Genomic DNA, 140,520 nt, shown 5'->3' with positions numbered 1-140,520 from the left:
GTGCTTCCCCTTTCCCCAACCATGATTCCCCTCTCCCTGCCCCCTTCCCACTCCCAGTCCACAATAGAGACCCGTATCAGAATCAGGTTTATTATCACTCATGAATGTCATGAAATTAGTTTTTTTTTCATGTGGCAATACAATGCAATACATAAAATTACTACAGCACTGTGCCAAAGTCCTCAGCACTCTATCTGCCGAAGACTTTGTACGGTACTGCTTATCCGTCAGTACTTGGAAGGCGATTTGCTAAACCAGAAACTGTTTCATCATGGCTGTGGTCAGCATATGGGAGCTCAGGAAAATGGTGCAATTGCTCCCTGTCCACACACTGTAAACCTCTCGGCAGCCTCCCCTCAACCCTCTCCTTCTCTCTTCCCAGCCGAACACCGCAGACTGGTTGCCCTGTGAGTGTCAATCTCCTGCCTCCCTTGCCAGTGTTCCCTGGGCAGCCCGGTTCCACAGCAGCCCGAAAGCGGCTGGACCTGCCCACAGTGTTGTGTCCGTGGGGGGAAGCTCCAGGAGACAGTTCCCCACCCACTCTACCCTCTGCCCAAATGCAGGGTGCCTCGGAATACGCGCCACGGGTCAGGCCAAACTTCTGGGCGAAACTGGGATACGAATATCCCTGTCCCAAACATCACCCCTCCAAGACCCCACTCTCCCTCTCTATCTCCACTTGTTCTCCCAGCCTCTCCTTCCTCTGTATCACTATCCCCCACCCCCCCATCCCTCCACACCAATGCCTATCCTCTGTCCCCTCCTTTCCCCCTCACCCACCCTCTCCCCTCCACCACCCAGACCAGGTTCCCAGATCGGACTGTCCATGCCGTGACTGCCTGACATCTTGATGTCTCTCCGTGTGTAATCCCGTGTGTAGTAAACCCTCTTCCACAAAGTCACTCCATGTGCCTCAGTCACTGAGTGTCACTGGGGCCGGGGAGGAGACAGGACACTGACTGATGGACCTCCTTCCCAGCACTGTCAGTGGAGGGCCCAGTCACTGACTAACACACTCCAGGGGTCCAAGACCCGTCTGCAGAGTGGTGAACACAGAGACCCAGACAGAGACACGGTGAGGAGAGCGTGATTTCCATGGTGAGACACAGAGTGAAACTCTCTACAGACCGTCCTGTCACACGGCCCCAGGATCACACACAGACTGAAGTTCCCTCCACACAGAGTGAAACTCCCTCCACACTGTCCCGTCACACACTCCCAGGGTCAGACACAGAATGAAACCCTCTCCACACCGTCCCATCGCACACTCCCAGGGTCAGACACAGAGTGAATCTCCCTCCACACCGTCCCATCACACACTCCCAGGGTCAGACGCAGAGTGAAGTTCCCTCCACACCGTCCCGTCACACACCCCCAGGGTCACACACAAAGTGAAGCTCCCTCCACACCGTCCCATCACACACTCCCAGGGTCAGACACAGAGTGAAGCTCCCTCCACACTGTCCCATCACACACTCCCAGGATCAGACACAGTGAAGCTCCCTTTAACTAGTGGAGCACTCACCATCTTCTGCTCCTCTTCATATACTTCAGGGGGTGGGGGCAGTGTACAGCAGCCACACCCTCCCCACTAACCCTTTCCATCCAACCGGTCTTTGTAGTCTTTGGGAGATGGGGGGAATCTGGAGCACCTTGGGGAAACCCACATGGTGACAGGACAATGTTCAAACTCCACACACATGCATACAGACACAGAAACATGCAGTCATACACACACACAGACATGCATAGAGACACACATAAACACACATACAGGTGAGTGCGCACACAAGTGTGAACACAGACTCGCTGCACCAGAGGCTGGGATCAAACCCTTGTCTCTGTTGGTGGGACATTAACAGATCTCCCATCTGCTGCTCCCTCTGTGAGGGTAACTTCAGCTTGTTTTTCGACATGAAGCAGTGACTCAAAGACCCAGCCTTAATTGTCCAGAGAAACCAAACCCCTCCTGTCCGGAAATAGAATCAGGCACATTATCACTGTCTTATGTGATGTGAAATGTGTTGTTTTGTGGCAGCAGTACAGTGCAAAAGCTTTAAGTTACTGTGAATGAAAAAAACAAATGTGTCGTGTAGTAGACAGGAGCAATGAGGTGGTGTTCGTGGACCATCAGAAATCTGACGGCGGAGGGGAAGAAGCTGTTATAAATCGTCTTCAGGCTCCTGCACCCACCTGATGGTAGTAACGTGCAGAAGGCATGTCCCGAATGGCAATGGACAGTGCATCATAGAGGGGCCATTCCTCCTCACCAGTGGCTCCCTGGGCTTCCGAGGGAAGGCGATTCCTACAAACGGCACTCTCATGGTTGAGATCTTGCAGCAAGAGGAAACGTGTGCAGAGGAGATAACGAGAACCGCATCACGTCTTCCTCTGACGCCAGCTTTGCTCTCTGGATGCTCCTCAACGCTCGAAAACACTCTACTCCAAGGAGGATGGTGCCCTTGTGCAACTATCTGCACGTAGTGATGTATGGCGTTATTGAGGAAACATCAGTCCTTCCTGGCCTCCCTGTCTAGTTCACGGCCTCAATCCCAATGGGACCCCATCTCTTCCCATTCACTCCCACTGCCTCACTCCCAATGGGACCCCATCGCTTCCCATTCACTCCCACTGTCCACAATCCCAATAGGACCCCATCTCTTCCCATTCATTCCCATTGTCCACTCTCCCATTGGGACCCCACCCTTTCCCTCTCATTCCCACCATCCACACTCCCAATAAGAACCCATCCCTTGTCAGTCACTCCCTGTGTCTGGACCCCATTCCCACTGTTCACACAGCCAATGGGACCTCATCTCTTCCTATTCGTACCCATCATCCACACTCACAATGAGACCCCACTCCTTCACATTCACTCCCATTATTCCCAATCCTAATGGGACCCACAAAGTGAAGCACCCTTTACAATATCACAACTTACACCCCCAGAGTCAGATAGAGAGCAAAGCTCCCTCCACACCGTTCCATCACACACTCCTGGGGTCAGACACAGAGTGAAACTCCCTCCACACCATCCCATCACACACTCCCAGGGTCAGACACAGAGTGAAACTCCCTCCGCACTGTCCCATCACATACTCCTGGGGTCAGACACAGAGTGAAACTCCCTCCACACCATCCCATCACACACTCCCAGGGTCAGACACAGAGTGAAACTCCCTCCGCACTGTCCCATCACACACTCCCAGGGTCAGACACAGAGTGAAACTCCCTCCACACCGTCCCATCACACACTCCCGGGGTCAGATACAGAGTGAAACTCCCTCCACACCGTCCCATCACATGTTCAGGATCTCCTAACTCTGTGAGGGTGTGACCTGAGTTGAGGAGCCCGAACAGCCAGAAGAGGGTCACACCCACGTTGGCTCTCTCTGCCAACCAGCAACGTGCGGTATCAGATAAAAACACTGTGCCGTTATCTCCACACACTGATTTCCTCTGCTGACTGCAATGATCCAATCCCCTTGCTACCGCAGTGACATTTTCCCCTTGCTGACCTGTCCCTCATAACTCTATTTTAATTGTGAGATAGAGTGCAGTCAGTCCTTCCAGCCATTCGACCCATGCAGCAAGACAGCCCAATCACAGGACAGTTTACAATGTCCAATCCACCAACCAAACAGTACGTCTTTGGACCGTGGGAGGAAACCTGAGCACCCAGAGGAAACCCACACAGTCACGTGCAAGCTCCTGGCAGGCACCGTCGGCAACTGAGCCTGGGTTGCCGGTACTGTAAAGCATTGCGCTAACCACTACGCCACTGGGCTGCCCCTGGGTAAGCCCCTTCTTTTTAATACAAAATTTTCTTTATTACAAATTCAGTGCTATAAAGTACATACAAAACAGTGACTAACACACTTATTTCACTACAAATAGACAGTACACATTAAACCAAAATATTCCCATCTCTATCTATGATGGCAATTACACCCCACAGAGCCCAGCGGTCCCGGAATGTTGCTGTGGACAGTGCGTGTTCCTTTTCTATATTAACTTCCGCCACCTCCAGCGGGATCCCACTACTAAGCACACCTTTCCCTCCCCCCACCGCTTTCCACAGGGATCGCTCCCTACACGACTCCCTTGTCCATTCGTCCCCCCCATCCCTCCCCACTGATCTCCCTCCTAGCACTTATCCTTGTAAGCGGAACAAGTGCTACACATGCCCTTACACTTCCTCCTTTACCACCATTCAGGGCCCCAGACAGTTCTTCCAGGTGAGGCAACACTTCACCTGTGAGTCGACTGGGGTGATATACTGCGTCCGGTGCTCCTGATGTGGCCTTCTATATATTGGCGAGACCTGACGCAGACTGGGAGATCGTTTCGCAGATCACCTACGCTCTGTCTGCCAGAGAAAGCATGATCTCCCAGTGGCCACACATCCCATTCCCATTCTGAATGTCTATCCACGGCCTCCTCTACTGTAAAGATGAAGCCACACTCAGGTTGGAAGAACAACACCTTATATTCCGTCTGGGTAGCCTCCAACCTGATGGCATGAACATTGACTTCTCAAACTTCCGCTAATGCCCCACCTCCCCCTCGTATCCCATCCGTTATTTATTTATATACACACATTCTTTCTCTCTCTCTCTCCTTTTTCTCCCTCTGTCCCTCTCACTATACCCCTTGCCCATCCTCTGGGTTTCCCCCCTCCCCCTTTACTTTCTCCCTGGGCCTCCTGTCCCATGATCCTCTCATATCTCCTTTGCCAATCACCTGTCCAGCTCTTGGCTCCATCCCTCCCCCTCCTGTCTTCTCCTATCATTTCGGATCTACCCCTCCCCCTCTCACTTTCAAATCTCTTACTAGCTCTTCCTTCAGTCAGTCCTGACGAAGGGTCTCGGCCCGAAACGTCAACTGTACCTCTTCCTAGAGATGCTGCCTGGCCTGCTGCATTCACCAGCAACTTTGATGTGTGTTGCATGAACATACCCCTTAAACATTGCTAGGCAGTCTACCCAGGCAGATCCTCCTGCCACCCGTTTCCAAGACCCATGGATGGCTGATTTCGCCAGCCCCAGGAACAAGCTGACAAGGACATCCTCATCCCTCCATGCCCCCCCCTTACTGGGTGACCGTATATAAATAGGGTGGGGCTAAAATACAACCAGAAGGCGAGAAGCAGCCCACGCAAGTACGCAAAAATACACTCCATCTACATGTGGTACACGGTCTCCTCCAGCCTGCAGAAGTGACATGTGGCTGGGAGATCCATGCACAAACTGTAGAGTTTATTGCAGGGCACCACTCTGTGCAGCAGCCTCCACCCCAGATCCCCAAGGTGCACTGGAAGAACTCCCTCGGAAAGGGACTTCCATTGGGGACTCCCCCCACCCCCGGGGAGGCCCCAGGGGAATCAGGACTGAGAAAGAGAAAGAGAAAATTCAAAGCAAATTTATTATCGAAGCACGTAATTCTGATTCTGAATTATCATCAAGGTTTGTACATGTCCCCATATATTATGTCACTAAGAGTTATTTTCTTCCAGGCAGTCGCAGTAGAACAAAGAAATACAACCGATTCAAACTTTTAAAACTACACACAAAGACTGACAATGTCGAAAAAAGACAAAACACGAATAAAATTTAATAATAATAATAATACACAAATAAATGATTTATACAGCAACGAAGAGACCTTGAAACCCTGAGAGTGAGTCTGTAGGTTGTGGAATCAGTTCAGAGTTGGGGTGAGTGAAGTTATCCACGCTGGTTCAGGAGCCAGATGGTTGAAGGTAATAATTGTACCTGAACGTTGTGATGGGACCTGAAGCTGCTGCACGTCCTTCCCGATTTCTTGTGGCAGCAATTAGTTAAAGTGAGAAAAACAAGAGATAGAAATGTGGAGGAAAAGGAAGAAACAAATTGAGAGAGAATTAGCGGGAAGGTTGACAGAAATCGAGGAAATGGAGGTAAGTATTTAAAAAGAGGAATGGTAGAGAGAGCGGGGAGAGGGAAAAATAAGACACGAAATGAAAGGGGGAAAGGGAGAGTTAAAGACAGAAAGGTAACTCAGCCAGCGAGTCGGAGCAGGAGATACGGGAACGGGAGTCTCCCAAGCCGCCCAGCACAGCACCAGCCCAAGGGCCACCCAATCCTGATGCTCTCGCCGGGTCGCAAAGCCCGGAGCGCCGCACGGCCTGTGCTCCAGCCTGCAGTGCCCGCGCGAACCACCGGGCGGCAGCAGGGAGCCGGCTCGGCGCTCGGGCGCTCCGTCCCGTGGCTCGCTGCCGCCACCTGGCGGAGGTGCCGCGTCACTGCGCCGTCTCCGGTCAACCGGAGCAAATTAGAATTCGGTTTCTTATCACTGAAAAGTGCAGTGAAATTTGTTGTTTATCGGCAGCAGTACATTGTAATAGATTTATAATTACTAGGTAACAACAAGAAAAACATAAAAATAAAATGTAGTGCCAAAAAAGAGCAAAATAGTGATGCAAAATTGTTGGGCTAATGGCCTATTCAGAAAACTGATGGCGGAGGGGAAGAAGCTGTTCCTGTACCCCTTTGGCCAAAGTCCTGGACTCTTGTGCCAGAAGAAGAAGATGATTTGCTTTATTTGCCACATGCACGTCTCTATAGCATCACTCTTCATTCTCCCACACTCTAATGAACAGCCCCAACCTCTTTCCATTGGCTTTACCTCCTTCCCTCTTTCCGCTTTCCACAGCGATTGCTCGCTCCTTGTCCATTTGTCCCTCCCCACTAATCTCCCTCCTGGCACTTCCAGCTACACCTGCCCTTACACCTCCTCCCTCACCTCCATTCATGGCCCCACACGGTCCTTCCAGACGAGGCAATGACCTGCGAGTCTGCTGGGGCCGTCTATTGTGTCCGGTGCTCTTGATGCGGCCTCCTCTACATTTGTGAGACCCGTCGTAGACCAGAGGGCTGCTTTATCGAGCACCGCCACTCCATCTGCCACAAGCAGGAATTCCCGGTGGCCAAACGGTTCAATACCGATTCTCATTCCCGTCCCAATGTGTTGGTCCATGGCCTCCTCTTGTGGAAACAACACCTTGTATTCCCTCTGGGTAGCCTTCAACCTGATGGTACGAATATTGATTTCTCTTTCTGGTAAACAAATTTCACCCCCCCCCCCACCCTCCATTCCCCACTCTGGCCTTTTATCTCCTCTCATCTGCCTATTACGCCCCCTTGGGTCCCCTCCTCCTTCCCTTTCTCCTGTGTTCCACTCTCCTCTCTTATCAGATTCTTTCTTCTCCGGTCCTTGACCTTTCCCACCCGCCTAGTTTCACCTATCACCTTTCAGCTAGCCACCCATGCCCCCCCCCACCCTTCAGTCCCGAAGAAGTGTCTCAGCTCGAAACAACAACAGTTTATTCATTTCCATCGACTCTGCCTGACCTGCTGAGTTTCTCCAACGTTTTGTGCGTGTTGCTCCAACTGCCCAGCATCTGCGGACTTCCTCGTGTTTATGGTTGACTCCCTCCATTGTGCTAACGGTGGAGAGGGTTCAAACAAGGTTCACAAAAATAATGCTGGGATTGAAAGGCTTGTTTGATGGCTCTGGACCTGTACTCACTGGAATTCAGATGAATGAGGGGGGGGATCTAACTGAAATCTATTGAAGGTTGAAAGGGCGAGATAGAGTGGATGTTTCCCACGGTGGGGGAGTTGTAGACCAGGGGACACTGCCTCAGGATCGAGGGATGTCTATTTAGAACGGAGATGAGGAGGAATTTCTTTAGCCAGAGGGTGTTGAATCTGTGGAATTCATCGCCACAGATGGCTGTGGAGGCCAAGTCATTGAGTATATTTAAAGCAGAGGTTGATAGTCAGGGCATGAAGACATACGGGGGGAAGGCAGGAGTCTGAACATAAGAACATAAGAAACAGGAGCAGGAGTAGGCCATCCGGCCCATCGAGCCTGCCCTGCCATTCAATAAGATCATGGCTAATCTGTCCGTAAATTCAGCTCCATCTACTTGCCTTTTCCCCATAACCCTTAATTCCCCTACCATGTAAAAATCTATCTAACTGTATCTTAAATATATTTAGTGAAGAAGCCTCAACTGCTTCCCTGGGCAGAGAATTCCACAGATTCACCACCCTCTGGGAAAAACAGTTTCTCCTCATCTCCATTCTAAATCTTCTCCCCTGAATCTTGAGGCAATGTCCCCTAGTTCTAGTCTCACCTACCAATGGAAACAACTTATCTATCCCTTTCAAAATTGTGTATGTTTCTATAAGATCCCCTCTCAGTCTTCTGAACTCTAGAGAGTATAGTCCCAGTGACTCAATCTCTCCTCATAGGTTAACCCCTTCTTCTCTGGAATCAACCTGGTGAACCTCCTCTGCACCACCTCCAAAGCCAGTATACCCCTCCTCAAGTATGGAGACCAGAACTGCACACAGTACTCCAGGTGCGGCCTCACCAGTACCCTGTATAGTTGCAGCATAACCTCCCTGCTCTTGAATTCAATCCCTCTAGCAATGAAGGCCAACATTCTGTTTGCCTTCTTAATAACCTGTTGTATCTACAAGCCAACCTTTTGCGATTCATGAGCAAGCACTCCCAAGTTCCTCTGCACAACAGCATGATGCAGTCTTTCACCATTTAAATAATAATCTGCTCCTCTGTCATTCCTTCCAAAGTGGATAATCTCACATTTACCAACGTTGTATTCCATCTGCCCACTCACCTAACCTATCTATATCCCTCTGTACACTCTCCACATCCTCTGTACAATTTGCTTTTCCACTCAGCTTAGTGTCATCAGCAAATTTTGCTACACTACACTCAGTCCCCACTACCAAATCATTAATGTAAATGGTAAACAGCTGCGGGCCCAGCACCGATCCCTGCAGCACCCCACTCACCACAGACTGCCAACCAGAGAAACACCCATTTATACCAGCTCTCTGCCTTCTATTGGTTAACCAATCCACTATCCATACCAATACACTTCCTCTGACTCCATGCATCCGTATCTTATTTATAAGTCTCTCGTGCGGCACCTTATCAAACGCCTTCTGGAAATCCAAGTCTACGACATCTACCTGTTCTTCTCTATCCACTGCACTCTTTATGTCCTCAAAGAACTCCGGTAAGTTTGTCAAACAGGACCTGCCCTTTCTTTTTTTTGCTGTGTGTGCCTGCGTGCGTGCGAGTCTGTGCGTTTGCATGTCCGTGTGTGTGCCACGATGATGTCTTTTTCATGGCTTTTACAAGGCGCGGAACGAGAGAGAGACCGTGTGGCGCGCCACTCCTCACACAGACATTTTCGCAGTATTTTCCCTTTACTTTACGAGGTCGAGTTGCGATCTCGACACTCAACTCGGCACGGATGGAAAGCGTACTCGGGAGCGGACCCGACTAGTTTCGAACCCGGGAACCTCCGCTCCCGGGTCTGGCGCCAATGTTGTTGCGCCACCAGCCGGCCCAGGACCCGCCCTTTCTGAATCCATGCTGCGTCTGTCTAATGGAACCGCTGCTTTCTAAAAGTTTCGCTATTTCTTCCTTAATGACAGCTTCAAGCATTTTCCCGACTACAGACGTTAAGCTAACTGGCCTATAGTTACCCATCTTTTGCCTACATCCTTTTTTAAAGAGTGGCGTGACATTTGCTGTCTTCCAATCTGCCCAGAGTCTAGCGAATTTTGGTAATTCATTACAAACGTGTCTACTATAACCTCAGCACCCTGGGATGCATCCCATCAGGACCAGGGGACTTATCCACCTTCAGGCCCTCTAGTTTGCTCATCACTATCTCTTTAGTGACAGTGATTTTATCAAGGTCCTCACCTCCCATTTCGTTCATAACATTCTTCTTCGGTATATTAGACGTGTCCTCCATCGTGAAGACCGGCACAAAATAGTCGTCAATGCCTCAGCCATTTCCTATCACCCAATATCAATTTCCCCTTCTCATCTTCCAAGAGGTCTACGTTGACTTTAGCCACCCTCAACCATATGACTATATAACAATTACAGCACAGAAACAGGCCATCTCGGCCCTTCTAGTCCGTGCCTTCTAGTCTCTTCCGCTTTATATATTTATAAAAACTTTTGCTATCTTCCCTTTCCTTATTTCTTGTTTAGTTGTTCTCTGTTGCTTTTTAAAGTTTTCCCAATCCTCCAGTCTCCCACTACTCGTTGCAACTTTGTACACCAGGGGTCCCCAACCTTTTTCACACCGCGGACCGGTTTCATATTGACAATATTCTTGCGGACCGGCCGACCCGAGGGGTGGGGTAGGGTTGCCAACGGACAAGAGTAGCAGTCAAATACGCTGGGTTTACCCCGAAAAATACTACAATGACCATGAAACCTTGCGCAGGCACCAGTGTGCATGCGTGTACGATTTTTTTCTACAAATCGTTTTTGGCAATTCTGTTCGGAGGGGGGTGTTAATCACAACCAGAATATAGGTGATAAGTGGCTAATACACTCAATTTCATTTCTAAAAGGGTTTATCTAACGAATTTAATATCAAACACACAGCGCATATCTTCCTTGCATGAATATAGCGATAAGTCAATGATCAGGGGAGGACAGGGGAGCTTGAAGTAAGTGTTGAATGAACTTCCAGTAGAAGTGGTAGAGGCAGGTTCTATATTATCATTTAAAGAAAAATTGGACAGGTATATGGACAGGAAAGGAATGGAGAGTTATGGGCTGAGTGCAGGTCGGTGGGTCTAGGTGAGAGTAGCGTTCAGCACGGACTAGAAGGGCAGAGATGGCCTGTTTCCATGCTGTAATTGTTATATGGTTATATGAGTCAATAGCATCATAACATTTTAAGTAACATTTGGATATTAAACACAGCACATATTTTCCTGGTATGAACATATAAAATCATTGCAACACACCAATATCGCTGAATCAGTGGGAGCCCTGGACTTGTTTCCCTGCAAGGAGACGGTCCTGTCGAGGGGTGATGGGAGACCGCGATACTCAAACGGGGTTCCTTATGTCCAGTCTATTCCGCAATTCAGTTTACGTTGCTTTCATTGCAGAGATACGTTGGAAATGGAAGCAACGTTTTCAGTGCTTCCGTGGCTATCTCAGGACTTTTAGCCTCGACTTTGATCCAGAATGCCGACAGAGATGTTATGTCAAACATACTTTTCAGCCCGCTGTCATTTGCAAGCTCGAGGAGTTGATCTCCTTCCTGCGCTGACATGGATGACGCGCGGGTAATGACCTCGCGTGCGTAATGGCTCAACAGTGGGCGTGACAGGGAATGAGGAAAGGTGCAGTGACTCATATCACCAAATCATATCGCTTCCTCGTGGCCCGGTAGCCCATGCTTTGCGGCCCGGTGGTTGGGGATCACTGTTGTACATGAGCTTTTAATTTGACACTATCTTTCATTTCCCTAGCTATCCAAGGCTGGCTCTCCCCACACTTACTGTCCTTACTTTTGACTGGAATATACTTTTGTTCAGCACTGTGAAAAATCTCTTTGAAAATATTCCACTGTTCCTCAACTGTCCGACCAAATAGCCTGTGCTCCCAATCCACATTAGCCATCTCCTCCCTCATCCTGTTGTAGTCTCCCTTGTTCAAGCAAAATACACTAGTTTTAGATCTAACTGTTTCATCCTCCTTCTGAATGTGAAATTCAATCATACTATGATCACTCTTTCCAAGAGGATCCCTGACTACAAGATCGTTAATCTTACTTGTCTCATTGCACAGGACTAGATCTAAGATCCCTTGTAGGTTCACTAACATGCTGCTCAAGAAAGCCATCACGGATGCATTCTATGAAGTCCTCCCCAAGACTTCCTTCACCAACCTGATTCACCCAATCCATGTGGAAGCTAAAATCCCCCATGACAATTGCCGTTCCGTTCTTACAAGCCTCAGTTGGTTAATCACCTCCGCCACTGCAATATTTTTATTAGGTGGCCTATAGACAACACCCACCAGTGATTTTTTCCTTTTACTATTCTTCATCTCTACCCAGATGGACTCAACATCCTGCTCCATAGATCTTATATCGTCTCTCACAATCGCCCTGATCTCATCCCTAATCAAGAGTGCCACCCCACCTCCTCTGCCTTCCTGTCAGCTTTCCGTATTACCTGATACCCTTGGATATTTAATTCCCAGTCACCTCCACCTTGCAACCAGGTTTCTGTAATGGCCAATAAATCATATGCCTTGGTACTGATCTGTGCCACAAGTTCACTGACCTTGTTTCTAATACCACGGGCATTTAGATAAAGTGCCCTTTATACTCATTGTCCTTTTAGAATCTAGTGACCTGTGCGATTTTTGCTTTATACTTTTATGCACTCTACTCTTACTTTTTTCTTCGCTAACTCTAGCTTTGGTCTCTGCATCACTTCCCTCTTCCTTTCTGTGTTGGTTCCCATCCTCCTGCCATATGAGTTCAAAGCCTCCCCAACAGCACTAGCAAATAATCTCCCTAGGACGTTGATCCTGGCTCTGCCCAGATGTAGACTGTCCGGACGGTACTGGTCCCACCTCCCCAGAAGCGGTTCCAATGCCCCAGGAATCTGAAACCCTCCCTCCTGCACCACCGCTCAAGCCACATATTCATTCTAGCTCTCCTGCTATTCCAACTCTGGCTAGCACGAGGCACGGGTAATAACCCTGAAATGATTACCCTTGAGGTCCTATCCTTTAATTTATCTCCTAGCTCCCTAATTCAGCTAGTAGGACCTCATCTGCTTTCTTCCTAAATTGTTAGTCCCTACATGCACCACGACAGCTGGCTGCTCACCCTCCCTTTCAGAATGCCCTGCAGCCCCTCCGAGACATCTCTGACCCTTGCATCCGGGAGGCAGCACACCACACAGGAGTCCTGTTTGCAGCCACAGAAGCTCCTCTCTAGTCCCCTTACCATGGAATCCCCTACCACAACAGCTCCACCACTCTTTCTCTTGCCCTCGTGCGCAGCAGAGCCACCCACGGTGCCATGATCCTGGCCTTCACCCGATGAGCCATCTCCCCCAACAGACTCCAAAGCAGTAAATCTGTTTTGGAGGGAGACGACCGCAGGAGACTCCTGTACCATCTTCCTGCTATCTTCCTGTTGGCCACCTGTTCCCTATCTTTCCTCAGATCCTTGAACTGCAGTGTGAACAACTCACTAAATGTGCTATCCACAGCATTCTCAGCATCTCGGATGCTCCAAAGTGAGTCTGTGTGCAGCTCCTGCGGTCTGTCAGGAGCTGCAGCTGGACGTTGGGGCTGAGAGGGAACATGGATCAGGCACGATGAAATACCAGAGCAGACTCGATGGGCCAAATAGCCTAATTCTGCCCCCTGCGTCGGATAACTCACGCTCTCCTCTCATGACTACCATCAGGGAGGAGGTACAGAAGACATTCATGGCTTTAGGAACAGCTTTTCCTTCTCTGCCATCTGATTTGTGAGCAGCGTCTGAACCTGAGAATACTGCCTCATTGTTCATCTCAGCCCAATTAAAGCTATGTAATTTATAGTTTAATTTTCAGAGATTAGGATTAAAAATAACCTTTATTAGTCACACATGCATCAAAGTATTGAAACATATAGGGAAATGTGACAGTGCTGGGCCTGGAGGAGTGGCCGTGATTCTAGTGGCAAGCAGAGTACACCCGCAACTCACCAACCCTAACCCGTACATCCGGGAACAAACTGGAGCACCCGGAGAAAACTCGCGCGGTTACCGAGAGACCTTACAAATTCCGTATGGACAGCAGCAGGAAGCCAACCCTGATCTCCGGCGCTATAAAGCATTGTGATACCCACTTCACTACCCTGCCGGCCCAGTAGGGGTCCCAGGGTGGTGTATCCCAAGGGGCACTTACAGTCCCAGAGTGGTGTATTGCAAGGGTCACCTATGGTCCCAGAGTGGTGTATCCCAAGGGTCACCTACAGTCCCAGAGTGGTGTATTGCAAGGGTCACCTATGGTCCCAGAGTGGTGTATCTCAAGGGTCACCTACAGTCCCAGAGTGGTGTATTGCAAGGGTCACCTATGGTCCCAGAGTGGTGTATCTCAAGGGTCACCTACAGTCACAGAGTGGTGTATCCCAAGGGGTACCTATAGACCCTGAGTGGTGTATCCCAAGGGGTACCTATAGACCCAGAGTGGTGTATCCCAAGGGGTACCTATAGACCCTGAGTGGTGTATCCCAAGGGGTACCTATAGACCCTGAGTGGTGTATCCCAAGAGTCACCTACAGTCCCAGAGTGGTGTATCCCAAGAGTCACCTATAGACCCAGAGTGGTGATTCTGAAAGGTCACCTAATGGGGGATCCTCCCCATTTCCATTGTGAAGTTGTGATGCACTGGGAAAATTTGATACGTAACTGGGGCATGTCTCTTCAATCAACATGAACCCTGGACAGGGCACAAGACTTAAATACAGAAGGCCAGAGATTCTTTCTGCTCTGCCTCTCCCCTTCAGTAGAAGACACAAAAGCATGAAAGCATGTACCACCAGGCTCAAGGACAGTTTTTGTTTATCCCATTGCTATAAAGTTCAAAGTAGATTTATTGTCACAGTGCATATTGGTCATCATGTACAACCCTGAGGTTCCTTTTCTTGCAGGCATCCACAGTAGAACAAAGAAATACAGTGAAAAGCACACACAAAGACGGACATCCCAGGTGGTTGAAAGATGATAGGTTGGTGAGCCTTTCAGTAGTAGTGGGAATGTAATTGGAAAGTTATCTCGGGGCTGGATAGACGGGGACTGATTAAGGATAGTCAGCATGGCTTAGACAATGGCAGGCTGTGTCACACCAATCTTATAGAGCTTTTAGAGGAAATTACAGAGATGCTGATGAAGGCAAGGCAGTGGATGTTATCTACATGGACTTCAGCGAGACATTTAACAAGGTCCCGCTTGGGATGTTGCCCAAGAAGGTTCAGTTGCTCAGCATTCAGGATGAGGTAGTAAACCGGATCAGACTGTGGCTTTGTGGGAGAAGCCAGGGAGCGGTAGTAGAGGGGTTGCCTCTCTGACTGGAGGCCTGTGGAGTGCTGCAGGGATCAGTGTTGTTTGTCATCTATATCAACAATTTGGATGAGCATGTAGCAAATTTGCAGATGACACCAAGATTGAGGGTGTATGGACAGTGAGGAACACTATCAGAGCTTGCAGCGGGGTCTGGACTAGCTGGAAAAATGGGCTGAAAATATCAGAGGGAATTTAATGCAGACAAGGGCGAGGTTTTGCACTTCCGTAGGGCCAACCAGGGTAGGACCTGCATAGCGAAGAGTAGGGCCCCGAGGAGCGCGGTAGAACAAAGGATCTGCAACTGCAGGTCCATAATGCATTGAAAGTGGCGTCACAGGTAGCTAGGGTCGTAAAGAAAGATTATGGCACTTTGGCCTTCATAGGTCAAAGTATTGAGCACAGGACGCAAACACGAGGAAATCTGCAGATGCTGGAATTTCAAGCAACACACATAAAAGTTGCTGGTGAACGCAGCAGGCCAGGCAGCATCTCTAGGAAGAGGTACAGTCAACATTTCAGGCCGAGACCCTTCGAAGAGTCACCAATGTCTTACACAACTTTTTTTTAGACTATGAAGACACGTAGTTTTTTAAAATAAAAGAGGACTACGTGTCTTCATAATCTAAAAAAAATTGTATAAGACATTGGTGAAGCTTAGAGGATTGAGTGCAGTTTTGGTCAACTGCCTACAGGAAAGGTATAATTAAGTTTGAAAGAGTACAGAGAAAATTTACAAGGATGTTGCTGGGACTGGAGAACCTGGGTTATAAGGAAAGATTGAATAGGTTAGGACTTTATTCCTGGGGCGTAGAAGATTGAGTGGAGATTTGATAGAGGTGTACAAAATTATGAGGGGTATAGATAGTGTAAATGCAAGCACACTTTTACCGTTGAGGTTGGGTGAGGCTGGAACTAGAGGTCAGGGGTTAAGGGTGAAAAGTGAAACATTGGAGAAATGTTTTCAGGGAGGGTGGTGAGAGTGTGGAACGAGCTGACGGTATAAACCGTGCGTGCGAGCTGCATTTTAAAGTTTAAGAGCAGTTTGGACAAGTACATGAATGGTGGGGCTGTAATGGGCAGAGGCAGTGGCCACTTTATCCGGGGTACACCTGTACTGTATACCTATGCGTTAATGCAAATGTCTAATCATCAAATATCTAATCATCCAATCATCGGGCAGCAACACAATCCGTAAACGGTGGCAGGAATATTACTGAAGAACCGATTGGCTAGTTGCAGAATACCATACTACGACTGGCTAGAGCTGGAAGTAAAATGATTGGCTGGTCTGAATACCGAGCCGAGGAGACGGGCGAATAGTTTTCAGGGGGCGGGAGGCAGAGCCTTGAACAGGATTGGCTGGACGCGGGTGAGGGCGGGACGGCCGGACGCGATTGGTCGGCGCGGCCACCTGCAGTGTAAAGCGGCAAGATGGCAGCCATCCGCTCGGTGAAGGTGAGGAGGGCGACCGGGGATCCGGGGCGGCAGATCGGGGGACCACGTCCGGCAGCAATCCGCCGAGGAGCGGGTCGCGGGTCTGATACCGAGTGCGAGGCGTCGGCTGGATTTCGTCCCCGAAGGACGTGGGCGCTGGCAGCCAGTCAGTCTCCGTGTCCTGGGACGGTCACCTCGCCCCTGGGCGGCGCATTTCGGTGTCCCCCACAGCCACTGAGCGGTGTACCTCGGATCGGAGTCGGGTTAAATATCACCGGCACATGCTGTGAAAGCTGTTGTCTTCGCATCATGATAGAAAGAATCGTAATTATAGTAAATATATATTTCATACTTATAAATCATATAAGTGGTCCAAAATTAAAATTAAAGCGCAGTGAGGTGGTGTTCATGGGTTCAATGTCCATTCAGAAATCGGATGGCGGAGAGGAAGAAGCTGTTCCTGAATCGTTGAGTGTGTGTCTTCAGGCTCCTGTACCTCCTCCCTGTGGTAACAATGTGAAGAGGGCATGTCCTGGGGTGGGGTCGCCTTCCTTAGCCATCGCTCCTTGAAGATGCCCTGGATACTGGGCAGGCTGGTGTCCATGATGGAGCTGACTGTGTTCACAACTTTCCACAGCTTCCCAGTGTGGTAGCCACCTCCACCCCCATACCAGAAGGTGATGCAGCCAGTTAGAATCCTCTCTGTAGAAACTTGCGAGTGTCTTTGCCGACACACCAAGTATCCTCAGGTTCCTGATGAAATAGAGCCGCCGTTGTGCCTTCCAGGGCCGCCTATTGCCCGCAGGGGGCGTGTCCCGGGGCTGCCTACAGTCCCCGAGTTGGCGTGTCCTAGGGGGCCGCCTATTGCCCGCAGGCGGCGTGTCCCGGGGGCCGGCTACGGTCCCGAGTTGGCATATCGCAAGGGCGACCCAGATTCCCAGAGTGCTGTTTTGTTAGTTGGTTTGTAATTGTTTATCAGTGAAAAGCTTGTCTTGTGTATTGTACATACAGATCAATTCTTTACACATGCTTTGAGGTAGTTCAAGGTGAGCCTATAGTAGAGTGTAGAGTAAAGTGTTACAATTACAGGGAATGAGCAGTGTGGTTTGGCAGAAGGGTTCATGATCATAGCAATATGGATTGTGAGGTCGAGAGTCCATCTTGTGGCTGGAAACCGTTCAGTAATGGCACAGGAGTGGGGTGGCAGCTGCTGCTCCATGTGTTTGGGCTTTTGTATGTTCTGCCGAACGGGAGAGGGGAGAAGAGAGAATGTTTGGGGTGATTAGGGGTCTCTGATGACGCGGGCATTGACAAGTGTAGACAGAGTCTGTGGAGGGGAGGCTGCTTTCCGCGACGAGCTGAGTCGTGTCCACAACTCCCTGCGGTTTCACACGCGGCCGCCGTACCGAGCCGTGCACCCCAGCAACCGCCCCCGTGCCACAGAGCGGATCGGACCGCGTGGTGTTAGACCCGACAAGCCGCCGGGGGGGCTCTCCGCACGGAATTCAGCGGCTCTGCATCCGTGCCAAGAGATTTGGAAAGGAACGGGGTCGGTCAGGGAGGTGCAGAGGGTGAGGCGACGCAGGAGGGTGATGTCGGCTGTCGGGTACTGGGGGGCTGCCGGGGTTGGTTTATTTTCTTGTTTTTTTTTCTCTGCCTCTCCTTCCACCCAAACCATTCACTCCATCTTACCCCCTTCCCTTCCCCCTTCCCCCTTCCCTTCCCCCCTCCCCCCTTCCCCTCTCCATTTCCATTTCCTCCCCTCCAACGCCACCATCCATACATCCAACTCTTTCTCTACTGCTCCACCCTCCCCACTTCTGCCCACTCCTGCCTCCCCCCCACCCCACCCCTGGCCCTCCCACTCCCTCTCCTCACCCCACGTTTAGGGGATGGTGGCCCTGGTGACAGGTGGAGCCTCGGGACTCGGCCGAGCCACCGCAGAGCGCCTGGTGGGCCAGGGAGCGAGCGCCGTGATCGTGGACCTGCCCTCGTCCCGTGGATCCGAGGTGGCAAAGGCGCTGGGGGAGAGGTGTGCTTTCGCTTCCGCCGACGTAAGTGAATCTGGAATCTGGGGTCTCGGTGCTGCCTCCTCCTCTCCGCACCTTCCGCGGGGCAACGCCGCTCCTCGCGCAGCGTGGCGCTACGTTCCCACCGCCCACCTGCCGGGCAGAACACCATCTTAACACCCCTCTGGTGGCACGGCACCTCCCCTCCCCTGGCAGCGACCCGCTCTGATAAAGCAGAGCTGGCCTCACATTGAGAAGCAGAAATCGGGGTCCCGTCTCCGCCCGGCCAGGTGTGATCTCAGCAGGGTGTTGAAAACCTGGCATCCCGTTCTCCGCGGGGACGGTGGGGGGTGGGGGGGTCACAGACTCCGTCGAGGTCGAGTGTGTCGCCAGACGCACAAGTCCAGGGCTGCGTGGTTGCCATGAAAAGCTTTCAGCAGCGCGGCCAGTCTGTACCGTCGCAGAGCGTTCGACGCCCGTACTCGCTGGAGTTCAGGAAAATGAGAGGGGATCTCACTGAAACCTAACGAATATCGAAAGGCCGAGATAATAGTCAGAGAACATTCTAGTGCAGTACGGTCCTTTCAGCACACAACATAGTGCCGACCTTGATTATTTATTGCGATACAGCACGGAGACGGCCCTGCAATCCTATCCTAATCACGGGACAATTTACAATGACCAATTGGTGTACCGTCTTTGCACTGTGGGAGGAAACCAGAGCACCTGGAGGAAACCCCACAGGGAGAATGGACAAGCTCCTTACAGGCAGTGGCGGGACTTGAACCCGGGTCGCTGGTACTGTAAAACATTGTGCTAACCACTACACTACCCTACTGCCCTTTACACTACACTACCCTACTTTACCATCAACCTCGTCCTTTCCTCCTACGTAGCCCTCCGTTTTTCTACCATCTATAAGCCTACCACAGGGTTTATTAAATACTTAGTTCTCCACCACGCACCAACCACTCTCTGTGTAAAGAACTTGCTTCTGACAAACCCCTCTAAACTTTCCTCCAGTCGCCATAGAAGTACACCCTCTGGTGTTAGCCATTCCCGGCCTGGGGAAAAGTCTCTCTGGCTAGCCACGCAATCTGTGTCTTGTCATCTTGTACATTTCTATCGAGTGGCCTCTCGTATCCTTCGTTCCGGGCAGAAAAGCCCTAGCTTGCTCAGCCTATCCTCAGAAGTTATACACTCTAATCCAGTAAAGGGTAATGAATGAACCATATACCATATAACAACTACAGCACGCAAACAGGCCATCTCGGCCCTTCTAGTCCGTGCCGGACCCTTACCCTATCCTAGTCCCACCAATCTGCACTCAGCCCATAACCCTCCATTCCTTCCCTGTCCATATATCTATCCAATTTAACTTTAAACGACAACATCGAACCTGCTTCAACCATTTCTGCTGGAAGCTCGTTCCACACGGCTACCACTCTCTGAGTAAAGAATTTCCCCCTTGTGTTACCTCTAAAATTTTGCCTCTTAACTCTCAACTCATGTCCTCTTGTTTGAATCTCCCCCACTCTCAATGGAAAAAGCCTATCCACGTCAACTCTTTATATTTTATTCTGCATTGTTATAGTTTTACTTTGTTCTATCTCAAATGACTGCATAATGATTTAGAAATAAAGATTATTTTTCACACATCCATTGAAACATTCAGTCAAATGTGTCATTTGAGGTGACGCAGTCTGACGATTGTGCCGGGGGGGGGGGTGCAGTTTGCAAGTGTCACCGCGATTCTGGCGCCAACATAGCCAGCCCGCAGCTTACTAACCCGAACAGCTTTGGACTGTGCGAGGAGACCCACGCAGTCACGAGCAGCGCGTACAAACTCCTCGGAGGCTGTGGCAGGGATCGAACCCGGGTCGCTGCTCTGCTGCAGTGCTGCGCCTAAACCGTCCTTTTTGAACCCTCCCCTCCCCGCCTTAAAGCCCTGCGCTCCCGTTTACTTGATGGACTGCAGCGTAACGCTGAGGTCATAGGGTCCCAGGGGTGGGGTCGATCGGACTGGTGATGCCCCTTCCTCTTTTCCCGTCACACAGGTCACCTCCGAGTCGGACATCAAGGCCGCCGTGGCCCTGGCGAAGGAGCGGTTCGGGCGGCTGGACATCAACGTCAACTGTGCTGGCATCGCGATTGCCGTCAAGACCTACAACTTCAAGAAGGAGCTGGCCCACGGCCTGGAGGACTTCCACAGGGTGGTTAATGTAAGGGGGAGTGGGCACAGGGTGGTCAATGTAAGGGGGAGTGGGCACAGGGTGGTCAATGTAAGGGGGGTGGGGAGTGGGCACAGGGTGGTCAATGTAAGGGGGTGGGGAGTGGGCACAGGGTGGTCAATGTAAGGGGGGTGTGGAGTGGGCACAGGGTGGTCAATGTAAGGGGGTGTGGAGTGGGCACAGGGTGGTCAATGTAAGGGGGAGTGGGCACAGGGTGGTCAATGTAAGGGGGTGGAGAGTGGGCACAGGGTGGTCAATGTAAGGGGGAGTGGGCACAGGGTGGTCAATGTAAGGGGGGTGGGGAGTGGGCACAGGATGGTCAATGTAAGGGGGGTGTGGAGTGGGCACAGGATGGTCAATGTAAGGGGGTGTGGAGTGGGCACAGGGTGGTCAATGTAAGGGGGTGGGGAGTTGGCACAGGGTGGTCAATGTAAGGGGGGTGGGGAGTGGGCACAGGGTGGTCAATGTAAGGGGGGTGGGGAGTGGGCACAGGGTGGTCAATGTAAGGGGGTGGGGAGTGGGCACAGGGTGGTCAATGTAAGGGGGAGTGGGCACAGGGTGGTCAATGTAAGGGGGTGGAGAGTGGGCACAGGGTGGTTAATGTAAGGGGGAGTGGGCACAGGGTGGTCAATGTAAGGGGGGTGGGGAGTGGGCACAGGGTGGTCAATGTAAGGGGGGTGTGGAGTGGGCACAGGGTGGTCAATGTAAGGGGGGTGGGGAGTGGGCACAGGGTGGTCAATGTAAGGGGGGGTGGGGAGTGGGCACAGGGTGGTCAATGTAAGGGGGGGTGGGGAGTGGGCACAGGGTGGTCAATGTAAGGGGGGGTGGGGAGTGGGCACAGGGTGGTCAATGTAAGGGGGGTGTGGAGTGGGCACAGGGTGGTCAATGTAAGGGGGGTGGGGAGTGGGCACAGGGTGCTCAATGTAAGGGGGAGTGGGCACAGGGTGGTCAATGTAAGGGGGGGTGGGGAGTGGGCACAGGGTGGTCAATGTAAGGGGGCGTCATTGGGGGTTTTTTAATTAAATGCAATGGTGAACAATAGCCAGATCAGAAATGCTGATCAAGTCACTAGTTCCCAAAGGGAACTCTCATAGACCAATCAGATGATTCACTGCTGCTCAGCCATAGAACACAAAAAAATCATATGTACAATTAAAATTAGTAGAAATACTGGAGTCATAATGATCATGATGAAGACTGCTGGAGAGAGAGATTTATACACATGCTGTCCTCCATAATTCAAAGAGATTGAAGGGTGACAAAACGTGGCAGGAGCACTTGGAACTAAAAACTCATCCCTACCGGGAGAAAACAGCATCTGTTCTTTCCGCACTGTTCTCCAGCAGTTTAAGGACTAAGTCCAGCCGGAACATAACTCACAAGTGCTCTTGAAGGTAACCCTACCTACCAACAACCAAGCATTGCCATCCTGGTCCCCTTCATGATAGCTCATGAAGAAGCATGTGACTTCCCTCCCAGAGACGATAGGTGTTTGTGCACTCGACTCTTGAAGGCTTGGACCCCATCGTCACAGATATTTCCAGCCACAGCATCTGGAAGGCTGTTCTGATAGCACAGTGAGAGTGGGTTCAGCCTGGGTGCATTACTGAGGAGATCGGTGGATGCCTGCTCCGAGACGCACCCGGCCCCTTCCCGAGTAAGACGTACGGTAGAACACAGCGATCTGGGAAAACAGGTCCACAATTCCTCGAAAGTGGTGTCACAGGTAGATGGGGTCATTTAGAGGGTTTTGGCACATTGGCCTTCAAAATATTGAGTCCAGGAGTTGGGATGACATGTTGAAGTTGGTGAGGCCTGATTTGGAGTATTGCGTGCAGATCTTGTCACTCATCTACAGGGAAGGTATCACTGAAGATAAGATTGAAACAGTGCAGAGAAGATTTTCCTGGTTTTGAGGACCTGAATTATAGGAAGTTTGGACTCTGCTCCTTAGAGCGCAGGAGATCGAGGGGAGATTTGATGGAGGTAAACCGTGAGGGGTATAGATAAGGTAAATGCAAGCAGGCTTTTGCCACTGAGGTTGGGTGGGACTGGAACTATGGGTCATGGGGTAAGGGTGAAAGGTGAAATGTTTGAGAGGAACACGAGGGGGAGCTTTTTCACTCAGAGTGGAATGAGCCGCCAGCGGAAGTGGGGAATGCGAGTTTGATTGCAACGTTTCAGCCAAGTTTGGATAGGTACGTGGATGGGAGAGGGTATGTTCTAGGTACAGGTTCGGCATGGAGTAAATGGGCTGAAGGTCCTTTTTCAGTGTTATAGTGCTCCATTATTCCAATACCCCCGATATCGATTCGACCACACCCACACGCTGGTGGCGGTGTGGGGGGGGGGGTGGCGGTTTTAAGTGGCTGATTTGACCCCACCCACTCAGGCCTCGTGTGTTGTTGGGGTGTGGTCCTTTACGGTGCTAGGGGGGAGCTGTCTGACTCTGAGCACGCTCTGTCTCCCGGCAGGTGAACGTCTGCGGGACCTTCAACGTGCTGCGGCTTGCCGCGGCGGAGATGGGCAGGAATGAGCCGGCCGCCGATGGCCACCGGGGCGTGATCGTCAACACCGCCAGCGTGGCCGCTTATGACGGGCAGGTGGGTAGCCCGCACCCACCCTGAAACCCCTTCCCCTTCGGACCAGGGGTGTGATCGCTGGGGCTAACAGTGGTGCAACTTGCTAGGTCACACCACCCACCCCCCGCCCACAATAGAGAGACAGGAGGACGGCCATTCGCTCCGTCCCAGGGCTCAAGGGCAACAACACTCCAACTATGACCTCTGACCAGCTGAACTCTAACCCTTTCAAGCAGTACCACTGCATGTCAGGAGTTTCCCCGGTGTAAGTATCACCCACAACCCGAACCCCGAACTGGTTCAACCGCGTTGGCATGCATGGTTCGGAAAGCTCACCAAAACCTCCACTTCCTTGGCAGACCACAGGGCGTAGCAGGAGATTAGGGCCAATCAGCCCATCAAGTCTGCTCTGCTGATTTACTATCCCTCTCAATCCCCTTCTCCTCTGCCTTCTCCCCGTAACCTTTGACGCCCTCACTAAAAGCCTACTCGCTACCACAACGCTTTACAGTACCGGCGACACGGGTTCGATTCCCACCACAGCCTGTAAGGAGTTTGTACGTTTTCCCCGTGACCGCGTGAGTTTCCTCCCACGGTCCAAAGGCGTACCGGTTGGGAGGTTAATCTGTCGCTGTAAGCTGGCCCGTGATTAGGCTGGGGATCGTTGGGAGGCTGGAAGGGTCTATTCCACATTATATCTCATAGTATAGTCAAGCCCTGCTTTAAATGTACCCAATGACCCGGCCTCCACTGCTGACTGTGGCAATGAATTCCACAGATTCACCCCCCTCTGGCTAAAGAAATTCCTTCCCATCTCTGTCCTGGGACATCCTTCTTTACTGAGGCTGTGTCCTCTGGTCCCAGACTTCCCCCGCTGCAGGAAACATCCTCTCCGTGTCCACTCTATCGAGGCCTTTCAATGTTCAATAGGTTTCAATGAAATCTCCCTTCATTGGGGCCGGGTGTGGGGGGGGGGGTCACAGAGACGGAGGGTGTGGGGGCCTGAGGGGGTCACAGACTGCGTGTGTGGATTTGGGCTCTAACAAGCTGTGTTTATCCCTCACTGTTAGGTAGGCCAGGTGGCCTACGCTGCCTCGAAGGGCGGCATTGTGTCCATGACGCTCCCCATCGCTCGAGACCTCGCCTCACAGGGGATCCGGGTGGTCACCATCGCCCCAGGTACGGTCCGATGTGGGTGGAGAGGGAAACGGGGAGAGAGGGTGGATGAGGGAGCAAGAGACGGAAAGAGAGGGGGGAGGACCAGGAAATGGAGAGTGAAGGGGGGGAGAGAGGTGGAAAGGGAGACGGGGAGGGAGGTGGGGTCTTAAGGCCTATGGTCAGTAAACTGTTTGATCTCTTCTTGCCCTAACTCTCCCACCCTCCTAATCCCCTCCTTTCTTTGCCCCCATTTCACTCATCCCTTCTGCTCCACTTCCATCCTCCAACTCACCTCCCTCCTTGACCCCTTCTGTCTCCCCCTTTTGCCCCACTTCACCTCCCTCCTTCTCCTATTCCCTTCCTCTGTCCCCTTCTTCCCTCACCCCCTTCATCATGCTGCCTCCCCTTTCCTCCCCCTTTATCCCCCTCCATTCTCTTCACCCACCTCCCTCTTCCTTCTCCTACCCCCTCCATCCCTCTGCCTCCCCTCCCTATGGCTGCCTTACCCCTCACTCGGCCCCTCCCCATCCCTCTGCCTCCCCTCCCTGTCTTCTCCCCAACCCGCAGGCCTGTTCTCCACCCCTCTGCTGGAGGGCCTCCCGGAGAAGGTGCTCACCTTCCTGAGCCGCCAGGTTCCCTTCCCCAGTCGGCTGGGCCAGCCTGAGGAGTACGCCCACCTGGTGCAGGCCATCGTGGAGAACCCCATGCTCAACGGCGAGGTCATCCGCCTGGACGGTGCCATCCGGATGCAGCCTTAGGGAGCCAGTCGGCAGTCTGGGAGGGGGCAACTCCCATCGCCCCCACCACCACCCCCTCATCGCCGATCCTGGTGCTTTCTGTTCGCCTGCCTGATCAGGATACTTGGCATTCTTCCAGGAAGCAAATCCGCTTGTTTATCTGCAGTTTGCCAGATTCGATCGGAATAATGGTGTACGAACACTATTGGCAAAGCAATCTGGGACAATACAGGATCCATTTTGTTACTAACAAGTAAAGTACATGTCCACATTCCTTCCTCTTTGTCATTTCATAATGAGGCCTCTGGCGATCAGGGTCGACCATATTGGGTCCAAGCTGTCCAGATACGCAAGTCAGGGCAGTACGATACAGAGAGCCAGCTGTTGTCCATGTAGCACGCTTCCCCCCTCGCAGTGCATCTGATGAACCCAAAGGAACGGCAGAGTTTGGCACCAGCATTGTCGCAGGAGTTGCCAGTCAGCATTGAACTCAACGTAGGACTGCCTCAGGGACTCCAGCTCCGGATTTTTCCCTCGGGGTTTACTCTCGAAGCCTCTCCCATGAGTGGGTAGAGCAGCAAGACAGTGGAGGCTTGAGATCAGAGTTTTCCTTCTGGATGAGCCGACGAGCCCCATCTCCCCAAAGGGTCTGGATCTAAGGCATCAGCAACCTACCTTTGCCCCTTCTCCTGTCAGTAGAAACGGTTCCACCGGGCTTAGTAGCTAAGCCACATGTGAAGGCCGGGAGCTGGACTTAGTTGTCAGAGGCTATGTGAGACGCACGCCATTGCGAGCATTTAATATGTAGTGGGAGCTTGTGCCCATTACCATCCCTGGCTATAACAAACTTATTTCATGACACATTTCACCAAATAGCGTAATTGAATTATGCACATTGATGTGCCCCAGGAATGGTGCTGTTTCAAAGCCCAGAATTCCTTTTTCATCTGTCCATTTCCACGAGTACCCATTCCTTTCCTATATACCCTCTCCTTCATCCTGTTATTTCACCCCAAAGTCGCAAAAAAATAACATCGCCATCATTGTTATGTGACGTGGGTGATCGTGGTGACCGTGATTGTTCTTGGCAAACCTTTCTACAGAAGTGGCTTGCCATTGCCACCTTCTGGGCAGTGTCTTTACAAGACAGGTGACCCCGGCCATTATCAATACCCTTCAGAGATTGTCTGCCTGGTGTCAGCAGTCACATAACCAGGACTTGTGATCTGCCCCGGCTGCTCATATGACCATCAACCACCCGCTCCCATGGCCTCACGTGACCATGATCAGGGAGGCTAAGCAGGTGCTACACCTTGCCCAAGGGTGACCTGCAGGCTAGCGGAGGGAAGGAGCGCCTTACTCCTCCTTTGGGAGAGACGTACCATAAAATACAGACATTATTTATAAAACCAATATTTACACCATAACGCAGAATACTTGCCCATCATCTCCCAGTGCCCCAAGTGGCCACCATCCAGCCCTCAGAGTGTAGTATTTGCGATTCCGATCCCTTGCTTCCATAATCTCTACAGTGGCCTCTCGGATGCAGTTTGCCAAATCAGCTATATTGTCTGGTACATCAGCTAGGTAAGTACACGTTTCTTGCCCTTGCAGGCTACAAACGCCTCCCCTTTCAGATTGAATAGAATCCAGTGTTTTCCCTGGGTTCCACATGCCTCTATGTTTTTCCGGTCACTGTATTGGGAGCATCGGAGTCATGGCGACCCTGCTAGATGGACAGTAACACGGTCCACTGTCGCGGCCCGGCCTGCTGAGTTCCTCCAGCAGTTTTGTGTGCGCTGCCCGGATGCGATTTATGCCGGAGTGGGTGGAGAGAAGCTTCGCGGGGATGTCACCGGGACTGGGGAGCTTGAGTTCCGAGGAGAGGCCGGATCAGCACACACATCGTTCCGCTTGGAAGGGTGCAGAGAAATTTTACACGGACGCTGCCAGGAACCGAGGACCTGCGTCACAGGGATAGGTTTGACTGTGTAGGTTGGGACTTCATTCTCCGGTGCACGGGAGAATAATGAGAGATCTTACAGAGGTGTACAAAACTGAGGGGCGTAGAATATGAAGTCATGTCCATGTATCTGCCTCTACCACCACCCCTGACAGGGCATTCCACACACCCACCACCCTCTGTGTGTGTGTGTGTGTGTGTGTGTGTATATATATACAACTGCCTATGACAACCCGCCCGCCCCCTGCCATCCTTTCTACCGACCTCCTCAGAAGAGGACATAGGGTAAATGCATGCAAATTTATTTCCCCTCAGGGTGGGTGAATCTAGATCTAGAGGTCATAGGTTAAGGGTGAAAGATGAAATGTTTAGTGGGGACGACTTCACCCAGGGTGTGGAACGAGCCACCAGTGAAAGTGGTGGAGGTGGGTTCAATTTCGACACAGAAGAGAATTTTGGTTGAGTTTCCAGACGCTGCCCGTGCATCTGCCAGCCGCTGCCGGTCCCACTCCGCATCCACCTGCGCCTCCTTCATCTTCAGTTTCTGCCGGGGTGAAGGGGGAGTGAGACGGGCTGAGAGTGGAACCCGAGGTGAGGGTGGGAGATCTCCCGGGAGGGTCCGAGACCACCTAACATCCCTTTTCCTTTCCCGTCGGAGTCTCAGCGTCCAAGACCACCCACTTACTCGGGGTCTCTGCCTCCAAGACCACCCTCTCTACTGAGGGCCATGGTCCATTGGGATAAGGTTGAACGTGAGTTCGGCAGGGTCTGGACGGTCCGAATGGCCTGTTTTCTGTGCTGTAGTGCTCTACGGTTCTATAACTAGGAAGTAATAGCCTCACTCAGACAGCACAATGCCAGAAATAAACTTTATTTAGATCAGAGTCATAAGTGTAAGACTGTTGAGAAGTGATGACTGAGACAGTGGCTTTCTCCAACTGGGAGTCACTAGCGACTGGACGTGTTAAACTGCAGGAAATACGCAGCGGTTGGCGGGTTCGTGTAAACCTCTTTATCCAAGTACTGTTGGCTGCAATGAAAATCGATGTGAGTAACCTTATTGCCAAAAAAACACTCACCCTCACAGAGGGCGAAGACTGCACTACTTCACGGGTGCTGAGAAGATCCTGTCCCATCACACACTCCCGGGGTCAGACACAGAGTGAAGCTCCCTCCACATCGTCCCGTCACACACTCCCGGGGTCAGACAGAGTGAAATTCCCTCCACACCGTCCCATCACACACTCCCGGGGTCAGACACAGTGTGAAGCTCCCTCCACACCATCCCATCACACTCTCCTGGGGTCAGACACAGAGTGAAACTCCCTCCACACCATCCCATCACACACTCCCGGGGTCAGACACAGTGTGAAGCTCCCTCCACACCATCCCATCACACTCTCCTGGGGTCAGACACAGAGTGAAACTCCCTCCACACCATCCCATCACACTCTCCCGGGGTCAGACACAGAGTGAAACTCCCTCCACACCGTCCCATCACACACTCGCGGGGTCAGACACAGAGTGAAACTCCCTCCACACCATCCCATCACACTCTCCCGGGGTCAGACACAGAGTGAAACTCCCTCAGCACCGTCCCATCACACACTCCCGGGGTCAGACACAGAGTGAAACTCCCTCCTCACCGTCCCATCACACACTCCCGGGGTCAGACACAGAGTGAAACTCCCTCAGCACCGTCCCATCACACACTCCCGGGGTCAGACACAGAGTGAAACTCCCTCCTCACCGTCCCATCACACACTCCTGGGGTCAGACACAGAGTGAAACTCCCTCCACACCATCCAATCACACACTCCCGGGGTCAGACACAGAGTGAAACTCCCTCCTCACTGTCCCATCACACACTCCCGGGGTCAGACACAGAGTGAAACTCGCTCCACCCAGACGTAATATAGATTTTTGTCGGAGGACAGGGGGTTCTAGTTGAATATGCTGGAGTCGAACCTTGGGGGTTTCATTCCGATCAACTCCCCCACCCCCAGATTCTGCCCCTTCGCCTTGACACATACAGGTACAGTGATACCTGCAGGGACTCGCGTACCACGCGCGCACACACGGTGCCAGCGGTCGGCGTTACTCACTGGGCCAGCTGCTCACTGCTCAGCCGCCTGTTGTACGCGTCCATCTCCTGCCTCAGTCTCCGGGCGGCCGTCTCCTCCTCTTGCTGCCTGTACAACGCTGCCCGTGCATCTGCCAGCCGCTGCCGGTCCCACTCCGCATCCACCTGCGCCTCCTTCATCTTCAGTTTCTGCCGGGGTGAAGGGGGAGTGAGACGGGCTGAAAGTGGAACCCGAGGCGAGGGTGGGAGATCTCCCGGGAGGGTCCGAGACCACCTAACATCCCTTTTCCTTTCCCGTCGGAGTCTCAGCGTCCAAGACCACCCACTTACTCGGGGTTTCTCTGTCTGAGGCCATCTTCCCCCCACTTTCTCGAGGGCTCTGCCTCCAAGACCACCCTCTCTACTGAGGGTCTCTACATCTGAGAATACCAGCCCACCTGCTGTCCCTGCGTCTGAAACCCATTTCTCAGGGCCTATGCGTCAGAGACCCCCCCCCCCCCCGAGGTCTCTGTCTCCAGGACCACCCCTCTTACTCAGTGTATCTGTCTCAAAGACCACCCTCCCTACCAGGGTCTCTACATCCAAGACCACCAGCTTACCCTGGGGTCTCCACATCTGGAACCTCTGCCTCTGAGGAAACCCTCCCCCTTCTTGGGATCTCTGCATCCCTGGCCAACCTCTCTTCTCCCCACCCCCCCACTGAACCCTCTTACTTAGGATCTCAGAGACCACCCTTCCTGCCCCCGAGGTCACCCTGCAGCCAGTGTCCCTCATGCCTGAGACCCCAGCTCAGGCAGAGTGTCTGGATCTGCACCTCTCCCTCTCCCACTGGCGCCTCTGGGGGTCTGAGACGGGCAACGCGGTTGGCGCGACCGCTCGGGGCCGATGGAGTTCAGAGTTCAACTCTGGCGTCATCCGTGAGGGGTTTGTACGCCCTCCCCGTGACTGCGTGGGTTTCCTCTGGGTGCCCTGGTTTCCTCCCAGAGTCGAAAGACGCTCTGGTTGGTAGGTTAATTCATCATTGAAAATTGTCCCGTGATTAGGCTGGGGTTAACTTGGGGCTCGCAGGGCAGGAGGGGCCTGTTGCACGTTGTGTCTTTACATGAATAAATATCAATAGATCTCTCCACCCCGTCAGCCATCTTCAGGCATGAATAGCCTTCTCCTTTCCCTCAAGGGGGCGAATGGCTTCCCAATGTGGCTAGTATTGAACTCGTGTGGCTTCCCCATTGCCAGAAACAGGTTTGGGCCGATTGGCCTCCCATTCCTACAATCAGGGTTCTTGTTGCTATTATGGGGTCTTGACGGCCTGAGTGGCATTTTGGGGCTAGTAACGGGTACAGGGAGCTGAATGGCTTGCTAGTACAGGGCTTGAGGTGTATGGGGTGCCTGGGGAGGGGTAACAGCTCTGGTGAAGGGCTTGCCGTGTCCATTCCAGGGCAGCTCTCTCACTGTCAGCTCTCACCTGGGGCTCCCAGTTGCTGTCTACACATGACAGCGGCCACGCCCCGGTACACCCCCACGACAGGCGGGCGAAACTAGGTGAGGGTAGCCAGCGGCCTCATACCCCGGTGAGATAGAGACATGCCTGTCCTTGCTCTGGTGGACTGGGCGGAGGAGATCTGCAGTGAGATCCGACGGCCAGGAAGGTAGTTCTGAAACGCTCCGTGGAGAGCGAACGGCCAGAGAAGGCACAGGAGCCATCATGGTCATCCACTGCAACCAAGGAAGACCTCAGATTGTGACTCTCGTTCGAACCACTGGACCCCGACTTCAGAGGTCGAGAGAGTGGCACCGCCCCAGTGCGATGGCTTTTCCTCTTTAAAAACCCTCTTCATAGGTTTCCTGTCATCGTCGGACACAATGGACAACCACCATGGTGCTTGAGGGACCAGATGGCCTCCCATTTCTAGTGTCAATTGACCCACTGTTGCTAAGATGGGGCTTGAGGGAGCAAATGGCCCCTGCTGTTGGTGTCAATTGAGAGGGGCCTGCAGGTGTGAAAGGGGAGTATGTCCTATGGTGGCTAGTACCGGGTACGATGGGCCAAGTGGCCTCCTTACCTTCCCTTCCTCAACTTGAAGCCGCTGCTGCCCCTGTATCTCCTCCAGCTGTTGGGCGCTCATGCCCTTCCAGCGGTCGGTCACCACCCGGTGGGGCCCGAAGGCACTGAGTGCCACCTCGGGGTTCTCTGTCAGGATGTCCCCGTACACGTGGGCGCCCATGTCCGCCAGCTTCTCCTCATCCTCCTTCCGCCGCTCCACCTCCCTTGCCTCTGCCTGCTCGGCCGCCTGCCCCGACAGCCAAAAGTAGAGGGTTCAGGGGTGGGGTATCCTCGCTACCACCTCCCCTCAACACCACCCACCCCAACCCCAAAACTGCTACCTCCCCACACAGTTAACCCCATCATAATTGCCCTGGAAACACTCAGCAGGTCAGTCAGTATCTGTGGAGAGAGGGGGGAGAAAAAGCACAAATGCTGCCCCCCACCCTTCTCCATGGATGCCCACTGGCCTGCTGAGTGTTTCCAAAGCTCTCTGATTTTGCCTCGGGTTTCCAGCGGCTGCACCCTCCTTCCTCCTCATCTCCACGTTTTCCTGCCCCGTATGTGTTCGGAAGGGTACGCGAGGGAGATTGGTCAAAGGTGAGCAAAGTGGGACTGGCTTAGGCAGCCATCTTGGTTGGTATGGACTAGTTGGGCCGAAGGGCCTCTTTCCTTGCTGCTTGACTCTGTCTCAAATGGGTGAACCCCCCATTATTTTTAAACTGTGACCACTCGTTGTAGAATCTCCCGCGAGAGGAGACGTCCACCCTGCCTAGAGACTTTAGGATCTTAGTTATATCCCTGGATCTTCTCCCTCCAGCGGACAAATGCGTAGCCTGACTGACCGTTGTCCGCGATGCAGGCCGCCTGTCCCAGTCAAGGTGGAAGGGGCTGCGAGGAGGGAGTGTTGTGGGAGGGGAGGTGGAGTGCCACACCGTAGGAGGGGTGGCGAGGGTGGAACACTCCATCGCGGGAGGGGCAGTGGGGAGGGTACACTCCACCGTAGGAGGGAGCACAGATCCCCTTTGGGGAGACTGCCATTGGATCAGCTGGGTTTTCCTGAACGGCACCAATCTCCGCCCGCTTGCCCCCTGTTTCCATACCCCCCACCCCGCTCCAATTGTCCGAGCATGCCCCCTACCAGCGCCATGTTGTAATTGAGAACGGCCGTATTGAGGGCCCGCTGACAGTCCTCTTCCATCTTGGAGAGTTGTACTGCTCGCTGGTCCAGTTCCACCTGTTTCTTGTGGAGGAGCTGGTCTGTTGTGGGGAGAGGTCGAGGTGAGCCAGGCGTGGTGGTGGACAGGAGTATTGGGGGGGTTTTGGAAGTACAGAAGCACAAAGTCCCATATCACCAGGTTCAGGACAGAGAAGCCATTCGGCCCATCGAGTGTGCTCTGCCATTCTATCACGGCTAATGGAATTTTCCTGCCTTCTCCCTGTCACCTTTGACATCCCGACTAATCAAGAACCCATCAACTTCCAGTTTAAGTACACCCAATGACTTGGCCTCCAGAGCCGACGGTGGCAATAAATTCCACAGATTCACCGCCCCTTGGCTAAAGAAATTCTTCCTCATCTCTGATCTGAGGGGATGTTCTTGTGCAGCATCTGTGGGAGGTGCTATCGCGAGTGTCGTGACTGGTTGTGTCGTGGTCTGGTACGGCAGTTCAAACCCACCGGAACGCAAGAGGCTGCAGAGACTGTGCCCGATACGCCAGGGGCAGGTCCCTCCCCACCATCGGTTGTACCTACAGGAGGCGCAACCTCAAAAAGGCAACGTCCGTCATCAATGATTCCCACCATCCGAGCCGTGCCGTCTTCTCGCAGCTCCCGTCGGGGCAGGGGGTGCAGAAGCCCTAAAGACCCACACCACCAGGTTCAGGAACAGCTGCTTCCCTTCAACCAGTGGGTCGGTGAACCAACAGGAGCAGCCCTAATCACGACCTCAGTCCAGCAACTCCGACCACTTGGCACGACCATTGAACAAGCTTTGTTCTTCTGGGTACAATCTGTTTATGTGAATGCTATGTCTCTTGATGCTACAATGTGTGGCTTCTTAGTTAGCTACAGTGCCTGTAAAGAATATTCACCCCGCCCCCTGCCGGAAGTTATCATGTTTTATTGTTTTACAACATTGAATCACAGTGGATTTAATTTAGCTTTTTTGACACCAATCAACAGAAAAAATCTTTCGTGTCAAAGTGAAAATAAACTTCTGAAAATTGTTCTAAATGTATTACAATTATTAATCACAAATTAATTGATAATGTAATTACTCGCCCCCTACAAGTCAGTATTTAGTAGATGCGCCTTTGGCAGCAATTACAGCCTTGGGTCTGTGTGGATAGGTCAGCTTTGCACATCTGGGCACTGCAATTTTTCCCCTTTCTTCTTTACAAAACTGCTCAAGCTCTGTCAGATTGCATGGGGATTGAGACTGAACAGCCATTTTCAAGTCCAGCCACACATTCTCAATTGGATTGAGGTCTGGACTCTGGCTTGGCCATTCCAGGGCATAAACTTTGTTGTTTTTAAGCCATCCCTGTGTAGCTTTGGCTTTATGCTTGGGATTGTTGTTTTGTTGGAAAATAAATATTCTCTCAAGTTGCAGTTCTCTTGCAGACTGCATTAGGTTTTCCTCCAGGATTTCCCTGTATTTTGCTGCATTCATTTTACCCTCTACCTTCACAAGCCTTCCAGGGCCTGCTGCAGTGAAGCATCCCACAGCATGATGCAGCCACCACCATGTTCCACGGTAGGGATGGTGTGTTTTTGATGATGTGCAGTGTTTGGCTTGGCAGTCTGATGGCCAAAAAGCTCAATTTTGGTTTCATCAAACCATAGAACCTTCTTCCAGCTGACTTCAGAGTCTCCTACTTGCCTTCTGGCAAACCCTAGCTGAGATTTCATGTGAATTTTTTTTTTCCAACAGTGGCTTTCTCTTTGCCACTCTCCCATAAAGCTGTGACTGTTGAAGCACCAGGACAACAGTTGTTGTACGCTCACTCTCTCCCATCTCAGCCATTGAAGCTTGTAACTCCTCCAGAGTTGTCGTAGGTCTCTTGGTGGCCTCCCTCACTCATCCCCTTCTTGTACGGTCACTCAGTTTTTGAGGGCAGCCTGCTCTGGGCAGATTTACACCTGTGCCATATTCTTTCCATTTCTTGATGATTGACTTAACTGTACTCCAAGGGATATTCAGTGACTTGGAAATATTCTTGTATCCATCTCATGACTTGTGCTTTCCAATAATCTTTTCACGGAGTTGCTTGGAGTGTTCTTTTGCTTTCATGGTGTAGTTTTTGCCAGGATACTGACTCACCAGCGGTCAGACCTTCCAGATACAGGTGTATTTTTACTGTAATCAATTGAAACACCGTGACTGCACAAGATCTCTAGTTAACTAATTATGTGACTTCTAAAATCAACTGGCTGTAACAGGGATGATTTGGTGTGTCTTATTAAAGGGGGGAGGGTGACTATTTATGCAATCAATTATTTTGTGTTTTATATTTGCAAGTAATTTAGATCATTTTGTGGAGGTCTGTTTTCACTTTGACACGAAAGAATTTTTTCTATTAATCACTGTCAAAAAAGCAAAATCAGATTCACTGTGATTCAATGTTGTAAAACAATAAAACATGATAGCTTCAAATGGGTGTGTGGAGGATACTTTCTATAGGTGCTGAACCTCCTGTAAAGTGGCCACTGAATATATGGCCCTGGTCTTCTGTTGCTGTAGCCCATCCTCTTCAAGGATCGATGTGTTGTACATTCAGAGATGCTCTTCTGCACACAACAGCTGTAATGTGTGGTTATTTGAGTTCTTGTCTCTATTTTCCTCTGACCTCTCTCCTCAACAAGGTGTTTTCACCCACAAACCTGCCACTCGCTAGATATTTCTTTTTAAATGTCACACTATTCACTGTAAACTCTGGAGACTGGTGCACGTGAAAATCCCAGAAAATCAGCAGTTTCTGAGATACTCAAACCACCCCATCTGGCACCAACAATCATTCTGTGGTCGAACTCACTTAGGTCACTTTACTTCCCCATTCTGAAGTTTGGTCTGAACAACTGAACCTCTTGACCATGTCTGCATGCTTTTATTCATTGAGTTGTTGCCACATGATTAGATTATGGTGTACGGGTGTACCCAATAAAGGTGACACTGCCTATATGCAAGGAGGTCTGTTAATGCATACAAGGACATGTACATGACAACAAACTTGCCTTTGGTCTTGCAACAACAACCTCGCACTCAGCCTCAGCAAGACGAAGGAATTGCTTGTGGACTTCAGGAAGGGGGAGTTGAGGGATCACACTCCAGTCCTCACCGAGGGGTGAATGGCTTCAACTTCCCGGGTGTCAACACCTCCAAGCAGGTATCCTGGGCCAAGCATATTGATGCAATCACAAAGAAGGAACACCAGCACCTATGCCTCATTAGGAGATTTGGTATGCCACCAAAGACTCTAGCAGATCTCTACAGATGTATGGTGGAGGTTCACGGAAACGATTCTGGGATCGAAAGGCTTATTGTACGTGAGCATTTGATGGCTCTGGGCCCTTACTCATTGAAATTTAGAAGAATGAGGTGGGATCTCGTTGAAACCTATTGAATGCTGAATGCCCTCAATAGAGTGGATGTGGTGAGGTGGGGGAGTGTAAGCTCGGAGGCCACAGCCTCAGAGTAGAGGGACGTCCCTTTAGAACTGAGATGAGGAGGAACTTCTTCATCCAGAGGTTGGTGAATCTGTGGAATTCATTGCTACAGACGGCTGTGGAGGCCAAGTCATTGGGTATATTTAAAGAGATTGATAGGTTCTTGATTAGTCAGGGCGTCAAAGGTTATGGGGAGAAGGCAGGAGAATGCGGTTGAGGGGGATAATAAATCAGACATGATGCAGAGTAGACTTGATGGGCAATTCTGCTCCTATGTTTAATGGTCTTATTGACTCTGCCAGATCCATCGCGGGCACCAGCCTCCCCACCATCAAGGGCACCTTCAAAAGACGATGCCCCAAAAAGGTGACATCCATCTTGCAGGCCCACCATCACCCAGGACACACCCTCTTCACGTTGCTACCATCAGGGAGGAGGTACAGGAGCCTGAAGACACACACTCAGTAATTCAGGAATAGTTTCTTCCCCTCTGCCATCCGATTTCTGAATGGACATTAAACCATGAACTCTACCCCACAATTGGGTGTGTGAGAGGGGAGAGAGGGCGTGGGGAGAGAACATAGGACATAGAGGGAGAGGGTGTGTGAGAAGAGTCTGGGTTGGTGGGGAGAGAGAATGTGGGGCAGAGGGAGAGGGTGGGTGGGGAGAGAGCGCACCTGCGTACTTCTGATCCCTCTCCGCCCGTTCCTTCTCTTGCCTCTGTGCCATCAGCCACTTCTCAGCCTGCTGCTGCTGGTACCTTTGCCGGCTCTTCTCGTTGTGGTCCTCCCCGGCAAATTTCTGCATCCCCGAGGGGCCGCAGCGGGGGTCATCCTGGCTGACCCTTGCCGGCCGGTCCTTCTTCAGCCCCTCAGGGTCATAGAGGTCGAAGTCGCGACGGTCCTCCGGCCGCTGGTAGTGGGCGCGGTAGGTGACCAGCTGCTCGTTCAGCTGGCGCACCCGGTCCTGCTCCTGCGCCTCCAGTAGCTGAGCTGTCACGTCGTGACGGAGCCGCTCAGCGTCTGTCGAGGGAGGAGATGGTCAGACCCAGGGTCAAGCTCCCTCCACATCGTCCCATCACACACTCCCGGGGTCAGACACAGAGTGAAGCTCCCTCCACACCGTCCCATCACACACTCCCAGGGTCAGACACAGAGTGAAGTTCCCTCCGCACCGTCCCATCACACACTCCCAGGGTCAGACACAGGGTCAAGCTCCCTCCACACTGTCCCATCACACACTCCCAGGGTCAGACACAGAGTGAAACTCCCTCCACATCGTCCCATCACACACTCCCAGGGTCAGACACAGAGTGAAGCTCCCTCCGCACTGTCCCATCACACACTCCTGAGGTCAGACACAGAGTGAAGCTCCCTCCAAACTGTCCCATCACACACTCCCAGGGTCAGACACAGAGTGAAGCTCCCTCCACACCATCCCATCACACACTCCCAGGGTCAGACACAGACTGAAACTCCCCCCGATACTGTCCCATCATACACTCCTGGGGTTAGATACAGAGTGGGTCCTTCCACACTGTCCCATTACACACTCCCGGGGTCAGACACAGAGTGAAACTCCCTCCACACTGTCCCATCACACACTCCCGGGGTCAGACACAGAGTGAAGCTCCCCCTACACCGTCCCATCAGACTCTCCTGGGGTCAGACACAGGGTGAAGTTCCCCCTACACCGTCCCATCAGACTCTCCTGGGGTCAGACACAGGGTGAAGTTCCCTCCGCACTGTCCCATCACAGACTTGCAGGGTTGCACACAGGATGGCGCTCTCCCTACATCATCCGACCACTCTGATGAGGGGAGACCAGATAGCCTGCTTTAGGTTTCTTTGGAACAGAGGAGGCTGAATTTGGAACATGTCTGAGGTAAACAAAAATTATGTCTCATTAGTTAGTAAGAACGACAGAACAGTACTGCACAGTACAGGCCCTTCGGCCCACGATGCTGTGCTGACCCTTTAACCTTCTCTAAGATCAATCGAACACTTCTCTCCCATGTAACCCTCCATTTTTCTATCATCCATGTCCCTAATGTATCTGCCTCTACCACCACCCCAGGCAGGACGTTCCATACATTCACCACTCTGTGTGTAAAAAGCCCTGGAATTTCCTCCAATCACCTTGAAATTGGGGGGGCGGGGGACGAAGAGAGCAGCCCAGGGATTGATGAATGCCCGCCCAAGCCATGACCACTTCAATCACCTTGAAGCTATGCCCCTTGTACTAGCTGTTTCTGTCCTGGGGAAGTGTGTCTGGCTGCCCACTCTGTCAATGCCTCTTATCATCTTTACAAGTCAACTTTTCACCGGATATTGAACTTTTCACTGTTGGACTCCGGCCACATTCCACCGAGATACAACACTGGGTGGCACGGGAGGTCGTTCCTGCCTGTGGCCATCGAACCTGCAGCTCCTCCCGTGGAGGGTCAGACACCCCGAGCCAGTAAGTTGGTCCTGGACTTATTTCCATCTGGCATAGTTTGCATTTTGTTGTTTGATTGTTTGTGGTTTTTGTATTGCTATATTTATGCTCTATTCTTGGTTGGTGCGGCTGTAACAAAACCCAATTTCCCTCAGGATCAATAAAGTATATCTATCTATCAACTCACATCCTCTGTCGCTCCAAAGACAAAAGCCCTAACTCACTCAACCTTTCCTCATAAGACATGCTCTCTAATCCAGGCAGCATCCTGGTGAATCTCCTCTGCACCCTCTCCAAACCTTCCACATCCTTGTTATAATGAGGCGACCAGAACAGAACACAATTTTCCAAGTGTGGTCTGACCAGATTTTTATAGAGCTGCAACGTTACCTCATGGCTCCAGGACTCAATCTCCTGACTAATGAACTTCTTAACATGTCCTTGGCCTCCTTGAGGGATCTGTGGACGTGGACCCCAAGATCTTGATGTTCCACACCTCTGACCAGTGGTAAGTCAGTGGTGGAGAGGAGGTCACTAAACGAATCTGGCACATCCTCTCCATGAGCTGCTGAATAAGCAGCAGAGCACCCTTCCAACAGACTCAATCAGCCCTGCTGTCACAAGGATCGTTACAGAAAATCTTCCCTACCAAATGCAGTCAGCATCTCTGTTTTATAGTTTTGTACATTATTATTGCACTTTGGTAAATTATTATTGTGTATTATTCTGTACTTTATTATTAATTCAGTCTGCACACTGCTGAGTGTGTTTTTAAATATTGCTGCTGTAACAAAATAATTTCCCACTTGTGATCAATTGTTGAGAAAGTCTGCAGATGCTGGAGATCTGCAGCAACAGACAGCCGCAAAATGCTGGCGGAACTCAGCAGGCCAGGCAGCATCTATGGAAATGAATAAACAGTCGGCATTACATCGGGGCTGAGAAGGGAAGGGGAAGGAGGTGGCTGCCGTCTTCTTTTAGCTGCCCGTCTGCGAGCGCGCTCGGACTCTATGGCAGCAAATCTGCTCATTGACACTCACCGAACGCCTCATTCCGCAGTTTCTCCCTCTCCTCCCGGCTCTTCTTCTCTTCCACCTGGTGGTCCAGGAACGGTCGATCCACCTGTGAAGAAAATACGCACGCCGCTAACAAACCGGGAAACGCGGCGGGAGCTCCAGTGCTGCGGGGAGGGAGCGCCACACTACGGGAGGGGCAGCGAGGAGGGAGCACCACCCTGAGGGAGGGGCAGTGCGGAGGGAGCGCCACACTGTGAGTGAGGGATAGAGAGAAGGGAGCGAGGTTCAACGCGACCGCGTGCGCTCGCCCAGCTTTCTGTTCAAAGACATTTAGAGTCAGTAAATTCTGGGCGCGGGATGTTGGCACCGGCATTCAGCTGATTTGGTCCGAATACACTTTAGTGCAAGTTTTAATTCCCATCTCTATTCCTGTTCCAGCACGTCGGTCCACGCCAATGATGAGGCCACCCTTATATTTCCCAACATGAACATGGGAATTTTTTTGTTTTTGTTTTTCTATTCCCCACCTCTTCTCCTCACCTCCCCCTGGGTCCCCTCTTCCTTCCCTTTCCCCTGTGGTCCACTCTCCTCTCCTAGCAGGTGCCTTCCTCCCCAGCCCTTTCTCTTTCCCACCCACCTGGCTTCACCTATCACCTTCCAGCTGTCCTCCATCCACCATTTTATTCTGGCATCTTCCCCCTTTCTTCCCGGTCCTGATGAAGGGTCTCAGCCCCAGATTCATTTCCATAGATGCTGCCTGGCCTGCTGAGTTCCTCCCGCACTTTGTGTGGGTTACCTCATATTCCGTCCGGGCAGCCTCCAACCTGATGGTATGAACATTGATGTCTCTTTCTGGTAATTAAAAAAATTCTTTACCATTCCCTCTTTTTTTATTCCTGACTCTTACCTGTTATTCTCACCTCCCCCAGGTCCCCTCCTCTTTCCCTTTACCCCATGGCCCACTCTCCTCTCCTATCAGATTCCTTCCTCTCCAGCCCTTGCCTTTTCCAAACCTCCTGCCTCCTTCCCCTCCCACCCCACCTTTTTATTCTGGCACTGCCCCCTTCCTTTCCAGCCATGAAGAAGGGTCTTGGCCCAAAACGTCGACTGTTTTATTCCTTTCCACGGACTCTGCTCGAGCTCCTCCAGCATAGTGATTTGCTCTGTGACTCCGTTTAACGTGGGGAGGCTGATGCACGGGCAGTCACCTGGTGGTTGGCAGGTCGGGGTCAGTGTCCAGTGGCGTGAAGTGCAGGACGACTGCTGCAGCCAACACCGCCGTAGTGATGACCTTCTGACAGCTGCACATTGAGGTCTTGGTTGGATTGCTCTCGGTCTGGAACCCTCCCCCTTGACCTTTACCCCCATGGGTGACCCCACCAGGAGCTGACCTCCACTCTTGGGATCTCAGGAACTCTCAAGCCTCTTCACCGCTGCAATGCTTGGAGGAAAATTTTATATTTCAGCTCCACAACTGAGTGTCTCAAGAAGGTGGCATCCATCATCAAGCACCTTCACCACCTGAGACGAGTCCTCTTCTCGTGACTACCATCAGGGAGGAGGTAGAGGAGTCCGAAGATCCTCACTCAATGAACCAAGAACAGTTTCTTCCCCTCCCACCGCCGTCAGGTTTGTGACTAGTACAGTGTGGGATCCAAGACCCAGAGGGCACAGCCTCAGGATAGAAGGACGGCTCTTTCGAACAGAGATGAGGAGGAATTTCTTTAGCCAGAGGGTGGCAAATCTGTGGAATTCATTGTCACAGATGGCTTTGGAGGCCAAACCATGGGGTATATTTAAAGTGGAGGTTGATTACTTCTTCATTAGTAAGTGTGTTAAAGGTTACAGGGAGGATGGGGGTAATAAATCAGCCATGATGAAATGGTGGAGCAGACTCAATGGGCCAAATGGCCGAATTCTTCTCCCGTGTCTGAAGGTCAGAATCTCGTTATTTTCCCTTTGGCGTTCTGTAACAAAAGCTGTCTTTCGCAAAGCCACGGATTTTAGGACGCTCAATAGATTCTCCAGATGCTGGTATTCCTGGGGGGCACGCGGAAAGGACTGGAGGAACTCAACATGTCCGCAGCATCTATGGAAAGGAAATAAACGGCCGATGTTTTGGGCCGAGAGCCTTCATCAGGACTGGAGAGTTAGGGGAGAGAAGGCAGAACCGGAGGGGGGTGGGGGTGAGAGGGCTGGGATTGTGGAGGGAAAGGAGTACACAGGTAAATTTCATGACGTACATCAGAGATGATAAATCGGATTCTGAACCAGACGGCTGAAGGGCCTGGTTTTTGCGGCGGTCAGGGGAGAAACTCACCCCTATCGTCCTGTATCTGGCGTTGAATATGCGACTCTGGCGCTGCTGCTCGGCGTTCCGTCGCCTCTCGATGGCCGCAGTCTGCTTTGGGTCAACGGGGATGTCCAACTTGTACATCTTACTTCTTCAGGATATGAAATTCTTAATAATTGCGTTTAAATTTAACTTGCTGGTGGCGGATGGAGGCAGCTCTGCCCCCATGTGCGTCGGCTATTCGTGTGAACCCATTCACTTGTATCAAACCACCGGAACAAGGATTGCGCCCCAGTATGTAACTAACAAGGGGACGCCGTGCGTCTCCACGGCAACCAGCTCACCACACCTCGACGAGTGGAGGGGTTTCTTTCGTAATCCAACATTTCTAAATTAAAAGTTAGGTTTGCACCAAAACTTCTTTAAGAACCACCTCATTTCAGTTTTTTTAATATCATCAGAATGTTAATCTTTCGCACTACCGCGAAAAAACAGCTAATCCAACATAGTTCTTCAAATATAACATCCCTATTCTCAATATAATAATACAGGTTTAGATTGGCATTTATGTAGACCAATTATTAATGGAACTAGAAGGGAGAACCAATAAGCGATCAATGAAGGTGGGGATAGAGTTTTGTGTCGGGATAGCGATTTGCATTTCGGAAGATGTAGTTCTTTTGTGCAGGGATTTGACAATGCGCAAGCGCATACTTAAGCTGGCCTTTGCTTTCTGGGAGTTGTGGTTCCTGGACGCTGTTTCAATGATGGGAGTAAAAGAAAGAACTACAACCTCCGGCATGGGATCAGAAGTCTCGCGAGGCTTGGAGCGGGAAGCGGGAGAGTGTTGTTGTCGACCGTCGGCGGGCCTCGGGTTTGCGGCGTCGCTTCGGCCCCATCGCCGCCTTCGCGATGGGCTTCCTGCGGTTGATCGAGATCGAGAACTTTAAGTCGTACAAAGGCCGCCAGATTATCGGGCCCTTCAAAAAGTTCACGGCTATCATCGGCCCAAATGGCTCAGGTGAGACGGAAATCGAAGCCGGGGATTGAGGGGCGGCGCTAGGCCGCGGCTGGGGGGGGGGGGGAGGACTCTCCAGGAACCCGCGGGAATCCTGAAAAAATAGATATATTTCAGCCTCTTATATTTGCAAACATATGTATTGTTTTTGAAGTAATCCATATAATTATTGCTATGCTCTATAACAGTTATTTCTGAAATGCCACCTTATATTTCTAAATGCTCCCCAATTCCACTTTCCTCCTAATTCCCCCTTCCCTTGATTTTTTTTGGAGGCCCCCCCATCATAAAACTGGGGGGGGTTGAACCCCCCCTTCCATATTTTTGGGAGTTATTTGAATTCGCACACCATCTCAATGCTCCTTTTGCTAATCTCATTTTGGGCTCCATCTCTGCTCCTCCACTGCTTTATTTTGCAAAGGCTGCCAAATGCCCCCATTCCCCAGCTGGGGATTTTGAACCATCTCTCCCTCACGTTCCTAGGTCAGGGATTATTTAAAATGCCGCCCTTACCAGCTTGAGGGTTCTCGTTTAGTGTTTAAAAGTTCCTGATGTTTACTGGTTGTAAGTGACAGTGGCGACGTGGGGCAGATACCCACGGCTCCCTGGCGGCAGCGGGGCAGGTGGTAATGTGCTTAGGGAGGCTTGCTGAGGAGCAGAGAGATCATTAAATTTCGTGTTGCTTCCCCCGCCCCCATGCCAAAAGACATAGGAAAATTGGGCTGATCCCTCTCGACCTCGCTGTCCTGCCTTCTCCCCGTAACCTTCAACAGCCTGACTAATGAACAACCTGTCAACCTCCACTTTAAATATGCCCAATGACTTTGCTTCCATGGCAGTCTGTGGCAATGAATTCCACAGACTCACAGCCTCAGGCTAAAGAAGTTCCTCCTCATCTCTGTTCTAAATCAATGTCCTTCTTCTCCCTCTGGTCCCAGTTCTCCCCCCCCCCCCCCCATAGGAAACATCTTCTCCATGCCCATTCTAGGCCTTTCAATATTCAGTAGGTTTCAATGAGATCCCCTCTTATTCTCCTAAATACATTAAACACTCCTCATTTATTGACTCTTTCATTCCGGGGGTAATTCCTGTAATTGGACCCTCTCAATGTCAGCACATCTTTTGCATAAGAGGTCCAAAACTGGAATTATGGAGAAGGATAGGACTGGACCTAGGATTGAGATTTTTGATTGGAGAAAGGCTAACTTTGAGGAGCTGCGAAAGGATTTAGAAGGAGTGGATTGGGACGATTTGTTTTATGGGAAGGATGTAACGGAGAAATGGAGGTCATTTAAAGGTGAAATTTTGAGGGTGCAGGATCCTTATGTTCCTGTTAGGTTGAAAGGAAAGGTTAAAAGTTTGAGAGAGCCATGGTTTTCAAGGGATATTGGAAACTTGGTTCGGAAAAAGAGAGGGATCTTCAATAAATATAGGCAGCTTGGGGTTAATGAGGTGCTTGAGGAATATAAAGAATGTAAAAAGAGTCTTAAGAAAGAAATTAGAAAAGCTAAAAGAAGATATGAGGCTGCTTTGGCAACTAAAGTGAAAATAAATCCAAAGGGTTTCCACAGTTATGTTAATAGCAAAAGGATAGTGAGGGATAAAATTGGTCCCTTAGAGAATCAGAGTGGACGGCTATGTGCGGAGCCAAAAGAGATGGGGGAGATTTTGAACAATTTCTTTTCTTCGGTATTCACTAAGGAGAAGGATATTGAATTGTGTAAGGTAAAGGAAACAAGAAGGGTAGTTATGGAAAGTATGACAATTAAAGAACAGGAAGTACTGGTGCTTTTAAGGAATATAAAAGTGGATAAGTCTCCGGGTCCGGACAAGATATTCCCTAGGACCTTGAGGGAAGTTAGTGTGGAAATAGCAGGGGCTCTGACAGAAATATTTCAAATGTCATTAGAAACAGGGATGGTGCCGGAGGATTGGCGTATTGCTCGTGTGGTTCCATTGTTTAAAAAGGGTTCTAAGAGTAAACCTAGCAATTATCGGCCTGTGAGTTTGACGTCAGTGGTGGGTAGATTGATGGAAAATATTATTAGAGATGGTATATATAATTATCCGGATAGACAGGGTCTGATTAGGAACAGTCAACATGGATTTGTGCGTGGAAGGTCATGTTTGACAAATCTTACTGAATTTTTTGATGAGGTTACTAAGAAAGTTGACGAGGGTAAAGCGGTGGATGTTGTCCATATGGACTTCAGTAAGGCCCTTGACAAGGTTCCACACGGAAGGTTAGTTAGGAAGTTTCAATCATTAGGCATTAATATCAAAGTAGTAAAATGGATTCAGCAGTGGCTGGATGGGAGACGCCAGAGAGTGGTGGTGGAAAACTGTGTGTCAGATTGGAGGCCGGTGACTAGTGGTGTGCCTCAGGGATCTGTACTGGGTGTGCCTCAGGGATCTGTACTGGGTCCAATGTTGTTTGTCGTAATGATCTGGATGATGGGGTGGTAAATTGGATTAGTAAGTATGCAGATGATACTAAGATAGGTGGTGGTGTGGATAATGAAGTAGGTTTTCAAAGCTTGCAGAGAGATTTAGGCCAGTTAGAAGAGTGGGCTGAAAGATGGCAGATGGAGTTTAATGCTGAAAAATGTGAGGTGCTACATTTTGGGAGGACTAATCAAAATAGGACATACATGGTAAATGGTAGGGCATTGAAGAATGCAGTAGAACAGAGGGATCTAGGAATAATGGTGCATAGTTCCCTGAAGGTGGAATCTCATGTGGATAGGGTGGTGAAGAAAGCTTTTGGTATGCTGGCCTTTATAAATCAGAGCATTGAGTATAGGAGTTGGGATGTAATGTTGAAATTGTATAAGGCATTGGTGAGGCCAAATTTGGAGTATTGTATACAGTTCTGGTCACTGAATTATAGGAAAGATGTCAATAAAATTGAGAGAGTACAGAGGAGGTTTACTAAAATGTTGCCTGGGTTTCATCTCCTAAGTTACAGAGTAAGGTTGAACAAGTTAGGTCTTTATTCTTTGGAGCGTAGAAGGTTGAGCGGGGACTTGATAGAGGTGTTTAAAATTATGAGAGGGATAGATAGAGTTGACGTGGATAGGCTTTTTCCATTGAGAGTGGGGGAGATTCAAACAAGAGGACATGAGTTGAGAGTTAAAGGGCAAAAGTTTAGGGGTAACATGATGGGGAACTTCTCTACTCAGAGAGTGGTAGCTGTGTGGAATGAGCTTCCAGCAGAAATGGTTGAGGCAGGTTCGATGTTGTCGTTTAAAGTTAAATTGGACAGCTGTATGGACAGGAAAGGGATGGAGGGTTATAGGCTGAGTGCAGGTCGGTGGGACTTGGTGAGAGTAAGAGTTCGGCACGGACTAGAAGGGCCGAGATGGCCTGTTTCCATGCTGTAATTGTTATTTATATGGTTATATGGTTAAAACTGCTCAATACTTCAAGTGCAGTCTGACCAACACCTTAATCTAAAGCCTCAGCATTACATCCTGGTTTTTATATTCTGGTCCCCTTTAAATGAATGCTAACGTTGCATTGGCCTTCCTCACCACTGACTGAACCTGAAAGTATCCTCTCCACACAGGAAAGTCAAACCTCATGGACGCCATCAGCTTCGTGTTGGCCGAGAAGACGAGTAACCTGCGGGTGAAGACGCTGAAGGACCTCATCCACGGCGCGCCGGTGGGCAAGCCGGCTGCCAACCGGGCTCTGGTCAGCATGGTGTACTCCGAAGACAGCGGGGAGGATAAAGTCTTCACCAGGGTCATTGTGGGTGAGCTGTTTTGAGGAACGTTCAGTCCTCCACTAAAATACCATTCACCTTCGGTGCGGATGATCGCGAGCCAGCCTGGCTGGCAGCGGGTGTGGTGGTGGGAGCCGGTGTAATTCTCTTCCATTAGTAATGGTGGGTTAGAGGCTTTCAGGTTGGGCCGACCCTCCAGCCACCCAGTGGGAGTCGGCCTGGAGCTGCGCCCAAGTTCAAGATTGTTCAATGTCATTTCCAGTGCAGAGTGTAAAGGAGAACAAAATAATTGTTACTCCAGATCCGATGCAGGAAAAAAACACAGAATAAGATAAAGAATGCTCAATAATAAAACAAAATAACAATAAATATAACACAAAGTTTATATACATTGATTGTGTGTCCATAAAATGACGCTAGGCACAGGAATGTCTGTATGTAAGGTGACTCTGACAGGAAATGATAATGTTGGGGTGTATGGAAGGGTGGGTTAGTAGGTGGAGGTGTCGATCAGCCTTACTGCTTGAGGAAAGAAGCCATTTTTGAGCAACACACGTCAAGGTTGCTGGTGAACGCAGCAGGCCAGGCAGCATCTCTAGGAAGAGGTACAGTCGGCGTTTCGGGCTGAGACCCTTCATCAGGACAGACCAAAACCATTTCTGAGTCTGGTTCTGGTGTCGATGATGTGTAGCCTCCTCTTGATAGCAGTCACCACTACAGAACTGTGCAGAAGTCTTGGGCATATGCTGTAAATATATCTTGGGTGCCTAAGACTTTTGGACAGTACTGTGAGTAACTTTATGTATTGCACTGTACTGCTGCAAAAAATAACAAATTTCATAACATGTGTGTGGTGATAAACCTGATTCTCCTTAGACTTGAGTTTAAGTGCTGTGTCACCTTTCTTAGATAAGGGGCTCAAAACTGCCCACAATACTCGGCACGTGGTCCCACTGGCACCTTGAAAAGCTGCAATGTTATTCCTCCCGTTTTCCATTCCCCCAATCCTGCTGTCACCCTCTTCTGCTTCCCTCTTCTCTCTTTCCCTTTCCACTCTCACTCCATACCTCCCCTATAAGACCATAAGACGTAGGAGCGGGATTAGACAGTTGTTCCCATGGAGTCTGCTCCACCATTCCATCGTGGCTGCTTTATGACCCCATTCTCCTGCCTTGCCCCTGTAGTCTGCTGCAGTTTAGTAATCTCAACCTATCCTCCTCTGCCCCATTGATTATTCTGTGATAGTGGGCCATTTGCACGCTTGATTTAGTTCAAGTTCATTGTCATTCAGTGGTATACTCATACAGTACGCAGTTCAATGAAACATTGTTCCTGCGGGGCCAAGGTGTAAAACACTGTACATATCGTCACAAAGAGCACATGTAGATACAATCCAGCATATACAGCACCGTGCAAATGTCTAGGGCACCTGAGATTTTTTAATCTTGTTTCAGATGGTATAGAGCCATCATTGTAATGTCATCAAGGCTGTCTGAGATTACCTTGAGAGATGGTAGCAAGTGAGACAGCCAAAGTCTCCAGAAGAATAGTGGCAAGTTTTCCAAGATGCTTAGAACAACCTAGCAGCCATTTTTCTGATAAAACTATACAACTGTGTACCCAAGAGAATTAATGCAGCTTTAAAGGCAAAGAGTGGTCACACTAGATATTGATCTGATTAAGTTTTTTGCTATTTACTGCTCTTCACAGTAAGTTTTTTTGGTAGCTAGAAACTTTTCATTATTTTTGAAAGCGTTTTCTTCACAGATAGATTTCTTACATCTACCTAAGACTTTTGCGCAATACTGATCATTCATTGTGTGTCGTGTCATATTACATGGCCGATCATGGTCCTTCATGACCGTGATTGCTCTTGACAAATTTTTTTACCGAAGTGGTTTGCCATTGCCTTCTTCTGGGCAGTGTCTTTACAAGACGGGTGACCCCAGCCATTATCAATACTCTTCAGAGATTGTCTGCCTGGCGTCAGTGGTCGCATAACCAGGACCTGTGATCTGCACCAGCTGCTCATACAACCATCCACCACCTGCCCTCGTGGCTTCACGTGATCCCAATTGAGGGGTGAGCAGCTGCCACACCTTCCCCAGGGGTGACCTGCTGACTAGCGGAGGGAAGGAGTGCCTTACACCTCCTTTGGTAGAGATGTATCTCCACCCCGACACCCAGCACAGTACTGTACAGTCACAAAATAATATTGGCACGAGTCCTGAGTATCCTGAAGATTGACAGGTTGACTTAAAGTGTGAGGTACATATTTCATGCAAGACAGTTAGGTGCCTGGCTGCTCTCCATCCTGCCCGCATCACTGCAGAACTAATTGTGATTCTCTCTCCAGGTTCCTCCTCCGAGTACAAGATCAACAACAAGGTGGTGCCGTTGCAGGAGTACAGCGAGCAGCTCGAAAAGCTGGGCATCCTCATCAAAGCTCGAAACTTCCTGGTCTTCCAGGTACGGTGTCTCTCCGACGCCATAGTCCAGTCACCTCCCTCCTGGTCACCTGGCTGATGTTTGCCCGCCATTTCCTTCCCTCTGTGCTGGGTGTCCGACAATCAGCGTGACCGTGACCACGCTCGCCCCATACGCCTGCTGGTTGTTTCTACTTGTGGGCAGCCCAGTCCCACCCAGCGTCATTTCGCATCTGAGTGGTTAGGGCGATCACTTACAGCCGCAGCGGAATTCAATTCCCAACGTCCTCCGTAAGGAGTTTGTACCCTCTCCCCATCGCTGTGTGAGTGTCCTGTAGGACCTCTGATTTCCTCCCGTATACCATAAGGCGTTTGGATTGTGGTTAGTGTGTTGTGGGCATGGTGTGTTGGCACTGGAACTATGGCACAATCCTTGCTGATTTGATTTGACACACGTGGTACATTTCACTGTATGTTTTGATATATGTGTGATTTTAAAAAAACATAACAATTTTAGCGTGTACCCTCCGGTCCACATGAAGCTCAGTTCCGTTGGAGCTCAAACCACTGTTACGTTTTCTCTTGCTGAATGTAGGAGAAATGCCCTTCGGCCCTTCAAGCTTATCCTGTCCATTGTACTTTTTACCTGCATTAGTCAGTTAATGAAGTACCTGTCCGTTGCTTTACAAATGGTGTGAATGGCTTCTCAGGCAGCGCGTTCCAGAAAATTCCCGAATTGGGGCATACCTAAATTTCCCTAGGTGGGCAGAGTAGCAGCTGGCACAATGCTTTACAGTGCCCGTGATCACCAATCGAGGGTTTTGATTCCTGTGAGGAATTTGTACACTTCCCCCATCACTATATGGATTTCCCCAGGTTTTCTTCCACATTCCAAAGACGTACGGGGTTAGGTTTAGTGAGTTGTGAGCATGCCAGGTTGGCTCCGGAAGTGTGATACTTGTGGGCTACCCCCGGTGCAGTCTTCACTGATTTGACGCAAATGACTCATTTTGCTGTATTTGATGAGATACCACATGAATATGCCCTTCCAACCCCTCGAACTGTACAGGCTAGCAATCCCCAGTTTGATCCCAGCCAACGCATGGGACAATTAACCTACCAGCCAGACGGTGGGAGGAAACCAGAGCGCCCAGAGGAAACCTGTGCAGTCATGGGGAGAACGTACAAATTCTTTACAAACAGTGGTGGGAATTGAATCCCGGTCGCTGGTACTGTAAAGCGTTGTGTTAACTGCGCCGCCGTGCTACCTGTGATTCGATGTACATTTGATAAATAAAGCTGGTTTTCAGATCTTTTCTTTAATTAGTCTCTAAATCCTAAACACAAGATAATGCCGATGCTGTAAATATGGAGCCACGCACACAAAATGCCGGAGAAACTCAGCAAGTCAGGCAGTATCTATGGAGGGAAGTAGTCGGTGTTTCAGTCCCAAGCTGAGGCCCTTCGTCTGCACTGGAAAGGAAGGTGGCAGGGGGGCGTAGAAGCCAGAATAAGAAGATGGGAGTAGGTGGTGTGCAAGTTGGCAGGCGATAGGGTGAGGCCAGGTTAGGGGGAAGCTGGGTGGGTGGGGGAGAGGAAATGAAGTAAGAAACTGGGAATGGAGGCTCCTTCCTCTGGTTCCTTGCGTCCTGCCGTGTGAAACGTTGACTGTACTTTTTTGCATAGATGCTGCCTGGCCTGCTGAGTTCCTCTTGCATTTTGTGTGTTGCTTGTGCCCTTCCCACTTTTCCATGGTCCACTGTCCTCTCTTAACGTATTCCTTCTTCAGCCCTTCACTTCTTGCACCTACCCTTGCACAGCTCCTCACTTCATTCTCCCCGCCCTTCCACCCCCTCATCTGCTCTCACCTATCACCTGCTAGCTTGTACTACCCCACCACTGACCCCTTCTTCTGTCTCCTTCCTTTCCAGTCCTGATGAAAGGTCTCAGCCCGAAACATTGACCATTTATTTCCCCTTCATAGAAGCCTGACATGCTCCGTTCCTCCATCTTTTTGTGTGTATTCCCCTCTGCCTCCCTCTTGTCTTGGATAATCCTGCCATGGGGAAAAGAATTTGATTCTTTACCTTATTTAATTCCAATTTTGTATGCTCAGTCAGCCTCTTCCCTCTCTCCTAATGAAACAAACCCAGTGATCCTTGTAATTAGAATGCAACAATCCAGGCGAAGTCCTGGTGAATCTCGGCACCTCCTCGAGCACGGTCCTTCCTGTCAGTGACACTCACAGTACTTCTGATCGTTCTCTGTGTAACTGAGGGGGTCTCGTTCCGCAGGGCGCAGTGGAGTCAATCGCCATGAAGAACCCCAAGGAGCGCACGGCGCTCTTCGAGGAGATCAGCCGGTCGGGTGAGCTCGCCAGCGAGTATGACAAGCGGAAGAAGGAGATGGTGAAGGCGGAGGAGGACACGCAGTTCAACTACCACCGCAAGAAGAACATCGCGGCGGAACGCAAAGAGGCCAAGCAGGAGAAGGAGGAGGTAGGCACCCCATTCACCTGTCCTCTCTGTGGCTGAGAGCGCATGGTATGCCATGTATATATGGAGTGTGGGAGATTGCAGCCTTCCCATTCGCATATCTGAACTGCTCCTCAAGTTCTGGCTGCACTTCAGTCCTTCGCTCCTGATCTATCGTTACTCAGTGCTGAGGTGGTTGGTGGGTTGCTCCTGGGCCTGACCAAACCACTTGAGTCCAGGCAGTGGGGAGTCAAGGTCTTTGCAAGAGCCGACTGCCTGCCCCTTGTCCGGGGCTACGTCTGTGCCCGGGTGTCCTCGTAGAAGGAGCATGTTGTCTCAGTGGGAAATTTCCGAGAAAGCTGGGCCTCCCAGGGAATTGAGTGTATTGCAGATAATAGTAGTCGTATTTTAATTTGAAGTAGTTAACAGTTTTTTTTGAACCCCTGATTCTAATATGTACTTTAGGAAGTGAATAAACTTTTGTAGTTCCGTTAAAATAAGCAGGAGACAGGTTGTGCCTAGGATGCTCTCCCTTCACCCCAGAACTGCTTCCTGTGCCAAATTAAGACCCTGCTCAACCACTGATTAAGCAGACTCCGAAAACTCGTACTTGTTCAGCGGTCACACCCTATTTACTTGTGCACCTAGAGAACAGCATCGCCCCGGTCATCTCAATTTTCTGAAGTTTGAACAGGGGAATGCCGTTTTTATACAGAACTTAACAGCAATTTCGGACATAGTCCCGTGTAGGTTCAAACCACCTATTGTGCAATCAGTCGCCCTTCAAAAAAGAACTCTTCATACTCAATAGAAACTACAGCTGACAGTGGATGATTCCTTGAAGTTATTTTAAAGTTCGCTCCATTTTCTTTACTGATTCAACGCAGGGCATCTGCATATGTTCACAAAGGGGGTCACTGTACACGTATTAAACCGCAAGATATCACTTTATTAGAATTATATAAATATGCAATACAAACAGAAGACAAATGGTTAGGCATTGCCCTAGCTTTCACCGTCCCTCATTTCTTCCCATTCCTGCTGCGGCCCTCTTCCCCACCTTTCAGACAACACGTCTGTTGTGCCTTGTAGCTTCAGGGTATTAAACTAATTCAAAGGAAGAGATGAGATTCGGAGAATGCAGGCCCAACTTGCGTATGTATCACATGATGATGTATGCAATTAACGTATTTTACACAAAACCCATAAATAATTATTTAAGTGAACAAGAATGTGTAATCAATATATATATCTCATTCAAATACACATACACAAGATCACTCAATTATTATTGAAATATTAAATATACAATAATGCCAGTGACCAACTGATACTGCAAGCGTTGCCCTAGCTTTCTCTGTCCCTCACTTCTTGCCTGCACCCCCAGGCCGAGCGATACCAGCGGCTGAAGGACGAGCTGGCGCGAGCCCAGGTCCAGCTGCAGCTCTTCAAGCTCTTCCACAACGAGTCGGAGATCGAGCGGCTCAGCAAGGACCTCACCTCCCGTAACAAGGAGATCGAGAAGGACAAGAAGCGCATGGACAAGGTGGAGGAGGAGCTGAAGGTGCAGAAGAAGGAGCTGGGCAAGCTGATGCGGGAGCAGCAGCAGATCGAGAAGGAGATCAAGTAGGTGTCTGACCACCCCTCTGCTGCCTCTCAACCATTGAGGTTGGAGGCTCCCTTCGTAAGAGTCTGTGTTTGTCACAGTCATAGAGCACTGTGGCACCAATGCAGGCCCTTCTGCCAGTGTTTCCATGCTGACCGTGATTCCTGTCTGTGCCAGCCCCATTCACCTGCGTTTGGCCCACATCCCCCTAAAACTTTCCTATCCAGGTAAAGCTCAAATTAAATTTTATTATCCGCATGTCACCAAATACAATCCTGCGATTCATTTTCCTGTGGGCATACTTAGCAAATCTATAGAATACCAACTATAACAGGATCGATGAAAGATCAATCAGAGTGCAGAAAACAATAAACTGTGCACATATAAATAACAAGAACATGAAATAACAAAATAAAGAGTTCTTACAGTGAGATGATTGATTGTGTGAATAATTGATATTCCCAAAACCAATCGTCTTACTTTAAGGACTCTTTATTAGGTAATTGTACCTGCCTCAACCACTTCCTCTGGCAGCTCGTTCCGCACTCCCATCATCCTCTGCATAGGATCTCCTTTATATTTCTCCCCTCTAACTTTAAATCTGACCCCTCTTGCTCTAGACTCAGTCAAATTTCCCCTCATTCTCCTAAATGATGCTATTGTACCTGCATCAACCACTTCCTCTGGAAGCTTGTTCCACATACCCATCGCCCTCTGTGTGGGGAAAAACTTGGCCTCTTCCTCTACAGTCCTGGGGAAAAGGCCATTCTCTCTGCCCCATGTGATTTTATAAACCTCTGTAAGGTCGCCGCTCGGCCTTCTTCCCAGGAAGAACAAACAAACCTCTCCTCAAATCTCTGGCCCTCCATTCCAGGCAACACCTTGGTGAATCTCTCCTGCACCCTCTTGATTTTATCACATCCATCTTGTGTGACGGCCAGAACTGTACACAGTCATTGCAGTACATAAAAACTAAATTACAGTGAGTACAGTGCCTATAAACAGTGTTCACATCCCCATGGAAGCTTTACAATATGAAATCACAGTGGATTTAATTTGACGCTTTTTGACACTGATTAACAGAAAGAGTCTTTCGTGTCAAAGTGAAAACAGATCTGTACAAAGTGATCTAAATTAATTACAACAATAAAACAGAAAATAATTGATTGCGTAAGTATTCAGCCTCCTTCAAGTCAAGCAATTACAGCCTTGAATCTGTGTGGATAGGTCTCTATGAGCTTTGCATATCTAGACACTGCAATTTTTCCCCATTCTTCTTTACACAACTGCTCAAGTTCTGTCAGATTGCAAGGGGATTGTGAGTGAACAGCCCTTTAATTCCAGCCACAAATTCTCAATTGAACTGAGGTGTGGACTCTGATCTGGCCACTCCAGGGCATTAACTTTGTTGTTTTTAAGCCATTCCTGTGAAGCCTTGTCTTATGCTTGGGGTCATTGTCTCGCTGGAGGACATACTTTCTCCCAAGTCGCAGTTCTCTTGCAGACTGCATCAGGTTTTCCTCCAGGATTTCATTGTATTTTTCTGTATTCATTTTACCCTGTACCTTCACAAGCCTTCCAGGACCTGCTGCAGTGAAGCATCCCACGGCATGATGCAGCCACCACCATGCTTCACGGTAGGGATGGTATGTTTTTAGTGATGTGCGGTGTTTGGCTTACACCAAAGGTGGTGTTTAGTCTGATGGCCAGAAAGCTCAGTTTTGGTTTCATCAGACCATATTACCTTCTTCCAGCTGACTTCAGAGTCTCCTACATGCCTTCAGGCAAACTCTAGCTGAGATTTCATGTGAATTTTTTTTTCCAACAGTGGCTTTCCCATAAAGCTGTGACTGTTGAAGCACCTGGGTAACAGTTGTATGTGCCGTCTCTCCCATCTCAGCCACTGAAGCTTGTAACTCCTCCAGTGTTGTCATAGGTCTCTTGGTGGCCTCCCTCACCAGTCCCCTTCTTGCACGGTCACTCAGTTTCTGAGGACAGCCTGCTCTGGGCAGATTTACACCTGTGCCATATTCTTTCCATTTTTGATGATTGACTTAACTGTACTCCAAGGGATATTCAGTGACTTGAAAATATTCTTGTATCCATCTCCTGACTTGTGCTTTTCAATAACCTTTTTTGTGGAGTTGCTTGGAGTGTTCTTTTATCTTCATGGTGTAGTTTTTGCCACGATACTGACTCACCAGCAGTTGGACCTTCCAGATACAGGTGTATTTGTACTACAGTTATTTGAAGAGCCTTGACTGCACACAGGAGATCTCCATTTAACTAATTATGTGACTTCTAAAACCAACTGTCTGCACCAGTGATGATTTGGTGTGTCATATTAAAGAGGGCGAATACATGTGCTATCAATTATTTTGTGTTTTTATTGGCACTGTATATATACATGCAAGTGAAGTTTAAAAAGTGCAAAAATAGAAACTTAAAAAAAGCAGTGAGGTCGTGTTCATGGGTTCAAAGTCCATTCAGAAATCTGATGGCAGAGGGGAAGTTGTTTTCCCTGAATCATTGAGTGTGTGCTTTCAGGCTCCTGTACCTCCACCCTGATAGTAGTAATAAGAGAGTACAGGTCTTTGGTGATAGGGTCCTTGAGGACGTCCTGGATGCTGGGGAGACGAGTGTCATGATGGAACTGACTAAGTTAACAACTTTCTGCAGCTTATTTCAGTCCTGTGCAGTGGCCCTTCCATACCAGATGGCGATGAAGCCAGTTAGAATGCTCTCCACAGTAGATCTGTAGAAATTTGCGAGTGTCTTTTGGTGACAGACCAAATCTCCTCAAACTCCGAATGAAATATAGTTGCTGTTGTGTTTCCTTTGTAGCTGCATCAATATGTTGGGCCCAGGTTAGATCCTCAGAGATGTTGACACCCAGGAGCTTGAAATTGCTCACCCTTTCCACTTCTGATCCTTCGATGAGGACTGATGTGTGTGTCAATGTACAGTTGCAACTTGATGCCCTAACCTTTGTAGCCTTTCATCCATTCTGTGCCGAGCTGTTCTGTTTAGTCCCATTGAACTGCACCTGGACCATGGCCCTCCATACATCTCCCATCCACGTTCTTACCCAAACTTCTATCAACTGTTGCAGTTGAAACTGCATCTATCACCTTCGCTGGCAGCTCGTTCCACACTCTCACCATCCTCTGAGTGAAAATGATCCCCCTCAGGTTCCCCTTAAATATTTGTGTCCTCTCAGGATCTTGTTCAAAGTAAATTTATTATCAAGGTACATATGTCGCCATACACAACCCTGAGATTTCTTTTTCTTAAATAATAATAATAACCATAATAAAATCAGTGGAAGACCGCAGCAACGGGGCAAACAAACAACCAATGTGCAAAAGACAATAAACTAGAAATACAAAAGAAAAATAAATAATAATAAATAAATATTGAGAACGTCACATGAAGAATTCTTGAAAGTGAGTCCATAGACTGTGGGAACAGTTCATTGTGGGGATGAGTGATGTTATCCCCACTGATTCAAGAGCCTGATGGTTGAGGAGTAATAACTGTTCTTGACCTGGTGGTGTGGTTCCTGAGCTCCTGTGCCACCACACAGAGAGCATGGCCTGGGTGGCAGAGGTCTCTGATGATGGACACTACATTCCTGCGAGTGTTTCGTGTAGATGTTCTCAGTGGTGGGAAGGTTTTACGTGTGCTGGACTGAGCTGTATTCACTATATTTTTTAGGATTTTCCATTCAAGGGCATTGTTGCTGCACCGAGCCACAATGCGTCCATGTAGGGAGAGGCTGGTTTCAGTGTGAGTTCTGTAAGGAGCTAGCATTGAGCTTTTCCTGCCTAAGTTTGGCTGTCTGTTTCCAGGCTAGCTACCCATCTTCAGTTCAAGTTTGTTGTCATCTGACTGTACGTATGCAATCAAATGAAGCAACGTTCCTTCAGACCATAATGCCCCCACAACACATCCATCGCTCACAGCACAAGATGTTAGCATAAATAAGTGAATAAAATGTAATTCAGAATGCATGTAGTGCGCAGCACAGGTCAACGTTAAACAGCTCGCTGTCCTAGTGATGCCACCTCAGTGGTGGCAGGGCGTTCGTTAGTCTTGCAACATGAGGGAAGAAACTGTTAACCCAGTCTGACAGCCCAGGTCCAGGTGCTACCTCCTTCCTGACAGGAGTGGGCCAAGGAAATTGTGGGATGGGTGGTAGGGATCCTCAGTAATGCCTTGGGTCCTTTGCGACGTTCCCAGTACATGTCATAAATAGGGAGGGGACCACAGTGATTCTCTCGACAGTTTTTACTATCCTCTGTAGGGTCTTGCGATAATGTTGCCAACTGTATTCTCCCTGGCTCCAGGAGCTTGCAATGTACCCACTACCACCCCTCCCCCTGCCACCGCCTCAGTCAGTTCACCCCCACTCCTCCCCCCCGCCTTTCAGGGAGAAGGACGCGGAGCTGAACCAGAAGCGGCCGCAGTACATCAAGGCCAAGGAGAACACGTCGCACAAGATCAAGAAGCTGGAGTCCGCCAAGAAGTCGCTGCAGAACGCGCAGAAGCAGTACAAGAAGCGCAAAGCAGACATGGACGAGCTGGAGCAGGAAACGCAGGCGGTGGAGAAGGCGAGGCAGGAGTTTGAGGAGCGGATGGAGGAGGAGAGCCAGAGCCAGGGCCGGGATCTGCAGCTCGAAGAGAACCAGGTAAGGTGTGGTGTGACGGTGAGTCAGGTCAGGGGACAAGGGCTGGAGGCCCGGAGGCAGCATGTCCTGTGGCTGGAGGCCAGTCTGAATGGGAGGGATGGGAAAGTGCTGCATTTTGTTGTTTTTTGTCTTGTTTTTTTTTGTTATTGCTTGATTCTTAATCTGAGAGATTTTCACTCAACGGCAGTAAGACCAAGGAATTGATTGTAGACAATTGAGGGAACACGCACCAGTCCACAGTTTCAGACGAGGCACAGGCTGAAGACATACACTCAACATTTTACAGTATTGAGTTGGGTGTTATGTTGAAGTTGTATAAGACTTGCTGTAGGCTAATCTGGAGTATTGTGTGTAGTTCTGGTCACCTACGTACGGGAAAGATTTCATGAAGTTTGAAAGAGTACAGAGATGATCACAGTGATGTTTCTGGGACTGGAGCACCTGAGTTAATGAGAAAGGTTGAATAGGTTAAGAGTTTATTCCCTGGAGTGTAAGAGAATGAGAGATTTGACAGAGATACAGAGAAGTATGAGAGGTACAGAGAAGGTAAATGCAAGCAGGCTTTTTCCACTGAGGGTTGGGTTAGATTAGGTCTAAAGGTCATGGATTAAGAGTGAAAGTTGAAATTTTTATGGGGAACATGAGGGTGGTGGGTATGGCTTCGACTGCAACATTTAAGAGAAGTTAGGGTTAGTACACAGAAGAGATGGAGTGTGGAGGGCAATGGTGCAGATCGTTGGGACTAGGTAGATTAATGGTTTGGTATAGACTAGATGGGCCGAAGGATCTGTGTCTGTACTGTAACTAAATCCATTGTGCTTTCTTTTGCTGTAGACTTATTTTAAAGATCTGTAGTTGGGAATGTTTGTCAGTGTTGTCCGAGGGCAGTTTGGGAGAGTCAATCTGTCTCTGACATTTTTTTCACCACCACCCGGATTTCTACAGGTAAAGAAATACCATCGGCTGAAGGAGGAAGCCAGCAAGCGGGCCGCCACCCTGGCTCAGGAGCTGGAGAAATTCAACCGAGACCAGAAGGCCGACCAGGATCGCCTGGACCTGGAGGAGAGGAAGAAAGTGGAGACAGAGGTAGGTTCTGAACTCGGTGCTCAGGAAGAGGCTGACAGATGCGAGCCTGTCTCTAACGTGTGATCATGGATATGCGAAGTAGCAGTCCTGAGATCGTCAGGCATGATTGAACTTTACAGCACAGTCCAAACCGTTCGGCCCACAATGTTGTGCTGATTACTGGTAGGAGGTGCCTTGTTCATTATGTCTCCTATTACTTCCCGTGTTTTTGTACGGTTGGGGAGGAGATCGTCCTGCCCATTGCATGCTATCTCCCTGAGGGAATATTGTGCAGGTGAGAACAGTACGATGGCCCATTTCTACAAACTGAGTTATCTGAAGTTGTAAGGTTCACCTGTTTTTCCCCTCTGGGAGTGGAAGCTGTACCCAGTCTGACCTGCCAGGCATTCCTTCTTGTTCTGCATCTTGCTACACCTGCATTCTTCTGTCCATGTCCTCCCTCGCTGACTGCTTCCCACCACTCCTGGTTGGCAAATCAAGGTAGCTTAACGCTTTACATCCTCTCTCTTTGTTCCATGCCCTCTAATGATCTTTTCCCTGCTTCAAAGAAATCTTCCTTTCTGTTCACCCGATCAAGTCTTCGTAATATCCATTTACATTTGCCCCGCAGTCTTCTCTGATTCAAAATCAATCCCAGACAAACCCAAAAATCCAGCCCGGTCCTGGCAGCATTTTCGTAACACTCTGCAGCCTCCCCAGGGCAATTGCTCCCTCTGGAATGGTGGCCAGAATGTCACAAGGTGAAGTTTTAGAGGCCTAACCAGAGTTTTATACAGTGTGACCATAAGACATAGGAGAAGAATCAGGCCATTCTGCCCATCCAGTCTGTTCTGCCATTCTATCATGGCTGATCTGTTATCCCTCTTCACCCCATTCTCCTGCCTTCTCCCCATAATCTTTGACACTCTTACTAATCATCCTCCACTTCAAATACGCCCAATGACTTGGCCGTCTGTGGCAGTGAATTCCACAGACTTGCTGCCCTCTGGCTAAAGCAATTACTCTTTGTCTTTGTTCTGAAGGGACATCCTTGTATTCTGAGGCTGTGCCCTCTGGTCCTGGACTCCCCAACTATAGGAGACATAGTCTCCCGTCCACTCCATCTAGGTTTTCCATCCAGCTGGTGTTATCCTGATATAATAAAGGATTGAAATTCATAAGTTCAAAGTAAAACTACCCCTCCTATCAATGTATTTATCCAAACTTCTCTTGAATGTTGCCTGTGGCAATGAATTCCACAGATTCACCACTCTCTGGTTAAAGAAATTCCTCCTCATCTCTGCTCCAAATGTATGTCCTTCTATTCTGAGGCTGTGCCCTCTGGTCCTTGACCTCCACTATTGGAAACATCCTCTCTATGTCCACTCTATCTAGGTGTCTCAATATTCAATGACATTCCGCCTCTTACCATCTGTGCTGCAGTGGAAAACTAAAATTCCTACGTACTATTTAAACTACACAATCCAGGCCCTTCAGCTCACAGTATTGTGCCAGCCTTTCAACCTGCTCTGCGATCAATCTAACCCCCCCCCCCACATAACTGTTCATTTTTCTATCACCCACGTGCCTATCCAGGAGGCTCTTCAATAACCCTAATGTATTTGCCTCCACCAACACCCCTGGTAGGGTGTTCCACGCATCTACCATCCTCTGTATAAAAACCTACCTCTGACATCTCCTCTAATCCTCCCCCTCATATTAACCATATTCATGGGAAAAGGACACTCTGTATCTGTACTACTTAACATCTTGTACAACTCTATCAAGCCACATCTCATCCTCCTTTTCTCCGAAGAGAAAAGGCTAGCTCACTAAGCTTGTCTTCATAAGACAAGCTCTCTAATTGGGCAGTCCTTCAGTGATTCTGTTATGGCTAATATTCTATAGATTTATTGAGTATCCTCACAAGTAAACGAATCTTGGGGTTGTATATATGGTGTCATAGATGTACTTGTGGAATAATATTAACTTTGAGCTTAATCCAGGCAGCATCCTGGTAGACCCTGTGACCCATTGTATTTGCCCCTTCTACCCTGGGAAATTGGCTCACCTTCAGTGAGTCACACCCCGCAGCCCTGAGGAGCCCTCGTTCCTCTGCACTTCTTGGCTTCCTTTTACAGAAATCTTTTTATTTATTCTTTTGGAGAAATTTTAACTGTTGACCTCTCGACCTCCGCAGTCCAAAATTAAGCAGAAGGTCAGAGAAATTGAGGAGAATCAGAAGAGGATTGACAAGTTGGAGGATTACATCAACACCAGCAAGTAAGTACGGTTTGCTTTTCACACCTGGTGTCTTTGCGACCTGTGTCCCTCCTAGCTTGTCCTTCCCGTCCCACTCTCTGCACCCGCCATCCGTCCTCGCCCAGGAGTGTGAGCATCTAGCCTCAACCCTGAACCCCTCCCCCAATTGTGTTCCTCCCTCCCCCCAGCTCGCTGAGCATCTGCCTTCATACCCCACCACCCCCAACGCTTGTCTTCCCACTCCCTGCTTTTTGTGCACCTTACTTTTGTCTCAGTGCATCTGCCCTGATGCCTGTCTTCCTCCACATCTTATCTGCCCCTCCCACTACAACCATGGCACATCTGGCCTCGACCATCCCCCTCCTACCCTTCATCCCGCAACCACTACCTGCACTTCGTGTCCCCACCATTCTCCAGTCTCCTGTCTCCCATTGCAACATTGAGCTGTCTCTCCCCCTCTCCCGCTCGCTGTGCCTGGCCTCCCAGAGCTGCACCTCTGGCCTGGACTGAGCTGTCCACCCCCGCCCAGCCTCCCAGAGCTGCGCCTCTGCCCCAGACTGAGCTGCACCCCACAGCAGCACCTGCACCGCGAACTGAGCTGTTGCCCCTTTGCTAGGCAGTCGCTGGAAGAGCAGCAGGCACAGGAGACCAAGCTGACCGAGGAGGTGGAGGAGGCCAAGCAGCGCATCGACCAGATCAACACAGAGCTGAACCAGGTGATGGAGCAGCTGGGTGACGCCCGCATCGACCGGCAGGAGAGCAGCCGGCAGCAGCGCAAGGCTGAGATCATGGAGAGCATCAAGCGCCTGTACCCAGGCTCTGTGGTATGTCCTGTGTCACTGACGTGAGGCTGAGAGTTACAGCACTACAGCCCAGAAGCTGGCCTGTGGGTCCATCCAGTCCATGTGGTACTGTTGCAACACAGAACCCAAGCTAACCTAGAGAGCTTTTGGCCCATTGGCCCTTAGAAATCATAGTTTTGCATACAGGAGTCGGGATGTTATTTGAAGAGAAGACGTTGGTGAGGCCAAATGTGGAACATTGTGTGCAGTTCTTGTCAACTGCCTACAGAAAGAATACCAAAAAGGTTGAAAGAGTGCAGAAAAAATCTTACAAGGATGTTGGCAGGACCTGAGTTAGCGGGAAAGGTTGAAAAGGTTTGGACTTCATACCCCGGAGTGTAGGAGAATGGGCTAGGTTAAGCACAAATTTAGTTGGCATTCAACCGTACATATGAAAGTAGGCAAACGAAACAGCCTTCCTCTGGGGCCAAGGTGCAAAACACAGAACCAACAGTCTCACATAGCACGTATAGCTTTGATAAAGGTATACAAATTAGGAGGGGTATTAGAGTAACCTCCAAGAAGACCACAACCTTGTGGCTTGGAGCCTTGTGTACCTCAATGACCCGGAGAACTCTGTTGGCTAGAGTCAGGGCTTTAGGTGTTGGCTTTTCGTAGGGTTACCCATGCCAAACAGGTCAAAGGCCGAAGGCCAGACTCCAGGTTCGGGGGTTCAGTTCGGGACTAACGTCCCTGACTGGTCAAACAAAACAGTTATGAAACAGCAGTGAAGAATCCTTCTACGTCTGTGTGGCCAAGCACAGACAGTTGGAGGATCTTCAGTGCTGCCCTAAATGCCGGCGGTGTAACCGAGAAAGTAAGTATAGATAGAGTAGGCTTTTTCCACCCTGAAAGTAAGTATCATCTAGAGTAGGCTTTTTCCACCCTAGAGGTCATAGGTTAGGGGTGGAAGGGGAAAGTTCTTCACTTGGAGATGGTGTGAGTGTGAAACATGCTCCCAGTGCAATTGATAAGTGGGGGTTTGATTGCAACACTTAAGAGAATTTTGGATAAGTACATGGTTGCAAGAGGAGTGGAAGGCTATGGTCTGCGTGCGGGTCAATGGGATCGTTTGGCATGAACTAGAAGGGTCTGTTCACATGACCTAAGTGTCCTTTGACTAAATGGCCATTACATGATGTTGCCTGTCTCCGCTTACTGAAGGAAGGGCAGGCTCAAGGGGGTGAGAATTCCATGGGGCAGCCTGATAGCACAGCACTTTACTGTATAGGCGAAGCAGGTTCAATTCCTGCAGCTGTCAGTAAAGATTTCTTTCCGTGACTGTGTGGGTTGCCTCTGGGTGCTCCAGTTTCCTCCCACAGTTCCAAAGGCGTACAGGTTAATTGGCCATTGTAAATTGTCCCGTGATCAGGCTAAGGTTAAACAGGTGCGTTGCTGGGCCATCAGGGCCTGTTCCGAGCTGCATCTCAATAAATAAATAAATCTGTTTCCATGGGTTGTAGAGCTTAGACCCAATGGCACATCTTGAAACGTGGGATTATTGACCTCATTTGGTTTAATATGGTCTCATGTATCAAGATAGAGAGAAAATCTTCATTTGTGTGCCATTCAGATAGACTCATTCCATACGTTAGTACATCGAGGTGGTACTTAAAGGCAATATATAGCTTGCAAGATTCTAGATTGTTTAGTGTCATTTCCAGTACACAAGCATAAAGAAGAAACGGAATAATTGTTAGTCTGGATCTGATAGAGTGCAAAAAAAGTACAATAAGATAAAGACCACAATAATATGAAAAACACAGTGAATAGAAATAAATAGGATAGCTTGTATGTCTCTGAAGTGACGCTAGTCAGGGGAGTGTCTGTACATAAGGTGACTGTGTAACTGTAGTGCAGGTAGCCAGATTGGCTGCAAGGACCATGATGAGGTGGATTTTAAGATCACGAGATCCTTATTGTACAGAAGGTCCAATCAGTAGACTTATATCAGCAGGGTAGAAGCTGCCCATCGAGCTTTTATAACTTCTGCTCAATTGGGATTGTGGGGGGCGAAGAGAGAGGATGAATTGGGTGGGAGGGGTCCTTGATTATGTTGTCTACAGAAGCAAAAGAGAGAATGAATGGGGCGGGAGGGGTCCTTGGTTACATTGTCTACTTTATCAGAGAGGCAGAGGAAGAGAGAATGAGTTGGCTGCTAGGGGTCCTCGATTACATTGACTGCTTTACTGAGGCTATGAGAAATTGGATCAAGTCCACGGAAGGAAAGTTGGGGCCTGTATTGTGGACCTGTATCCACAGGTCTTCACAATATCTAACATAAGGCAGGCTCAAGAGGCTGAGAAACTGTTCTCCTGGGCTAGAGAGCTTACAGAGAACAGAGCACGGTACAGGCCTTTCAGCCCACGATTTTGTGCCATCCTTTCAACCTACTCTACGTTCAATCTAACCCTTCCCTCCCATAAAACTCTCCATTTTGCTTTCATTCGTGTGCCTATGAAAGAGTTTTTAAACGTCCCTAATGTATCTGCCTCTAGCACCATCACTGGCAGTGTGTCCACTCCTTGTTTAGACCAGGGTTTCCCAACCTTTTTATGCCACATACCAATCCATTAATCGGGATTGGGAATCCCTGGTTTAGACTGAAGGGCAGGTGTTGCGTGTGAGATTGAATTATTTGGGACTGGGATCAGCGGGCATTTCTCTGAGTGTTGTGAATCGACAGAGCGGAATGGAGGCTTGGACGCTGCCATTTCACAGGGGTGGAGTGGATGGATAGATAGCTGAGGGAATGGAGGGAGAGGTCAGGGTTCTTTTTAGTAGACCTGGAGCCCTCGTTGACCTTGCCTCCTTTGCCTGTGCACAGTTTGGCCGGCTGATCGACCTGTGCCAGCCTACACAGAAGAAGTACCAGATCGCCGTCACCAAGGTGCTGGGGAAGAACATGGATGCCATCATCGTGGATACAGAGAAGACCGGCAGGGACTGCATCCAGTACATAAAGGAGCAGCGAGGGGAACCAGAGACCTTCCTGCCCCTCGATTACTTGGAGGTGAGCAAAGAGGAGGAGTTGATCCTGCCTGTACATCAGGACCAAGTGACAATTTATGGTGGGGATGGGTCTGTCACAGTGTAACACCAGTGTAGAGTACTGGTCGGAACCAGTCTGTCACTGTATAACACCGGGGTACAGTACCAGTGGAGATGGGTGTGTCACTGCATAACGCCAGGGTACGGTACTGGTGGAGACGGGTCTGTCACTATGTTATGGGTTTATTGATATACAGTATTTCATCAGTCTCTCTTCAGTGGGGTTTCATTTTCCTCTGACCACCCTCTGCCCTCAGGTCAAGCCCACTGACGAGAAACTTCGAGAGCTGCGCGGTGCCAAACTGGTGATCGACGTCATCCGCTACGAGCCACCACACATCAAGAAAGCGCTGCAGTACGCCTGCGGGAACGCACTGGTGTGCGACAACGTGGAGGACGCTAGACGCATTGCCTTCGGAGGCCCACAGAGGCACAAGGTACATGCGTGGGCTTATGGTGCTCGTGGGGAAGGGGCGATCCCTTGTCCTGTCCAGACACGTCTCTCTTTCCCTGGCCTTTTGCTCAGTGCTCACACAATCAGCCTTGGCCCTAATAAAGAGCAGAAAGTAGAAGCAACATTAGCTCATGTGCCCCCTTAAGCTTACCTCGCTGTTCAATATGACTGGCTGATCTAGGTGAGGCCCCTCTTCTGTGCAAGTTTCAGCATTCCAGCTCATTTTCCCCAGACTTTCCCCACCCAGGTCTTGTTCTCTTCTCTCTGCTGCCATCAGGAGCCTCAGGACCCAGGCCACCGGGTTCAGGAGCAGTTACTACCCCCTCAGCCATCAGACTCTTGAACCAAAAGGGATTGGAGGGCAGTTCCCGGCACCAGCATAGCACACCCACCATTCACTAAACCTAACCCGTATGTCTTTGGGATGTGGCAGCGGTCATGGGGAGAGCAGTAGGAGTTGAACCCTGATTGCTGGTACTTTAAAAGTGTTGCGCCAGTGCTGTGCTACCATGCTTCCCACTGGAACAACAAATTGCACCTGGTGTATATATTAATAAACTAAACTACATCAATGACCTCTTGGCTTCCAACCTTGTGGCATGAGCATTGATTCCCCAATCTCCAATAATTTTTCCCCTCCCCACTTCTTCAATTCCCCACTCTTAAATCTTCTCTCCACCTCAGCTATCTTATCACCCCCATGCCCCTCCTCCTTCCCCTTCTCCCAGGTTGCCGTGATCTTCTCTCCAATCAGGTTCCTTCTTCTCCAGCCCTTTCTCTTTTCCACCTCTCACTTCCCAGTTTCTTTCTTCCTCCCCCTTCTCCCCTCCCACCTAGCTTCACTTATCACTTTCTAGCTTGTTCTCCTTCTCCTTGCCCTCTGCCCCCACCTTTTTATTCTGCTGTCTTTCCCCTTCCTTTCCAGTCCTGATGAAGAATCATGGCCCAAAACGTTGACTGTTTATTCATATTCATAGATGCTGCCTGACCTGCTGAGTTCTTTCAGCATATTGTGTGTGTTTCCTGAATAGCCATCCCTCTTCTGATATCATTTGGACATGAACCCTGTCACGTCCTCAAAGCATCCTTCACGTTTCAATAAGGTCACTGTTCATTCTTCCAAACTTCAAACCTCAAACCTAGCTGGTTTACCCTATTTCTGCACTTCCTTCCTCTGCAAATCCGTCTTCTTGGCCGGCTTCACAAAGTAACGTCGAGGTTAAGATTTTTAACAAATGACCTTTATTTGTCCCAAGGTTCATTGAAGCATCAATGAGCTACCCAGTCCGAGGATTGTTGACAGCAGCCCACGAGTGTCACTACGCTTCTGTGTCACATAGCGTGCCCACACTCACTAACCCTTAATCCGCTCGTCTTTTTGGAAAGTGTTGGAGGAAAGCGAGCAGCTTGAGGAAACCTGAGTGGTCACAGAGAGAGCGTACACACTCTTATGGACAGCGGTGGGAATTGAACTCCAATTGCCACCGCTGTAATAGTGTTATGCTATCTACTACGCTATCGTGTCACCTTGCTCCATCCTGTCTCTGCACTTCCCTCCCTCCCTGCAAAGTCCAGCAATCCCTCGCTAAACCTCTGCCCCCTCTTTAATGGTGTCTCCATTAACCCACCTTGTTATGTCTTTTAACTTCAAGACATGAAACTAATTCAAAGGAAGACATAGGAATGAAATGTGAGTCCAACTTTGTGTTCACTGCACATAATTATGTAGTGTGATAACATGTAATTTGTGTGTGTGTGTATGTATATATGTATATATATATATATACACACACACATACATAAAACCCACAGTGAATTATTTAAACGAGCAAGAATGCTTTATATTACAATATTACTCAAATACTACAGAAATGTTAAATGCGTAACATGCCTCTCTGGCTAGTCTTTTGGTTACCTTTTCCCTTTGACAGCTTCTGCAGTGCAAATTCTATTAAGGTTAGATCTCTCCAACCCTCCCTTGCAGACTGTTGCCCTGGACGGGACCCTCTTCCAGAAGTCAGGGGTGATTTCGGGAGGCGCAAGCGACCTCAAGGCGAAAGCTCGGCGCTGGGACGAGAAAGCGGTGGAGAAGCTGAAGAGCAAGAAGGAGAAGCTGACTGAGGAGCTGAAGGTACGAGAAGGTCACATATATTGTCATCTGACTGAATATATATACAACCAAATGAAACAATGTTCCTCTGGACCATCGTGCCCCCACAGTACATCTGTCACACAGCACATAAACCAAAATATTATTATAAATTAATCATTATGTGCCATGTTGTATGATGTGGGCGATTGTGGTCTTTCCAAATCATGATTGTTCTCGGCATTTTTTTCTACAGAAGTGGTTTGCCATTGCCTTTTTCTGGGCAGTGTCTTTCTAAGACGGGTGACCCCAGCCATTATCAATACTCTTCAGAGATTGTCTGCCTGGCATCAGTGGTCGCACAACCAGGAGTTGTGATATGCACCGGCTGCTCGTACGACCATCCACCACCTGCTTCCATGGCTTCATGTAACCCTGATCGGGGGACTAAGCAAATGCTACACCTCTAGTAGAGACATATCTCCACCCTGCCACCCATACCATAAATAAATTAATAAAACATAATTCAGAGTGCGTGTAGTGTAAGCAGTATACAGTAAATAGTCTCGGGCTGTGGGAAGAAACTGTTACCCAGTCTGGCAGCCCTCGAACTGATGCTCCTGTATCTCCTTCCTGACGGTGGTGGGTCAAAGAGATTGTAGGATGGGTGGTAGGGATCCTCAACGATGCCTTGGGCCCTTTGTCTGCAAAGCTTCCAGTAAATGTCACAAATTGGGGCGATCCTCTGGGTTTTTAATGGTCTGTGGGGCCTTGCGGTCCAGTGCCCTGCCACTTCCATACCATGACGATGCTGCCAGACAGGACACTCGATAGTGCTCCTGTTAGAATGGGGCCACAATAGGAAATGGGGAGTCTGTAGTTCTCCAGTTTGGACTATGCAGATCGAGTCAGGGTTGAACTGAGAGGGCAGGGGTTTAAGGGAGGGGTTGATGGGGCTCGAGGTGGAGGCAGCTGATGCCGTGTCTCCCAGCGGAGGAGTAACCATCTTCACTGGTACTGTGCTGTGTGGGGCATTGTGCTGCGCAGGTGCCAGGCACTGTTGACACCCAGCTCTCACTGCCTCACGTTCATGTGTGACCATCACCGACTCCATCCACTTTCAGTATCTAGGGACTACCATACACGTCAGGCCAAGACCCTTCATCAGGACCAGAAAGAAAGAGGGAAACAGCCAAACTAAGAAGAGGGGAAGGGAAGATAAGCTGGGTGATAGATGACTGAACTGGAATACCTATATAAATAATGTGGCTTAAAGAGGAGACCAGAGGCCAGGAATCCAGTAGCAAGTGACGCACTTACTAACTGACCCAAAGCCTGTCCACCGTCTACAAGGTGTAAGTGACAGAGCCTTACAGCACGGAAACAGGCCGTTTAGGGCTGAGGCGGTGACAAGATGTCTTCACTCCTCGGTCGGTGAATGTTCGGACTGTTCTCACCAGTTGGACTGTAGACACTCGGTCACTGAGTTTACTCAAGCAGACTCAGATAAGGTTAGGAGCATAATTAGGGCATGTGGCCCATTGAGTCTGCTCACCCATTCAATCATGGCTGATTCATTATTCTCTCCCAACCCCATTCTGTCCGTAACCTTTGACACCCTGACTAATCATGAAGCCATCAACTTCCACTTTAAATATGTCTAATGACTTGGCCTCCACAGCAGTTTTTGCAGATTAATTCTACAGATTCACCAGCCTCAGCTATAGAAATCCTTCCTCACCTGTGTCCTTGTATTCTGAGGCTATGCCCTCTGGTCCTAGACTCCCCCACTGTGGGAAATATCCTGACCATGTCCGTGCTACCTGGACCTCTCACTATTCAATAGATTTCAGTGAGATCCTCCCTCTCCACACTCCCCCCCCCCCCCCCCCCAAGGGTCCTCTCCAGTACCAGCATGTCCTTCCTTGGATATGGGGCTCAAACTTTTGGACATTAAAAGTGTCCAGGTTACAGGTCAGCTGTGTTCCAGCCAGTGGCAGAGCAGGCTCTAGGGTCTGATGCCTGGCTTTATGGTTCTTAGCAGTGGTTCAGAAGCAAAGAGGATTAGAGGGAAGATGTGGGAACTCCTCTCATGAAAGGGTCATCATGCTCTTGGATGGATGTCTGAGGCAAAGCGTGTGTGATCTGTCGCCTGCAAGGTTAACATGGGTACAAAAAGACCATAAGACATAGGAGAATTGGGCCATTTGGCTCTTTGACTCTGCTCTGACATTCTATCGTGGTTGATTTATTATCCCTCTCAACCCCATTCTCTTGCTTTCTTCATGTAACCTTTGATGCCCTTACTAATCATGAACCTATCAACCTCCACTCTAAATGACGTGGCCTCCATTTGCGTCTGTGACAATGAATTTCACAGATTCACTACCCTCTAGCTGGAGAAATTCCTCCTCGTCTCTGTTCTAAAGAGATGTCCTTGTATTCTGAGGCTGTGGCCTCTGGTCCTAGACTCTCCCGCGATTGGAAACATCCCGTCCACGTCCACTCAATCCAGGTCACTACTTTAAGAACTTTCCGCTATGGATTTTGTACTGTGGAGTGAGGAGAGAGAGTGATTCTGACTGATCAGTGGAGTAGACCTGGGGTGCGCTTTTTTTGCCCTTGCTTTGTATGTGTTACTGATCCATTTTCACTGGGGTAGCAGCAGGCTAGTGGTGGCTTGCAGATTGTCCAAGAGCTGCAGCATAGGGAAACAACATGTCGTACCTTCTTTAGCTTTTCAATCTTGTTGTCATCCTTCTTCACGGTCTGGTGGTGCAGCGTTGGGTTGGCTGGCTGGGGATCCCGGCCGCTGGGTGCACCACTCTAATCTGTGTTCGTTGTTTCCCTACAACAGGAGCAGATGAAGATCAAGAGGAAGGAGGCTGAGTTGCGGCAGGTGCAGTCACAGGCTCACGGGCTGCAGATGCGCCTGAAGTACTCTCAGAGTGATCTGGACCAGACCAAGACCCGGCATCTCGCCCTCAACATGCAGGTCATTATCGCGGACGGTGGATAGGAAGTGCCTGCGTTCTCAAGGGCTCCGAGTCTTTCAATACCCCCTTCACCTCCTTCCCATTGGTGATCAGTGACTCCTACATCTCCCTTACTGTATGTCATTCTTGTCCGCTCTTTAACTTACCCGTGCTTTTTGGTCACCTCGTGTTGTCCCATACACTAATCTCGGGCAGGCGCCTCTTCATTTCCGGGTCTGCAAATCAGTACGGGTCCGCTGGGGTAGTCGAAGGGCCAGTGTCTGCATGCCTGAATCCGAATCCAAGCCCGCTGGAGGCTGAAAGAGATGGCTTGTCCTGGGGTTAGAGAATTATGTTTGTGCATGGATGATAGAGGGGCTCTTTTGCTGTTGTTTTGTTGCTTCTTGTGCTCTGTGTTGGTCTGCCAAGCATGGTGGGTATGCTTTGTTGGCATCGGAATGTGTGGCGGCATTGCAGGCTGCCCTTCTCCTTCCCACAGCATATCCTCATTAACACAAAGGAATCATTTCTCTGTGTGTTTCGATGTACACGTGATACTTGCCTTATCCCTGGCTCACTGACTGTTGCTTCCACGGTGCAGGAGAAGTCCAAGCTAGAGAGCGAGCTGGCCAACTTTGGACCAAAGATTAACGACATCAAGCGGACTATCCAGGCTCGGGACCGCGAGATGAAGGAGCTGAAGGAGAAGATGAACCAGGTGAGAAAACTCCGCTTCGCTCAGTAACGCACACAAAACGCTGGAGGAGCTCTGCAGGGCAGGCCGCATCAATGGAGAGGAATAAACAGTTGATTATTTCAGGCAGAGACCCATCATTAGGGGCGGCTCAGTAATGTGGCTAGCACAGTGCTTTACAGTACCATTGACCCGGGTTCATTTCCCGCCTCTGCCTGTAAGGAGTTTGTTTGTTCTTCCCGTGACCGCGCGAGTTTGCTGTGGGTGCTCTGGTTTGTCCCACAGTCCAAAGATGTACCAGTTGGTAGGTTAATTGGTCATTGTAAATTGTCCTGTGGTTAGACTAGGATTAAAATCGGGTGATAGCTAGGTAGCAAGGCTCGAAAAGCTAGGAGGGCCTATTCCACGCTGTATGTGAATAAATAAATTGGGACTGCATCCACCTGCCTCTCTCCCAAACAAAGGTGGAATTCTGTGGGACTAACATATTTCTCCCTCTGTTAGTCCGGAACAGCCAAACCCTTAACTGTAGAACTGTACAGCACAGAAACACAGTCTCTGTGCCAAACATGAGGCCAGATTAAAACACTTCTGCCCACACAGTTCCATATCCCCCCCATTCTCTGAATATTCATGTGTCTGTCTTAAAAATAAATCTCTTAAACGTCTGTTGCAGCTGTCTCTACCACTAGCCCTGGCAGCATGCTTCACGTGGCCTCCGCTCTGTGTTTTACAAACAATGTGCCGCACAGATCTCCTTTAAACTTTACCCCTCTCAACTTCAGCTAACACAAAATGCTGGGAGAACTCAGCAGGTCAGGCAGCATCGGTGGAGAGGAATAAGGAACTGACGTTACAGACAAAGACCTTTATTCATCACCAACATATCATTCCTGACCATTTCCAGTTGAAATGGTGAAATGAGAGTCATAGTTGAGTTTATTGTCATGTGCTCAGATGCAGTGAAAACTTGTGCAACATTTAAAGTTCAAAGTACTTTTATGATCGAAGTATTTATACAATATAAAACCTTGAGATTTGTCTCCTTACAGGCAGCTACAAAATATAGAAACCCCAAAAGGACCCATTTTAAAAAAAAGAACGTCAAATGCCCAATGTGCATGACAGAGAGAAAAATATATCGTACAAACAGTGGAAACAAGTAAATATCATTGTGAACTGAAGTTTTACGAAAGACACGAAGCCAGGCGACACTGTGGCTGGGGCAGACCATGACCTCAGTTCATCACGGAGCCAAGTAAATGTCACGAAACTACTGACATAAGCCAGGCATCACTGCAGCCAGAGCAGGCAACATCCTTAGTTCAGTGCAGATAGCAACAGATAGGCAATTTTCACAAGAAAAAAAGGTAACTATACATATTTTTAATATGAAAAAATAACTTTTAGAAATAGTGTTTGATAATACTGTTTCCATTGTAAATACATTGTGGTATTAACTTATGCATATTTAATTTCCTACCTGTCCTTTAACCTCTAACTTTAGTTGCTTTTTGATATATGTATACAGTACTGTGCAAACGTCTTAGGCACCCTAGCAAAATGTACTATTGCACAGTACTGTATTTGTCAACATGGATCAGCGAGCCATTTTGTAAATCTGGTGGGAGCAAAGGATGTTGGGAATGGCGAGGGTGGAATGCTGTGAGATAGGCAGCAGAGAAGGGTGCTGTGGTAGGGGAGGTGGCGTGGCTGCAGGCATACCCGGCCCTGAGACACCAGGCAAGTTAAATTAATTCCAAATAATTGGTTTATCGATCATTACAGAATGTCTCTCTGGCGCTTCCCGCTCCCTCCCCTCTCCCTTCCCCTTTTCCCAACCATGATTCCCCTCTCCCTGTCCCCTTCCCACTCTCAGTCCACAATAGAGTCAGATTTATCATCACTCACATGTCATGAATTTTTTGTTTTTTTTTTGTGGCAGCAGTACAGTGCAATACATGAAATCACCACAGTACTATGCAAAAGTCTTGGGCACCCCAGCTATGTATATGTACTTAAGACTTTTGCACTGTACTGTATAATTCTTTATTCTTTATTGTTGGATGTACATGTACACACAAGATTCTGCAGATGCTGGAAATGCAGAATAAAACGCACACAATACTGGAGGAACACAGTAGATCAGGCAGGATCTATGGAGAGTCAACATTTCAGGTTGAGTCCTTTCATCAACATCTCGACCCAAAGCATTGACTCTTTATACCTCTCCTTGGATGTTTCCTGACCTGCTGAGTTCCTTCAGCATGTAGCGTGCGTTGCTCCTTGTACATGTCAGTGTAAATGGCAAATCAAGTTGATTCATGATCTTTGAATTGGAACAAAACTCCTGCCTGATGGTAGCTGTGAAATTTGGCCCAGAGATTGGGGAGAGATGTATTGAGCAGGGTCCACGACTCTCTGCATTTTCTTGTGCTGCTGCTCATTTGATTGCTCTACCAGAACATGATGCAACTTTCAACTATACCTGAGGTCCCCCATTGGAGTCAACGTGATACACAAGCCAGAGCGGTACAATATGGGGAACAAGCTGTTGCCCGTGCAGCAAGCTCCCCCTCTCCACGCAGATGGAGAATCCAAAGGAACGGCAGAGACCGATACAGTTTGGCACCAGTGGCATCGAAGGGGTTGCCAGTCAGTGTTGAACGCAATGTAGAATTGCCTCAGGGACTCCAGCTCATGATATTTCCCTGGGGTTTACTCCGGAAACTTTTCCCATGAGTGGGTATAGCTGCATGACAGCGGAGGTTTGAGATCAGAGCTTTCTTCCTCTCGGATGAGCTGCTAACCACGGCTGACAAGCCCCATCTGCCCAGACAACAGTACATGTGTGGAAGTATATCTGTAATGTGTCGGCCTTGCGGCTCTTGGTAAGGTCAAACCAGCCCTAGAGAAAAGGAGCAGCATGGTTGTTGCCACACTTCATGAGGAAGGCATGTTTAATCCCAACCTCCAGCACTGCCCAGAGGCTCTAAGAGTTCCCCCAAGATTTCCTTCCACAAGACTGGCTAATGGGCTGATGAAGGTCTGGAGAAGGAGTCAAAGGGGAGTTGATAGATACATGAAGGAGAGAGTACGTTACAAGGGTTCAGAAGAGCATTCTGACTGGTTACATCATTGTCTGGTACAGAGGAGCCACTCCACTGGATCAGTAAAAGCTACAGAGGTTTGTAAACTCAGCGGCTCCATCGTGGGTGCCAGCCTCCCCACCTTTGAAATCATCGTCAAAAGGTGATGAATCAAGAAGGCAGCATCCTTTATCAAGGGTCTCATCACCCAGGACGTGCCATCTTCTCATTGCTGCCATCAGAGGAGAGGTACAGCTGTTTTAAGAACAGCTTCTTCCCCTCCACCATTAGATGTCTGAATAGACAATGAACCCATGAACATTCCTCCAACCTGATAGTGTGAGTATCATTCTCTCCTTCCAGTTAAAAATAAAATTCCCAGCCCTCCCCTCTTCTTCTATTCCCCACTGTGGCTTCTCAGAAACATAGAAAACCTACAGCACAATACAGGCCCTTCGGCCCACAGAGTTGCGCTGAACATGTCCCTACCTTAGAAATTACTAGGCTTACTTATAGCCCTCTATTTTACTAAGCTCCACATACCTACCTAAAAGTCTCTTAAAAGACCCTATCGTTTCCACCTCCACTACCGTTGCCGGCAGCCCATTCCACGCACTCACCATTCTCTTACCTCTTCTCACCTGCCTACCACCTCCCCCGTGCCCCTCCTCCTTCCCTTTCTCCTATGGTCCACTCTTCTCTCCCGCCTTTTACCTTTCCTACCAGCCTGGCTTCATCTATCCCCTTCTAGCTAGTCCTCCTTCCCCTCTGCCCACCTTTTTATTCTGGCACCTTCCCCTTTCCTTACCAGTCCCTAAAGAAGGTCTCAGCCCAAAATGTCGACTGTTTATTCATTTCCATAGATTCTGCCTGACCTGCTGAGTTCCTCCAGCACTTTGTGTGTTGCTTCATGGTCTTGCTCTCTTTGCATTGAGTATTTCATATATATTTCTTATTATAATTAGTAACACTTTTTATGCATTGCAAAACAACAGATTTCGTGATATTAAACCTGATTCTGAAGGGGGTGTTAAGGCAAGGGAGAGGGGAAACAAGGGCCAATGGAGGGGGGAAGGAGACATGCCCTCTTCTTACTACCATCAAGGAGGAGGTATGAGAGCTTGAAGACACACACTCAACATTTCAGGAACAGCATCATTAGATTTCTGAATGAACAATGAACCAATTTGTGAACACTACCTCGCTACTTTTTGTACTACAGGTACGTGTTGCTGAACGTCCACGTTAAATCGGACGTTGTGCGAACACCATATTAAATACTCAGCAAACCTATATGGAGTACTGTAGTGTACCTGTATTGACTAAATAGCCAATAACTTAAACTAAAACTGTACACTGTACACTATAATACATACACTATATCTTTTATTTCATTTCAACCTTTTTAATTTTTTTCACTTTTTAAACTTTTATGTAAACACTTTCTTAGCCTATATCGCACACAATTTATCAAAGATGATCAGGATCATCCACAGCACTGTTCTCAACTTCCTCATAGTGTTACACAGGAAGAGTTTCAGGTCCAATAACCTGCGTTTGGAAGCCATGATGCACTTTACGGTAATATTTTTCGAAAGAAAATTAAACAGAGAGATATCGCTACTACACTCGAGATGCACGATAAACGAGTTTGGTTACGTCCGCTACGTCACATTCTCCGATTGGGACTATGGACGTATATGCGATCGGACTTCGTCCGAATGGATGTTAAGCGTCACACATCTGTATTTAATTTAAATTTTTAATATATATTTCTCATTGTATTTTATGGTATTTTTTATGTCTTGTACTGTACTGCTGCCACAAAAAAACATATTTCACAACGTGTCAGTGATATTAAACCAGATTCTGATTCGGACTCCTCAGTGTCAGTACTGGGTGTATCAAATGATACCTGGAGTGTGAATTGGGGGTTTGGAGAGCCCTGTTCTATCCTTTCCCTTGGCTGCAATCTCCTGTCTGCACTGGACTTCTGATCCCAGCCTCGGGTTCAGTTTCCAGTTGCCCTGTTGTGCGCTAGCTTGGGTCTGTCTGGCTGACTGTCCACCTCCTGTGTCATTGTTGGTTGACCAGAAACACGGGATTCTCCAGATGCTGGAAATCCAGGGTAACGCACACAAATTGCTGGAGGAACTCTGCGTCTATAGAGGGGTATAGGGAGTCAACATTTCAGCCGGCATCCTTCATCGGGATTGGAAGGGAAGGGGAGTAGATGTGGAAAGGATGTTTCCCGTTGTGGGGGAGTCTAGGACAAGAGGACACAGCCTCGGGATCGAGGGGTGACCATTTAAAACAGGTGTGGATAAATTTCTTCAGTCAGAGAGTAGTGAATTTGTGGAATTTGTTGCCACAGGCAGCTGTGGAGGCCAGATCGTTGAGCGTGTCTAAGGCAGAGATTGACAGGTTCTTGACTGGGCACAGTATCACAGGTTACAGAGAGTGGGACTGCAGAGGGGAGAAAAGGATCAGTGTAATTGAATGGCAGAGCAGACTTGATGGGCCAAAATGGCCTAATTATACTCTTATGTCTTATTATAGTCTTGTGGGAGGAAGCCAGAATAAGAAGGTGGGGCTAGGGGAAAGGGAGTGAAGTGAGAAGCTGGGAGGTGGAAGAGGTGAAGGGCTGTAGAAGGAATCTGATAGGAGAGGACAGTAGACCATGGGAGAAAGGGGAGGGAGAGAGAGGTGAGAGGGGAACCAGAATGGGGAATGGAAGAAGAGAGGAGAGGGGAGAAGGAGGAGTTAGAGAAGTCGATGTTCGTTCCATCAGGTTGGAGGTTACCCAGATGGAATATGAGGTGTCGCCCCTCTGGCCTGAGACTGGCCTCATCATGGCAGTAGAGGAGGCCAGGGACCAACATATTAGAAAGAGAAATCAAATTGAATTGGGCAGCCACTGGGAAATCTTGCCTTTTGTGATGGATAGAGCAAAGGTGTTCGATGAAGTGGTCCCCCAGTCTACGTCACCTCTCACCAATGTGAAGGAGACCGCACAGGGAGCTGGGGTTACAGTAAGTGACCCTGAAACTACCCACAGGTGAAATGTCACCTCACCTGGAAGGACTGTTTGGGTGCCTGAATGGTGGTGAGGGAGGAGGTCGCTCACCAGAATCTTCAACTGATCAAACACCAGAAATGGCTGTGCGACCAGATCAAGTCAGATCCTGTGTACCCAATAACAAGCAGCGTGCCCTCACCCTCTAGCAGGCTTAGAGAAGCTCCAGCCTTCAGGAGTGTTTTTAACCAGAATTGTGTTATTGCCCCAGGTGGAGGACGAAGTCTTTGAGGAGTTCTGTCGTGAAATCGGGGTAAGGAACATCAGAGAATTTGAAGAAGAGAAGGTGAAGAGGCAGAATGAGATAGCGAAGAAAAGGTAAGTGCTTGTCTAGGTCTGTCTCCACACTCTCAGCCCCTTCGCCTCCCCTCCCTTCTGCTCCTGCCATCTTCAGTAGCTCGGGGAACCCTAAGGAGGGGCTGGTAGTCAGTTCAGCGTTGAGGGTGCAGCTGGTATTATGTTGAAGCTTCTCTCTCCTGCAGGCTGGAGTTTGAGAACCAGAAGACAAGGCTGGGCATCCAGCTGGACTACGAGCGACAGCAACTGAAAGAAGATCAGGACAAGGTGCAGACGTGGGAGCAGACCGTGAAGAAGGATGAGAATGAGATTGAAAAGCTAAAGAAGGTACAGCCTGTTGTTTCCCTATGCTTCAGAACTTAACAGGGAGTTAAGGTTTGATGTTCCAAACTACTGTAAGAGGATAATGCTAAGGGAGTTTCACCCTTTCCTAGACCCTGGGAATGTGTGATGGGACGGTGTAGAGGGAGCTTCACCCTGTGTCTGACCCTGTGAGTATGTGCTGCGGAGGGAGTTTCATTCTGTTTCTGACCCTGGGAGTGTGTGATGGAATGGAGTAGAGGGAGTTTACTTCACCCTGTGTCTAGTCTGTCCTGTCCCTGCCATGAGTGTTTGAGCAGGGGACACTGTTCCCTGCTCTCGTAAGCCTATCTGACACTGCTGTCAATCTGGAGAGGGGTGGGGGTCTGCCGAAGAAGCAGGAGTCACCAGGTCTTCAGAGCCCTTCTCTCTCTGCCGTCTAGGAGGAGCACAGACACATGAAGATCATCGACGAGACCATGGCGCAGCTGCAAGACTTGAAGAACCAGCACCTAACCAAGAAGTCGGAGGTCAGCGATAAGAACCACGAAATGGAGGACATTCGCAAGAAGCTCGGGGGAGCTAACAAGTCAGTGTTGGGAGACTCAGGCAGTGGGTGGGGGGAGGGTGTTGGTGTCGGATTATCTGTGGGTTATTTACGAATGCTAGGGAGGCTATGGAGGTTCTGGTAAATTGGGGTAACGGGAGAAGTTAATGATTCAGAGGTGTGCTGATGGGGAGTGTGGGGTGGGTAGTTAACCATTCAGGGAATGGGCTGATGGGGGCAGATAACTGTTCTAGGAACTGTTAACTCTATTCTTGGGACTGGCTACTGAGGCAGTGAATATACCCTATTCTGGGGAGAGAGGCTGATTGGCATTACTTTCTGGGGTAATAGGGTGATAGATCTGATTACTCCATTCCTGCTCCAGGCCGACGGAGACATCTGCTGGAAGGTCCAAGCAGGAACGTAACGCATTATTGCACGTAACGCATTATTGCAGAATAGAGTGAATTTTCTCTGCAGAAGGTGGTGAATCCTCAATTTCCTGACCGCCGGGTTTGGTGTGGGAGGCAAAGGCCAAGCTCCTCTGCATCCGTACAGGATACAACGCTGATCCCTGGAGACACGGGAGACGGCAGATGCTGGAATCTGGAGCAACGCCCTCCATGCTGGGAGATCTCAGCTAGTCAGGCAGCATCGGTGCAGGGAAACGGGCTGTCCAGCTCCCTACATCAACGCTGCTTGACCCCACTGAGTTCTTCTAGCAGGAGGGCATTGTTCCCTGTTGCCAAGGCAGCAGTGAAGTCTTGCAGGCCTCTTGTTTAATGGCCCAACCAAGAGGCAACAGTGTCCAGGCAGTGTACCTTGGGTGCTGGCTGGAAATCGATGCAGAGAATCAAACAGTTACTCCCCCCCCCCGCCCCCCCCCAATCCCCATCTCTCTCTCTCTCTCTGTCCTTTGCTCTTTTCACCCACCTACCTCCCCTTCCCACAGGGAGATGACCCAGCTGCAGAAGGAGGTGACGGCCATCGAGACCAAGCTGGAGCAGAAGCGCAGTGACCGCCACAACTTGCTGCAGAGCTGCAAGATGCAGGATATCAAGCTGCCCCTCAAGCAGGGCAGCATGGAGGACATCAGCCAGGAGGAGGTGATGTTCTCTGTGTGCTCTCCAACCATACCGTTAAGATATCTGCCCCCTTCTCCTTCCACCAGCTCTATTAGCCACCATTACTAACCACTACGGGTTTCCCCCGCTATCCGAAGGTAGAGCGTTCCTATGAAACCTTTCGTAAACCGAAATGGCGTAAAGCGAAGAAGCAATTGCCGTTAATTTATATAGGAAAAATTTTTGAGTGTTCCCAGACCCAAAAAATAACCTACCAAATCATACCAAATAGCACATAAAACCTAAAATAACACTAACATATAGTAAAAGCAGGAATTATATAAATATACAGCCTATATAAAGTAGAAATAATGTATGTACAGTGTAGTTTCATATCAGAATTGGGAAGATGTAGCCAAAACTGATTTGTAGAAAAAAATCGGCACGTACACGCATGCGCACACACCTGCCTGTGCAAGGCTTCATGGTCATGGTAGTCTTTCTCGGGGTAAACAGAAAAGAGGGCGCCTTTTTTTGTAAAAGCGAAAATCCTCTTCGGGTTTCTTTCGGTTAGTGAAAGCAGGTACTAATGTAGGTCTTTCGTAAAAGCGAAGTGGCGTAAAGCGAACTTTCGTAAAAGTGGGGGACACCTGTAACACTAACAGTCGTTTCCACGCTGGTCATCAGTTCAGATACAGCATCTCATTCCAGGCCCTCGCCTTCCATAGATGCTGCCTGACTCTTCTTGGATTCTGATGGTTTTAATGCAAGGTTCTTGCAGAAGTCAGGAAAGGGGCACAAAACGTTGCTTCACAATTGTTTTAATGAGTACTAATGGATCAAAGAAAATCAAGAACAGACATTAACAGGAGCAGAGGCTAGTCACAGCAGAGAGAGAAATTTGCACTCACTCACATTACCTGATTTTATGTATATGTGCCCAAGGCTTTTGTATATGCTGTCAGTAAGTAGTCTTTATCTTACACTTGTTCATTGCACCTGTGTACTGATGCAGCCGTTCAGTGTGTTATATTTTCATGAGTGACAATCTTGGCAAACTCATCAATGAACTTCTCCACTTGATCACCTCAAAAATTTAATGCTGTGTCTTTTTTTAAATTTCTGCAACCGCCTGAATAGTCACAATTACCTTTAATTCAGTTCAGTTTGTTGTGATAGATCTTTGCCTCTTTCATGATCAGCATATGTTCATTCTGATGCTGATGAATCCACTCTTTCAATACGTGATTGAGGTTTTCATTTATCACTTTATGCAGTGTTTTTCTAATTTTTTCATTGGCTTCGGTTCATTACATTTATGAGGTCTCTTCTCAGAAGTGTCTGTGGTGCACAGGGACCTGTGCATCACTTGGGAATCTTCCCAGCACTTTGTGGAATTTTCCATTTGTGACATGTTAGCACACAAATAAAAAATTTGGATTTTGGAATTTAGGATACGGGGTGCCCAGTCTGTAATGGTACACTGTACTGCGTGTGGGGCGGACCTGAGGGAGGCTCACACCATGGGAAGGAACGCTGCTTTCCTGCACGAAACGCTGCTTTCCTGCACGTCCACCTCCCCTCCGTCTACCACACCTGGCTGAACTGATATGCTGACGTTACCTTCCTAGGGCGGCTTACAGTCAGAGGAAACAACCAATGGCTCCCAGAGGTCCTCGAGCGTCTGCCCGCGAGAGGCAATGATCGAGATCGACTACAGTGAACTGTCCGAGGACTTAAAGGTAGGCAATTACAAATCCACCTTAAACCTGTGCGCTTCTTTCAGACTCCTGTTACAGGGTAAATGACTGCGACCATTCACCTTATCTACGACCCCTCACGAGTTTATACACCTCAGCCCTCAGCCACCTCCTCTCAAGTGGTAAAAGCTCCAGCCTCTCCTTGTAATGTGATCCCTCCAGTCCTGGTGACATCCTTATGAATCTGCTGCCATCGGGAAGGAGGTACAGGAGCCTCAGGTCCCACACCACCAGGTTCAGGAACAGTTATTACCCTTCAACCGGTCAGGCTCCTGAACCATTGTAGATAACTTCACTCACCCCAACACTGAACTGATTCCACAACCTACAGACTCACTTTCAACAACTCTACAACTTGGCATTATTTATTTATCTGTGTATTTATTTTTCTATCTGTTTGTTGTTAGTTTTTCTGTTTGCACTGTTTGTCATCTTTGTTCATTGGTTTCTTGTGTTATTCTTCATTGATTCTATTGTATTTCTTTGTCCTACTGTGAATGCCTGCAGGAAAATTAATCTCAGTCTCATATTTGGTGACAAATACAAACTTTTGAAAGTGATTTTACTTTAAACTTTGAACCTTCTCGGCCCCCTTTCCAGTTTAATGACATCCTTCCTATAGCTAGATAGCGAGAACTGCTCGCAGTACTCCAAGTGTGGTCTCGCCAATGATTTGTTTATTATTAATTTGACGTCCCATGTATGGTACTCAGTGCTCTGACCAGTGTTAACGCCTTCCTCACCACCCTGTCTGTGTCAACACTTTCAGGGATCTATGTACCTGTATCCAGGGGTCTCTGTTCTACACACTCTCCAGGGCCCTGCCAGTCACTGTGTCAAGTCCCATCCTCGTCTAACTGACCAAAATAAAAGACTTTGCATGTCTTTGCATCCTGCTTGCAACTTGCTACCCACTAATCTTTGTATTAAAATCAAATTTGGGTCCAGTTCTTATGGTCCTGTCATTTAAATCATTGGTACAAGGTATGTGTGTGAGGGAGAGGGGGTGCGTGTCACACAGATGTTTTGTAGATATTATGGTTATAAGTTAGGGGGCACTGTTCTAAAGAGACACATTAATCAGAATCGAGTTTATTATCACTGTCATATATGATGTGTGTTGCGGCAGTACAGCACAAAGACAAAGATTACTATAAAGCTCAAAATTCAAAATAAATGCTAACATTGTGTTTTCAATTGGCAACAAAGATGGTCTGTCTAACTCAAAGTTCAAAGTAAATTTTATTTTCGAAGTGTATGTATATGTCACCATATACAACCTTGAGATTCATTTCCTGTGGGCATACTCAATAAATCCATCATAGAATAATAACCATAACAGACTGGACCAACTCGGGTGTTCAACCAGTGTGCAAAAGACGACAAACTGTGCAAATAGAAAAATAATAAACAAATATAGAAAACATGGGCTGTAGAGTCCTTGAAAGTGAGTCCATTGGTTGTGGGGACATTTCACTGATGGGATAAATGAGGTTGATTGTAGTTATCTCCTCTGGTTCAAGAGCCTGCTGTTGGAAGGGTAGTAACTGTTCTTGAGCCTGGTGGTGGGGTTCCCTGATGATGGAGGCTGTTTTCCTGTGAAGACGCTCCATGTAGATGTCGAGAAGGCTTTACATGTGATGGACTGTGCCGTATCCACTACTTTTTGTAGGATTTTCCTTTAAAGGGCATTGGTGTTTCTATACCAGGCTGTGGCGCAGCCAGTCAATATACTTTGGACTGCACATCTACAGAAGTTTGTCAAAGTTTTAGATGTCGTGCTGTGTCTCCACAAACTCCAAATGAAGTAGAGGTGCTGCTGTACTTTCTTCGTAATTGCACTTAAGTGCTGGGCCCAGGACATGTCCTCTGAAATAATAACACCTGGGAATTTAAAGTTGCTGATCCTCTCCACCTTTGGTCATCCAGAGGCTGGGAAGCCTAGAACTGGACTCTGTAAGGAAGTGCACACATGGACTTGGGAGTCCTAGTGCAGGATTTCCTAAAAGCTAACATGCAGGTTGCATTGGTGGTAAACAGTGTTGGCGTTCATCTCGAGGGGAATAGAATATAAAAGCAAGGATGTGATTCTCAGGGTTTTTAAGGTATTAATCAGGCCGTACTTGGGGTATGGTGTGCAGGTCTGGGCCCCTTGTCTAAGAAAGGGTGTGTTGACCTTAGAGAGGGTCTGGGGGTGGTTCACAAATTATCGTGGGATTGAAAGGGTTGATGTATGAGCAGCAATTGAGGCTGTAGGCCTGTACTTGCTGGAGTTTAGAAGAATGAGGGGGGGATCTCATTGAAACCTATCGAATATTGAAAAAATTAGATACTGGATGTGGAGAGGATGTTTCCTATAGAGGGGAGTCTAGGACCGGGGGGCATAGCCTCAGAATAGGACGTCAGTTTAGAACAGATAAGGAGGAACTTCTTTTGCCTGAGAGTGGAAAATTTGTGGAATTCATTGCCACAAACAGCTGTGGAGGCAAGTTATTGGGTATATTTAAAGCATAGATTGATAGATTCTTCATTAATAAGGGAGTCAAAGGCTACTGGAAGAAGGCAGGAGAATGGGTTTGAGAGGAAAAATATATCGGCTATGATGAAATGGTAGAGCAGACTTGTTGGGCTGAATGGCCTAATTATTATTGCTTTATTAACTGTTGCTGACTCTGGTGTAACTTCAGTGGAATTTATGCCTCCCTCCCCACTCCAGCCCACTGACCCTCACTTAGACTCGGCCTTTACTTCTTGTTGAGCTTCACTGGTAGCTCGGGTTGGAAAGGGAGCTCTTGGCACTTTGGCTCCAAAGATCAGGGCACTGAGTACAGAAGGTTGGGATGTTACACTGATGTCGTACGAGATGTTGGTTGTAGGGGCTAGACGAGAGCTGTCCTATCACCGATGACAACAAACTTGGGACTGTGGACTTTAGCACTCAGAGCAGGGGTCTTAAACTGTTTTATGCCACTCACCCCTTTGTCAGTGCGGTGAAGCCTGTGGACCCCTTCTCAGAACAATGTATGCAAATATATAAAATAAAATGCATTGGATTACAAAAGAAACCGGTTACATCGAAATACAGTTATCAAAATATTTTTAAATTAATTTGTGATGTAGTAATATATGGGCTTTATTAATGCATTAGATAACAAGATTAAATATTTAAAGTAAGATAAGTTAAAATTAAATTTTATTTTTTAAAGACATGTTGGTGTGAAGGCTGTTTATAAACTTGAATAAGAAAATTAAAACTGAGATGGTCTTTGACAAAGCAACACAGGTGGAACATCCAGTCGATTTAGATTTTTTTTGTTTTCATGGTTACAAGTGCTGAACTTATTTATTGAGACACCGCAAGGTTCGGGCCCTTCCAGCCCTTCAATCACCTGATTTAACCCTAGCCTAATCATGGGACAATTTACAATGACCAGTTAACCTACTTGGCTTACAAGGCGCGCCGCTCCTCACACAGACAGTAGGTGGCCGTTGACTCTCAAAGAGTTCATCCGCCCTTTGACAGGTTTTGTTTTAGTCCTGCTGGGTGCCTACACACCCTCCTCCCTGGTTAACCGAAGTGCACCAGGGGGTGTGCCAGTTGAGTCGCCGACAACCTAACCTGAGACAGGTAGTACTGGGCTACGTGGTACCAGTAGCAAGGCAAGGCCCTGACCTGACTTGGTCTGAGTCGACGTAGTAGTAGTAATTAACCTACCAACAGGTACGTCTTTGGACTGTGGGAGGAAACCGGAGTACCCGGAGGAAACCCACGTGGTCACAGGGAAAACATACAAACTGCTTACAATGGCAGGAATTGAGCCTGGGTCGCTGGTCAAGTCAAGTCAAGTTTATTGTCATTTTGACCATAAGCAGCTGGTACAGTACACAGTAAAAACGAAACAGCGTTCCTCCAGGATCCTAAAGCGTTGCGCTGACTACTGCGCTACCATGCTGCCCCAATATTCCGTGCTGTATCTCAATAAATAAATAAAACTGAGGTGCTCAAGAACTTTTCAAGGCTGGTGAATATCTGCAGTTCCATACGCCAGGTGGTTATTGAGGCATTGAAAGAGGACCCAGATAGTTTCAGGGGCTAAATCATTGGAGCATTGAAAGAGGGTGTAGGTGACACTTTGGAAGATCAGAAGACAGAGCAGAAGGGGTTTTGAGGCCTGGGGTAGATCTGTTGTGATCATAAACGCAAGAGATTCTGCAGATGCTGGAAATCCAGAGCAACACACACAACACCAGAGGAACTCAGCATCTAAGGAGGGGAATAAACGTTCAGTTACAGGCTGATATCATTCATCGGGACTGTAAAGGAAGGGGTCAGAAGCCAAAATGAGGTGGAGAAGTACAAGCTGGCAGGTGAGGGGGGATGTAGGTGGATTGGGAGGGGATAGGAGGAAAAGATAAAGGGCTGAAAGGTCAAAAGTGAAAGAGAAATGCACAGACTCCTGAGTTAGAGGGAAAGTTTGAACTTCATTCCCTGGAGTGTAGGAGGATGAGGGGAGATCTGATAAGAGAACTTTATTCCTAAACCATGAGAGTTTTCTTTTACAAACCCATTGGGCAGTGGAGCATTGAGGAAGGGGGAATTGCTTTCCATGGGGAAGGAGGGTCCCTTGCACTGAGCCTAGACTGATGTTGCTTCGTCACTCCCCACCCTGCACACAGGATGCGCTGGCGGACGACGAAGTGAAGAACGAGATGAACAGCCTGCAGCAGAAGGTGACGGAACACCAGAACATCCTCCAGCGGATCGCGGCGCCCAACATGAAGGCCATGGAGAAGCTGGACAGCGTGCGGGACAAGTTCCAGGAAACTTCGGAAGGTGGGTCTCAGATCGGCACACTGTTCTCTCCAAGGATTGCCTTGGTCCAACACTATTCTTCCTCAGCGTAATCACAGGGTAGGGGAGGGGGTTGCTTTGTTCTGTCACTCTGTTCTTTCCTGGTGTAGTCATGGGGGAGTTGCCTTGCTCTGACACTCTTCGCTGTCAGCATAATCACGGAGTGATGGAGGGGGGAGGGTTGCTCTGATTGGCACTCCATTCTGTCTTTGCATAGTGACGGGGGTGATGTCTTGGACCAGCATTCGACTCCATTCTCTCCAGCATAGTACCAACACAGCAAAGGTTCCACTGGATCTTGGAAACGTGCCACCATGTTACTGGAAATCCTTGTTTACTTCCACTTCATCCATCTGTTCTTCTCCCACTATCAGTGGGAGTAAGCTTCCTAATCACCCCACTTTCTAGGGAAAGGGGTTCCTCCCCAACTCCTCATCGATGAAGGTTCTATTTGTGCCTGCCTGTGGGGGAGGAAATATTCTCCCGCTCTGCCTTCACCATTAGTCGTTAAGGATCACCATCTGTTCCCTGCTCAAGCTTCATAACTTTGAAGGCATCTTTGTATTATCGTGCCAAATTATTAGACCCTAATACACAGGAGCAGAACCGGCCCCTCGAGTCTGCTCATAGCTTATTTATTAAGCCGCTCAACCCCATTCTCCTGCCTTATCCCTGTCACCTTTGATGTCCTGACTGATCAAGAACCTATCAACCTCTTGTTTTAAATATACCCAGTGACTTTTCCTGCACAGCCATCTGTGGAAGTGAATTCCACAGACTCGCCTCCCTTTGGCTAAAGAGATTCCTTCTCGTCTCTGTTCTAAAGATAGTCTCTATTTTGAAGCTGTGCCCTCTAGTCCTGGACTCCCCCACTATAGGAAACATCCTGTCCACATCCGCTCTATCCAATATCCAATAGGTTTTAATGAGATCCTCCCCATCCCCATTCCCAGTTCTTGGTAAAACTGCAGTGATTTCTGGCTCGCGGCCATCAAACGCTCTTCATACATTAACCCTTTCATCCCCACGATCGTTCTTGTATACTTCCTCTGGACCATCTCCAGCACATATTTTCTTAGACAAGGTGTGCAAAACTGCTCAGAGTGCTCCAAGAGTGGTTTTATAAAGCCTCAGCGTTACATCCTTGCTTTTATATTTTTGTCCGCTCGTAATGAGTGCTGACTTTCAGGCTGGAGGAACAAACTAAATTTTCTGTTTGGGTCGCCTTCAACCAGATGGCATGAATATCAATTTCTCATTTGCCCCTCTTCTTCTATTTCCCACTCTGGCCTCTTACTGTTTCTCACCTGCCTATCACCTCTCCCTGGGTCCCCTCCTTCCCTCTCTTTAATGGTCTACTCTCCTCTCCTATCAGATTCTTTTCTGTCCAGCTGTTAATCTTTCTCACACACCTGGCGTCACCTATCACCTTTTATCTATCCTTCTCCTACCTGCACCTTTTTTATTCCGGCATCTTCTCCCTTCAGCAAAGGTTCAAAGGTTCAGCTTGATCTTGCAAACGTGCCTCCAGCTCTGAAGAAGGGTCTCGACCCAATATGTCGACTGTTTATTCATTTCCACCAATGCTGCCTGATCTGAGTTCCTCCAGCATTTTGTGCGTGTTACTTTGGATTTGTGGCATGTGCAGAATTTGTCATATTTGTGACTTTGCATTTGCCTTCCTTCCGGCCAGTGGGATAGTGGCATCAAGGTGGAGGGTTCTGAGTTTGAATCGGCCAGGTCCCAACCTGGGCAACAACAGTATCTGCACGTAAGAAAGGTCTGGCAGTCAGTATGTTGCCACGAAACCTTATGGGTGATACACTATTCATAGGGTCAGCATGAGTTGATGATTCGACGGCACTCAACAACAGCAACGACAATTTGCCTTCCTCAGTATTTCAGGGAATGGGAGTTTGGTGTATTACCCGTCCGCCTCTGCCTCTGGCTGGCTGCAGCACTGTCATTTTATGTAGACTCTCTTCTCCTTCGAGTAGCTCTGACCACTTTCTCTTCTTTCTGTCCCCCCCCCCCCACCCCTTAGAGTTCGAGGCTGCACGCAAGAGGGCAAAGAAAGCCAAGCAGGCCTTTGAGCAGATCAAGAAGGAGAGGTTTGACCGTTTCAACGCCTGCTTCGAGGCTGTGGCTACCAACATCGACGAGATCTACAAGGCCCTCTCCCGCAATAGTAGTGCCCAGGTAAAACTCATCTGTGTTCGTTTATTATCATAGGTATATGTATCCCAGCTATAAATGCCAGCTGCAGCCCAGTACCTTGCAAATGTGACCAGATAAATTACATCAACTTAAATGAACATACACTCAGTGGTCACTTTATTGGGGACACCTCGTATCAACTGAAGTACCTAATCAGCTAATCATGTGGCAGCAACTCAATGCACAAAAGCATGCAGACTTGGTCAAGAGGTTCTGTTGTTGATCAGACCAAACATCAGAATGGGGGAAGAAATGTGATCCAAGTGACTTTGACAGTAGAATGATTGTCGGTGGGTGAATGGGGTGGTTTGAGTATCTCAGAAATTGTTGAAACCTTGGGATTTTCATGCACAACACTCCAGAGTTTGAAGAGAATAATGCAAAAAACAAAAAAAAAAGTGAGCGGCACTTCTGTGGCCAATAATTACTTGTAAATGAGAGGTCGGAGGAGAACGGCCAGACTGGTTCAAGCTGACAGGAAGGCGACAGTAGCTTAAAAAATCTATGCGTTACAACAGTGGTGTGTGGAGGCGTATCTCTAAGTGCACACGTTGGGTATGTTTAAAGCAGAGGTTGGAAGTTTCTTGATCAGTAAGGATGTCTCCCAAGGCGTAGTATTCCCTTTGCAACACCCTATTCAGCACCTCTCGCTACTGGGCGCCTCTGTTTCAATGCTGCATCTCTTTATCCTGCCTTTTCTCAGGCCTTCTTGGGTCCGGAGAATCCCGAAGAGCCCTACCTGGATGGTATCAACTACAACTGTGTGGCTCCTGGGAAGAGGTTCAGGCCCATGGACAACCTGTCAGGAGGAGAGAAGACGGTCGCCGCTTTGGCTCTATTGTTTGCCATCCACAGGTGGGTATTCTTGGGTGCTCTTCACGACAACACAGGCTAATTGACCCCTTGGGTCTATGCCAGCTCCTGACAGAGCAATTCTGTTGCTCTTAATTCCCTGACAGAACAGTTCCATTGCTCTTAATTCCCTGACATTTATTCTCTTCATTGCCACTTCACCAGCCTGTAGGATGTTGGATTTCTGCATACTTTCTGATCCCTAGGATCCTTCCGGCAGTCAGGAATCAGCACTTAATTCCAAGATTGTTCATTTTAACTTCATCAGTCCACAGGATTTGTTTCTAAAATGCATCAGGCTTGTTTTGATGTTCGTTTGAACCTTTTGAATAGAACTTTTTAGCTGCAATGAGCAAAGGTATGTTTGGAGAAAGAAGGGTACAGAATTTCATGAAAAGAACCCCTCTCCAACTGTTAAGCACGGGGGTGGATCGATCAAGCTTTGGGCTTGTGTTGCAGCCAGTGGCACGGGGAACATTACTGGTAGAGGGAAGAATAAGTTCAATTAAATACTAACAAATTCTGGAAGCAAACATCACACTGTCTGTAAAAAAATGGAAGATGAAAAGAGGATGGCTTCTACAACAGGATGATGAGCCTAAACACACCTCAAAGTCCACAATGGAATACCTCAAGAGGCACAAGCTGAAGGTTTTGCCATGGCCCTCACAGCCCCCTGACCTAAACATCATGGAGAATCTGTGGATAGACCTCAAACAAGCAGTGTATGTAAGACAGCCAAGGATCTCACAGAACTAGAAGCCTTTTGCAAGGAAGAATGGACGAAAATCTCCCAAACAAGAATTGAAGGACTCTTAGCTGGCTACAAAAAGCGTTTACAAGCTGTGATACTTGCAAAAGGGGGTGTTACTAAGTACTGCCATGCAGGGTGCCCAAACTTTTGCTTCAGGCCCTTTTCCTTTTTGATGGAAATTAAAAAAGGTGGAAATAAAAAGTTTTCTTACTTAAAATATTAAAGAAATGTGTCATCTTTAACTTCATGCCTTTTGGAAATCAGTTCATCTTTTACTCGCTCAGCTATTCACAGTAACAGAAATTTTGACTGGGGTGCCCAAACTTTTGCGTGCCACTGTATACCCATCACCTTCTTTGTGTGTGAAGCCACACCCTTCGGGTCTCCTCTGAACATCTCTCCTCTAAACCTGCAACCTCGTTTTAGATTTGCCCAACAAATATGGGGTAGTATGATTAAAAGTTTGTACTGAGTCGTGTCAGTAACGGTACACGCTAGACAGCTTGCAGTGTGGGAGTGATGAACTAGACCTGCTGAGGCAAAAGCATGCACTCAAAAGAGAGAGCCCTCTCACATGGAGGAGGCCCAATCGATTCACCGCATGATCAAATGGCCGCGTGAGCCCTTGCCATATTCTCGCTTTTGATCCAGTTTTCCCCACCACCATTCTGGCGATGCCTTTCCCTTTGTATGACCTTTCAAAGCCTCCCACACTTCAGATGTTGATTCACTCCGAACAGCTTCCCCCAGTTACTTTCTCCAATCTTTGCCTCACACTATTGTAATTAGCTGTCCCTTAATGTAGGACCTTTACCCAAGGGCTGATGTTATCCTCAAGTATCTGAAAGCTTACAGAATTAAGATCTCTGTTTACAAAATGCTCCGGCATTGAAATTTCAATCAATCACCCGGTCAGGCTCTTTCCCCAGTGCAATCATAGTCACGAGATTCTGCAGGTGCCAGAAACCTTGGGAGGCAACATACACAATTGCTGGAGGAACAAGATGAAGTCTTGACGAAGGTTCTTGGCCCAAAATGTCGACTCCAAGATTCACCTCCATAGATGCTGTCTGACCTGCTGAGTTCCCCTGACATTCAGCCCATCCTGTACTTCTGATCCGTGCTGTTGGACTGGGTTTGATCCCTCCACACTTCGTATTCTGGCTTCTTCCCACTTCCTTTCTGGTACTGATGAAAGGTCTTGGCCCAAAATATTGACTCCTTTGCAAAAATGTCGCCTAACCTGCTGAGTTCTTCCAATGTTTTGTGGGTATTACTGTGGATTTTCAGCGTCTACAAAATCTCTTGTTTATGATTTGCTGTGGTGATCTATATCCCTGATACCCTGAGAAATGCAAGCCCCTTCACCAGTCTGTGACCAGTAACGCTCAGTAGAACAGTGCCATGCAGTCTGGCAGGATTGGCCTCCTGTGGGGTGGGTTGGCACTAGGGGAGGGGCCGGTGGTGCTGCAGGTGGTGGGAGATCTGGGTTACCGGGCTACTAACCAAGATTTCTGTTCTTCCCCCAACCCAGCTACAAGCCAGCCCCTTTCTTTGTCCTGGACGAGATCGATGCTGCCCTTGACAATACGAACATCGGCAAGGTGAGCGCCCACATTCTGGTCGATAGGCCTGAGTTGTCCCCACAGTTGAGTTGACTGATGAGATGAATCGCGGTTTTAAGAGATTTCTTTTTAAAGGTTAGTTTTACTTGTCACAAGCACATCAAAACGTACAATGAAATGCATCATGTGTCAATGCCAGCGCAGTCCAAGGATGTGCTGGGAGCTCAGCCTGCAAGTGTCACCACGCTTCTGGCACCAGCAGGATGCTCACAATTCACTAACCCCAATCCCGAAGTCTTTGGAATATGGGAGAAATCCAGAGGAAATCCATTGGTTAATGGGAACAAAGTACAAACTCCTTATAGGTAGCAGTGGGAATTGAACCTGGATCATTGGCGTTGTAAAGCATTGCACTAACTGCTAGGCTACTCTCCTGATATAACAACTGTGTGATCAGGAAAAATATCCAGCACCCTAGATTTGATTATCTGGTTTCGGATGGTGTGGCACAGAGCCCATCATCGCGGCTGGGATTGGAGAGACAGAGGCAAGCGAGACAGCCAAAGTCTGCAGAAGAACTGTGGCAAGTTCTCTGAGATGCTTAGTACAACCTCCCAGCCACTTTTCATATAAAACAGCACTTCTTCTCTTCGGCTGTCCATGGATTTCTATGTTGACTGAGGCCTGGGCAAGGTTGTATGGAGGACCGGCAGTTGCCCATAAACAGCACGACAAAGTACCTAAGAGAATTGATGCAGTTTTAAAGGCAAAGGGTGACCACACCAAATATTGATTTCATTTAATTTTTTTACTGGTTACTGCTCTTTATAGTAATTTTTTTGATATTTAGAAACTTTTCATTATTTTTGAAAGCATCTTCATTTTACGGGATTTTTTTACATGTGCCTATGACTTATGCACAGTACTATAGTTCAGTAACACTGAAATGCATCATTTCTGTCAAATTAAATCAGCGAGGATCTTGCAAGTGTCGCCATTCTTCCAGTGTTAACATAGGTTGTTCTCAACTTACTAACACTAATCTTAGGTTTTTGGAATGTGGAAGGCAACCGGAGCACCCGGAAAAAACCCACGCGGTCACACGGAAAACGTACAAACTCCTTACAAGCAGCGGAGGAAATTGAACCCCGTTCGGTGATTGCTAGCACTGTGAGGTGCTGCACTAACCGCTGCCCTACCGTGGTTTTGTCACGTTATCGCTTTAACCTTGAATCGGAGTTGTAGACTGAGTGGTTGACCGGCTCTCCCTGTGCAGAGAGGCACTTATGCAGTCGGAGGCGTCCCCCTTCCGGGAAGCACTGGCTCATCTGAGGGTCTGTGGTCTCTTCGACAGGTCGCCAATTACATCAAGGAGCAGTCTATCTCCAACTTTCAGGCGGTGGTGATTTCCCTGAAGGAGGAGTTCTACACCAAGGCTGACGCTCTAATCGGAGTCTACCCCGAGGTAGGTGTCTGCCAGCAGCCCCCCTCTCCTCCCCCACAACCCCCATTTCACCCCTCCTTGATGGTACCAGGGTACATCCGTGTTGGGGAGGAGGGGGTTGGTGGGTAGCTACAAAGCACCAATATTTACATGCCTTGGGAGCTTATTACCGAGAACCTGCTGCAGACTTCGCACCCGTTCAGTCAGTGGAGAAGGTGAGCAACACAATGCAGAGTGCTAGAGGAAATCAGTGGATCAGGGAGCATCTATGCAGGGGAATAAACAGTCGATGTTTTGGAGGTGCAGAGGCCAGAATAAGAAGATGGAGGGGGGAGAGAGCCCACATCGAGGTGTTAATGGTTTATATGGAGGGATCTTCTTCGATCAGAGGATGTTGCTAGTGTGGAACAAGCTCAAATTTCAAAGTAATTTTATTATCAAAGTACATATATGTCACCATATACAACCCTGAGATTCATTTTCTTCTGGGCATTTACAAAGAACAAAGAAATGCAATAGAATCAATGAAAAACTACACAAAATGCTGACAAACTGTGCATATACAAAAATAGTAATGAATAAGTAAATAAATAATACTCTGAACATGAGTTGTAGAAAGTTAAATTATAGGTTGTGGAATCAGTTCAGTGTTGGGGTGAGTGAAGTGATCCACACTGGTTCAGGAGCCTGATGGTTGAGGGGTAATAACTGTTCCTGAACCTGGTGGTGTGGGAGCTGAGGCTCCTGTACCTCCTTCCCGATGGCAGCAGCGAGAAGAGATCATGGCCTGGGCGGGGGGTGGGGTGGTCTTTGCTTTTGTGTGGCAGAGCTCGTTGTAGATATGCCTAGTAGTGGGTGGGGCTTTTTCCTGGGGGGGACTGGGCTGTGTTCACTACTTTCAGTGAGGCTTTTCCGTTGCCGGAGAAGGCAGTGGATGTGGGTTGGATTGCAGTATTTAAGAGGAGCTTGGATAAGTACATAAAGGAGGGGGGGTATAGAGAGCTGTGATCCAGTGCGGGTCAGTGGAACTAGGCAGAGTAACAGCTTGGTGTGGACTAAACGGGCCAAAGGGCTGCCTTTGGTGCTGTAGTGCTCTATAATGCTGAGTCCTCGTGTGCTGAGTCCTTCTAGCATTTTGGTGTGTTACTCAACATCTCGAGCATCTCTTGTGTTACGCTAAGACCCGTGTTCATGATTCACGGCCAATTTTCCCCCCATTGGCCCTTCGTTCCTCCCCACTGTCTATTCAGTCCGGCTTACTCCACCAACCCCACCCCTCGCCTACCTTCGTTCCAGGCTGGTGGATCTGGCTTTGTCCTGCCCTCTCTCGGGATGGTCAGATGATAAATGCATCAAGTATGCGTCCACGTCCTTGGGAGGGGAGAGGGGGGGTTGCTGGTGGAGATCTCTTGGCTACTGACTACTCCCTCCACCGTGGACCACAGATCACTGCAGAAGGCGTCATATCAAGCTCGGAGCTCCCTTCAAACCTGCCCAAGTGTGAATGCTATGATTGTGCCCTCTTCTACCACTTCCTCTGACAGCTCATTCAATATATCCACCACCCTCTGTGTGAAAGAACTTGCTCCCTCCCAATGTTTAAGCACCGGACTTCAGAGCGAAGGCTCCTGAGTTCGAACCCAGTCACCTCCCCCGCCACCGGGCATGCTTTCCATCCACGCTGGGTTGAGTGTCGAGTTAGCCACTCGGCCTCATAAAAAAAACAAGGGTTGAGTCAGGAACTTTCATACCGCGACCCGGTTGATCCGAAAGGAAACCAATCCTGACATTACACGCCAGACAAGAATGGCTGACTGTCTGGTGTGACAAGCTATGAATGAATGAATTCCCCTCCCAAAGATCTGCTCAGTCTGACCCAGAATTTGAAGCCCCCTTGCTCCCACCCTGCCCCAGGTGCATCCATAAGACATAGTAACAGAAGTAGGCCACTTTTTCCCCACCATTTCGTTGTGGCTGATCAATTTCCCTTTCAAACGTATTTTCCTGCCTTCTCTCCATAACCTGTACCACCCCCCCCCCCCCCCCCCACCACCACTGAACAAAATCCTATCAACCACTGGTTTAAAAATACTCACTGATCTGGCCTCCACAATTGGCTATGTCAATGAATTCCACAGATTCACCTCCCTCTGGCTGAAGAAATCCCCCCTCCTCTCCATTCTAAACAAATGTCTTTCTATTCTGAGGCTGTGTCCTCTGGTCCTAGACTCCCCCACCACAGGAAACATCCTCTCTATATCCACTCTATCTGGACCTTTTGACAGGTTACAATGAGATTCCCCCCCATCATTCTTCTAAATTCCAGTATGTAAAGGGCCAGAGCCATCAATTGTTTCTCATAAGTTAACCCTTTCATTCCTGGGATCATTCTCGTGAACTTCTGGACCCTCTCCAATATCAGCACATCTTTTCTTGGATAAGAGGCCCAAAACGGTTCACAATACTGCAAGCGAGGCCTCACCAGTGCCTCATACAGCCTCAGAATTACATCCTTGCTTTTATATTCTAGTAGTCTCAGTTCAGTAGCGGTGTTCAAGTGGCTGTTAGACAGACACAGGAATGTGGAGGAATCTGGGTTATTTAAGGTTGATATAGCCAGGGGAGATGGTGAGGACCCATAAGAGCACAACAACGTGGAAACAGGCCATTTGGCCGATCTAGTCTGTGCCAACTTGGTCATATACCTAGTCCATTTACCTGCACCCAGACCATGTCCCCTGATACTCCTCCCATCTATGTACCTATACAGACTTCACTTCATTAGTACAATTGACCTCGCATCCACCACTTCTGTTGGCAGCTCCTTTCATACTCGCATCACCCTCTGTGTGAAGATGTTCTTCCCCAGATTCCCCTTAAATATGTTCACCTTTCACCCTTAGCCTATGACCTAGTTCCAGTTTTACCCAACCCAAGGTGTACATGCCTGCAAGTATTCACCCCTGTCTATCCCGTTCCAGGTTTGTGGTGAATGCTTGCAGGATTTCTTCCCACAGGGAAAAGAGGAAGAGTTTTCAATTTGGAAACTCTTAGTTGAGGTTACGGGGGTGGGGTGTGAGGACTAATTTTGCTGTCTCTGCTCTCTCTCACAGCAAGGAGACTGCGTCATCAGCAAAGTGCTGACCTTCGACCTGACTGGCTTCCCGGAAGCTGGCCCACTGCCCAACGAGTAACTGGGATGTTAGAGGGAGCTGCCCGTGCTTCTCCAGGCGCCTGGCTGCGTGCTTAGTTTCCCTGGGCGCCAGTATGTGAGTGTGTGTGTACCGGTCACCCTCTCTGGGGACAGACAGGAGTTATTCAGCTCTCCTCTGTATCATCTCCTAACATGGGGCTGGTGGGGTGCATTCTGTGTCCAGACACGGAAGAACACGAGTGGTTCAGAGCTCTCTCCCCACACTCCCCGCAGTCAAATTACAAGTGTTGAACCCAGTCCCTTCTCTCCTCCTCTCACACTCTGAGATCTCCCGTTGCCCTCTTAATTCTTGTGTTTTCAGGAGACAGAGTTGTGAAGAACCTTCCCTTTCATCCAGCTCCTTCACATTCCCGGGAAGGCAGGCCGATTTCACTCTCTGCCCCTCCCCACCCCCTGCAGCCTGGGCCTGACTTTTAAGGGAGAGGACACAACAGCTCCTGGGTTCTTTCTGAACCTCGCTGACACCCTTCGAGCGAATTGATTGATGCTGGCAAGATGCTCTGGGTATGGGGTCAGGAAAGCCCAGATATTGTCCTGGACGCCAGTAGGAAAGTAGCTAGCCTCCGAATCAGAAACTAAGCTTTGGGTTGGGCAGCGTCTCTGGAGACAGGGGGGTGGTCAGTGCTTCCGATTGAGACCCTCCCTCAGCTTTCCTTTTGCACCATTTGAGTCCACTACAGGGACAGGCTGGTGGAACCTACCCCTCCCAATTTCTCCCCTTATTTATGGACGCTTGATTCCCAGGCCCCGAGGACACCGACCCACTCGAGACCCCACTCAGCCAAACATCTTCCCTACTGCTCCCACCCATCAGTGGGGGAGGTTGTGGAGATACCTGTCCGTGCCGCCATTCCGGCCGAGCACTTCGCTCACAAGCCCCTGGGACTCGTGCCACCCATTCCCCCAGCCCCGTGACCTCCTCGTAAGCAGGAGATTGCAGAGCTGTGTGGCAACTTGGCTGAGACCCCATGCCCCTGTAATATATAAACCACTCGCGGGATTTGACCTGATTCTTAAATTAATTCGGGCATTTGATCAGTGATGCATTAGATTCGGTGCCTTGCTGTCTAGAATGGACTTGACGTCCTGTTGCTTGCTTGCGGTAGGATGGCAGTGAAATTTGCTCTTAGAAGTAACAAGTGAAAGTATCTGCTGTTTTTAATCGTGTCAGGAAAATCATTCTTTTAATTAAAATGAATCATGCAGCTTTTTGCAAAAACCATGTATGTTGTGAAATTTTTCGCCCCCGAATAAAAATCTTTTATTGACTTTATTGGTGTTTGTCTGTGTGTGTGTGTGTGTATACACACACTATGCCCATATACACCAGTGGTGCATGTGAGGGCTCGTACACTTCTGTTTGTTTGTGTGTGTGTATGTACGAATTTGTTTATCTGTGTGTTTGTGCAAACTCCCATACATGTCAGTGGTTCCATTTAATATCAGAGAATATATATGGTGTCCAACCTGAAATTTTTACTCTCCGTAGACATCCACAAAACAGAAGAAATGCCCCCCCACAAAGAATGAATGACAGAAAACATTAAAACCCCAAAGCCTCCCCTCCCCGCTTGTCCAGCAGAAAGTATCAGCCCCCCTGACCCGCCAGCCCGCCATGCAAACAATAGCAAAGCCCCCAAAAAGACCATGCTTTAGAGTCCATCAAAAACCACAGTTCATCCCCAATAGTTTGGCATGCCACTGGCTGGCTGGCTGGAGAGAGAGAGGGGTGGGGGCAGTCCTGCCATAGCGATGGAGCTATCCCCGTACCTCCTGGGGGTATGGAAAATGCTAGGTCACTTGCTGAGCTATGAGAGCGGGAGCCCACCGCCGTCAAGAGTCACAGTTTGCGTGCAGTAGATCAGAGACTCTCGAGAGGACCCCAGCCACCTTGAAAAGAAAAGAAGAGACGTTAGAGAGAACTTAGTTTCTTTTGCAGATGGACTGGGAGAAGTTGCCCTCTGACACTGTATTTAGCTCCACCCTCATCTCTGGGCATAGTTTAAAGGTGCTTGGAGAAAAATGGAGGGGGTTGTGGTTATTGGAGGTAGGTTTTTTTTTGTACAGAGAGTGAGTTCCCTGCCAGGGGTAATGGTGAGGCAGATACACTGGTGATCGGAAAACCCTTTTGCACATTGTTAATATGGAATTATGATGACGTGACCATTTTGGACATTGTTAACGTGGAATGCTGCAAGTCTGATTCACTGATTTATCGATGGCTGGGGAGCAGCATGGCCTCGGTCATATCAATGCCTAGGCTCCAAGCCATGGTGTTACTTTGTGCTTGTTTACAGCCACCAGGAGAGCAGTATTGGGGGTGGTATGGTACAGCGTCCAATCTGGGGTCGATGCTGCCCCCCCCCCCCCCCAGTGTTCACTCAGCAGAAGACAGGCTATACTATGGCCAACTGCAAATTTCTGCCACATTCATGGGCTTTTTGTTTTGCGTGGTTGTACTTTACTGATATCTGCATGTGTGTGCTATGCTGTATCTGCCATCTGTGTGTTGTGCTGTGTGTGACTGTTGGTACCGTGTTTTGCATCTTGGCTCTGGAGAAATGCTGTCTCATTTGGGGGTATTCGCATATGGTTGAATGACAATTAAACTTGCATTGAATTAGGGGCATTTAAGAGATTCTTCGGCAATTATAGTCACAGAACTCTACAGCACAGAAACAGACCCTTCAGCCCATCTAGTCTGTGCTGAATCTGCCTAGTCCTATCGACCTCTTCACTCAGACCGGAGCCCTACATACCCCTCCCATCCATGTACCTATCCAAACTTCTCTTAAATGCTGAAATTGAACCCACTTCTGCTGGTGGCTCGTTGCACACTCTCATCACCCTCTGAGTGAAGAGGCTCCCCCTCTTGTTCCACTTTTCACCCTCAACCCACGACCTCGAGGATGATCAAAAATGGTGGCCTGTGTGGGAGGGAAGGGTTAGACTGATTTTCGAGTTGATTAAAGGTCGTGGTCTGAAGGGCCTGCACTGTGCTGTAATGTTCTGTGGTTTGTGTTTATGCAGAACCCTCCCTCTGCGCACACAGACCCTGAGACCGTCTCAGTACTCATTGATACAGACAGGGAGCGGGCTGCCAGAGGAAGAGGTAGAGGCAGGTACTATTAGAAAATTTAGAAGATGGCCAAGCACGGGCAAACTTCTTGGCGTGGCTGAGTCACGCCAAAGGGCCCATTTCTGTGCCATGTGAGAGGGAGCAAGCGGAGGCTCAAAGACGTGGTTATGAACCAGACAGTCCTATCCTCTGGAAACGCGAACCTCTCAGCCCTTGGCATATGTCAGTCAGATTTACTGGCCGATGTTATGGCTCCACACTCGGACAGAGGCAGCAGTAATTCGGAGACACTCCCTCGGAGGATTCAGATGAAAAACTGCTGTAATTCAGAGACACTCCCTTCAAACCGAAAAGATACAAACTTTTGGAAATAATTTGGAAAATGTGTAGCTCGGGTGGTTGATGGCTGGGTTGAGCTGTTCTGCAATCTTGGCAATTTACTTGCAAACGTTTTGTCACCATGCAAGCAGAGATCGTCAGTTCACTGGTGATTGTGGTGTGACCTCTGAATGCTTGGCTTTTATATACGTCTCAATCAGCAGATTGGTCCCCATTTTAGAAACCTGATTGTGTTGTGGGGAGGAAATCTCGACGCTGATTAGTTCTGTGCGTTGCCTGGAATTTTGCCCACACTGCCTCATAATCCGGATTGAGGTCTACATGTTTGCTTATTGAATTGTTCATGGAAAACATTTCTTTATTCCTGAAAATCGACCTCTTGGAAGGGTCCCAGAGCCAAAGCATTGTTTAGACCATGGGGCATAGGAACAGAAACAGGTCATTCGGCCCATCGAGACTGCTGTTCCATGATGGGTGTTTGATTTTCCCTCTGAGTCCCATTCCTCTGCCTCCCGCCCCCCCATAAACTTTGACACCCTGACTGTCAAAAATCTATCACTCGTTGTCACGTGTACACAGAGACCAACAAACTCTGTCATGCTGGGCCAGTCAGTCTGCAAATGTTGTCATGCTTATAGCACCAACATAGGATGCCCACAATGGGCTACCATCACCCATACTATAAGACAGAGGGGCAGAATCTGGCCGTTCAGCCCATTGAGTCTTATCCACATTTCATTTTGGCTGATCCATTTCCTATCTTCTCCCCATAATCTTTCAAGCCCTGACTAATCAAGGATCTATTGACCTCCACCTTAAATATACCCAGTGATTTGGCCTCCACAGCCCTCTGTGGCAATGAATTCCAAATATTCACCACCCTCTGGCTAAAGAAATTCCCTGTCTCTGTTCTATATGGACGGTCCTCTATTCTGAGGCTGTGCCCTCTGGTCCCTGATTCCCCCACCACAGGAAGCATCCTCTCTACATCTAGGCCTTTCAACATTCAAACGGTTTCAGTCCATCGTTAGCATGTGGGAGGGTACCCACGCGGTCAAAATGTACAAATTCCTTACAGACAGTGGTGGGAATCAAACCCCGATCTCACAGCTTTGATTGTGAAACATTGCTAACGACCACACCACTGTTCCACTCACAGCTTCGACCTGCGCTTTAAGTATATCCAGTGACTCGGTTTCCACAGCTGTCTGTGGCAATCACTTCCACAGATTCACCACTCTCTCCTCTAAAGGGATATCCTTCTATTCTGAGGCTGTGCCCCCTGGTCGTAGATTCCCCCATCTCCATCTCCACTCTATCTCGGTATTTCAATATTTGGTAGGTTTCAATGAGATCCACCCCTCGTTCTTCAAAGCTCCAGCGAGTACAGGCTCAGAGCCATCAAATACAATGGTGGAAAATGCATGGTCGTGCACTTTGGTAGTAGAAATAAATGTGCAGAATATTTTATAAACAGGGAGAAAATTCAGTAATCTGAGATGGAGAGGGACTTGGGAGTCCTTGTGCAGAACACTCTGAAGGTTAATTTGCAGGTTGGGTTGGTTGTGAGGAAGGCAAATGCCATGTTAGTATTCATTTCAAGAGGTCTGGAATGCAAGAGCAAGGATGTGATACTGAGACTTTATCAGGCACTAGTGAGGTCTAATCTTAAGTATTGTGGACAGTTTGGGGCCCCTCGTCTTAGAAAAGATGTGCCGGCATTAGAGAGGGTCCAGAGGAGGTTCACAAGGATAATTCCAGGAATGAAAGGCTTATCATATAAGGAACGTTTGATGGCTCTGGGTCTTGTTACGTACCCCGTAACTGGGTTGCCAAACCAGCAGAAATGGAACACTCGTTGGAGTCTGTGATTACTAGGAACTAATAAAGTTTTATTAAAGAAATAAGTAATACAGTACACTAATCGCAAGGATATAAATGTAACAGGTTAGCAATGATAATACACACATATACGCAGAAATAGGGTAATAGGAACCAACCAAGTTCTATCGCAGTTTAGGGGTAAAATGATCAGTCTTAAGTGAAGCAGAGTTCAGTTCAGTTTAGTGCAGTTCGAAGTAATCACTGTTGTGTACCGTTGGAGAGAAAGAGATGCAGTTGGTTTCGGGCAGACCTTTTGATGCCTTCTGATCCCGCTGTGGTCACCGACTGTGACCCCTCTGTTCCGGATACGATCGTTCTTCTGCGGTGAACCTGGCACCCAGGCAAGGGCAGACACACACCCCAGGTTCCCACTGATTATACCTTTACACCCTGTGAGCCTCTGACCAATTCCCGCGAACCAGTCCTCCAAACCAGCTTGTGGGGGCACACTGCTCTTTCCAGGGTCTCTTGGCGTGTCGTGCCTTAGCCAACCTGCTCTTTTTATTCCCCTGCTGGGGTATCACCTGTCCATCAAACTTCAAACAGTTCAGGTTCAAAGCAAACGGTTTGTCAATATCTGAATTGTGTTTCTTTCTCGTTAATCTCTCTCTTCTCTCTTATTAACATTTTGAATGTTTCTCCATTGTCTTCCGTTATCTCTCTCATTAGCATCATCCGTCCGGTAGCTCTGCTTGGCGTCACACATGACAGTCTGTACTCACTGGAATTTAGAAGGATGAGGGGAGATCTCACTGAAACCTTCCAAATGTTGGTGGGAGAGTCTAGGATAAGAGGGCACAGCCTCAGGATAGAGGGGCACCCTTTCAAAACAGAGATGTGGAGAAATTTCTTTAGCCAAAGGGTGGTGAATTTGTTGCCACATGCAGCTGTGGAGGCCAGGTCATTGGGTGTATTTAAGGCAGAGGTTCTCAATTGGACATGGCATCAAAGGTTACGGGAAGAAAGCCGGGAACTGGGGTTGAGGAGATAGAAAAAAAGTATCAGCCATGATTGAATGGCAAAGCAGACTCGATGGGCCAGATGGCCTATTGTGCTCCTATGTCTTATGGTCTAAATGCTCCTCATACATCAACCCTTTCATCACTGGGATCATTTTTGTGAACATCCTTTGCACTCTGCTATTTCATTTTGGCTGACATATAAACCATACCTCCCATATGAGATAACCCATATCTCCTGCCTTCTCCCCGTAATCTTTAACACCCTTACTAATCAAGGACCTATCAACTGCCACTTTAGATATACCCAATGGCATCACCTCTACGGGCATCTGTGGCAATGAATTCCACAGATTCATCACCCTCTGGCTAAAGAAATTCCATCTTATCTCAGTTCTAAAGGAATGTCCATGTATTTAGAGGCTGTGCCCTCTGATCCTGGACTACCTCACTTTAGGAAACATTCTCTCCGCATCCCCTCTATCTGATTTTTATAAACCTCTGAGCTGTTATCTCTCAGTCTTCTCCATGCTCCAGGGATAAAAAGCCCCAGTCTCAAGAGCATCGAGTACAGGAGATGGCATATTATGTTGAAGTTGTATGAGATGTTGCTGAAGCCTAATTTGAATATTGTGTGCAGTCCTGGTCACCTACCTACAGGAAAGACATCAATAAGATTGAAAGGGTGCAGGCAAAATTTACAAGGATGTTGCTGGGACTTAAGGGGGCTGAGTTATAGGGGAAGATCGAGTAGGTTAGGACTGGAGCGTGGGAGAATGAGGGGAGATTTGATAGAGGTAGACTAAAAAAAATGAGGGATATGTACAGGGTAAATGCAAGCAGCCTTTTTCCACTGAGGTTGGGTGGAACTAAACTAGAGGTCACAGGTTTTGGGTGAAAGGTGAAATATTTTAAGGGGAACCTGAGGCAGAACGTCTTCGCTCAGTGTGGAATGAGCTGCTAGCCGAAGTGGTGGATGCAGATTCGATTTGAACATTTAAGAGAAGTTTGGATCACGGATGGGAGGGCTGCGGTCCAGGTGTGGGTCGATAGGACTAGGCAGAAAAATAGGTTAGCATGGATTGGATGGGCCAAAGGGTCTGTTTCTGTTCTGGAGTGATCTATAACTCTGACCCAGTCTCTCGTTATAAGTTGAGCCCTCCAGTCCTGGCAACATCTTTGTGGATCTTACCAGCCCTTTCTGTTGTGTCCGTCTTTCTGAAAATTAATTTCCTAAAGAGTTGGCCTTTTATGATAATGAGACCCTGTCAATGAGAGAAAGAGAGCAAGTTCTTACAAACAACACACTTAAGAGTTGCTGGTGAACACAGCAGGCCAGGCAGCATCTCTAGGAAGAGGTACAGTCGACGTTTCGGGCCGAGACCCTTCGTCAGGACTAACTGAAGGAAGAGATAGTAAGAGATTTGAAAGTGGGAGGGGGACAGGGAGATCAGAAATGATAGGAGAAGACAGGAGGGGGAGGGATGGAGCCAAGAGCTGGACAGGTGATTGGCAAAAGGGATATGAGGGGATCATGGGACAGGAGGTCTAGGGAGAAAGAAAAGGGGGAGGGGGGAAATCCCAGAGGATGGGCAAGGGGTATAGTGAGAGAGACAGAGGGAGAAAAAGAGAGGGGAAAAAAAATATATATCATAATAAATAAATAATGGATGGGGTATGAAGGGGAGGTGGGGCATTAACTTACATACTTGGTTTTTGCTGCTGTAAGGGTTCATCATTCTCAGTACACAGCAGCAGGCATTCCATTTCGTAATTCAGTTGTCAGGAACGCCTTCCCTCAGTTTGGAGGTGGGCCAGCGATAAGTGAACCCTGAGGCAAACATGCTACACTCAGCTGCTGTTTAGTTTAACTTGTGACTGTTGTACATGGGACACTCCAGTGAAGCACACTAGGGAGGGACAGCAAGGGTCAGGCACAGAGTGAAGCTCCCTCCACACCGTCCCATCACATACTCCCGGGGTCAAACACAGTGAAGCTCCCTCTCCACAGTTCTGGGAGTCAGACACAGATTGAAGCCCCCTCTACACTGTTCCATCACACACTCCCGGGGTCAGACACAGAGGGAAAGCCCCTCCACACCGTCCCATCACACACTCCCAGGATCAGAGACAGAGTGAAACTCCCTCTGCATCGTATCCCAGTCACTGTGAGTGGCTGGAGAATTGACTGGAAACTATAAGCGGAGAAGATGTCCCAGTCAATCTGTTGCAAGCTGGCAGCAGCTAGAGAGAGGTACCTGTCCTTGAACAAGGAAATGGGAAAGGACATGCTGCTCTTGTTTTTCCCTCCTCTCCAGGAGGTTTGGTGCCTGCCTTTGGTTGGAGAAGCTGTTGTATTTGACAGAGAAGGCAGAAGAATGTGGTTGAGAAGGAAAATAAATCAGCCATGATCGAATGGCAGAGCAGACTTGAGATGAATGGTCTAATTCTGCTCCTATGCCTTATGAGTTCATTGAGGGATAGGGGGTTCAACGGGGGGGGGGGGAGGTTCCAATCCATCACTTCCTCCTCTGAAGCAGCAGAACTCCCTTTCCACCATCGTTCTTTGGCTCGACACGACTAGAAGAGAATTGAGTCCTCACAATCCCAGGCTCTGGAAAGGCCCGGCAGCTTTGGCTGACCTCGGGTGAAGGAGATACCCACCTGTAGAGCTTCCGTCGTGAGCTTTTCAGAATCGGTTTTAATATCACTGACATCTGTCATGAAATCTGTCAATTTTCCACAGTAGTACAGTGCAATATATTTTAAAATAAATGACAATAAGAACTGTGTATTAAAAATAAATAAGCAGTGGAAAAGTAGTGATATAGTGTTCATGGGTTCATTGTCCATTCGGAAATCTGATGGCAGAGGGAAAGAGGCTGTCCCTGAAATTGAGTGTGGGTTTTCAGGCTCCTGTACATTCCTCCTGATGGTATCAATAAGACGAGGGCATATCCTGGGTGACGGGGGTCCTTAATGATGGATACTGCCTTTTTGAGGCATCACCTTTTGAAGAAGACCCAACTACTGCCCACAATAGTTTACAACCCTCTGCAGCGTTATCCAATTCCGTGCAGTGCCCCTCCATACCAGACAGTGATGCAACCAGGTAGAATACTCTCCACAGTACATATGTAAAGTATTGATCGTCTTTGGTGACATATCAGATCTCCTTAATAAAATATAGCCTCTGGGCAAGCAGCCTTTGGAATTGCATCGATATGGTGGGCGCAGGATAGATGTTCAGAGATGTTGACACCCAGGGACTTGAAATTGCTCATTCCCCACTGCTGTTCCCTTGATGAGGACTGGTATGTGTTCCCTCGACTTCCCCTTCCTGAAGTTCGCGGAATGTAAGGTTGTTGTAATGCCACCCAACAAGCTGATTTATATCACTCCTGCACGTCTTCTGGTCACCACCTGAGGCTCGTCCATGGGTTCTTCACACTGCTGTAGGGAAGATGGAGGGAATGCAGAGGAGTTTAAGGAGGACCAGGAAGGGTCAGAGTTACAGAGAGACATCAAGCAGGTTGTGGCCTTATTCCTTGGTACATAGTAGAATGAGGCTTCTCCATGGATTGTCACCTTGTCGCGGTGGAGAAGCTTGTGTGGTCCTGTGATCCCGAGAGCAATGCCGTCTGGAGCTATGCTCCTGGTAGGGTCACCTATGGTGGTAAGGTCGAGGGTGAGGTCCCTGACAAAGAACAATCCAACCAAGACCTCAACGGTGGAACAGGTGGACGAAGTTACTTCGAACTCAACGGCTGTGAAGGCGGATGAAGGCTGCAACAAATCCATCAGCTCCAATCGTTGTGGTTTCCATGTCATTGGAATCAGTTGGTTGATTTGTGAAGTATCGTGTGCTTCTTGGAGTGCAACATCAAGTACACGTTAAACAAATATACACACAGGCATCTTCACTCTGTGGGCCACTTCTTCAGGACAAAGACCATCATCCTCGACCTCGAGGGATAACCACGATGACGAGGAGTAGAATGAGGGTTGATCTTAGAGGGGATTAATAATATGAGGGGCATAGACAGCGTGAATGTGTGCATTCTTTTACCCAGGGTTGGGGAATAACTGGAGTGCATAGGTTTATGGTGAGAGTGGAGAGGTTTATTAGGAACCTGAGGAGCAATTTTTTCACAGAGAGTGTGGACATTATATGGAACGAGCTGCCAGAGGAAGTATTTGAGGCAAATTTCAAAGTAAATTTGTTATCAAAGTACCTATATGTCACCAAATACGTGGATATCGGTTAATCGGTACTGGTACATTTTGGCCCAATTAGCCAAAGTTTCATGGAAATAGCTAAAAACATATAAAAAAAAGACACTACCCTTTAACTGAGTAACAAATTATGGATTAGAACAAATTAGAATACTGCAGTATTTCAACAGTATGATAAAACAGTGTTAGTTGCTATAAGTTGTTGACGAGGAATTCAGCCAGTGCATGCTGCTGTGTACTTTTGATTGAAATTAACAAAATCAGCACAACCACCTAGTGCAGATAGTGGACTGCCTTCGTACAATGCTTTCAACGATTGCATCCTCCAAATCTTCATCTTCATTATAACATTCAAGATGATTGTTGATACCTTCAAATTTTTTTGTAGTTCCTAACTTGTAGAAGGAGTGAAATCGTTTCATTTTCACTCCCAGCCATTCCTGGCATCTCCAAGCCTAAGTGCTTGAAACTGCTGTGAGCAAAACGGTTCTGAATTGTCTTGCTGTTTATTTCTCATCAGTGACAAAATTCAGTGCTTTTCGAGCACAAACACTGTTTTTAAAACTGTTTGCTCTAAGCCTGGCATATTAAATTAGATTATGAGGACACACAGTCCTCTTTTACTTCATTTAATAATGCATGCATTAAGAAATGATACAATGTTTCTCCAGAATGATATCACAGAAACACATGACAAACCGACTGAAAAACTGACAAAAACCACATAATTATAACATATAGTTACAACAGTGCAAAACAATACTATAACTTGATGAAGAACAGACCATGGCACGGTAAAAGTCTCAAAGTCTCTCGAAAGTCCCATCATCTCACGCAGACGGTAAACCTCCAGCGCCGTCAACTTGCCGATGCAGCATACTGGAAGCATCCGACCACAGTCCGACTCCGAGTCCGTCCGAAAACTCTGAGCCTCCGGCCAGCTCTCCAACACCGAGTACCATCTCTGCTGAGCGCTTCCACCCTGGCCCCGGCAACAGGCAAAGCTGAGGATTTGGGGCCTTCGTCTCCAGAGATTCTCAATCGCACAGTAGCAGCGGCAGCGAAGCGGGCATTTCAGAAGTTTCTCCAGGTGTTCCTCCGCACTTCTCATGGCTGTCTCCATCAAATCAGGATTGTGCACGGCCCCCTAGTTAACACATACGATATAATTCGGAATGGCCGTGCGCACTGCGTCGCGCCGCCATCCTCTCCCTCCAGGTTATTGTCTTATGGCCACACAGGTGCACACGACTGCTGCTAGTTAGAAACTGTTTGGTGACAGTCTCCTGCCCCAGTGAAGTGGCATTTTGTAATAAAGGGAGACCTGGCTATTTTCTCAGTTAGATTTCGTTCTTTAAGATTTGTCCCAAATAAGAGGCTGTTCCAGTTATCCGGAATCCACTGAGATTTGCAGGTGTTCATAGTATAAACAAAGAAGGATAATATGATCAATGGGAAAGTACGCACAAAGATGGACAAATAGCTAATGTGGAAAACAAGACTAACTGCGCAAAAATAAATAGTTAATAAATAATACTGACAACAAGAGTCCTTGAAAGTGGATCCATAGGTTGTTGAATCAGTTCATTGTTGTGGTGAGAGAATTTATCCACTCTGGTTAGGACTTTATTCCTTGAGGCGTAGAAGAATGAGGGGAGATTTGATAGAGGTTTACAGAATTGAGGGGTATAGACCGAGTAAATGTGAATAGTCTCTTTCCACTTAGCTTAGGAGAAATAAATATGAGAAGACATGGCTTTAGGATGAAAGGGGAAAGGTTTAGGGGGAACTTCACTCAGAGAGTGGTGGGAGTGTGGAACGAGCTGCCATCTGACGTGGTAAATGCGGGCTCACTCTTAAGTTTTAAGAATAAATTGGATAGGTACATGGATGGGAGAGGTCTGGAGGGTTATGGACTGGATGCAGGTCAATGGAACTAGGGGAATAACGTTTCGGCACAGACTAGAAGGGCCGTATGGCCTGTCTTCTGTGCTGCAGTTGTCCTATGGTTCCATGGTTCTATGGTTCAGGAGCCTGATGGTTGAGGGGTAATAACTGTTCCTGAACCTGGTGGTGTGGGACCTGAGGCTCCTGTACCTCCTTCCTGATGGCAGCAGCGAGAACATGGCCTGGGTGGTAGGTATCTATGATGATGGATGCTGCTTTCTTCTGACAGTGCTCCTTGTAGGTGTGCTCAACAGTGGGGAGGGCTTTGCCTGTGATGGAATGGGCCGTATCCGCTACGTCTTGTGAGGCGTTTCTCTTCCTGGGCTTTGGTGTTTCCATACCAGGCCAAGATGCAACCAGTCAATATACTTTCCACTGTGCATCTCTAGAAGTTTGTCAAAGTTTTAGATGAGATGCAGGTACAATGACAACATGTAAAAGTCAATTGGGTAGCTACATAGATGGGAAAGTTTTAAAGATGTGCAGCAATTGGGATGAGTGTAAATAGGAACTGTGGTCGGCATGGACCAAACTACCTCTAAGAAAGACTGTTTTGAATAAATTCAAAGCCACTCTGCTTGGTCTACCCAGCCTTGTTAGTGTAGGTCTCCTGTGTTTTGGGCCCCTTATCTAACAAAGGATGTGCTGGCATTGGAGAGGATCCAGCAGAGGTTCAAGAGAACGATTCTGGAAATGAAGGGGTTAACATTTGATGGCTCTGGACCTGTGCTCGCTGGAGTTCAGAAGAACGAGGGTTCAGTCTCATTGAAATCTATTGAGTATTGAAAGGCCTGAAGAGAGTGGACTTCGGAGAGTCCAGGACAAGAGGGCACAGTCTCGGAATAGAAGGACGTCGAACAGCGATGAAGAGGAATTTCCCAGAGGGTAGTTAAACTGTGAATTCAGAATCAGAATCAGGTTTATTATCACCGACATGTGTCATGAAATTTGTTAACTTAGCAACAGCAGTACAATACAATACGTAATAATATAGAAATAAATAAATCAATTACAGTTAGTATGTATATTAAATAGATTAAAATAGTGCAAAAAACAGTAATATATATATATATATATATATATATATATATATATATATAATGAGGTAGTGTTCATGTGGGCCGGCTGGTGTAGTGGTATCAGCACTGGACTTCAAGGCAGACGGTCCTGAGTTCAAACCCAGCCAGGTCCCAACCTGGGCACCAGCAGTATCTGTGCGGAAAAAAGGCCTGGCAATCCACTTCCGTATCTTGCCATGAAAACCCTGTGGACCCCATGGTCCATGAGGTCACGAAGAGACGGACTCGACTAAACAACAGAGTTCATGTGCTCAATGTCCATTTAGGAAGCTGATTCCATACCTCCTTCCCGACGGTAACAACGAGAAGGGCACGTCCTGGGTGATGGGGGTCCTTAATAATGGGCATTGCCTTTCTGAGCTATACAAGATGTCTGTTCCGAGTATAGAAGCAGTCTTTGAGCCTGGTGGGACGCGTGTTCTGGTTTGCGTATCTTCTGGCCGATGCGAGGGGGGAGAAGAGGGAATGTCCATGGTTGGTAGGTCTTTGATTATGTTGGCCGCTTTACCGAGGCGGCGAGAAGAGAGGAGCCCGTGGCGATTGGTGGACCTTGGATTCTTGTCAGATGGTGGGGAGTGTCTCGCTGGGAAGGGGACCAGCGAGATGGGGAGTTGGGAGATGGTGGATGATGAATGGAGAGAGAGAAATGATGAATGGAGAGAGTGAGAAATGATGAAAGGAAAATTGGTTTATTGTTGTCACACGTGAAAAGCTTCTCTTGCAGACTGTTCACACAGACCGGTAGGCAGTGTATTGAGGCAGAAGAAGGTAGAACAGTAAGAGAGTGCAGAATAAAGTGTCACAGCCACAGAGAAAGTGCAGTGCAGACAGCTAGCAAGGTACAAGATCACAACGAGGTAGAAAGTGTAGGCAGAGCCAAGCAGGATGTGAACTGGAGACTAGGGACAGCATGGCAAATGTGCTGGTTAACGTAACGCTTCACAGCCTCTGCAGTTAGAACATCGAGGTTCAATTCCCGACATCGTCTTTAAGGAGTTTATTTGTACTGTAACTGCGTGGGTCGTCTCTCCCGCCTTCCGCACGACAGTCCGAAGACGTACGGGTTAGGGTTAGCGAGTTGTGGGCATGCCATGTCGGCGCCAGAAATGTGACACTTGCAGGGGGCCGCCCCCCAGCACAATCTTCAGACTGCCGTGGTTGTTGATGCAAACAACACGTTTCACTGTATGTTTCAATACACATAGAACAGTACAGGCCATTCAGCCCACAATGCTGTGCCAACCTTTTCACCTACTCGAAGATCAACCTAAATCTTCCTATCCACATAACCCTCTATTTTTCTACCATCCATCTGCCATGAAACCCGTAACCAGTACATGTGATAAATAAAACTAATCTTTAAATTTCTGGCCTCTGGCCTTAAGGGTAGGGAAATCTTCTGCCTCATGTCCCAGAAACGGTGGAATGAAGCCTCCACCTCACCGATCGGGCTGTCGGAGCGCCAATGTGCAGACCCACTGGCGTGATCTCCGCCCAAACCTGCTTACATTTTTGCCCCACCCTCTTAAACGTGGGCCTCTCATCTGAGAAGAGGTGCGCTGGCGTTGGAGAGAGTCCCGAGGAGGCGCCAAGAGAACGATCCTGGGAATGGAAGAGTTAATGCGCAAGGAGCGTTTGATGGCCCTGGGCCTGTACTCGCTGGAGTTGAGAAGAATGAGGCGGACGTCGCATTGAAAGCCTGTTGAGTGCAGGAAGGTCTGGATCGAGTAGATGTGGAGAAGTGGTTTCCGAGAGTGGGAAAGTCTAGGACCAGCCTCAAATTGCAAAGACGTCCATTTGGAACAGAGATGAGGAGGAATTTCTTTAGCCACAGGGCGGTGACGCGGTGGAATTCCTGATCAGTAGAGCTGTCAAAGGTAACGGGGAGAAGGCAGGAGAATGAGGTCGAGAGGGGTGGAATGGTGGGGCAGACTAGAGGGGCCGAATAGACTAGTTCTGCTCCCGTGTCTTCTGGTTATAATATTTGGTTTCACAGTGCCGGGGAGGGGGGTTGTCCTCGAGGGAGGGGTGTCGTTGTAGCTTTGCGCATGAACCAACCAGAACTGGCCGCTCCTTGGTCAGGGAGGGGGGCTGCCCGAGACAACTTGTTCCGGGGATACACAGACCTGTGCAATCTGAGCACCCGAGCGAAATATCCTGGACGTGCCAAAGCTTTGGCGCGGTGCTGTACCCGTGTCGGTGGCCACCGCGGAAAGTGTTCCTGGAACATCGGCCATCGCAGGGAACACGATGCGTCCTGGACGACGACGAATTTCACCGAGGTTTAGTTATTTAATCGTTCTTGTAGCGCTCGCACTAAACTTGGTGGTTTTTTGTATATAAAACAGAAACCAGCTGCGAACAGGAGAGGGAAGTGACCTTCCGAGAAGCTGGAGATGGGGGAGCAATGGGCTCCCCAGCAGCAAGTCGCTGCAGTTTCCCAAAAAAGTCTAAATAAGAGACGGCAAGGCAGAGGAACAGAATCAGGCCTTTCGGCCCATCGAGTCTGTTCTGGCATTCCATCATGGCTGATTTATTATCCCTCCCAATCCCCATTCTCCTGCCTTCTCCCCGTAACCTTTGACACCCTGACTAATCAAACTCCGCTTTAAATATACTCGATGACTTGGTCTCCGCAGCCATGCGTGGCAAAGAATTCCACAGATTCACCAGCCTCTGGCTAAAGAATTTGCGCCTCATCTCTGTTCTAAATGGACGTCCCTCTATTCAGAGACTGCTCCCCCGGTCCTCGACTCACCCACTATAGGAAACATTCTGATAAGGCCTTTCAATATTCGATAGGTTTCAGTGAGACCCCCCACCACCCCCCACCACAAACACACACACACACACACACACACACACACACACGCACTAACCTCCAGCGAAGACGAGTTCTGCTGTCAAAAAAGGAGACCGAGCGCCGTTCTGAAGGTGGGGGCTGGAGGGGTGGCGAGGATGGAACTTGTCGTCACGGTGACGGGTGATTTTAGAACCCAGGCAGAGCCCGTGTGTGTGTGTTGGCGGGGGGGGGGGAGAGAAAATAAGAACGGGTGTAGAGAATGGGAGGGGCTCACAAAGTGGGTTACCGAGACGGGGAGGTGTGTAGGGGCCGGAAAGAGTTACAGAAATGGGGAGGTTGGAGGGTTTCAGAGTTGTATCGGCTGGAAGGGGGGGGGGTCACAGATACGGGGGGGGCTGGGGGTTCAGAAATGGTTACAGAGTCGGGAGGGATGTGGAGGCCAGAGGATGTTACAGAGACGAGGAGGGGTGTAGGGTCCGGAGTGGAGGGGGTGTTGGGGACGGAGGAGGGGGTTACAGAGACGGGGAAGAGTGTAGGGGCCGCCGGAGTGTGGGATTACGGAGACCCGGAGGGGTGTAGGGGCTGTAAGGGGGTCAGAGAATGTGGAAGGGATGTAGGGGCCGGAGGAGCGGGTTACGGAGACGGGGAAGGGTGCAGAGGCCGGAAGGAGGTGTAGGGGCCGTGAAGGGGTTACGGCGAGAGGTGTTGGGGCTGCCGGAGTGTGGCGATACGGAGACGGTGAGGGGTGTAGGGGCCGGGGGTGGGGTTAAGGAGTCGGGGAGGGTGTAGGGGCCGGAAGAGGGTTACGGCGAGGGGTGTGGGGGCTGCCGGAGTGTGGAGATACGGAGACGGAGAGGGGTGTAGGGGCTGCCGGAGTGTGGGGTTAAGGAGTCGGGGAGGGTGTAGGGGCCGGAAGAGCGTTACGGCCAGGGGTGTAGGGGCTGCCGGAGTGTGGAGATACGGAGACGGAGAGGGGTGTAGGGGCTGCCGGAGTGTGGGGTTAAGGAGTCGGGGAGGGTGTAGGGGCCGGAAGAGCGTTACGGCGAGGGGTGTAGGGGCCGGAAGAGGGTTACGGCGAGGGGTGTAGGGGCTGCCGGAGTGTGGAGATACGGAGACGGGGAGGGGTGTAGGAGCTGCCGGAGTGTGGAGATTCGGAGACGGGGAGGGGTGTAGGGGCCAGGGGTTGGGGTGGTCACAGAGACGGGGAAGTGCTACAAATGAGCATTTTATTCGGGTTGTCCGCACTGGGCTAACAGAACGGATCGCTTCTTGCTGTGCAAAACATTTTTGGGTACTTGCTGTGACACGTTAGTAAAAACCTCCAGGTAGAAGACGATGGGGGATGATAGAGGTAACTCAGCCCCGAAGCAGCCTCTGGCATCAGAAAAAATACCGGAGCTTCTGACCGACACATTCTCACACAGCTGGGTACAGCGCAGAGCGGGGCCTGAAGGGAGGAGTTCAATACTGTCTTGCTTCATATTCACCCTGTACAAACTATCCAGACAGACAGAGCCGCCCTACACCGTCCCATCACAATTCCCGGGATCAGACACAGAGTGAAACTCCCTCCACACCGACCCATCACACACTCCTGGGATCAGACACCGAGTGAAACTCCCTCCACACCGACCCATCACACACTCCTGGGATCAGACACCGAGTGAAACTCCCTCCACACCGACCCATCACACACTCCTGGGATCAGACACCGAGTGAAACTCCCTCCACACCGACCCATCACACACTCCTGGGGTCAGACACAGAGTGAAGCTCCCTCTAAACCATTCCATCACACACTCCCGGGGTCAGACACAGGGTGAAGCTCCCTCCACACCGTCCCATCACACAATCCCGGGGTCAGACACCGAGTGAAACTCCCACCACACCAACCCATCACACACTCCTGGGGTCACACACAGAGTGAAGCTCCGTCCATACTGTCCCATTATACACTCCTGGGGTCAGACACAAAGTGAATCTCCCTCCACACCGTCCCATCACACACTTCTGGGATCAGACACCGAGTGAAACTCCCTCCACACCGACCCATCACACACTCCTGGGGTCAGACACAGAGTGAAGCTCCCTTCACGCCGTCCCATCACACACTCCTGGGGTCACACACAGAGTGAAGCTCCGTCCACACCATCCCATCACACAATCCCGGGGTCAGACACCGAGTGAAACTCCCACCACACCAACCCATCACACACTCCTGGGGTCACACACAGAGTGAAGCTCCGTCCATACTGTCCCATCATACACTCCTGGGGTCAGACACAAAGTGAATCTCCCTCCACACTGTCCCATCACACACTTCTGGGATCAGACATCGAGTGAAACTCCCTCCACACCAACCCATCACACACTCCTGGGGTCAGACACAGAGTGAAGCTCCCTCCACGCCGACCCATCACACACTCCTGGGGTCACACACAGAGTGAAGCTCCGTCCATACTGTCCCATCACACAATCCCGGGGTCAGACACCGAGTGAAACTCCCTCCACACCGACCCATCACACACTCCTGGGGTCACACACAGAGTGAAGCTCTGTCCATACTGTCCCATCATACACTCCTGGGGTCAGACACAAAGTGAATCTCCCTCCACACTGTCCCATCACACACTCCTGGGGTCACACACAGAGTGAAGCTCCGTCCATACTGTCCCATCACACACTCCCGGGGTCAGACACTGAGTGAAACTCCCTCCACACTGTCCCATCACACACTCCCGGGGTCAGACACAGAGTGAAGCTCCGTCCATGCTCTCCCATCACGCACTCTTGGGGTCAGACGCAGAGTAAAACTCCCTCTACACCACCCTGTCACATTCCCGGGGTCAGACACTATGACATTCCCTCTACACTGTCCCATCGCCCACTCCTGGGGTCAGACACAGAGTGAAGCTCCCTCCACACCGACCGGAAAGATAATTGAACCGTGCAGTGAAAGGGTTAAGGCTGGAGATGGGGAGGTGCTCGTTGTCTGTACACACTGGTTTGGCTGCAGGCGGGAGCTGGAGCGAGCACAGTATCAAATGTCTCGCCTCGTGATCCCTCATGCCGGGAGTCCGGCAGCGATGGTCAGACGGCTGAAGTCCCGATGCCCCGTGGTGCTGGCCTGAGCACGTCCATTCGGCCCATCGAGTCTGCTCCGACAGTCCATCATGGCTGAATCATTTCCCTCTCAACCTCATTTTCCAACCTTCTACCCGTAACCTTGTACGCTCTGACTGATCAAGAGTTCGCCGCTGGGACAAGCTTTCAGTAAGAAAGGTACCTCTTCTTTCTCTTTTTTTTAAAATCTCCCCAAAACTCTCCGGAGAGCGCTTCTTGCGGAGAACCGGGCTGGTTTCAGCAGCTGTGTTTATCTGCGTGAGGGAGGTACCGCTGCCCAGGCTGGTGCGACTCTCACAAGAGAGCGAGTGTGTGTGTTCCCAGTATGCCTTCTCCCTCTCTGTCCTGCTCCCCCCTCTCCCCCCCCCCCGGAGAGGGGTGCGCCCCCACATCTGGACGGGGACAGATGGCGGGCTGTGAGCTGGCGAGGCTGTGGGCAAGGACCGGCATCCGGAAGTATACTCGAAGCCCGTGTGCTGAGTTGTTTACCCCCTAGTACAGGAGACAGGGAAATCCTCAGTGGGGGGGGGGCCGAGAAAGATGGAGGGGGAGCGAGCGAGCCAACGGGAGGGAAGGGAGATTAAGGGAGCAAAAGAGAGCCGGGGGGTGATTGGGATAGCGAGAGAGGTGGGCGAGCGAGGGATGGGGCGAGTGTGCACGCCAAAGGGGGCGGGACGGGGAGAGAGAACATGCGAGGGCGAGCGAGGTGAAGGGGGGGGGCGAACGAGAGGGGTGTGGAGAGAGGGACAGGGAGAGAAGTAAATCTATATACGGAGAGGGTACGAGCGAGAGACGGATGGTGAGAGAGAGCGGGGTGAGGCAAGCGAGAGGGGTTCGAGAGAAGGAGAGGGCGAACCAGAGAGTGATAGAGAGAGTGGGGGAGCGAGCAGGAGAGAAATGGAGGGGCGAGAGAGAGTGATAGAGAGAGAGGACGAGCGAGAGAGAAAAGGAGAGGGCGAGTAAGAGGAGGATAGAGAGAGGAAGCGAGCAAGAGAGAAGGGGAAAGCGAGAAAGGGATAGAGAGAGTGTGGGGCGAGCGGGAGAGAAGTGGAGGGGCGAACGGGAGAGAGGGAGGAGAGGAACGAGCGAGCAAACGAGAAAGGGAGGAAACAAATGAAGGAAAGAGAGGGGGTAGGATTAGAGGGTGAGCGAGCGAGGAGGAAGTAGGTGAGGGCGAGCGATCAAGAGAGAGATGGAGACAGCGGGCGAGAGACAGAGGGGGTAGGGCGTAGGGCGGGATGGGGAGAGAGCGCGAGAGAGGGAAGGATATATATAGACAAATGGAGAGGGGGGGACGAACGAGATGGCGCACGAGAGTGTTGGGGCGACGTGTGGGAGGGAGGGAGGGGGAGCGGGAGGACAAATGAGAAAGGGAGGAAGCAAGGGAGTGAAAGAGAGCGAGAGGGGGCGAGCGAGGGTGGGTTCGGGACAGAGGGGGAGAGGGGAAGGCGAGGGCGCACGCCAGACGGAGAGGGAGAAGAGAGGGGAGCGTGCGAGAGAGGGCGAGGGCGTGTGCGCAAAAGGAGGGGACGAGGGCTTGGTTTCGTGCTCTCCAGAGGGGAATGGAGGGAGGGGGAGGGAGGAGCGAGGAAAGGAGGGAGGGAGCACGCCTAAAATACGGGGGGGGGGAGGGTGAGCAAGAAAGCAAACGAGAGAGAGAGAGAGAGAGAGAGAGGGAAGTTGGGACAGAAAGCGAGAAAGGGTTAGAGTGTGCGAGCAAGGGAGAGAGGGACGCGCGAAAGGGGGAGCGAAAATGTATAAAATAAAGGGGGAGAGAGGAGGAAGAGGCGTGAGTGGAAGAAGGAGGCAGCGAGATTGTGATAGTGAGTGTGCGCGGAAAGGGAGGAGAGCAAAGGTGTCTAAGTTTGTTAGAATACATTTTGTACAGGGTGATCATGGGCGGTGTTTGAGAGTACCTATGGTAGGGTTTGAGGGAGCACGTTAGTGTGAGTGAATGTGCGCGCTTTGGAGACGCGCTCCTGTGTTTGTCAGGGACTGTTTCTGCGTGAGATTCCGGGTGTCTTTTTTCTTCGCGAGTGAGTGCGGCTTGAGAGGCCTTGAGTACGCTTGTGCGTACATGTCTGTGTCCGTGTTTGTGAGTGTATGTTCGAGTGTGTATATATTTGTGAGTGTATATGGATTTGAGTGTTAGAGTGTGTGAGTGTGCTCTTGAGAGTGAACGCGACCTTGACATTGGGTTCGCGTGCCTGCACGTTTGAGAGTGCGTGCGCGTGTCAGACCGAGAGCGTGTTTGTGACAGTGCATGAGTTAGTGAGGGAGAGCGTGTGTTTCTGAGTGGGGGCCGCGAGTTCCTGCGGGCGCAAACGTTTTTACGAGAACACACTGTGTGTGTGTAAATGAGCGATCTACTCGCTGCGCGTGAGCGCACGCGAGCGTGTGCAGTTTGAGAACACGAGCCCCCGAGAGTGTGTGAGTGAGACAGCGTGCGTGCTTGTGAGTACAGGCGCGAGTTTAGACCATAAGACAGGAGCAGAAATAGCCCTTTCGGCCCATCGGGTCTTCTCTGCCATCCCATCGTGGCTGATTTACTATCCCTCTCACCACCAGTCTCCAGCCTTCTCCCCGTAACGCTTGGACACCCTGAATAATCAACAACCTATCAACCTCCACTTTAAATACACCCAATGACTTGCTCTCCACAGCGTCTGCGGCAATGAATTTCGCAAATTCACCACCCTCTGGCTGAAGAAATTCCTCCTCACTCTGTTCTAAAGAGACGTTCTTCTATTACTGTATACATACAAGATTACTCAAATATAACTGAAATATTAAATACAAAACAGGAACAGGCTCTGAATAGAAGTCAACCTATATATATATATATATATCTCCTGCGCTAAGCAATCCTGTTCTTTAAATCATTCATTACGAGTTATATGAACCAATAAGTGAATTGCATGCGTCATCACGCCGCCACGGGACATGTGCGCGCATCGCTTAATATAAACTGAAGGTTCCAGTATTTCAGACTTCGTTTGAATTAGTTTAATGTTTTGAAATAGCAAAACGTAACATTGGAGACGAGGTATTTTTAAAACGAACCCAGACGGCTACTAACCCGTTAGAGCGCGGAGAGACGTTCGAATTAAAAAAAAAACACGCACCTCGGCACGCGTTATTCTGGAGGGAGGACACGAACGGGTGATGCACTGACAGATCGTTCAGTTTGTGGAATCTTCAAACAAAGTATTCAAAACCGGGGCCTAACTGAAGCACAACACACATTTAAAAAAGCAGTGGAAATCACTGTTTGAATGGAAACAGCAGACAGCGATGCAGTTGAGATGCAGACAGGACTGAAAGTGAGTGTGGATAAATTTGCATCGTCTAAACAAAAATAGTCTTAGCCGAACAAATTGTGTCACCGTTGTGACAGGGGCTCAGGTGCACCAAACAAATGCAGAATTAAAGGCGAAACTTGCAGATAATGCAACAAAGTAGGTTGCATACCAGGAGCATGTCGGGCAGACAAAAATAAATGGACTGCTCAGGGAAGAGAAAAAGCTAAAAAGTCAAATTGTAGTTTCAAAAAATCACTAATCTGCACGCTGTTGACGAAAAATCTGATAATGATGAGAGTGACTCAGGACTGTGAATCCTTAAGATTACAGTGTGAAAAGTCACAATAGACAAGCAATATGGCTTACACCAGAAGTAAATGGCAAATTAATTAAAATGGAATTGGAAATGGACACTGGCTCAGCTGTTTCAGTCATTCCACAAAATGAGCTTGAGAGACATTTCACAGATACTAAACTAAAGCCTGCAAATATCCAACTAGTAACTCCTGTGAAATACAACAGCCACATTAGCACTCGACAGTGACTTCTTCGAGCTCAACTGCTGGTGTGGGAGGGGATGGGGGGGTTGGGGTTCTAACGTTTTTACTGTCACTCATTCCTTGGTGCACTCTTCTGTTTCCGTGGATGTCTGTGAAGAGCAAGAATTTCTGGTTGTATATGGTATATATTGCTCGATAATAAATGGAACTTTTGAAACATTGGTCTTGTATGCAGTAGAACAGACAGTTCTGGGTGCGTGAGGAGCTGAGACAACCACAGCTTCATTGGCAATCCATCCACCATTTGTATGTCACTTCCCCTGCAATGGAGCCAACTGAAAGCAAATTAAGAAATGTACTGGATGATGCCACAACCGTCTCTATGCCAAATACCATGAACCGTTGCCCAACAGAGGACAAACTGGTGTTGGTGCCAGCCTCTGAGCCTCTGGTTGGAAAGTCTATTGGACCAAGGAAGGACCACGCTGCTCAGAAGAAGTGTAAAGTTGATGAAAGCCGTGGTCCAACTACAACAGTTTTTTGTGGGCAACATTTCTGAGAACTTGTCTGACATGTTAATCAGACAGTTACTTGCAAACTGTGGCTTGGTTTTTAGCTGGAAGAGAGTTCAAGGAGATTCAGGAAATCTGCAAGCATTTGGCTTTTGTGAGTATACCCCGTGCGCATTGAGGGTATTGGATGAACTTCAAGTGGGAGACAAGAAGCTGCTTGTAAAAGTAGATGCAAAGACCAGAGTCCAGCTGGATGAACAGAAGGCCAAAAAGAAAGGAGTCAATGGAGGTATGAAAACAGAGGACTCAACAGAAGGTGTTGTGGATGAGGAAACCGAGAGGAGAGATCAGATGGTAAAGACCAATAGAGGGATTAATAAGAGAATACTCCAATGAACGAAATGCACCTTCTCAAGACCAAGATGCACAAACTAGAAGAAGAAGAAAAAAAAGGGAAGAGATAGAGAGAGAGAATGAGGAAGAGAAAGGTATGAAAGAGAGAAAGAAATCGAGAAAGAAAAAGATAGGGGATGAAGTAGATCCAGAGAGAGAAGAGGAGAAGAAAGGCTGTCCAGAACTGTCAGAAACCAATTCATATTGTCTCCGAGACAATTCCTACAGGGGAGGCCCCAGAACCTGAGATTCTTTCACGGCTGCAAGTCTCATCTGCCAAGCGGCGTGATCCCTCTTGTCAGGAGAAACATTATCCCACAAGAGTGAAAAACAAACCCTCCATGGCCACTAAATCTTTAAGCCTGAAGAGGACAATTAAAAAAAAATGTCTGTTGTATAAGGTAGTATACTATATATATATATATATATATATATATATATATATATATATATATATATATATATATATATATATATATATATATATATATATATATATATATATATATAGTTGAGATGCTTCTCTACTGATTTGTTTATAGCCAATGAAAGGGAGTGTTGTGTATTTATTCCTGCAGTTATATTTGAGTAATCTTGTCTATGTATTGGTTGATTAAGCAATCTTGTTCTTTAAGTAATTGATTACAGTTTATACATATAAATATGTGAATTATATACGTCATCGCGCTGCCACGTGATAGGTGCGTGCCTCGCTGAAAGTAAACTTGAGGTTACACCTGCGTTTTCTTACTGCTGTGTCTTCCTTTGAATTAATTTAATGTTTAGAAGTTATTAAACATAACAGTGCCCTGTCGGCCTGACTCCGGCTGTGTATGATTGGACAGTGTGGAGAAAGTTTCACTCAGTGTCTGACCCCGAGAGTGTGTGATGGGATGGTGTGGAGGGAGCTTCACTCTGTGTCTGACCCCGGGAGTGTGTGATGGGACGGTTTGGAGAGAGTTTCACTCAGTGTCTGACCCCGAGAGTGTGTGATAGGACGGTGTGGAGGGAGCTTCACTCTGTGTCTGACCCCGGGAGTGTGTGATGGGACGGTGTGGAGGGAGTTTCACCCTGTGTCTGACCCCGGGAGTGTGTGATAGGACGGTGAGGAGGGAGTTTCACTCCGTGTCTGACCCCGGGAGTGTGTGATGGGATGGTGTGGAGGGAGCTTCACTCTGTGTCTGACCCCGGGAGTGTGTGATGGGATGGTGTGGAGAAAGTTTCACTCTGTGTCTGACCCTGGGAGTGTGTGGCGGGACGGTGCAGAGGGAGTTTCACTCTGGGACTGTGTGTGACAGTCTTCTTCTGTCTCCCTGCAGATCCCCTCCTGCAACACCAAACCATGAGCTCCCTGCGCAGTGGGATCTTCCTGTGCGCCGCCTTGGCACTGTCGTCGGCCCAGGCGGGGCTGGACTGCACGGGGGTGGAGTGCGCAGAACTGCAGGGCTGCATTGAGGAGAGGCTGGAGGACGGCGAGTGCTGCGCCCGCTGCCTGCAGAGGGGCTGCGCCTGCCGGGGCCTCGCCTATTACGAGTGCCTGCGGGCTGGCTTTCAGTGGGGGACTGTCCCCGCCGGCGCGTCCTTCCCCGCTGGCTCCCGCGGCGCTTTCTGCCGCTGCCCGGAGGAAGGGGGCGAACTCGCCTGCGACAGCTCCCTCCCCTGTCTCCCTCTTCCCCAAAACTGCGCCCGGGTCTCCCGACCCCGGGGTGCCTGTCCCAGGTGCGCCCTGCTGGGCTGCCTCAGCGGAGGGCGACTCCATCCCGCTGGGCACTCCTTCCACCCTGAGCCCTGCACCCTGTGCCATTGTCTCGACTCCGGTTCCCTCTCCTGCGCCTCGGACCCCGGCTGCGGGAGCCAACGGGGCGAGGTGCAGGTCCATGATGGGCCGGTCCCCAATGACCAGAGGCAGCCGGCAGCTGAGGATGAGGAGGCGGCTGGAGGTGAGTGCAGAGAAGATGGGGTTGGAGGTTATTATTATGGACGGGTGTCAAGACCGGTCGGAGGGGGAGAAGATTCAGGAAGAAGGGGCGTCATTACAGAGGGATGTCGTGGGAGGGAGGGGGAAGGTAGGGCACAATTATAGACAAGCTCAGAGGTGAATGGAGGTTATAATGGAGGAGAGGAGGGAGGGAAGGTGAGAAGATATTGGAGGGAGGAGCGCCATTATCGAGAGTTGATCAGGGAGGAGGAAAGAAAGGGAGAAAATTAGCTCTAATGGAGAGGGAAGGGAGAGGCGCCAAATTTGGCCGTCATAGGAGGTGGGAGGGAAGGGGAGGACATGTTATGTGGGGGGTGGGTCACAATTATAGACGGGTGTCAAGACCGGAGGCGGGCAGCACTGTTGCACAATGATCTACAGTACCAGGGACCAGGTTCCGTTCCCGTCGCTGCCCTGTGTGTTCACCCCGTGGCCGCATGCGTTTCCTCCGGGTTCTCCGGCTCAAAGACCACAGTCCAAAGACGTACCGGTTGGTAAATTAATTGGACGTTGTAAATTGCCCCGTGATTAATCTGGTGTTAAATACTGTAGTTGGGTTTCTCGGCGGTGTGAAGTGTCAAAAGGGCTATTCTGCACTGTATCCCAATAAATTAATAAATATTAATAAATAAATCATAATAAGGAGGAAAGGCAATTGGCGGGAGGATCCCCAGTTACAGAGGGTCTTCATGCAAGGAGGAGGAAAGAAAGGGTGATGATTGAGGGGGGCACAGCTTAGATGGGTATTAAGTTTAGAGTGGGCAGAGAGCATAATGAAGAGGAGGAGGGAGGGAAGGGGAGAGGAGGGAGGGAAGGGGAGAGGAGGAGGGAGGGAAGGGAAGAGGAGGAGGGAGGGAAGGGGACAAGATTTTGGAGGGGGTACCAATTATAAAGGGTCATCATTCTGGAAGGGGGGAGAGAAGGGGACAGAATATCTGGGAGGAGTGCCAATTATAAAAGAGCGTCTTGCAGGGAGGGAGGAGGAAAGGGGAAGGACACAATTATAGATGGACAAGTCCGGTGGGGAAGGAAGTGGAAGAAAGGACATGGCAGAAGATATTGGAAGGAGGGCAGCAAATTTAGAGGGTCATCATGAACGTTCCCCCACTTTCTTTTTACAACTCTGCCCACCTCATTGCTCTGAATACTGTGCAGCACTTTAAACATTTTTATATTGTGTAATATGCACATCAAACAAACACAAACCACAAATCACAACACAAGTCAACGATCTCAGGCAGTCAGAACAATAGACAGGCTCAATGACAAAAATAAAATGTTTTGACTGGATGGTGTCAGCGTTCAGCAGTCCAGTAGCTTATTAACAATCAGCTACTGACTTCCATTCTGTGTTTATTGTTACAATTTCTAACAGGGTTGTAACTTGAAACACCGACAATGAAAATACGTTGTCGCTCTAAAATATATCTTTATTATTTGGATAATTTACGGATTATATTCATTAACACATAATTAATTACAGGGTACTTAGTAATTATTTTAACATAGTTCAAAATTATATTAATATTTTATAAAATAAAATTCCAGCTGTGCAGCCACAGAATGTGCGTGGGAGCATTTCAGCTATTGCATGGCCATGCACCCACGCAGATTAGAGGGAAGAATGGACGTCGTGCAGGAGGATGGGGGAGGAAAGGAAGGTGATTGGGGGAGTCACAATTCAGATGCGTGTTAAATCTAGGTTGGACAGGGGATGTAATGGAAGGCAACTGATAGGAAATTGAAGAAGATATGGGGAGGGTACCAATTTTCGACATCATCAGGTCCGGGGGTGGGGTGGCACAATTATAGTTCGATGACAAGTCCATAGGTGGGGGAGATCATAATAGGGAGGGAAGGGAGAGGATATTGCGGGGGTGACGATCCAGTTATAGAGGGTCTTCAAGCAGGGAGGGGGCGGGAAGGGAGACGATTAAGGGGGCACAATTTTGATAGGTATTAACTCTAGAGTAGGCAGAATACATAATGGAGAGAGGGAAAGGGATAAGATTTTGGAAGGGGTGCTAATTATAAAAGAGTATTGTGCAGGAAGGGATGAAGAAGTAGGGAAAGATGGGGGGGGGAGTTACATGATTACTTATGGATAATAAGTCTGGTGGAGGTGAGGCCAAGGAAGGATGAGGAGAAGATTTTGGAAGGAGAAGCGCCAATGACAGGGTGGGGGGGGTAGTGAGAGGGGCACAGTAAGGGATAGGTGTTGTGCAGAATTCGGGGGGGGGGTCCTTATAGAGAGTACTGGGAATTCATTAAGAGAAATTAATGGGGGACACCATTAGATGAGTATTAGCTCAAGAGTTGGGGTGGGAGGGGGAAGATTTTGGAGAGAGGACAGTTCGAAAAACCCCGGTTAGACAGCACTTGGAGCATTGTGTTCAGTTCTGGCCAACTTAGTATAGGAAGAATGTGGAAGGTTTAGAAAGGGCACAGAAGGGATTTACCAGGATGCTGCCCGGATTAGAGAGCACGTCTTATGAGGAGAGATTGAGTGAGCTAGGGCTTTTCTCTTTGGAGTGACGGGGGGTGAGAGGTGACTTGATAGAGGAGGACAAGATGTTAAGAGGCATAGATCAAAAAGATAGCAGAGATTTTTCCCCAGGGATGAAATATCTAATAACAGGGGGAATAATTTTAAAGTGATTAAGGGGAAGGGATAGGGGATGTTAGAGGTAGTTTGTATTTATTTACACATAGGGAGTGTTGTTTTTGCATGGAACACGATGCCGGAGGTGGTGGTAAAGGCAGATACATTAGGGACATATAAAAGACTCTTAGATAGGCAGATAAGATAGAAAAACGGAGGGTTCTGTGGGAGGGAAGGGTTAGGTTGATCTTGGAGTAGACTGAAAGATCGACACAATATCAACGGCCAAAGGGTTTGTACTGCGTTGTTTAGTGTTCTGTGAGCTGGAGAGGCAGAATGGGAGACTGATGGGGGCGCTAGCGGGCGGCTTTGTGGAGGACGTCGGGAGGGAGGGAGAGAGACATTTGTAACAAAGGGGTCGGGGTGAGCTGACCGCCTGTTTCCAGCCGCAGATTCCAAGGTGACGGCCAGAGCAGACGGGGAGGAGGCGAGGCCGGAGGAGAAGCTGGCAGACCCTGCCCAGGTCGCTGTCTCCAGTGAGAGAGGTAACGGGGGACTGGGGAAGCTGGGGAGAGGGCGGTGGCTTTTACCCCTGCATTGTCTCTATGACAGCCGTATTACAATTGCTAGGCTGGGGCTCATTCATACCCCAAAGGGTAGGAAATGAGAGTGCGGGTGTTGCCTCTGGTGGGATCACACCAGGTCAAACCTTCCATCACTTCAGAAGGGTCAACTGAGGTTGGAGTTGAGGTGGAGGAGGAGGAGGCATCCGATGAGAAAGGCTGGGGAGAGGGACACCAGATTGGACTAGGGTTAGATAAACTCTTTGAGATTGTCATAGCTGGGGGATGTCGTGGGGATGAACTCCCACGATCTTTTAAATATTCCCAATGGTGAGTGTCTCAACTAGCCTCTGAAAACCAATTCCAGCTCCTGGCCTTCGATTGCGGCTTAGCTACTAAGCCCGGCGGAAGTGTTTCTACTGACAGGAGAAGGGGCAAAGGCGGGTCACTGGTGCCTTAAAACCAGTCCCTTCAGGCAGATGGAGCGTGTCAGCCGTGGTTGGCAGCTCATCTCGGAGAAGGAAAACTCTGATACACTAGTGAAATTTAAGAGACTACGAGACAGGTGTATGGAGGAATTTAAGGTGGGGGGGGTTATATGGGAGGCAGGGTTTAAGGGTCGGCTCAACATTGTGGGCCGAAGGGCCTGTACTGTGCTGTACTATTCTATGTTCTATGTAAACCTCAGCTGCCTCGTGGCTGTGCCCACTCATGGGGAAGGCTTCGGGAGTAAACCTCGAGGAGAAGCCCAGAGCTGGACTCCCTAGTGCAGTCCCATATTGAGTTCAACGCTGAGCGGCAACTCCTGCGACGCTGCTGGTACCAAACTCCATCGGTCTCTGCCGTTCCTTTGGGTTCGTCAGGTTTGTGGAGGGGGAACCTGCTGTCTGGGCAACAGCTTGGTCTCCATACTGTCCTGCCCTGGCTTTGCGTATCATGTCAACAGCTGGGACGGTCGACTCTTGTCTTGGGATAAGGAGAAACTTCCTGACTCTGGGATGTGCGGATCTTGGCCCAAGTGGATCTCCCCAACCACCACCCTTTCATGAGACACAGGAACAGAATTAGGCCAGTCGGCCCTGATTTACTGTCCCTCCCGACCCCGTAATCTTCGACGCCCTTACTAATGAAAACTTATCAAACTCCGCTTTAAGTATACCCAGTGAATGTCACAGCTGTCCGTGGCAAAGAATTCCACAGATTCACCACCCTCTGGCTAAAGAAATTCCTCCTCATCCCTGTCCTAAAGGGACATCCTTCTATTCTGAGGCTGTGCCCTCTGATCCTAGACTCCCAGCTATAGGAAGCCTCCGCTAAATGTCCACTCTTTCTAAGCCTTTTGATATTCGATTGGTTTCGATGCGACCCTCTCCTCATTCTCCTAAACTACAGCAAGTACAGTCCCGTGGCCTCTCAACACGTACAGCACAGAACACGTCCCCTTCACACCAAATGAGATTCCCATCTGGGCTTGTCCCTTTAACATAAAACTATGGCACAGGAACCGGCCATTCGGCCCACAATGTATGTGCTAGGAACCTTGCTAAATTTAGCCAAATCTGTTCTGCCTGCTTGAGGTCCTCCAACTGGTCATGGTCAACTATGGATGCTGTGTCGCGGTTGTTCATGAGATACACAAGCCAGGGCAGTCCGATACGGAGAGTGAGCTGTTGCCCATGTAGCAGGCTCCCCCTCTCCACGCTGCTGATGAATCCAAAGGAACGGCAGAGGCAGCGGTATGGCAGGAGATGCCAGCCAGCGTTGAAATCAACGTAGAGTATTAGAGACCCTGGCTCTGGATGTTTCCCTCAGGGTTTACTCCCTAAACATTCCCCGTGAGTGGGTATAGTGGCAAGGCAGCAGAGGTTTGAGATCAGAGTTTCCTTAGATGAGCTGCCAACCACGGCTGACGAGCCCCGTCTGCCCGAAGCGACTGGTTTTAAGATGCCAGTAACCCGCCTTTGACCCTTCTCCTGTCAGTGGAAACTGTTCTGCTGGGCTTAGTAGCTAAGCCACACGTGAAGGCCAGGAGCTGGTCTTAGTTGTCAGAGGCTACGTGAGACGCACGCCCTTGGGAGCTTTCAATAGGTAGTGGGAGCTTGTCCCCATTACCACCCCCGGCAAAAACAACCTTAAGGAACCCAGATCCCTCCGTCCACTTGAACACCTATATGGCATGGAGAGGACCAGAACATAAAAGCAAGGATTTAAGGTACTGGTGAGGGCTCACTTGGAGTATTGTGAGGAGTTTGGGGCCCCTTACTCAAGAAAGGATGTGCCGGCTTTGGAGGGGGTTCCGAGGAGGTTCAGGGGAATCATTCATGTGAGTTTTGGGCCTTTATTCGCTGGAATTCAGAAGAATGAGGCAGAATCTCATTGAAAGTGGAAAGGGTTTGATAGGGTGGACGTGGAGACGGGTGTCTCCTATGGCGGAGGAGTCTAGGACCAGAGGGCACGGCCTCAGGGCATTCATTTAGAATGGAGTTGAGGAGGAATTTCTTTAGCCAACGGGGTGGTGAATCTGTTTGCCACGGATTGTGTGTTGGTGTAAAATGGAGATTGATACGTCCTTAATTAGCCAGGGCGTGAAAGATTACAGGGAGAATGCAGAAGAATAGGGTTGCGAGGGAAATGGATCGGTCATGCTGGAATGGTGAAGCAGACTTGATGGGCCGAATGGTCTATTTCTGCTCCTATATCTTATGGTCTCTGCCTCTACCACTACCTCTGGCGGCTCGTTCCAGGCTCCGATTGGAATTCACACTCATTCCCTGTACCTACTCCGAAGTTAATGCAAACACGAAGATATCTGCAGATGCTGGAATTTCAAGCAAACACATGAAAGTTGCTGGTGAACGCAGCAGGCCAGGCAGCATCTCTAGGAAGAGGTACAGTCACCAGCAACTTTTATGTGTGTTGCCCAAAGTTTACGCGTCGTTTGCGAGCCTAGCTTTCCTGTACGCTCCTCTCCTCAGCCAGACTCCCGGAGTCCCTCACCTCCTGCTGTACCGCCGGACGGCGCCGGGCCTCCGCAGACGGGAAGTGCCCCAGGGAGTCGGCCCCCCAGGCGGATTCGCAGGTCTGCAGGTAATTCCTTCGCTATTGTTGCTGCATTGGTCCTGTCAGAATGTGTGCGTGACTACACACCTGTGTGTAAATCCACCTGCGACCTGTGTACGTCCCTGTTCGTATCTGTCAGTCAGAGCGGTGTGTTCAAGAATGTGTACGTGTCCACACGCTCAGTGCTTGTTCCCGTGTATAACTGTTTATTTGTCGGAGTGTGTCTGCGCGCCTCTCTGGATCTGTGCCTGTGAATCTCTGAATATTTTCTTGTAAGACCCTTGGTCTTGGGCACGGGGATCTGCGTTTCTGTGGGAGTCTTGAGTGTGTGTCGGCGAGAATGTGTGTGTGTGTGTGTGTGTGTGTGTGTGTGTGTGTGTGTGTGTGTGTGTGTGTGTGTGTGTGTGTCTGAGTCTGTGTGAGTGAGAATGTATGTGTCGGCGAGAATGTGTGTGTCTGAGTGTGTGGGCGAGAACGTTTGTATCTGAGTGTGAGAATGTGTGTGCGCCTGTGTGTGTGGGCGAGAACGTGTGTGTCTCAGTGTGTATGTGAGACTGTGTGTGTCTTTTTGTGTGTATCTGACATCTATGTCTAATAGCGGGTAATGTCAGTGTGTGAAGTCTGCGTGAGTGTGAGAGATGACGTACGTGCGTGAGAATATAATTTCAGTGTGCATAGGGTCTCAGTGTGTCATTCACTTGTGTAGATACCTTGAGTGTGTCCTTGTGAGAGAGAGAGAGAGAGAGAGAGAGAGAGAGAGAGAGAGAGAGAGAGAGAGAGAGAGAGAGAGAGAGAGAGAGAGAGAGAGAGAGAGAGAGAGAGAGAGAGAGAGAGAGAGAGAGAGAGAGAGAGAGAGAGAGAGAGAGAGAGAGAGTGAGAGAGAGTGTGTGTGTGTGTGTGTGTGTGTGTCGGGGTCTGTGTTGTCTCCTCCCCCTCTCCCCGCTGTACTGGACATGTCTCTGCTCCGCACTGTGGGACGTCTCCGTCCTCGCCACCCACCCTCCCCCCCAACCCAGGGAGCTGCAGGACCAGTGCTGTCTGTCGGCGCTCGAGGAGACCAGGTGCCGGGCGGGCGTGGAGGCCGCGCAGAGCGGGGACCCGTGTCTCCGGGATGAGAAAGAAGGCTGCGGGTCAGATTCATTTCAGGTAAGCTCCCTTCCCTGCACCTCGCCCGACTCCAGAGCCCACTGGGGTGGAAAAGGGGGCGGGGGGAGGTCCTGACCAATACTGCACAGTCTGATCCCAGGCTGGGTTTCAATCAAGGAAGAGGGCCGATGAAAAGTTTTCACCTGCTCCCCCCCCCCGGAAATGTTCATATTTTATTGTTTTACATCATTGAATCACAGTAGATTCAATTTGTTTTTTTTTTGACACTGATCAACAGAAAAACTTTTGTGTCAAAGTGAAAACAGATCTCTACGAAGAGATCTAAATTAATTACAAATATAAAACACAAACTGACCCCTTCTCTTTCCCTCCCTCCTCTTTCCCTCTTTCCATCTCTCTCTTCCCTCCTCCTTCCTCCCTCCTACCTCTCCCCTCCATTCTTCCCATTTCCTCTTTCTCCCCTCTCCCTCCCTCTACCTCCAGCCTACCCCTCAAGCCTCCCCTTCCTCTCAACCTGATTACCCCTCCTCTCCCACTTCCCCCTCCCCCTGCCCTGGGCTGGGTCTGGAAAGCAAAGGGTAGAGGTGGGACAAGACATGTCTGGCCACTCAGCCCATCTCTCCCCTCCTAGCGCTGCTGCAAGTGCTGCTGGCTCGGCCTGCACTCGGCATCGCGCGGCCTGCCCTGCGACTGGCCCACTCGGCTAGGACCTGCCTGTTCCCAGGCCGCCTCCGTCTGCTGCCACCTTCAGGCCGACCCACACCCGTCCGGAAGCCGGGGCTCGGACAAGCCCTCCTCGACCGGGAACCGCCGGGAGGCAAGGCGGCCGCAGGAGGACGTGTCAGTGGGTGAGTGAGGGGGTGAGGGGAGAGGGAGGGGCCCGACCTGGAGGTACCCAGGACAAGAAGGTACGCGGGAAGGGACCGCATTTATTTGGAGATCGGTGGTACGAGGATTCGTCACAGGCCAGGTTTGTGTGTCCCAGACACACAAACATCACAGTACAGACCCTTCGGCCCACAATGTTGTATTGACCCTTTTACCGATTCTAAAACTAATCTAACCCTTCCCTCCCAATAACCCTCCATTTTTCTATTATCCATGAGTCATAAGATTCTTTCGAGTGTCCCTAAAGTATCACATCTATCACCACCCCTGGCAGGGCATTCCACACACCCACCACTCTGTGTTAAAAAAAACACAAACTTCTGACGTTCCCTCTATACTTTCCTCCAATCACCTTAAAAATATGCCCTCTTGTATTAACCCTTTCATCCCACTCAGTCTGTGCCTCTGATCACCTCGTATATCTCTATCAAGTTACCTTTCCTCATCCTCCTTTCCAAAAAGTAAAGCCCTAGCTAACTCAACCTTTCCTCATGAAAAAACGCTCTCTAATCCAGGCAGCATCCTGGTGAATCTCCCTTGCACCCTCTCCAATCCAGGCAGCATCCTGGTGAATCTCCTCTGCACCCTCTCTAATCCAGGCAGCATCCTGGTGAAACTCCCTTGCACCCTCTCTAATCCAGGCAGCATCCTGGTGAATCTCCTCTGCACGCTCTCTAATCCAGGCAGCATCCTGGTGAATCTCCTCTGCAGCCTCCCTAAATATTCCTCATCCTTCCTATAATGAATCAACCAGAACTGAACACTGTCAGAGTGTGGTCTGACCAGAGTTTTATAGAGCTGCAGCGTTACCTCTCAGCTCTTGAACTCAATCCCCCACTTAATGAAGGCCAACACACCCCATACACCTTGACCATAAGACCATAAGACAAAGGAGCAGAAGGCGGCCATTCGGCCCATTGAGTCTGCTCCGCCATTTTATCATGAGCTGATCTATTCTCCCATTTAGTCCCACTCCCCCGCCTTCTCACCATAACCTTTGATGCCCTGGCTACTCAGATACCTATCAATCTCTGCGTTAAATACACCCTATGACTTGGCCTCACTGCTGCCCGTGGCAACAAATTCCATAGATTCACCACCCTCTGTCTAAAAAAATTTCTTTGCATTTCTGTTCTGAATGGGCGCCCTTCAATCCTTAAGTCATGCCCTCTCGTACTAGACTCCCCCATCATGGGAAACAACTTTGCCACATCCACTCTGTCCACCCTATCGGACTCCCCTACACTAGGGGGAAATGTAGCGACTGACCTTTGCCCCTCTTGATCCTATACATCTCAGTACAATTCCCCCACCCCACCCTCCTTCGCTCCAGGGAAATCAGTCCCAGTCTGTCCTCTTAACTCAAGCCTTCTGGTCCGAGCATGGGGTCACCTAAACCTCTTTGGCTGGACTCCCGCCGCTCCCCCCTCCCTCTCAGCCAGTTAGCGAGTCTTGGTGCGTCTCAGGCTGAGTGGGCGCAGCAGCGAGAATCGAGAGGAGATATCTTCCCCCCCCGCCCCCTCCACACCCACACCTCACTCAGCCCCCAGCAGGAGAGGGTAGAGCCCAGGGACATCATCCCGGCTGCGATATGGTTGTGTGCCAGTGACTGAATCTCTCTCTCCCTGGCAGAGGCAGGCAGAAGAGGAGGGGAGAGAGGACAGGGGAGCCGGTCACCGGGGGAGGAAGATGTCTGCGCAGGTAAGGTCAGCTCTTCCCCCAGTCCCACTCCCTCCCCGCTGCCCCTCCTGTGGTGACCCTTCCGGCTCGCTGCCCCATCCCTCTGCCTGCCCTCTCTCCTTCTTCGCCCCCTCCTTGCTGTCCATCTGCAATTGAAAGGCCTCTTCAGAAGGTGAAAGCGGGGATTTTCGCGGGGTGGGGGTTGTCTCCGGCAATCGGAATCCATTCCCCCTCCCCTCCCACCCCACGCCCGTGGCGGGGGCCGTGCATTTTAATGACTGATGTCGTGTTCCCAGGGCAGACTCGCTGCTCCCAGACCTGCTCTCCGTTCGGACGTTCGCACGTGTGTACCTGCCTGCCGGGGTATCAGTTGCTGGCAGACGGAATGTCCTGTGCAGGTAATGCAGGCCCCCAACCCGAAGCCTTTCGTAAACCTCCCACCGTCCTCTTCCCACAGCGTGACAAACCTTCGCCATTCCGAAATTCGGGAGGCACGGGATCCGGGGCAACTTGGATTCGGAATACAGGGCGACACCACCAGGTTCAGGAACGGTACTGCTAGTCAGAGTATTATCCAAGAAAAAGATGAGCTAGCACTGGAGAGGGCCCACGGGAGAGAATAATCACAGGAATGAAAGGGTTAATATATGAGAGGAGTGTTTGATGCCTCTGGGCCTGTACTCACTGATTTTGAAGAATTGTGTGTGTGTGTGTGTGTGGGGGGGAATTTTATTGAAACTTACCAAATATCAAAAGGCCGAGATGGAGTGGATGTGGAGAGAGTCTGGTGGGGGACTCTGGGACCAGAGGGCACAGCCTCAGAAAACGAGAACCAGAGGGCGGTGGACAACAGGAATTCTGCAGATGCTGGAAATTCAAGCAACACACATCAAAGTTGCTGGTGGACGCAGCAGGCCAGGCAGCATCTGTAGGAAGAATTCCACATCCTATTCCCATTCTGACATGTCTATCCACGGCCTCCTCAACTGTAAAGATCAAGCCACACTCAGGTTGGAGGAACAACACCTTATATTCCGTCTGGGTAGCCTCCAACCTGATGGCATGAACACTGACTTCTCAAACTTCCACTAATGCCCCACCTCCCCCTCGTACCCCATCCGTTATTTATTTATATACACACATTCTTTCTCTCATTCTCCTTTTTCTCCCTCTGACTATACCCCTTGCCCATCCTCTGGGTCCCCCCCCCCCCCACCGTCTTTCTCCCTGGGCTTCCTGTCCCATGATCCTCTCATATCCCTTTTGCCAATCACCTGTCCAGCTCTTGGCTCCATCCCTCCTCCTCCTGTCTTCTCCTATCATTTTGGATCTCCCCCTCCCCCTCCCACTTTCAAATCTCTTACTAACCCTTCCTTCAGTTAGTCCTGACGAAGGGTCTTGGCCTGAAACGTCGACTGTACCTCTTCCTAGAGATGCTGCCTGGCCTGCTGAGTTCACCAGCAACTTTGATGTGAATCTGTGGAATTCATTGTCACAGATGGCCGTGGAGGCCAGGTCACTGGGTATAATTAAAGTGGAGGTTGATAGGTTCTTGATTAGTTGGGGTGTCAAAGGTTATGGGGAGAAGGCAGGAGAATGGGGTTGAGAGGGAAAGTAAATCAGCCGTAATGGAATAGCAGAGAGTCAATGGGTTGAATGGCCTGGTTCTGCTGCTATGCCTTATGGCTCCTGAATGAGTGTGGATAACTTCACTCACCCCAACACTGAACTGATTTCACAACCTACAGACTCGCTTTGAAGGACTCGACAACTCATGTTCTCCGTGTTAATTAATTCTTATTGAATTTGCACAGTTTGTCTTTTGCACATTGGTTGTGTGTCAGACTTTGCGCTCTACCACATGAATCTATCACATTTCTTTGTTCCACTGTGAATTCCTGCAAGAAAATGAATCTCAAGGTAGTGTGTATTGAAATAAATGTACTTTGATAATAGACTTGCCTGGAACTTTGCACTTTTGAAGGAGCGTATTCTGCCTGGAGGTCGGTGAGCAGTGGTGTTCCACAGGGATCTGTTCTGGGACCGCGCCTCTTTGTGATTTTTATAAATGACTGGGATGAGGGAAGTGGAAGGGTGGGTTAGTAGGTTTGCAGATGACACGAAGGTTGGTGGGTGGGGCTGTGTGGAAGGTTGTTGTAGATTAGCGGGCCACAGACTGGAAGCAGAGCTGGGCTGAGCAGTGGCAGATGGAGTTTAACCCGGGAAAGTATGAGGTGATTCACTTTGGAAGAGTGCATTTGAGGGCAGGTACAGGGTTAATGACTGAGGGATCCTGGGGTCCACGTCAATAGGTGCCCCCAAGTCAAGAAGTTGGTTAAAAAGGTGTACGAAGTGTTGGCCTTCATTAATCGGGGGATTGAGTCCAAGAGCCATGAGGTAATGTTACAGCTCTATAAAACCCTGGTCAGACCACACTTAGAGTATCGTGTTCAGTTCTAGTTGCCTCATTATAGGAAGGATGTGGAAGCTTTAGAGAGGGTGCAGAGGAGATTTACCATCCTGCTGCCTGATTGTCTTATAGGTTGAATCAGCTAGGACTTTTCTCTTTGGAGTGAGAGCCAACTTGATAGAGGTGTACAAGATCATAAAAGGCGTGGCTAAAGTGCATAGCCAGCAGCTTTATCCCAAGGTGGAAATGGTTAATATGAGGGGGCACCATTTTAAGGTGATTATGGGGGGCGGGGCGGGCGGGTGGATGTCAGAGGTAAAGTTTTTACGCAGAGTGTGGTGGGGTGTGGAATGTGCTGCCCAGGGACGCAACAACACATTTTACTATTTGTTATGATGTCCGTGTGAAAATAATGCTGTTCTTACCTCTTATTCTTTAATATCCCTTCCCTACCACTCTTCCCCGTCTCTCCTCTCCTGCACCCTCGCCTCTCCCCAACTCCCACCCCCTGCAACCTCCGCCCCCGCGGACAGATGTGGACGAGTGCACGTCAGGGTCTCACAACTGCTCCGGACAACATAGGTGCATCAATCTCGAAGGATCGTTCAGCTGTGTACAGAGCGCGGGGTTCTGCAAGGACGGCTTCTCAATGAGCCAACAGGGGACCTGTGTCGGTAAGGATTACATCCGGGCTCCTCTAGGACTGATCCCTCAAATTGTGCCCCGTGTCCGCCGCTGTGTCGAACAGAAACTGCAGGGGAATCTGAGAAAAAATGTTCACTGTATAGAGCACCTCCCCTCCCCCTTCCTTCCCTGAGAGAGAGGGACTGAGAGACACCAGTCAGTGTACAAATCTCCCCTGAGAGAGAGGGACTGAGGGACACTGGTCAATGTACAGATCTCCCCTGAGAGAGAGGGACTGAGGGACACTGGTCAATGTACAGATCTACCCCCCCACTCCCGAGAGGGACTGAGCGACACCGGTCAGTGTACAAATCTCCCCTGAGAGAGAGGGACTGAGAGACACTGGTCAGTGTACAAATCTCCCCTGAGAGAGAGGGACTGAGGGACACTGGTCAGAGTACAGATCTCCACTGAGAGATACTGGTCAATGTACAGATCTCCCCCCCCGAGAGGGACTGAGAGACACCGGTCAGTGTACAAATCTCCCCTGAGAGAGGGGGACTGAGGGACACTGGTCAGTGTACAGATCTCCCCCCGAGAGAGAGTGACTGAGAGACACCGGTCAGTGTACAAATCTCCCCTGAGAGAGAGGGACTGAGAGACACCGGTCAGTGTACAAATATCCCCTGAGAAAGAGGGACTGAGGGACACTGGTCAATGTACAGATCTCCCCTGAGAGAGAGGGACTGAGGGATACTGGTCAATGTACAGATCGACCCCCCCACTCCCGAGAGGGACTGAGCGACACCGGTCAGTGTACAAATCTCCCCTGAGAGAGAGGGACTGAGAGACACTGGTCAGTGTACAAATCTCCCCTGAGAGAGAGGGACTGAGGGACACTGGTCAGAGTACAGATCTCCACTGAGAGACACTGGTCAATGTACAGATCTCCCCCCCCGAGAGGGACTGAGAGACACCGGTCAGTGTACAGATCTCCCCCTGAGAGAGAGGGACAGAGAGACAGCGGTCAGTGTACAAATCTCCCTTGCGAGACACCGGTCAGTGTACAGATCTCCCTCTGAGAGACACCGGTCAGTGTAGAAATCTTCCCCTGAGAGAGAGGGACTGAGAGACACCGGTCAGTGTACAAATCTCCCCTGAGAGACAGGGACTGAGGGACGCTGGTCAGTGTAAAGATCTCACCCCCGAGAGGGACTGAGAGACACCGGTCAGTGCACAAATCTCCAATGAGAGAGAGGGACTGAGGGAGACTGGTCAGTGTACAGATCTCCCCCTGAGAGAGAGTGACTGAGAGACACCAGTCAGTGTACAGATCTCCCCCTGAGAGAGAGTGACTGAGAGACACCAGTCAGTGTACAGATCTCCCCCTGAGAGAGAGTGACTGAGAGACACCGGTCTGTGTACAGATCTCCACCGGACTGAGAGACACCGCTCAGTGTACAAATCACCCCTGAGAGAGAGGGACTGAGGGAGACTGGTCAGGGTACAGATCTCCCCCCGAGAGAGAGGGACAGAGAGACACCGGTCAGTGTACAGATCTACCCACCCCACCCCCCAAGAGGGACTGAGAAACACTGGTCAGTGTACAAATCTCCCCTGAGAGAGAGGGACAGAGAGACACAGGTGAGTGTACAAATCTCCCCTGAGAGAGAGGGACTGAGAGACACCGGTCAGTGTACAGATCTCCTCCTGAGAGAGAGGGACAGAGAGACAGCGGTCAGTGTACAGATCTCCCTTGCGAGACACCGGTCAGTGTACAGATCTCCCTCTGAGAGACACCGGTCAGTGTAGAAATCTTCCCCTGAGAGAGAGGGACTGAAGGAGACTGGTCAGTGTACAGATCTCCCCCTGAGAGAGAGGGACTGAGAGACATCGGTCAGTGTACAGACCTCAACCCCCCCGAGAGGGACTGAGAGACACTGGTCAGTGTACAGATCTCCCCCTGAGAGAGAGGGACTGAGAGACACCAGTCAGTATACAGATCTCCCCCCAAGAGGGACTGAGGGACGCTGGTCAGTGTACAGATCTCACCCCCGAGAGGGCCTGAGAGACACCGGTCAGTGTACAAATTCCCCCTGAGAGAGAGGGACTGAGAGACACTGGTCAGTGTACAAATTCCCCCTGAGAGAGAGGGACTGAGAGACCCCAGTCAGTATACAGATCTCCCCTGAGAGAGAGGGACTGAGAGACACTGGTCAGTGTACAAATCTCCCCTGAGAGAGAGGGACTGAGGGACACTGGTCAGCGTACAAATCTCCCCTGAGAGAGAGGAACTGACGGACACTGGTCAGTGTACATATCTCCCATGAGAGAGAGGGACTGAGAGACACCAGTCTGTATACAGATCTCCCCCCAAGAGGGACTGAGAGACACTGGTAGGTGTACAGATCTCCCCTAAGAGACAAGGACTGAGAGACACCGGTCAGTGTACAGATCAACCCCCCCCCACCCCCGTGAGAGGGACTGAGAGACACTGGTCAGTGTACAGATCTCCCCTGAGAGAGAGGGACTGAGAGACACCGGTCAGTATACAGATCTCCCCTGAGAGAGAAGGACAGAGAGACACCGGTCAGTATACAGATCTCGCCCCCTGAGAGGGACTGAGAGACACCAGTCAGTGTACAGATCTCTCCCCAAGAGAGAAGGACTGAGAGACACTGGTCAGTGTGCAAATCTCCCATGAGAGAGAGGGACTGAGGGACACTGGTCAATGTACAGATCTACCCCTGAGAGACACTGGTCAATGTACAGATCTCCCCCCCCGAGAGGGACTGAGAGACACCAGTCAGGGTACAAATCTCCCCCCGAGAGAGAGTGACTGAGAGACACCGGTCAGTGTACAAATCTCCCCCCCCGAGAGGGACTGAGAGACACCGGTCAGTGTACAGATCTCCCCCTGAGAGAGAGGGACAGAGAGACGGCGGTCAGTGTACAGATCTCCCCTAAGAGACAAGGACTGAGAGACACCAGTCAGTGTACAGATCACCCCCCCCACCCCCCGAGAGGGACTGAGAGACACTGGTCACTGTACAGAACTCCCCCTGAGAGAGAGGGACTGAGAGACACCGGTCAGAATACAGATCTCCCCCTGAGGGAGAGGGACTGAGAGACACCGGTCAGTGCACAGAACTCCCCCTGAGAGAGAGGGACTGAAATACACCGGTCAGAATACAGATCTCCCCCTGAGGGAGAGGGACTGAGAGACACCGGTCAGTGCACAGAACTCCCCATGAGAGAGAGGGACTGAGAGACACCGGTCAGTGTACAGATCTCCCGCTGACAGAGAGAGACTGAGAGACACTGGTCAGTGTACAGAATTCCCCTGAAAGAGAGGGACTGAGAGACACTGGTCAGTGAACAGATCTCCCCCTGAGATAGAGGGACTGAGAGACACCGGTCAGTGTACAAATCTCCCCTGAAAGAGAGGGACTGAGAGACACTGGTCAGTGTACAGATCTCCCCCTGAGAGAGAGGGACAGAGAGACACAGGTGAGTGTACAGATCTCCCCTGAGAGAGAGGGACTGAGAGACCCCAGTCAGTATACAGATCTCCCCGCAAGAGAGACTGAGAGACACTGGTCAGTGTACAAATCTCCCCTGAGAGAGAGGGACTGAGAGACACCGGTCAGTGTACAGATCTCCCCCTGATAGAGAGGGACAGAGAGACACAGGTGAGTGTACAGATCTCCGCGCCCCCCGCCCACCCCCCGAGAGGGACTGAGAGACATCAGTCAGTGTACAGATCTCTCCCCGAGAGAGAAGGACTGAGACACACTGGTCAGTGTACAAATCTCCCCTGAGAGAGAGGGACTGAGGGACACTGGTCAGTGTACAAATCTCCCCTGAGAGAGAGGAACTGAGAGACACTGGTCAGTGTACAGATTCCCCCTGAGAGAGAGGGACTGAGAGACCCCAGTCAGTATACAGATCTCCCCCCAAGAGGGACTGAGAGACACTGGTCAGTGTACAAATCTCCCCTGAGAGAGAGGGACTGAGAGACACCGGTCAGTGTACAGATCTCCCCCTGAGAGAGAGGGACAGAGAGACAGTGGTCAGTGTACAGTTCTCCCCTAAGAGACAAGGACTGAGAGACACCAGTCAGTGTACAGATCACACCCCCCACCCCCCGAGAGGGACTCAGAGACACTGGTCAGTGTACAGAACTCCCCCTGAGAGAGAGGGACTGAAAGACACCGGTCAGAATACAGATCTCCCCCTGAGGGAGAGGGACTGAGAGACACCGGTCAGTGCACAGAACTCCCCCTGAGAGAGAGGGACTGAGAGACACCGGTCAGAATACAGATCTCCCCCTGAGGGAGAGGGACTGAGAGACACCGGTCAGTGCACAGAACTCCCCCTGAGAGAGAGGGACTGAGAGACACCGGTCAGTGTACAGAGCTCCCGCTGACAGAGAGAGACTGAGAGACACTGGTCAGTGTACAGAATTCCCCTGAAAGAGAGGGACTGAGAGACACTGGTCAGTGGACAGATCTCCCCCTGAGAGAGAGGGACTGAGAGACACTGGTCAGTGTACAAATCTCCCCTGAAAGAGAGGGACTGAGAGACACTGGTCAGTGTACAGATCTCCCCCTGAGAGAGAGGGACAGAGAGACACAGGTGAGTGTACAAATCTCCCCTGAGAGAGAGGGACTGAGAGACACCGGTCAGTGTACAGATCTCCTCCTGAGAGAGAGGGACAGAGAGACAGCGGTCAGTGTACAGATCTCCCTTGCGAGACACCGGTCAGTGTACAGATCTCCCTCTGAGAGACACCGGTCAGTGTAGAAATCTTCCCCTGAGAGAGAGGGACTGAGAGACACCAGTCAGTGAACAGATCTCTGCCTGATAGAGAGGGACAGAGAGACACCGGTCAGTGTACAGATCTACCCACCCCACCCCCCGAGAGGGACTGAGAGACACTGGTCAGTGTACAGAACTCCCCCTGAGAGAGAGGGACTGAGAGACACCGGTCAGAATACAGATCTCCCCCTGAGAGGGAGGGACTGAGGGAGACTGGTCAGTGTACAGATCTCCCCCTGAGAGAGAGTGACTGAGAGACACCGGTCTGTGTCCAGATCTCCCCTGAGAGAGAGGGACTGAGGGAGACTGGTCAGTGTACAGATCTCCCCCTGAGAGAGAGTGACTGAGAGACACCGGTCTGTGTCCAGATCTCCCCTGAGAGAGAGGGACTGAGGGAGACTGGTCAGTGTACAGATCTCCCCCTGAGAGAGAGGGACTGAGAGACATCGGTCAGTGTACAGACCTCAACCCCCCCGAGAGGGACTGAGAGACACTGGTCAGTGCACAGATCTCCCCCTGAGAGAGAGGGACTGAGAGACACCGGTCAGTATACAGATCTCCCCTGAGAGAGAAGGACAGAGAGACACCGGTCAGT

The 140,520-nt window shown here is 49.5% G+C and overlaps 4 protein-coding genes across 6 annotated transcripts in view; 3 read left to right on the top strand and 1 right to left on the bottom strand.

Moving 5' to 3' along the window:
* The first annotated feature begins 16,330 nt into the window (after positions 1-16,330).
* Positions 16,331-25,399, top strand: hsd17b10 (hydroxysteroid (17-beta) dehydrogenase 10). Of its 2 annotated transcripts, none has more exons than XM_072246218.1 (6): positions 16,331-16,429; positions 18,298-18,462; positions 20,475-20,639; positions 23,123-23,251; positions 24,301-24,409; positions 24,956-25,399. In XM_072246218.1, exons 1-6 carry the CDS (start codon positions 16,406-16,408, stop codon positions 25,144-25,146), a joined length of 783 nt encoding a protein of 260 aa, XP_072102319.1. In that variant the 5' UTR covers positions 16,331-16,405; the 3' UTR covers positions 25,147-25,399. The 2 variants fall into 2 exon arrangements, with proteins under 2 accessions (XP_072102319.1, XP_072102320.1); XM_072246219.1 differs by lacking the exon at positions 16,331-16,429 and adding an exon at positions 16,438-16,741.
* Positions 25,400-27,949: 2,550 nt separating this feature from the next.
* On the bottom strand, positions 27,950-41,948 carry ribc1 (RIB43A domain with coiled-coils 1). Its single transcript, XM_072246624.1, has 7 exons — positions 41,659-41,948; positions 39,363-39,444; positions 36,561-36,905; positions 32,357-32,475; positions 31,235-31,462; positions 29,194-29,360; positions 27,950-28,118 (listed from the first exon to the last, which is right to left on the bottom strand). Exons 1-7 carry the CDS (start codon positions 41,773-41,775, stop codon positions 28,037-28,039), a joined length of 1,140 nt encoding a protein of 379 aa, XP_072102725.1. The 5' UTR covers positions 41,776-41,948; the 3' UTR covers positions 27,950-28,036.
* Positions 41,949-42,451: 503 nt separating this feature from the next.
* Positions 42,452-97,309, top strand: LOC140190205 (structural maintenance of chromosomes protein 1A). Of its 2 annotated transcripts, none has more exons than XM_072246740.1 (25): positions 42,452-42,652; positions 46,218-46,406; positions 48,733-48,845; positions 51,097-51,300; positions 52,664-52,902; positions 57,315-57,573; positions 58,519-58,659; positions 60,839-60,921; positions 61,517-61,724; positions 64,570-64,755; positions 65,051-65,230; positions 67,232-67,378; positions 70,194-70,331; positions 70,913-71,029; positions 77,382-77,488; positions 77,653-77,794; positions 78,211-78,356; positions 79,267-79,420; positions 81,010-81,120; positions 85,816-85,972; positions 88,035-88,189; positions 88,911-89,062; positions 91,348-91,417; positions 92,733-92,843; positions 95,936-97,309. In XM_072246740.1, the coding sequence occupies exons 1-25, from the start codon at positions 42,544-42,546 to the stop codon at positions 96,014-96,016; spliced, it is 3,699 nt and encodes a 1,232-aa protein (XP_072102841.1). In that variant the 5' UTR covers positions 42,452-42,543; the 3' UTR covers positions 96,017-97,309. The 2 variants fall into 2 exon arrangements, with proteins under 2 accessions (XP_072102841.1, XP_072102842.1); XM_072246741.1 differs by having other exon boundaries at positions 42,453-42,652; positions 81,022-81,120.
* An 18,940-nt stretch (positions 97,310-116,249) lies between these two features.
* Positions 116,250-140,520, top strand: part of LOC140190273 (fibulin-1-like) — a 148,515-nt gene continuing 124,244 nt past the window's right edge. Inside the window, exons 1-9 of the mRNA XM_072246857.1 lie at positions 116,250-116,284; positions 121,512-122,132; positions 125,219-125,317; positions 128,311-128,422; positions 129,412-129,541; positions 130,134-130,350; positions 132,023-132,091; positions 132,367-132,468; positions 135,014-135,154. Of these exons, the coding sequence (XP_072102958.1) occupies positions 121,535-122,132; positions 125,219-125,317; positions 128,311-128,422; positions 129,412-129,541; positions 130,134-130,350; positions 132,023-132,091; positions 132,367-132,468; positions 135,014-135,154 (1,468 nt within the window). The 5' untranslated portion in view covers positions 116,250-116,284; positions 121,512-121,534. The remainder of the gene's footprint in view (positions 116,285-121,511; positions 122,133-125,218; positions 125,318-128,310; positions 128,423-129,411; positions 129,542-130,133; positions 130,351-132,022; positions 132,092-132,366; positions 132,469-135,013; positions 135,155-140,520) is intronic.

Source organism: Mobula birostris, chromosome 29 (genome assembly GCF_030028105.1).
Source record: "Mobula birostris isolate sMobBir1 chromosome 29, sMobBir1.hap1, whole genome shotgun sequence".
NCBI lineage: Eukaryota > Metazoa > Chordata > Chondrichthyes > Myliobatiformes > Myliobatidae > Mobula > Mobula birostris.
Note: the sequence above shows the minus strand (reverse complement) of the source record. Positions and strands in the feature narration are given on the sequence as shown.

Bases quoted from the DNA above. Each gene is read 5' to 3' on its own strand.
- hsd17b10 (XM_072246218.1), top strand. From the start codon at position 16,406: ATGGCAGCCATCCGCTCGGTGAAG. The intron at 23,252-24,300 runs GTGGGTAGCCCG...CCTCACTGTTAG, and splicing joins TGGCCGCTTATGACGGGCAG to GTAGGCCAGGTGGCCTACGC. The intron at 24,410-24,955 runs GTACGGTCCGAT...CCCAACCCGCAG, and splicing joins GGTGGTCACCATCGCCCCAG to GCCTGTTCTCCACCCCTCTG.
- ribc1 (XM_072246624.1), bottom strand. From the start codon at position 41,775: ATGTACAAGTTGGACATCCCCGTTGACCCAAAGCAGACTGCGGCCATC. The intron at 39,445-41,658 runs GTGAGTTTCTCC...TTTTCTTCACAG, and splicing joins CCAGATACAGGACGATAGGG to GTGGATCGACCGTTCCTGGA. The intron at 31,463-32,356 runs GTAGGGGGCATG...CTGTCGGGGCAG, and splicing joins TCAATTACAACATGGCGCTG to GCGGCCGAGCAGGCAGAGGC.
- LOC140190205 (XM_072246740.1), top strand. From the start codon at position 42,544: ATGGGCTTCCTGCGGTTGATCGAGATCGAGAACTTTAAGTCGTACAAA. The intron at 42,653-46,217 runs GTGAGACGGAAA...CTCTCCACACAG, and splicing joins CATCGGCCCAAATGGCTCAG to GAAAGTCAAACCTCATGGAC. The intron at 88,190-88,910 runs GTAAAACTCATC...GCCTTTTCTCAG, and splicing joins CCCGCAATAGTAGTGCCCAG to GCCTTCTTGGGTCCGGAGAA.